This window comes from Eurosta solidaginis, chromosome 1, assembly GCF_040869045.1.
Source record: "Eurosta solidaginis isolate ZX-2024a chromosome 1, ASM4086904v1, whole genome shotgun sequence".
In the NCBI taxonomy this organism is placed as follows: Eukaryota; Metazoa; Arthropoda; class Insecta; order Diptera; family Tephritidae; genus Eurosta; species Eurosta solidaginis.
Window position 1 is genome coordinate 78,511,848 of NC_090319.1, and position 144,179 is coordinate 78,656,026.

Consider the following 144,179-nt stretch of genomic DNA (forward strand, 5'->3'; position numbering starts at 1 on the left):
GGAGACACAACCCTCTGATGGCCATAGGGTATAACATATAGCTGAATCAGTTGCGATGAATTGTAGACATAGACATAGAATACATAGAATTAGTGTAGAGGGTGAAACATAAACACATCTTTCAGTTACATTTGAGTATAATGCGTATTGAAATTTAGTAGTACACATTTTATGCGCAGTAATTTCAGAGGTGCATTTAAAGTTTGACGCTTAGCAGTCCATATAAAGTTTCAGCGTATAGACGTTTACGTGTAAAAAAAAAACACGGCTATTGATGAAGGTTTTACGGCACATCAAACCAAATTGGGGTGGACAATTTTCGGATCAAATGAAGAAAGCGCTACTGATGTAAAGCTGGAGACATTGGTGTTTTATCGGTAACCGTATCGGTAACCGTAACCGTATCGGTAACCTTATAACAGCTGATTCGACCAATCTTATGAGAATCAATGCAATCGATTATTGGTGCCGCTAAGGTCGTAACCGTATCGTAGCCAACCAATTGGGTTTTGGTTTACCGTCGTAACGATAAACAGCTGATTACGTTAGGGATACGGATACAGCGATACGACATACGGCACCAATGACTCCAGCTTAATGGTGTGTCATGTAAACATTGAACCAACATATTTATATGAACTCAATCAGCAAATCGCCGAGTATTTTGTTGCCGATAATTTCGAAGTGAAATCAGTACCAATAATCCGTTCAGATGCAGACATCCGAGCAGAAAAATTGCTTAGGGATACTACAAAATTTATAAACAATAGATACGAAACTGGCTTACTGTGGCGCAGTGATAATGTTAGCTTTCCGCAAAGCTTTGACACAGCTGTAAAACGAGTACAACAAGTCGAATCGAAAATGAATGCAGATGCCAAATATCGTGATTGGTATATACAAAAAATTGATGATTACGTTTACAAGGGTTATGCAAAAAAGTTATCAGCGGCTGAGATTGACAACGTTGATGATCGTACCTGGTACTTGCCACACTTTGTAGCAACCAACCCAAACAAAAGGAATAAACGCCGTTTAGTTCTTGATGCTGCCGCAAAGATTAAAGATATGTCGCTAAATAGTGCTTTGTTGAAAGGTCCATCTGAATACCAACCGAAATCATTGGTAAATATTTTATTTAATTTTCGACTACGAAAGGTAGCCGTACGTGGAGATATACGTGAAATATTTCACATGATATTGATTCGCGACGACGATCAAAATTCACAACGTATGTAATGAGAGTTATGATATTTGGGTCAATTAGTTCGCCCTGTTCCGCCCAATACATTAAGAATCTAAACGCTGAAAGTTTTCGAGACACCGTTCCGAAGGCAGTTCAACGCCACTATGTCGACGACTATATGGATAGCTTCAACGACATTAAGGAAGCTATCGAGGTAACTAAGAAGGTGATAGAAATACACGCAGGTGGGGAATTTGAACTGAGAAACGTAATCTCCAACTCTGATGAGCTTATGCAAGCTGTAGGGGGCAGTTCAGCACCGCTTTCGTAAAGGGAAGTTAGCACCTGTAAGGGGGAAGGTACCACTGAAAAGGTACTTGGTATGCACTGGTGTCCGAAAAGAGACTACTTCTGTTTTAAGCTGTCGTTTGCTATGGTACCGAAGGCGGTGCTAGATAATATGTGTGAACCCACAAAGGGGGAAATGCTTAGCGTATTAATGTCAATATTTGACCCTTTCGGGTAACTTTGTAGCGCTACAGTTTGCGCTAAAGTATTGCTACAACGGCTGTGGCAGCGAAACGTGGGTTGGCATGACCCCATTCCTGATGACATATATGAAAAATGGTTTGATTGGTACACAGGTTTGCGAACCATAGAAGATTTAAAGGTGCCACGATGTTATAACCAGGAGATTTTTAATGACAAGGCAGACATTCAGCTGCACATTTTTGTTGACGCAAGTGAGCTTGCATATTCAACTGTTGCTTATTGGCGCTTGAGCTACGACAATAAAAGAGATGTCATCTTTATCGCTGGACGGTCAAGGTGTAGCCCACTTAAACCGCTGTCAATACCTCGCCTAGAGTTACAGTCTGCCGTTATAGGCGTTCGGCTGAAGGAAGTCATAATCGCCAGCCACGACGTTACACCTAACATGATACTATTTTGGACGGATTCCAAGACTGTGATCCAATGGATTAGATCCGACACTAGATGCTATAAACAGTTCGTCGCTCATCGCTTATCAGAAGTGCTGCAGTCATCCGAGGTGCACCAATGGAGATGGGTGCCAGGGAGTGTCAATCCCGCTGACGATGCAACGCGTCCAAAGAAGTTTGACTCAAATTGTAAATGGATTAATGGTCCTCAATTTTTAAAGTGTGACGCAGATCGTTGTCCTACTGTTCCAAAAGACATTGCTGAGGAAGGTATCGAAACCGAACTGCGTTCTAAAACACTGTATACAATACAAACATACGATCATGTTGTGCCCTTTGCTAAATATACCAACTTGTACAAATTTCTCCGAATAATTACTTGGGTGCGATTAGCAGTATCGAAATTTCGTTCGCTGGCAAACAAGAAAGATTTGATTGTACATAAATCATTATCGGCGACACAAATAAAGCAAACAGTCTTTTATCTACCGTCTAGTTCAAAATACTGAGTTTTCGGACGAAATGCAAATGTTGTCCAGTGGTTCGCCAGTAAGTAAAGGCAGTTCGATTTACAAATTATGTCCGATATTGGATGAAGATGGTGCTGTGCGTTTGGGTGGCCGAATCGATTACGCCGATTGCGTACCCGCATCAACTAAGCGACCATTGATACTGCCTAAAGGTCATCCGCTGTATTTCTTGGTAGACAAACATTACCATGAAATGTTTCATCACCATAATTTCGAGTCTATTGTTGCCGTTATACGATACAAGTATTGCATTCCAAGCGTTCGCCGTCTGTTAAGATCAATTAAAATAAGTTGTCAACTACGCAAAAATTTGGCAGCCGCTCCACAAACACCATTGATGGGTCAACTCCCCAAGGACAGGCTTACCCCGTTTGTAAGACCATTTTCATTCACAGGCGTGGACTACTTCGGTCCAGTCATGGTATCTATTGGACGGCGTCATGAAAAGCGATGGGTGGCCATCTTTATTTGTCTTACGATTAGGGCTATTCACCTGGAGCTAGCGAAAGACCTATCTACCGACGCCGCCGTTACAGTATGTCGCAACTTTATTAACCGTAGGGGCGTTCCAATTCGTATGAGAAGCGATCGAGGCACACACTTTGTAGGTGCTAGCAAAGAAACGTGGGTAGAGGTTGAAAAGGGCATTTCTAGTGAATGCTGCCGCAGAGGCATCGAGTGGTTGTTCAATGCTCCGGCAAATCCGTCAGCTGGTGGGGTGTGGAAACGAACGCACGGTAAAAAGGGCTCCGCAAGGGCACTTTAAAGGAAAGAGCTCCGCAACTGGAGACTTTACATAGCCTCCTTATAGGAGCGGAGAATATTGTGAATTCTCGCCCGTTAACACATGGCAGCCGATGGTCAAGTTAGGACAGTCTTGGTGAAGACTGCTGCGGGAAATCTACAAATGCCGGCTTTAAAAATTGCCGTACTCGACGAAAGGGTGATTCTCCCGGCAGTGAATCGAATCACGGAGAGGAGGATGTTACATATAGAAATTAATATCAAGTAGTTATGTACCGAGTACTTTAAATCTTTTCTTATATTCCTTTCAAATCCGTACTTTATAAGCAACTCTGTTAACGCAGCAACTCTGTTAAAAGCCATTTTGTTTGTGCGCATCTGGTTCTTTCTTTTGAAAAGAAACATTAGAAGAGCACGAACAAGTAAGTCCCGAATTAATTCAATATAACCAATTTATTGTAATTAATGAATCCGTTTTTATCAGATATAAAAACATTACAAATAGTATTGTGACAAATATTCTCGTGCGTTTTATTCCAAAGTCTTGCCGTCTACAACATCAGGTGCGCCATTTGAAAGGATCGCTATGGATGTCGCAAGTCCATTTCCTACTAGCAACTGCGGAAACAAATTTGTACTGGTAGTTATGGATTATTTCAGCAAATGGCCAGAGGTATACCCAATCCCAAATCAAGAAGCGGAAACAGTAGCAGATGTGTTTATAAACAATTGGGTTGCAAGGTATGGTGTACAATGGAGTTACATTCTGACCAAGGCAGGAATTTCGAATCAGCTGTATTCCAGGAAATGTGTAAATCATTGGGCATTCGAAAAACACGGACAACTTCATTGCATCCTCAGTCCGATGGTATCGTGGAACGATTCAATAGAACATTGGAGGAGCACTTAAGGAAAGTAGTGGACAAGTACCATAAGGAGTGGGATACCCGCATACCATTATTCTTGATGGCTTACCGATCAGCAGTGCATGAGACAACGGGCCAAACCCCTGCAAAAGTAATTTTTGGCAATGACCTTCGACTGCCAGCTGATTTGAAGTTTGGGATAGATGCCGATGCGGAGAGAAATGTCAAGAAATCCACTGGTGTCTCAGAAGAAGAGCTGAGAGAGATACACGATCTTGTAAGACAACGAGCAAAGATTATGAGCGACAAGATTAAAGCCCGATACGATAAAGCATTTAATTTGGAAGGTTTTCAGGAAGGATATTTGGTGCTGTTATACAACCCACAACGAAAAAAAGGTTTGTCCCCGAAATTGCAGTGAAATTGGGAAGGCCCATTCAAAGTTATAAAACGGATCAACGATGTAGTGTACCGCATACAAACCATCGGTAAACCACGAACCAAAATGAAAGTGGTCCATTTGGAAAGCTGGCAGCGTTTAGATCGAGAGATTTGTCTGATCGGGACGATCAGACTTAGGTGGAGGGCAGTGTAACGAATATTAGCAACACTAAGGGGTACTGTCATCTCTAAGCCGATGCTAAGCAGTGACGTGAATGCGCATCAATAATTAAATCATTATGTCTAAACATTTGTACGTACACGCAGCGGAGAAGCACCGCACAAACACATGCAGATATCTTATCTGAGATATGCAATTATAATTGTGGAAGTGTCGCTCACATACACACGCGCATATGAGAGCTATACATGTACATCTGTAGTTATAATTATAACAGATAACCAACTAGTAGATTCTAGAACAGAAGCGCCTAGAAGATGCAACGAGGAAATCAAAGAGTATAAAAGGCAGCGTCAGTAGAGGCGCTACGGCCAGTTTCGATTAAGCACGCTATCTGTCGAGCAATAGAAGTGTTATTTTGAAAGTACTTGAATAAAGGCCATTTTGCATTATTAAATATTGGAGTTATTTATTCAACAGTTTAGTGATTTTAGCAGAAGGTTGCAAATAAGAGGATTTGCAGTAAATTCGTTACAATATACATGGATAACACCTCTCCCAATCATGTCCGGTTTGTTTTTCAGCGCATTTCAACTGCAGTAAAAGTTGAGGTCAGTTTACTTTGACCGTATCCATTAAATTTTACTGCTAATTACAGTTTAAGTGGCCAGATTAAATTATTTTATTCTTATTCAATGCTAATATTAATTTAAACTCACTGGTCCTTAGTTATGCTAAAAAAAAAATAAAAAAAAAAAACAGTTTCTATAATGGTTTCCGTAGAAAGCTATTTAATATTTTGCTCCTATATTTTCAAAGCAGGGAAAAGTTTTACCCTCTCACACCCGTACCGTTTTATATAGTGCACATCTTCTGTCATTTTCCAATTACTTCACCTAGATATTCCACCATGGTCTGGAAGATCTTTGCAATCTCGGGCGTGTAGCAGCAAGCCTCAAGCCGGTTTTAATACACATTTACTTCTTTTAAGTATACAAAATTAATTTTTGCTCGTTGGTTAGTATTTTTGGGAATATTTATTTGTTAGGCAAATATGCTTGCATCAAGGTTTTGCTTGTATTTTATTATTATTTAAAATTTAGCAAATGCAACCGCGCGAAGTTTCAAACTGTCAAACGCACGTAAATGCGTATCATGATTGGTACTATCGGTTTTTATATACGAAGCGCTTAAGGGCCAATTAATGGTGGCTTATGACCATAAAGCCATAACCAGATAAAACAGCTGATGGAACCTAGCGAGTTAGCGTTATGGTATGGCACCATTAATCGATTACATTGATTTCCATAAGGTAGGTGTGATCAGCTGTTTTATCTGGTTATGGTTTTATGGTTATAAGTCACCATTAATTCCCCCTTTAGAAACGCTTACGTGCGCACGCGTCTACGAGTGCCTATGAAGCATTGTACTATGCCTATGAAGTTTCGCTATAAAGCTGGAGTCATTGGTGCCGTATGTCGTATCGCTGTATCCGTATCCCTAACGTAATCAGCTGTTTATCGTTACGACGGTAAACCAAAAACCACTTGGTTGGCTACGATACGGTTACGACTTTAGCGGCACCAATGATCGATTGCATTGATTCTCATAAGGTTGGTCGAATCAGCTGTTAAAAGGTTACCGATACGGTTACCGATAAAGCACCAATGTCTCCAGCTTAAAGGGCCAATTAAAGAGCCAATTAATGGTGACTTATAAAGCCATAACCAGAGAAAACAGCTGATCGAACCTTATGGAAATCAATGTAATCGATTAATGGTGCCATACCATAACGCTAACGCCATAACTATACCATAGCCAAACAATTGGTTTTTGGTTTCTCGCCATATGCATAACCTAAAAATATTTGAGTTGGTGAATTTAATAACTTTTTGTAGATTTTATTCATTGCTTTGGATACGTTATGACTAAGAGGCTTATTTTTTGTGGAATATGTTTTTGATTTTTTGCGTTTTCTTCATTTTCATGAAATTTGCACGATTTTTAGGTTAAGGCACCGTTAATCGATCACATTAGAGATGGTTATGGTTACGATTATGGCGTTAAGCCGGAGTCATTGATGCCGTATGTCGTATCGCTGTATCCGTATTCCTAACGTAATCAGCTGTTTATTGTTACGACGATAAACCAAAACCCAATTGGTTGGCTACGATACGGTTACGACCTTAGCGGCACCAATAATCGATGGCATTGATTCTCATAAGATTGGTCGAATCAGCCGTTATAAGGTTACCGATACGGTTACCGATAAAGCACCAATGTCTCCAGCTTTAGGGTAAAGGAAGTTTAATTGGCTCTGAATGCATTATATTTATCGTTTACGAAAATGTATGAAAGGCACTTTTGAGCATATAATTTAACAGCGATTTAACAGGTGATCGAGGCTGTTTACTATAGTAAATATATTGTTAACGTTTCCCAAACATTCGCCACTTGTACATTGTAAATTTTACCAAGTAGCGCAACTAACAGCTGATCGGTGAAAATTCACACATTCACACGCACAGTTCTCGACTCTGTTTCAAAAAAAAAAACTTTAGATTATTTAAATCAAATTTTAAAGTGAGATAATCCTTATAAATTTATGTATACAGAATATATATGGCGTTTTTGTTGTTATTAAAACAATAGTTTTATTTATATTAAAGCTTTTATCATTTTTTTTTTAACTTTGAAAAAACTCCGAACACCATTCCTTCATTATATGACATTCGACTGCCTAGTCCACTGCCTTCCACTCTATTCGCAACATAACCTCTACTTAAGCTGCCAAACTATATAGTAAACAATGCACTTGTATTTATAAATACCATTTCGTAAAAACGTCTGCCAGTGTTGCTGTATTCAATATATAACCGGCATATACCAGTAAAAGAATAACAAAGTATGGCACAATACCATTTTGTGCATTTGAACGTTAAATGATCTCTTTTTTGAGTCCACAAATCCTCTAACAATTTTTATCAAATACTAAATAATATATATATTTTTTTAATGCCGAAAAGGAGCATATTTGTCACTTCTGCCTCTTTTCAGCTGCGCTGCGCTATTTTCTCTGCTTTTAGTCGCTGCCGCGCTTCACGATATTGCCGCTGTTATCAATTAGTAGTAGAGTACTACAACGCCGTTGAAGTTTTTGATTTCATTCAATTAATTTGTTCCAACTGCAGCAGACGTAAATAAATCTTGAAACTTTAATCCACAATTAAAATATTAAGGAACATTAACTGGTATCGCAAATAAAAAAAATTGTCAAATAGGTAAATATAGCGTCTCCTTGATATAGTAAATGAAAATACTGCATCATTTCTCATGCGTGCTTGTGTATTTCGTTGTAGGGATCTGTAGATTCATGCCGTGCAATCAAATCTCTTTGTAGCGGGATCAATAATTTTTTTTTTGGAACTGTATTCTTTTATCAGTGCAAATCAAAGAGGTAAGCAATGTTAAAGTTTATAAAAAGCTGCCATAAAGCTGTACGTACATTTGTACGTATATTTGTGTTTTTAATAGATTTGAAATAATAGCTGTGGAAAAAGTTATTGACCATTTACATCCAGTTGGAGCACAATTAATGTAAGTACATTCATAATCTTTTCCGAGGTTTTACAGCCAAAACACGTTACATAAAATTTAATTATATGCATAGGAGCTTGAGATAAAATAGCTTGTTACCAACCTTAGCTGGTCGATACGAAATTTGCATAGAACCCATGATTTAAAACGTGGACCTCTATCTTGAACTATGTACCTAAAACCTTTCGGAGTTGTTTCAGTATAACACCGTCGCCACTTTCTACATTCTGGGTGAGAAATAGTCGTTTATTACCTGTCGCTGCACGATGCTGCTAGTAGCTGTAACGTTCTCGTTATGTATGTACCATGTTATTAGAAATATGATTAATCGAACCCAAAAACCGGGTTTTTGAACATCTGATTGGTCCAGCTCCCAACAGTATTCTGAAAAAGAGCGTCCTGTATACGTTCATGGCCTGTTGACGGTGCTAATACTCCCCTTAATCTGCGAACATGTTTTTACGGTGCACCAAGTAAAACTTGGTTCTGTAACGGCAAAGTAGATAAACTCTTTATAAAATTAAAGCAATCGTGTCATTATCTGTACTGCTTTGTGGCGTTCTATAGTTAAGGGCTATAGTTAAAAAAAGGGTAAATTCGTTTAAAATTTGGGATAAAAAAATCATTCGAAATTAGGCATGACATCTTCTAGGTTAAAGTTAGTTATATCGCAACTGGTTACATACCGCTCAACACATCCGGTTTCTGAACTATTCGGAACAGCACATCACTATTTTCTATATCCAATTGCTGTTATACGTAATACCAAAGAGGATAGAATCAATTATTTCTAAAAGTGGATTTTAAGAATGGAATCAAGATCGTTTAATACTGACAATTGGCAATACTCCCCGAATCCTTTGCAACGCGTTTTGTGGCTATACAACGAAATGAACAGTTATATGCACCGGGCAGTCAGGCATAATATATGGTCTAAAATTATTACTCGCAGCGCTTCCTAAAAACTTCGAAGAGAGCTCTGTGGTTAGAACTACAGCAACAACAACTACTTTATTGATTATTAATCTCATATTTGCCATACCCTCTGTAAAAAGATTAAATTGTTGACGAGGATTCATTAGTGTAGAGTTGTAGGTTACTTTAACGTTTTTTTAATTTTATTTATTTATTTTTTATTTAAAGTCGACACAAAACGAAAAAGGTGTTCTTGTTGTTGTTGTAGCAGTGATTCGCCCCATCCAATAGGTGCGACCAATCACAAATTGTCATCAATATCCTCTAACGGGTGTCCAAGGAAACTTGCAGTTTCAACAGGGATGGACCATAATGAGAGGCGTGTTAGAGGCGTTGGTTCCATATTACAATTAAAGAGATGGTTGGTGCCATGTGGGGACACATTGCAAGCGGGGCATACATTTTGTATGTCGGGGTTGATTCTGGATAGGTAAGAGTTTAACCTGTTACAGTATCCAGATCGAAGTTGAGCTAGAGTGACTCGCGTTTCCCTGGGGAGTGTGCGTTCCTCTTCCCCAAGTTTTGGGTACTGTTCTTTGAGTACTGGATTCACCGGGCAATTCCTGGCATAAAGGTCCGACGCTTGTTTGTGGAGTTCGCTGAGGACCTGCTTGTGTTTTTTGGTTTCATACGGCTGGAGTTCTAATGTGCCGTGTTTCCCCATAATGCTTACGGAGATGACTCCTTAATCCCCTGGGCGGTGTTGGCTCATCAATCAGATGTCTGTTGGGATGCCCAGGTTTCTGGGTATTCAACAGGAACTGTTTGGTTAGCATCACATTTCTCTCCCTGTTGGGGAGTATTCTCGCCTCATTATGAAAATGGTGTTCTGCGGACATAAGAAGACAACCCGTGGCGGTTCTGAGGGCAGTATTTTGGCAGCTGTAGCTTCTTCCAGTGAGTGGTCTTTAGGCTTGGTCGACTGGTGAAGTATAAAATTTGTACAAAAAGTATTATAACTTATAAATTACAAGATTAACATTAAATAAAAGTAAACTTATGCATTTAATAATTCAAATTGAATCAGAGAGAATATCAAACTATAAAATATCAGGTCAAATTAGAAAGTATCAGGCTATTTAATGAAGGAAGCGAACATTCGATACTTATACATTTATACAGGTCTACTCTATGCGAAGTTTAGGCGACATAGCGGTAAAAGAAAAGGCACGTAGTGTCTCGACGTCCGAGCGGAGGCAGCGAAATTAAGCCGAGCAAGCAATTCAGAAGAGTCAATCTCACCGATGATCAACTTATGGATGACCAACACCCCAAGTAGAATTCTACGGTTATCAAGAGTAGGCAGATTGATGAAAAGAAGCCTACTTCTGTAAGGTGTAAGATGAATGCTAGAATCTCAATTCGATGCACATAACGTTGTTTGTTGGTATAACTAAGCATAAATCGGCTTAAAGAATCAAAGAAACTCTTTCTGGCAGCTTAGTGAGTTCAACGTCTTGGTTTTGAAGTGTATTAAGGAATGTCCACGCTCATGATAGATTGAGGACCAGTATTTTCGTTGCTGATGGCGAGTCGTTTTCCTTGTTAGTATTGTGTGATTAATTGTTTCAAGTTTATTTCATTAATTTTGCACATGTGAGACTATTGTCTCTTAAAGTACATCAACTTATGGAAATCTAACATCTAAGATGTCGAAATTTATTAATGACTCAGTGTGAGAATCGTTCGATAACCCTGGTTGTTTTAAAAGTGCTCAAGAAATTATAAAAGTGGGCAGGAACAACCCTGAAGTTCGCCGGTCAGTCTGGGGTAACCCCTGCATATACACATTCTATGCCCTTTTAATATCGGCATGTGATTGGAGGTTGCGTCGTGCCACACGTAGAAATATAAATACCTCACATCATTGCCCTTACACCAAGGGCGTTCTGCCACCCTCTGCAGAATTTGGGGTATACTTTTTTTCAACATGCCCAACATTGTAAACAAATGAAAGTGCTTGTCGATTTAGGTATACCACTGCTAGAACATCAGTGAGTTAAATATCTAAGCTACCTACTCTGATCCCATAATATTTACTACCGTCTGCACATATTGCTGTAGATGCTTTACTTTACCAAATGATTCAAGTGGCTGCGCTTCCCAAGACAGCCGGTTCTATGTACCGGAGCGACTCGTGATTTTTTCCCGATCAAGGGCTGTCATTTCAGTGTAACCCAATTTAATTTGTTGTTAATTCAAGGGCTGTGTAGCGCAACCCTTTCAAGGGGTTGCCTGTGCAATTTATAGCTTCTCCAACTCAATTGTCAACATCACCTTCACGTGGTGTATCGCGGGAGAGTTGTCAAACGACGCGTCTTGACATCAGTATTAATAATCCGAAGGCGGAAAAATAAAACATTTAACTCGTTCAAATGATATTAACGAAAAACCGAAAAATGACGCCGGATCCCTTCAACCCGGGGATGGGAGGGATTTATATTATTTTTGCGAAGAATAACTTTCTGCATTGGCGGCCTTTGGCCGCGCCTTTGAAAAATTACCCTGGCCGTTCTACGGATGGGATGGGAGCAAAATTAAATAAATAAATGTAAGGCGCGATAACCTCCGAAGAGATCTAAAACAAATTGGCGGGATGGGACCTACTTGTTTAATGCCGACCCCGAACTGCATCTGCAAGGCAGATGAGTTTTCACTAAGCCTTTCATGGCAGAATACACTCGGAGTGCTTGCCAAATACTGCCGAGGGGCGACCCCGCTAAGAAAACTGTTCTTCTAATTGAAAAAACTTGTTTCTAAAGTTTTTGGTGTTGCTTTTTCCGGGGCGTGAACCCAGGATCTTCGGTGTGTAGGGCGGAGCACGCTACCATCACACCACGGCGGCCGCCAAAATCCCTTTGTACACAAAATTTTTTCAGTGCACAACAACATTACTACAAACAACAGGAAAATTGCCAACTTAAACTTCTCGAAGTCAATACGCGTCTTTTGACACCACCCCCAATATTTTTGTACGCGTATTATCGACCACTGATTTAGACTTTTATCCGACTCGCTTCTAAGCACTCCCTTGGACTACTTGTACTAAGCACTCCCCTAAGTGTATTTAGGCAAGGACTCCATGTGGTTGCCACCAAATCGTAGCTATAATAATATATGTCATGCTCATCAGCATGTTGTCTGTTCTCATCGAAACCCAAAACACCACTCAGGGCTTGGTTACAAATGTACACCGCAGGAACGGTGGCTTTCGTAGATCTCTGAGCCGAATATGTCATACCTCACTAAAGGTCTGTCCTTATGCATGTGCTTTATAAAGGAATAGCAAACTACATTAAGTTAACCTCGATAATATTTTATTTAATATACATTGCTTGTATCCGTTGAAGTGTTAAAAGTTGACAAATGAGTTGGAGTTGATGTTGACTAAATGTTGGCAACGCTGGTTCCCTTAATATAAACGTAGTTATGTGCCTGTTAACGAGTATGAGAGCAAGTGCGCGGTGTTTGTTGTAATATTTTAGACGAAAAATAATCACGAAAATAAAGACATTTTTTATTAACATTCCTTTTTTTAATTTTAAATATTTCATCATGGTTCAAACTTAAAATTCTAATTGCAGTAAGAACTGTCATATAAACGACTTCCTCTGCTGCTAGCTCTGCTGCGCTGCTGTTAATGCTGCTGCGGCATTGTGAATAAATATTTTGAGTGCGCGCATACATAGTACGAAATATTCCTACATATGTTTAGCATACGACAACAACAACAAAGCCAATATACTCTTGGCTCTTTGTTTCCTTTCTAGTGAATGGATTTTAGTAAATAAATTTATTAATTAAACAAAATTTGTATGAAACGAAAGTAAAATTATAAAAAAAAAACAACTTTCGGATGTCAACAAGGGTGATATATTAAATAGCGCTGAAGGGTGTGATTTTTTGAAAAATCGCAATGAAGCACTGCAACCCATACAACGCACCGCGGTCAGCGTTGTGATTGCTGCAGCCAAAGGCAACAATTCTTTTTTGTACGTTTATTCCATCGGCGGTTCACAGGAGAAGAGCAGTAATTTTTCAAATGTGTCCAGAATCCTTTGAGATGTAGAGCAAAAAATGTTGGAAAATTAAATGAAATAAGTGAATATTAATGAATGAGTAAATTAAAAGAGATATTTATCGATATATATTACAATTAATAATTACGTCAACCTGTGCCAATCGACTTTCTAAACATTTGAGGAAAGACTAATTTAAGGGTTTGAGAAATTTACAAAAAAAGTAAGAAAACTTACTTAAATTTCATTTAATAAGTATATGTAAAAGGGCTATAGATTTATAATATTTATTTGCTGGAAGATGATGAATTGGTGGGACTAGTGACATTGCCAAAGGTTTCTCATTTTTGCTTTGTTAACAAATTTTTCATAGCATCGGATGCTTTATGATATTTTGATGAAAGTGTTGTAAATTTATATTATAAATCTAATAACATCATTACAGCAACACCACCAAGTGGTTCGGCTATTTTGCCAAACGCATTTGGAACAAATATCATCCAGACGCCACCTTCACCATCCTCAGCATCACATGCTGCTACTCAGTTTAATGGAAGTCCCTTTATACAACTATTACCAACCCAAATCAATGGTCCATTAATAGCTGGAAATATGAATATAAATGGCGATAGTTGTACCACACTCGGTACTAACATAAGTAATATTATAACAACTGGAGATAATCATAATAATACTTTAACTTTTATGCCGCAAATGACATTTATTACATCAGCAGATGTTGTTAGGGGGCCAACACAATTTCCTTGCACTTACAGTGATTTAGCAACATTACAACAAACTACATCCTGCGCATCACCAATGATAAGCGTTATAACAAGTACTAATAACAACAGCACCTCCACCACCAGCAATCAACATAATACACAAAGTTTCCTAATACCAAGTGGTGTACCGAATAATTCTATCTTAACAACAGCAGCACCTATGGGCGTTACGCCAATTAATGTTATTATAGCTAGTAATAGTAGCACTGTGAACCCAAATATGAACAATGCATCCACGCCTGAAACATCGGGACCCGTTGGGAAACGTAGCATTAACACACCAATAATGGAATCGAAATCTAATTCGGGTAAGTCTTGCCAGTTATCTAACTACTTTCAAACATATTTTGCACAAATTTATTTTAGTAATGATTTTATTTATAGCATTCTACTCGTTTTTTGTTGTTTATATTTTAATTTAAAATTTCATTGTTTATTATGCTTTGCTTATGTAACGACATACCTATATATCTTAAGCAGCTGCCATTTTGTACTTTGCCTTATTTATGTCATGCAATTGTATGCTAGGCATTGCAGATTTGTAAAAGTAAAATCACAACGTTAAATATAATGGCATGTTTTAGTTCATAATCTGTTATTAATGAATTATTAATATATATATATATATATATACATATATAAATACAGATTGAATAATTTGCATAAAAGATGGCGGCACTTTTTTAAAGTAACTAATTACCTACATAATTAATTTATTAGTTTAGTTTGTTTATCATACTACTATTTATTCATATACATATTTGGGTATATATGTACATTAGACTAGTCGATTTATTACCCGATATCGCGCTATCGATTTTTCGATAGGATATGGGCTCAGGAAAAAACAGTTCCACTACGCATACCCAAAAAAATAATTTTCGAGCCTGCGAAATTTAATTTTGACTTTTTTTCGACTTTGATTTTTAAGGTTTTTTTCATGACCAACTAAAGAAATTTTCCTTTGATTTTAAAATTTTCATGTATTCCCTGCCCGACCCAAAAGTGTCCGCTAAAAACGTCGATAACAGTTTTTTGAAAAAAAAAAAATATATATTTTTGAAAATTTGTTTAGTAGGTCATGAAAAAAACCTTAAAGATCAAAGTCGAATAAAGTTAAAAAAAAGAGATTTCGCGGGCTCGAAAAAATATTTTTTTGGGTATGCGTAATGGAACTTTTTTTCCTGAGCCCAAATCCTATCGAAAAATCGATGGCGCGATATCGAATACATTCGTGCGCGAAGACATACATACATATATGTACGCATTCATACGTGTTTATAAGGCGTTCCATTCATGATTCTAATAGAGCTATTTACTTAATTTACGAAAATTTCCCTTTATCTATGTATGTAAATGTTCTAAAACATAAAAATAATGGTGATGAATTATGTTTCTGAAATTCTTACTATAGCTATCGTAAACAGCTTATCAGAAACAAAACTATAAAGGTGGCGCATAATTTACAGACGTTTAGTATTTTTTAATGTAGGTATGACGAGAGTTTTGAATATCACGATCCCTGCGCCACCTAGCGAAAGCTGTTTTCTCTGTCGTTGTTGTAGCGATAAATACTCTCCCCGAAGGTTTTTGGGGAGTTTTCCGTTAACAAACATAATTAAGGTACAAGCCTGACCATCTCGGGAACGATAGTGAACCTCTAGGTCATCCCGCCCTCAACCTCTAGTTTCATGAGGAACTTGCAATCGCCACAGTCTCAGTATGCTAAAGAAACGGGTTTCGCCACGCTATTATATCGCTAGGCTATTAGACAATTTTAAAATTCTCATGGAAGACTAATATTCACTTCATGTTCGCGTGGAAAGTTATCGCGTTCCAGTTTTTCGGCGTGAACACTAACGCTTCAATTGATCGTGTGGAAGACTTAACACAGTTCGTTTAGGAAATCTTAAGTTTGGTTTTGCAGGGTCGTGTGGATATTGTTTGCAAAGAAGAATAAACATTGTTACCAATTTTAATCAATATCTTGGGAGCCATAGGTGGTACATGAAAAGTTAAACATTAATTCTACTGCTGTTGTTGTAGCGATAAGGACACTCGCCGAAGGCCTTGTTGTTGTTGTAGCGATAAGAACACTCCTCAAAGGCCTTGGGGACTGTTATCGACTTGATGGTCCTTTGCCGGATGCAGATCCGGTACGTTCCGGTACCAAGCCCGACCATCTCGGGAACGATTTGTTATGACCACATGCGACCTTCTTGGCCGAAGGGATGGCCTTAAGGTTTAATGTGGCCATATAAATCGTTCCCGAGATGGTCGGGCCAGCACCTTAATGGAGCTGTGTTACCGGAGCGTACCGGATCTGTATCCGACAAAGGACCATCACATCGATAACACTCTCCAAAGCCTTTGTGGAGTAACCTTATCGCTACAGCAACACCTTCTTGGCCATCCTTACTTGTTATACAATAAACCCGTGAAAAATATAAGGATGTATAAAGAAAACTTTTGTTGCCAGTCACACTTCGTATAACAAACCCTGCTAGACGGCTATCCGTCATTTGAGGTATCAATTGACAGATATGGCTGATGGATATTTACATCAGGCTCTAAAACAAACCCTGATAGACAGAGCTGACGGAAACTCCAACACATTAACAAAATTTTTGACATCACTAATACACTCGCATAAATTTTTCCTTTTATTCGTATGGAAAACCATGGTATGTATGTGTATGCATACACGTATACAGAATGTTTACATCAGGTTTGTCATGTCGCCTCTAACAACCTGATAGAAACTTTGCTTTACGCTGTGATGTAAATTTCCATCAGCCATATCTGTTAATTGATGCCTCAGGGAAGTATCTATCAGGTTGTTAGAAGCGACATGACAAACCTGATTAAACAATTTGTATTCGTGTATGGTTTTCCGTCTTTCTTTTGCACACGAGAAATGGCATATCGCTGTCCTTGTCACTGCCTACGAGCTATTCCATCATCCCTAATGTAAATATACATACGGTATGTATAAACAAAAACAGCAAACATAGCTGATGTATAAACCAATCAGACCTGTATAAATAAAACCAGCAGACAGCGCTGATATAGAAATTCGTCAAACCTGTATAAATAAAATCCGACCTGATGTAAAAACCTTTCGCATTTCATATTTATCATTTATTTTCATACAAAATTTTATCATGTATTTATTTTACTAATATATTATTATAATAGTAGATGTACATAACGTGGCATGGTTGATGAGCTTGAAGCCACAAAGTAAAACACTATGTTTTCACAATGAATTCATCTTTGAACTAATAAATATAAACAAAAATACAAAAACCAAAAAATGTATAAATTATATTATAAATAAAATGTATAAGGATATACATACATAAATGTAAAGATATAATAAGCGTTGTTTATCCAGGTTTATATATAAATTTATGTATGTGTATATGCTTATACATTTTATCTATATATATAAAAAGAAGTGTACATTTTGATTTTCACTCCATTCCTCGAGAACGGATAGAAAGATTGCCATGAAATTTTTAGGAAAGATACAGGAAGGAGAGATGATGGTTAGTTGATTTTGAAATCCCAAATCGGTTCAGCCATTCTTGAGTTATGATTTTTTTTTAGGCCAAAACGTGGACCCGGGCACCTCTAGAATGTGCTTTAGTAAAGGGTAATTTTCATACCCCTGGGTGACTAGGGTCTAGAGATATAGGCCAAAGCATGGATCCGGGTACCCCTAGAATGTGTTTATAGAATATGGATATCAAATGAAAGCTGTGGATGAGTGCTTTAGCAGAGGGTAATTTTCATACCCCTGGGTGACTAGGGTCTCGAGGTATAGGCCAAAACGTGGGCCAGTGAATGCCTAGACAGTGTTTATACAATATGGATATCAAATGAAAGCTGTTGATGAGTGCTTTAGTACAGAGTAATATATTATCCAGAGGCGGACTGGGACTGGGATTAGGACTAGGACTGGGACTGAGACTCGGAATGGGATTGGGACTGGGACTGGAATAAAATACATACCACCTTCTGGGACAGGCAATAAGGGATGCAGAAGAATGAGAAGAAATTGAGGGAAGAGAAAAGAGAGAAGAAGATTGAGAAAGAGATAGAATGAGACGAAGATGGAGATAGATGAAACGAAAAAGACGGAGGGAGGAGTGAATAAAAGGATTAGGAAAAAGTGAAGAGGGCAGAGTCAGACGGAAAAAGCTTATTAAAATGTATGCAGATTGGCCAAATTTAGGGCAGGACAACGTCTGCCTGGTCTTCTAGTTTATTATATAATTTATACATTTTTGGTTTTTGTATTTATGTTAATGTTTATTAGCCCTGAGGTAGACTTCGGAGTGAAGCCATTGTCGTTTACTCTATGGCTGCAAGCTCAACAAACATACCACAACAAAGAAATAAGACTTTTAGCAACAATTTAAGATGTTTACAAAAGTTTGGAGTGGTAGTCGAGTGTGCGTGTGGGGGGAGCGAGTGTGGTGGTGGGAGATGACTGATTCCCAGCTTCGATAAATATGTCACATTTTGCTCCAAATTCGCCAACTGCTGTGCCATAATTGCTTGGTTCGCTGCCAATGTGTTTTGTTTAATGGGAATAAAAATTATTTAGGGAATGCAATGATAAATTAAATATCAATACATACATTCGTCAATATAACCTGCATCATTTCCAGCAGCTGGTCCATTTTTCTGGAGGTTGCTGTCTCTCTGTTGCTGACTTCCACTGCTGAAAGCTGGGCGTGAGGATGAGCAGTCTCATTAAAACCTCCGCTTGTCGCGAAGCTCATCTTAAGGGGTTTGGCTGAAAATGATACTCATATAATATTCTACTTGGTTTTATTTAAAAAATTAATTATAGTTACCGTTGTTTTGTGATGACATATTGCTATTAATACTGGTATAGAAGAGGCATTTTTGAAAGAGGACTTTTTGATTTACGGATGTAATAAAGATAGTAATAAATTAAATTTATTACAGTGAAAGTTATTATAGATTCAGTGGAATATGTGGTTTATTTGGAGAAGTCGTGAAATAGGTAGGAACAAAATTTACATTTTATCTTTCGTTAAGCCTTAGAAATAACTGTTTAAGGACATCGTTTGGTTTATTAATAATTTTAGTTGGTCTCAACCGCAACAATATTTTGATTTAATTGGCAAATATTTTGATTCGCGGCAATTCTTTGCTTTAGCTCACAACTGCTAAAACTCGTCAAAAAATATCGGGAGAATTGTCAAAGGACGAGTTTACGAAAGCGGATATTAAACCTTTTTTTCTGTCAAAAGATATTGGTAATTCTATATGACAGCACGACACTGCTAATACGCGTCCAACAATATCGAAAGTGGTGTCAAAAGACGCGTATGCTTATTGGCCTCGACAACAATAATACGAAGGCGGAAAATAAAAATTTTAACTCGTTCAAAAGATATTAACGGAACACCGAAAAACTACCCCGGAGTGCTCCGAAAACGGAGGTCGGATCCATAGTATTTTTGCTCAAAACACCTTTCTGCATTGGCGGCTTTCGGGCGCGCATATAAAAAATTATCCTGGGTGGGTCCAACACCGGTTTGGAGACCAAAACTTTATCCGCAAAACACTTATGTTCACATTTCGACTGCTAATATGCTACTAAAAATATCGAGAGGGGTGTCAAAAGACGCGTATTGACCTCGAGAACAATAATCCGAAGGCGCAAAAGAAAAATTTTATATCTGTCCGGAGATATTTGCAGTTGAAGTTGGCGATTTTCATGTGGTTGTTGTAATGTTGTTGTACCCACAAACAAAATTGTAAACATAAGTGTTTTGGTCTCCAAACCGGCGTTGGACCCACCCAGGGTAATTTTATATAAACGCGGCCGAAGGCCGCCAACGCAGAAACGTATTATGCCCAAAAATACTGTAGAGGAGGGTTCCGCGAGTAATTTTTCGGTTTTTCGTTAATATCTTTTGAACGAGTTAAAATTTTTATTTTCCGCCTTCGGATTATTAATACTGATGTCAAGACGCGTCGTTTGACGTCTCTCTCGATATTTTTGGTAGCGTATTAGCAGTCGACCCCTCAACTAGACTTTTACCTTTTTTTGTGGCTACAACAAAATCATCTAAATTACAACAACCACATGAAAATTTTCAATTTCTTTTGCAAATATCTCTTGACAGATCTAAAAATTGTCACCTCCATTTTCGGATTCGGGATCCTGGATCCAAAACGCGTCTTTTGATACCCCTATTTATATAGGACGTGTATTAAGTGTCATGCTGTCGTGTAGAATTACCGAACACCTTTCTACATTGGCGGCCTTCGGCCGCGATTATAAAAAATTGTCGTAGGTGGGTCCAACACCGGTTTGGAGATAAAAACTATACACTTTTACCAACAGTTATTTTTGTGGGTACCACAAAATCATCAAAATTACAACAAGAAAACTTTGTTTGCAAATATCGTGGTCCTGGGTCCAAAGCGCGTCTAGTAACACCTCTCCCGTTAGCAGTTGTGAGCTAAAGAGTTGACTGATTTGCACTTAACATTCACTTTAACTTTAACTATAACTTTATGATCCGGGGTGGGCGTGACCTTAGCACCTGCTAACATGCCAACCTAATATAAACGCACGCATGTCATTTTCTGTCAAAAATGTCTCATGCACATACAACTTGTATGAGAGCAACTCAAATTGAATTTGCTGCGTGAAAACCTAACTCGATTTCCAATTTTTGTTCTGCGTGACATTTAGATTTGACGTTTGCACACATGCTTTACATTGTCGCAACGCATGCTTATTTGGGTTATGGCAAAAAACGCCGGTTGTTTGCGTGCGCTAAAAAAACGCAGTGCGGTTTTATTAGGTTGGCTTGTAAGCGACCATATATGTATACGATAAGCGATAGCACAATGGCTACTTCGTGAAAATCAACGACAGCTCTTTTAGTTTGATTTCGATGGTCGTACGGTGAGGAAGTATCGCACGCGCGCTTAAAACAGAGTACCAAAGAGTGCGTGTGAGACGTGTTCATCGTTCAAGCATTGAAATCAAACTAAATAAATAATGGATTTTGCTTTCGTGCTCGCTACGCGTTCGTGTTTACTAACACATTCTCAATTTGGTAACCGTGTAAATATAGTGTTGCCCACCGCTGTTTATGATAGAGATCCAATTTTATGTATTTGGCCTGTTCCTAACACCGAACCTTTACGAACCTTTTCGAGCCTTTTCGGATCTTTTTTGACAAATATCCGATTTTAGTCGCCAAGCCCGCGATAAAATCTATGCAATAGCTTAAAAGGGATGAAACATGGTGATTGCATTGATTTTTTGACGCAAAATATAACTTTAGAAAAAACTTTGTAAAATGGGTGTGACGTCTACCACACTAAGAAGAAATTGAAAAAGTTCTGCAGGGCGAAATCCAAAGCCCTTGGAATCATGACAGGAATACTATTCGTGGTATTACATATATAAATAAATTAGCGGTACTCGACAGATGATGTTCTGGGTCACCCTGGTCCGATATCTCGAAAACGCCTTCACACATACAACTAAGGCCTACTCCCTTTTAAAATACTCTTTATTACCTTCCATTTGATACCAATGTCATACAAACACATTCCAGGGTTATCCTAGGTTCATTTTCCTACACGGTGATTTTCTCTTATTTTGTCTCCAAAGCTCTCAGCTGAGTATGTAATGTTCGGTTACACCCGAACTTAGCATTTCTTACTTGTTTTAGATATGAACCCTTGACTGTGAGGTCATCTGGGAGAGTAATTTGTGTCGGGTCGATAAAATCCAATTTAAGAGAGTTGTTAGTCTAGCTTTTAGCGATTGTAATGCTATTGCACCAAAAAACCATGAATACATAAATGCAAATAAGTATTCCAGGATTATCGGTTGGTTCGGAGACTGGGCTTTCATATGTTATGAACAGTTCGTATATTTCTAGAGGTTGGCCAAGATATAGGATCTACCAAAAATAAAATAAAATTGAATATGACGCAATAAAACCAGACAAGTGAAGTCAGTAGTACAACAACAAATCCAGTAATGAATTTTGACATTTTTACCACATTATTAAAGCAATGCGCGGAAAAATGCCAAGCGTGTTAAATTTTGATGGTATAATTAACAACATTTAAGGCCTCCTTTTCTTGCTATCACAATGTAACACGCTTTTATTAGAACAATTAGGACTGTGATATAAACTGTAAGATTTAATAATTTAGGTGTAAATTTGTAATGTTAAAAATATATAATTATGTACAATATGAAATTTTTTTGTCGCAGACGAAGAAGCCTAATTATCGTTAAAGGTTACAATGAACTTATAAAGTGTTATATTTCTTTACAGTCAATTTATTTTTTGCTTTTTAGTTAATTTTATTAACTAATAATTTAAAAAAAGTTGTTTCCCTAATTTTTTGACAATGTAGTCTTCCGCTATGTAGCGGCCGGTATATAGCGGCACCGCTTTCGAGGAAACCAAGCCTTTTAGCGATTCGAACATTAGCAGAAGGTTGCAAATAAGCGGAAAAAATTCGTTACATTATAATACCCTGTATACAAGTACAGCTGGGTATAAAAAATAGTAAATGGAGGATGGAAAGAAAGTTTGTTTGGAAGTCAGCAAAGTATAGGGAACAAGAAGAAGAGGGAGAGTAAAAGAATAAGGGTAATGGTTTGAGAAAAAGAAGGAATTAGAGGTTAAGAGGAAGAGTAAGAATTACATTAGGTTAGGAATAAGAGTAATAGTGGGATCTAGATGCAAAAAGAGAAAGAGCGGGAGAGTAAGAGCAAAAAAGGGAAAATTTACGGAAGGATGAAAGGTATAGCGAATTTGAATGGGCCGATTAAGGTTAACCGCAAGAACGCAGAGGGGAAAAGAAATAAAAGAGGAAAAAGGTGAGATAGAACAAGTCAGATAGAACAGATAGAAGAAGTCAGAAAAACGTCTGTCGGGTTTGATTATAAGAATCGGAGTCTTATATGTCGTTCTAAACGTTCCCAGGGTTAGCCAGAGCTGTTTAAAACTAAGATCTGAGAGACCACATACTTCTTTGTTGCTTCTATGAGCTTTGATTTTTTTGAATTAAAGTAATGCCGGTACAAAAAGAAAATAACGACCGTTATTTTCTCGCACGTTAGTTCATGTTTGAGAATGCGTGAATGTAGTATTTTGTATGATACTGAAAAAAAAACAACACTGTAGTCAAGCCAAGATAATTTATTTTATCCATTTTGTAATATAGACTTCTCCTGTCTGGTTTATTGGATCATAGAATTATGTATGTATATTAATTTCTAATTGACATTGTCAAATTGACACAGAGTTAGCAATTTGACCCCCCAAAAATGCTGGGTTAAATATTAAATTTAAATTTTTTAATCCCTCATGTGAGCTTAAGTCTGAGCCCTTCTGCAAGTGGGGCTAATTAAAGTAAACTAGGCGAGTTCTTCTTTCACTGTCTTTATTTTTGAAATTATTAGTGGTGATGTGGATTGTACATCTCTTCTTGAGCGAATTCATTTAACATCCTGTAGTAGTCTGTAAGAAACCTGCATTTCATAGCTTTTTAAATAAATAAATCAATATCTCAGGGATAGTTTAAGACTTGTAAAAAAAAGTATGATTTTTAACCTTCATGAGAAGCTAACTGTAGTTTGAAACAAGTAAAGGTGTCTAAGTTCGGGTGTAACCGAAAATTATATACTCAGCGTGAGCTTCAATTGTACATTTCATTTCAGATAAATAACTTTTCTACATAACACGTGGCACCGACCGTTTAAAAAAAATTTCTCCCCATTTCCTTTTACAATAAAACTTGATAAGTGAAATATCATTGATTTAAAACTATTTTTTGCTAAGTTATAGCTTATTCTTCTAGTCTACGACCCTTTTAAACTTGTTTTATATCTAAGTTGTCGTGGCCTTTAACCGATCCCGTCCATTTTTACTAGAAATATTTTCTACTATAGGGAAAATTTGTGTACCCAATTTTATTACGATTCGATAATTTTTCTTCGAGTTATGGTTCCCGAAACATAGAAAATTGCTAAGTTTTTCCTATTTATTGTTATAAATCCGCTTGGAAAATGAAATACCATTGACATAAAGCTCTTTTTTGCAAAGATATATGTAGCTTATTTTATTCGCCCACGACCCTTTTAAAACTCTTTTATATAAAAGTGGGCGTGCTCCATAACCATTTCGTTAATTTTTCTTCAAAGCATTCCTTATAGTAAAGGCAACCTCTCTGCCGAATTTTGTTACAATAGGTTTAACGAGTTTTGGTTTATGATTAATAATATTTGTAAAATTGATTTTATCACAAGTGGGGGGTGCCACGCCCATTTAAAAATTTGTTTTCTTATTTTTTCAAGAGTAAATATCAGTCCACACGTCAAATTTCAGCATTCTAGGTGTATTATTCACTAAAAAATCAGGTTTTTTGTGTTTTCCAAAATGTTATATAATGGGCGTGGTTGTCATCCGAATCCGCTCATTTTCAATACCAATCTATTCTAGTTCCAGATAAGCTCGTGCACCAAATTTGGTGAATATATCTCAATATTTACTCAAGTTATCGTGTTAACGGACAGACGGACGGAGAGACGGACGGACGGACATGACTCAATCAAATTTTTTTCGACACTGTTGATTTTGATATATAGAAGTCTATATCTATCTCGATCCCTTTATACCTTTACAACCAACCGTTATCCAATCAAAGTTAATATACTCTGTGCAAAGCACGCTGAGTATAATAATATTACTTGCCGTTCTGCAGGTGGGCCTTATTAAAAAACGGTATATACATTGGCGGCCGCCGTGGAGTGATGGTAGCGTGCTCCGCCTACTACACCGAAGATCCTGGGCTCACACCCCGGGCAAAGCAACATTAAAATTTTAGAAACAAGGTTTTTCAATTAGAAGATAATTTTTTTATGCGGGGTCGCCCCTCGGCAGTATTTGGCAAGCACTCCGAGTGTATTCTGCCATGAAGAACTCTCAGTGAAAACTCATCTGCCGTCCCGCCAATTTGTAGGAAAAATTAATAAGGAGCACGACACAAATTGGAAGAGAAGCTCGGCCTAAAATCTCTTCTTATGTTATCGCGCCTTACATGTATTGTTATTTATTATATAATTAAGATTTATAAAGCTTTTTATATTTCCATAAAAATGTTTAATTATAAGGTCCATTAGACAAACGGTAAGTTATCATTTTAACTCAGAGTAAATTTTAAAAATTAAAAAAAAATTTTGAGAAGCTAATGCCAATTTCACACAGAGGCCTAATGAAATATTTAGTCAAGTTTTCTACATTTAAGCCTTAATTGAACTCAATCTTCCAAAAAAAATACAAATTCTTAATTATCTCATTATTGCTTTATTGAATGCCTAATCGAGCGAAAAATCCAGTCGGTGCTTCGAATTTTATTGTCAATAGCCATCATCCGGTGGCAAAATCCTGAGCCAGATAAATCCAGATAGAAGTCTGGTTAAATTTGTGTGCAAGATAATTTGTTAATTACTTCGTTTTAGTTTGGCACCGCTGCCTTTAATAAACCTACTTTTTCAAAAATAGATGTCGCTGCTTAGCCTTTCGCCGTAGGAGTTAAATGAAAAACAGCGACGACATCTGCCTATCACATTTCACGTGTGCGAAAATTTGACGACATCTGCTTCTCAAGTCTCTCAATGATCCAGAGCATTCCCGTGAGAATTGAGCGTGAGCCGAAGCTGTAAAACTCACCGGATGAAGGCATATGTAACAAATGACAATCAAAAATAAATTATTTTCAATAATTTACGAAAACTAGAAAAACAGGAAAAAATTCAAAATTTAATTTTCGCTTTAAAATTCGTTGTCGGGAGAAAAGTTCTTCGAAAGATTTATGGACCTCTGTGCGTTGGCAATGGCGAGTACCGAAGAAGATTTAACAATGAGCTGTACGAGCTATACCTGCCCTGGGTTCAACTCCCGGGCAAAGCAACATCAAAATTTTAGAAACAAGATTTTTCAATTAGAAGAACATTTTTCTAAGCGGGGTCGCCCCTCGGCAGTGTCTGGCAAGCGCTCCGATTGTATTTCTGCCATGAAAAGCTCTCAGTGAAAACTCATCTGCCTTGCAGATGCCGTTCGGAGTCGGCATAAAACATGTAGGTCCCGTCCGGCCAATTTGTAGGGAAAAATCAAGAGGAGCACGACGCAAATTGGAAGAGAAGCTCGGCCTTAGATCTCTTCGGAGGTTATCGCGCCTTACATTTATTTTTTTTTTATTTTATGTACGAGCTATACGCAGACATCAATATAGTCCAGCGAATTAAAACGCAGCGGCTGCACTGGCTAGGCAATGTTATGCGAATGAAAGATGACGCTCCGGCCAAGAAAGTGTTTCTATCGGAACGCGCCTATCGAAGTAGAGGTGGAGAGCGGCCCCCACTACGTTGGAAGGACCAGGTGGAAAACGATTTAAACTCCCTTGGTGTGACCAATTGGCGCCGGTTGGCAGAGAGAAGGAGCGACTAGCGCGCCTTGCTGGACGGCCATAACCGTTTAAACGGTTAAGCGCCAATTAAGTAAGTATAGTTAAGAAGGAAACGGCTGCTTTCCATTTTAACTATTTTTTGTTCGCATAATGAAGAAAAAGGCCCTGTATGAAAATGGAAACTTAGTTATTTCATTAAATAGAAATGTGATTCGGTGCAATTTAGAAATGAAACATCAAAACCAAGAAGAATTAAACAAGGGGTGCCACAGGGTGGTGTCTTATCCCCACTTTGTTTAACTTCTACATATCAAAGCTACCTTCTCCACCAGAAGGAGTTACTATCGTTTCCTACGCTGATGACTGCACAATAATGGCCACAGGCCCACAGATCGATGAGCTTTGCAACAGAATAAACGGCTACCTCCCAGATCTCTCCAGTTTTTTCGCCTCGCGAAACCTGGCATTATCACCGACTAAATCCTCCGCGACCTTATTTACAACGTAGACGTGCCAAATGTCGACCATTTTGAACATCCACGTCGATGGCACTACGCTACCGACTGTCCTACACCCCAAAATCTGGGGTGTGACGTTTGATCAGGATCTACATTTTGGTGAGCATGCAGCCGCAATTGTACCGAAAATCCAGAGCCGTAATAAAATCCTCAAAACTCTTGCTGGCAGTACTTGGGGAAAAAACAAAGAAAAGCTCATTACGGCTTACAAAGCAATTGGCCAGCCGATTGCATGCTACGCGTCCCCTATATGGTCGCCAAGCCTAAAAACTATTTACTGTAAAAAGGTACAGGCCTGCCAAAATACTACTCTCAGAACCGCCACGGGCTGTCTTCATATGTCCCCAGAACACCATCTACATAATGAGGCGAGAATACTCCCCATCAGGGAGAGAAATGAGATGCTCACCAAACAGTTCCTGTTGAATACCCAGAAATCTGGGCATCCCAACAGACATCTGGTTGATGAGCCAACACCGCCCAGGGCGTCGGACTTTTATGCCAGGAATTGCCCGGTGAATCCAGTACTCAAAGAACAGTACCCGAAACTAGCGGAAGAGGAACGCATACTCCCTAGAGAAACGCGAGTCACTCTAGCTCAACTTCGATCTGGATACTGTAACAGGTTAAACTCTTACCTATCCAGAATCAACCCCGACATACAAAATATATGCCCCGCTTGCAATGTGTCCCCACATGACACCAACCATCTCTTTAATTGTAATATGGAACCAACGCCTCTAACACGCCTATCATTATGGTCCACCCCTTTTGAAACAGCAAGTTTCCTTGGACTCCCGTTAGAGGATATTTATGACAATTTGTGATCGGTTGCACCTATTGGATGGGGCGAAGCACTGCTACAAGAACAACAACATTCGATTAAGTTTCTGTGTGAAAACGGTATAACTCTGAGTTATAAAGAGAACTAGCCGTTTGGGTCCAACTTTATAATTAAATTTAATTTCTTAATAAAAATGTGCGTAGATTATAAATCTTTCCAAAGAACATACATATGAGACTCCCTTTTAACTTAAAAATTTTTACTTAACATTTTAGTGATGCCCACTTCCGTGCTCATTTGTAATCGTCCGCAATATACGCCACATTTACATGGAAGCTACAATAAATCAGGTACACCTACGCGTAATAATATTTATCCGAATCCAACACAAATGACGACGATATTTAATCCGGAACTTGTTAAGCAAATTGTTGTTGGTAATGCACCAAAAAATAGTGTAATTACGGCTGCATCAGCAAAAAAAAGTACCCACGCAGCAACGAGTAATACATCTCAAACGCTATTGAAGTCATCAACAACGGCCAAGACAACTAACGCTGCCGCAATGAAACATCAAGCTCAGCACAGCTCGAACAAACCAAGCACAACTCCAATTTCACAAGCACCATTAATGTCTACATTAGCAGTAACTACAACAAGCTCCGGCAGCACCACTAACACCCAAATCACGAAAAACCAAACGTCAACACCAACAACAAATAATACTTTACCACAAAATACGAAAACTACTAGTACTGCTTTCAAAACAACAAGTATTTTACAAACAGCGTTTAATTCTAAAGTTCCATTAGCCGAGGCAGCCAAAGCAGTAGCTGTTGCTTCAATTTCTACAAAATCATCAAAGACTGGTGAGCTAGTTGATACGCTTGATATTCCCACTGAACGTGGCGAAAGTAAAGCTCCATCACCGAAAATTACCTCTAAAGTGGAACCACAATCGTTGTTGTCGTCGGCGTCTTCTATACAGCAAAATGTATCTGTAATAAAAACTACGTCAAATTTGAATCAAACCAATGACGTATCAAGTGTAAAAACTGCTACCGATCAAGCTGCTAAAGCAAGACAAAACATGGAAACAACGAGTGGTGGAGAGTGCTGCGTTGATACATTAAAAGTCGATAACAACCAATTGATCAAACCCATCTTGGCACAATCGAAGCTTATAGAAAAACAAGAATCACTTTTAAAAACTCGTCCAATTCAAACGATCATTGATTGCAATACCAGTCCACGTTCAAAGCGATCGAAATCACTTAGCAGTGGAGTTAAAGATTCTTCAATTTTGGAAAAGGGTAAACCACAATTTTGCTCACTCACAACAGAACAGCAAAGTTTGTCAGAACGGCGTCACTCAACCGCTTCGGAAAGTGATACTAAAAGAATGAAACAAAACAGCAGTCCACCCCGACGTAAACAACTTTTGATCACAACAAAGACAAATAGCAGCGACATTACAAAAGAATATGATATAATTGATCTTATAGATTATAATGAAGAAGAAAGAAATATCATTGAAAGACAACTAAAGAAAATAGATTTGGCAGAAGAGGAAGATGGGGAAGAAGAAAAAAGTACGGTTCAACATGCTCTTACCAATAACATAACTAAACAGCACGATTTTAAGGATGTACAGGATGTGAAAGCAAAAGCAGCAACAAAAAAGACACCAATAGAGGAAAAGGAAGAGTCAAACTTAAATTCATCTAATGGTAACATCGATGAAGAAAACGAACTTACTGAAGGTTCATCAATAAAAATTGAAATCGTTGTGGAGGACGCTGCTGCAGTAGAAGATGCGCCACAATTAAAACCACAACAATCGCAGCAAAGCAATGAAAGCGTTGATATCATATATCAGGATACAAAGGCCGAAGATACACAAACATCGGTTGAGCATACGCAAGATTCAATAGAAAAATCACTTTATTGTGATGAAAAAATATCAATTAGCTCAACATCCACATCATCAAGCCGTCAAAGTTTACATGATGATACTTTACCTACAGCATCCCACCTACCATCTTCGTCTTTAGTAGTTAGTCACAAACATGGTTACAGTCATCACAACCTGTCTTCCAAGTCGGCAAATCTACCAAGCACATCGGCAGCTGCTGCTGCTGCTGCTGAGATCTCAGTAAAATCGTCAAGCTCCTTAAATTCCACTGAAAACTCAATGTCGTGCGCATTGAAAATGTTGGCCAATTTTAATATGCTTACTTGGAACCAGCGCATCGGTAGTGCACGCGGCACAAATATGCGCTTCCAATTAAATGAATTTAATCTAATCGAAATTAATGAACGCTGTTCGCCCCGTACACGCATACATACTGCGTATGAGAAACCAATTTATGAACGTGAATCGGTACCAAATTTAAGTGAAAAAAATAAAGGTCTATTGTATTTATGCAGACAATGTAACTGTCATGGTCCAGCTTTAGACTTTCTTGCACCAGGTAAATAATGTATAATGTATCTCTTTCTCCCTCTCCGTCTTTTTCCCTCCATCTATCCCTATCCCTCTTTCTTCGTCTCTTTCTCCTTCCCTTATTTCCATATTGCCATATTGGGCCCTCGTCCACTACCTGGATAAAAAATTATCTAAATACTAATCTAGGCAAAAGGCTACCTACATACCAAATTTCAGGCAAATCGAATAATGAATCGAATAGATCGGTCCCTGGTTCACTTCCCGGAAAAAAGTATCGTATATACTAATTTAGGCAAAGGGCTACCTAGTATATACCAAATTTCAAGCAAATCGAACCGTGAATACAATTTGTTCGAATAGATCGGTCCCTTGCCCACTTGCCGGAAAGAAACTTCACTGGAATACTTTCCGGCTTGCTGTCAAGCTATCCTGTAAATTTGAATAAAATCGGCTAAGTGATATGCAATAGAATAACTTAAGGGCCAATTAATGGTGACTTATAACCATAAAACCATAACCAGATAAAGCAGCTGATCGAACCTACCTTATGGAAAACAATGTAATCGATTAATGGTGCCATACCATAACGCTAATGCCAAAACCATACCATAGCCAACCAATTGGTTTTTGGTTTCTTGCCATATCCATAACCTAAAAATATTTGAGTTGGTGAATTTAATCACTTTTTGTAGATTTTATTCATTGATTTGGATACGTTATGACTAAGAGACTTATTTTTTGCAGAATATGTTTGTAATTTTTTGCGTTTTCTTCATTTTTATGAAGTTTTCACGATTTTTAGGTTAAGGCACCATTAATGGATCACATTGGAAATGCTTATGGATATGGGTATGGTTACGACTATGGCGTTAGGGTCAAATTAGTTTAATTAGCCCTTTAAATACGGTACCAAAAACTATCTCTTGTGAACTTCGCTTAACGAAAATAAAGAACAAGAAAATAATCTTTAAAATTTACAAATAATTTTTGCTACTATTTTTTTATCCTGCGGTGTATAAATTTTAGTATGATATGAGCCATAATTTGTTGATAGCGGCACAAGTCTTCTTTCTTTGAAATTTCCTTAGCATTCTGGTAAGTGGGATAACCCTATGTAATTAATTAGCACCAGAAATTTTTTTTGTAGTGGACTTATGCCAATATAAAAAATAACGGTGGTATAGGTTGGCAGATAATGTTAAAGTAAAATATTCCCCACTCTCCTGCAGAGACGTAAATCTATAGAGAATCATGATGTAATAATCAGTGTGACCAGATCCTGTGAAAAAAAATGCTAAAACCATTTTCAAAATGCCAGAAAATGCTAAAAAATTATTTTAATGCTAATAAAATTCCTTCATTTGGATTTTACTGTATTTTATTAGATTTATGCGTACATACATATTTATATATAGATATTTTAAAACCCATTTAACTTTGGTCCGATGTTTGTAACGTTGAGAACTATAGAAGATAGACTCACCATTAAGTATACCGAATTGATCAGGGCGACGAACTGAGTTGATATAGCCATGTCCGTCTGTCCGTCCGTCTGTCCGTCCGTCTGTCTGTTTGAACGCAAACTAGTCCCTCAAATTTTGAGATATCTCAATGAAATTTGACACAAGGATGAATTTTTTATTATATTAGACATTTGTCGGATCCGGTAGGATCGGACCATTATAACATATATCTCCCATACAACCGATCGTTCAGATAAGACGATTTTGATCATTACTGCCGCAATTTAGAAGGTATAAACGTGAAACTCGGTGATATACATATATTCTAATATATCATAGAAGATATCCTGAAAAAATCACTTTGATCGGAGCTATATGTATATAGTTATATATATATATAGTTATATCCCATCGATCGTTCAGATATAAAGATTTTTGGCCATTTCTCCCTTAATTTCGAATGTATAAACGTGAAACTCGGTGATATATATTTTAATATATCATAGAAGATTTCCTGTAAAAATCATTTCGATCGGAGCTATTGGCTATTTCTCCCTTAGTTTCCAATATAAAAACGTGAAACTTGGTGATATATATTCTAATATATCATAGATTTCCTGTAAAAATCATTTCGATCGGAGCTATATATAATATATATCCCATACAACCGATCGTTCAGATAAGGGGGTTTTTTGCCATTTTTTTTATATTTATCTTAAAATCGTTTAGGTATGTACATCTGTTCACTATATATTTCTTATCTTATACAGCGCATTATTTGGAGATTACGAATGGGATAAGATTATTGTTCAGCCCCATTCAAGAAAGGTATGAAGTCTTCGGCACAGCCGAAGACAGTCCCGCCCTTACTTGTTTTAAGTAAAAAGACTGCTATACTGAATATTTGTGTGTACTTATGAAAGATTGATATCAATATCGACTAAATCAACATTATCCAGTAAGGAATTTGGTAAACAATCATTACTGTACATTTGACTATCGCACTTTTTTATGAGATCGTTTGGTATATTAAAATCTTCACAGCACTTATTAAGTATCTTAAGGCCACATCGAATATATAAAAGTGAATTAACTGTATTTATATGCATTCTATTTCTTAGCTTCGATTTTAACAAATTCATGGCACTAAAGACGCGTTCCACTTCGGCGTTACTAAAAGGCAATATTAAAAAATTCATAACAAAAGAACCAATCTCCTGAAAAATTCTATCATTTAGTGCGTCTTTATATTCGTAAACATTTGTCCAAAAACCAATAGTAGAATTCTGCTGATCCCATTTGTATGAAGATAGTTTTTGCCACTGTATCTCTAGCTCTGTAATCTGGTCAGTCGTAAATTTTTGTGTCTCCTCTTTAAAACAATCAAATAAGTTAGATTGGTTTATCTTTAAACTGTTTTCTACTGAAAAGAAATTTATTTTTTCCAAAGTTGTCAAATTATTGGGCAAGCGCTGTCTCAACTGATATACGAGATTAGTAATAAAATTTCTACACGTAAGTCTGATCGTTCGTTCGGCACTCGCATTTATTACAATTTTCTTGGTTTTTAAAAATTCCTCGAAACTGTAATTAAAATACGGAGTGGGTGCAAAAAAATCTTCTAAACGCGAAGTTAATGGGTCGAACTTATTAGAACTTCTATTTGTTTAGAAAGACAACTTAACAATAAGCGTAGCTCAGAAAAAAGTCTAGTCGGATCAGCATCATTGCTCTCAAACATTTCATTCACCTTTTGAACCTCGTCTAATGCTGGTTTTAAAAACTTTAAATATGCTAAATTATTGTCATTATATAAACTTGACAAAATACGTACCTGGTGGCAAGATTCTGTGCCTGAAGCAACTCCAAAATGAGTTTAAGTTCTAGCCACTGGTTTTCTATTCGTTTTACTGCGGTTTCTATGGAACGCCATCTAGTAACACAAACTCGAATAAGTTTAAGTGGCTCTAAGTCATCATTAATTGCGAATAGATATTTTTATAATTAATCTGCCTCCGTGAAGATTTTGAGAACCAATTATAAGTCTCGGAAACAATGTATTCAATTTCACTTGGTAATGTTTTAGAAGCGGCCGATACAGACAACTGTATAGAGTGACAAACACACGGAACTATTATAACATTTTCATTTTTCTCTTTCAAATTGGCAATTACTCCACTATTTATTCCTGTCATTACATTAGCATTATCGGTCCGTAGACCAACCAAGTCGGAAATGCTTAAATGAAAATCTTCTACAACTTTATAAATAACAGAAGCAATGCTCAAAGCTGATGCGTCTTCAAGCATGTGAAGTTACAAAAACGTATTAACAAATTTTTTTGAGGAGTGGCTGTAGTATCGGATAACTATGTCTAAACACTTATTTATGGTAATATCCGTTGACTCGTCTATAATAGGACTATATTTACTATTTCCAATATCATCTAGAAGTATCTGCTTAAAATAGGGACCCAAAATGTTTTTGATAATAGCAGAGTATTTCGTCCGGGCCAAGCTCATTTCTACGGCAACTTTGCTATCATTGAAAATATTTTTCTGCAAATGCACTAAATGGTCAATCGATCTAAACGAAGTATGTACTGCTACATATATGGCTTCAGATAGCTCTGCGGCTTTTGCTTTGTCATTTATGGCAACAGGCATAAAATGGAATAATTTGTTGGTTATTTGCGAGAAATGGGGATGCTGCTGTTACACGTTTCGATGTTTTTCCATGCGCTAAAAGTGTACTTAGCTTCGGTTTTATCAAAGATTATCGAAAACAAAGATGTTGCAGGGACGAAAAATCGTGTGAAGCAAGCTTCACAAAATTCTAGTAGGTCACATTCACCACTTACCACAGCAGAATTTGTTAAACTACCACTGTCTGTATTTGTTATTTAACAATTATTTGTACACTTTTTATTCAGCTAATGTGTTCAGAATTTAACTTTTACTCTCTAAAACTCCAATCAGTGTATTTCTGTGCTTAAATTATGTTAAAAATTGTGTTAAAGTTTTTGGTGTGGTGAAAGTGACCTACTAGAATTTTGTTACGCTCCGCTGCTTTCCACCGAAGTTTGCGCCTGCAACATCTTAATTTTCGATAATCTTTGGTTTTATATTACACTGACAGTATTTGCATTTTATATGTTGCTCATCCAACGCTATTATCCATTTTGATATTCGTGGATCATTTAACCATTCCTTACGTACTTTCTGAGCACAGTTTCTACATAAATATAAGCATAAATTCAAACCCTGACGTAATAGAAATTTTAACCTTTTGCTTCCACTTGGTAAACTGCTTTCAGTATCGTCGCTGTCCGCACCTTCTACGATTTGCGTTTTTCTTTTCAGAAACCTTTTATTAAAAATTTGTATTCCACACCTGGCAAACATTATTTATGTTTTATTAACTATACAAAGCTGTCCATTTTATATTGTATGGTTTATCTTCTTTGTATATTTCTATGTTCGCGTGAGCTGCTTTCTGCAATAGTAAAACAAAGAAAGAAAAAGCAATCAGCTGATTTGAGCTTTATGCATATTCATGAATTATTGCTGCCAAATTATATAAATTTTTACCTCTAATTTAAGTCTTTACATGAAGATGCCATATTTGTGAAATTTCTTATGATTGATATGGTTTTAAAAAAATCCAAAAAATGCCAACAAACACTTTCAAAAAGGCTAGAAAATATGCCAAATACAAAATTTGCAGCGAAATCAATAATTAAAATGCTAGATCTAGCTGCAAAAATTCCAACTTGGTCACATTGGTAATAATAAAGCTTGAAACACAATGCCGAGCGACGACGATATACGCCGCGTCGGGCGATGACATTTTTCAAATTAAGCCCAGACATGGTTCAATTATGTACAGGTTGGCTCATCTCATCAGCTGAATTTATTTAGGTCATTGCATGGTCGAAGGGATTGTCAAAAGGAGATGGCAAACTCAAAATGAAACCAACACATTGGCAACATTTTACTTACACAAATTGCTAAGTTTTATGTTTCCATTCCATACCATTCGCACCAACACCAATACACAGATTTTGACAATTTGAACAGACATATTTTGTTGCTTTACAGATGAGCCAACCTGTATATAGTTGAACCATGGTCCAGACATTTCGTCTACTTAAAACACAATGCCGGGCGATATTGACGCTGTTTATTCAGAGTTGCCATTATTTAGAAATAAAGATGAAATCAATTAAACCTTTTTTAATTCTCTTCTTTAGCACTTGACTGCTAAAACACACCCAAAATGTTAAGAAATTAACAAAACCAAACAAAAATGTTAAGAAATTAAATTAAAAATTATATGTAAAGAAAAAATGTGTTTTTGGATATTATGTTTTCTTTTTTTATACTTAAAAAATTTAACAGCAGCAACCCTTGGGATGTTTGTTAAGAACTTAAATTAAAAATTATATGTAAAGAAAAAATGTGTTTTTGGATATTATGTTTTCTTTTTTTATACTTAAAAAATTTAACAGCAGCAACCCTTGGGATGTTTGTCGCCATCGCCCGTCGCAAAATGACGTCGCGTAAATTTCGCTCTTGGCGTTTATTGTGTTCACCTTCATGTAATTATGGGGATTTTATTTTTGACTAGGCGATGTTCGTCGCGTTTATTTCGCGGCGTCAGGGCATTGTGTTTCAAGCTTAAATGTGATGTCAACAACATAACCTCACTTTTTCGGCAGCTGTAAATGCCAGTATTTTCGTGTATTTCAAAAGTAATAAATTTGGATTGCTTAATTTTTCGTACAAATTCTTCAAATAAATTAGTTTTCTTCAAAATTTTGTCTATATTCTGTTAGGGAATACAAAGTTGCGTTAATCTTTTTGGCTAAACAATTCTAGTAACGGCTTATATAGTTTTAATATTTCTAAACGTATAGTAAAATCTGCTACGATCGTAGTAGAACTCAAAGGCAGTTCTGTATGATAGACAACCCTCTAAATTATGCATGCCGAACTTGTCAGAATAAGGGAAAACGTCAACGGGATGAGAATACCTGAATATTCATTTCATCATGTAGAGAAAATCAACGACGGAGAGCAATAAAATTTGTCAAACTGGCGGTAGGTTATTCACCACATTACCTACATGAAGATAACCAAAATGCATGTTTTTCATTAAAATTTCACAAAAAAGTTGTTCAAAAATCATGAATCAGTCACAAGAGGTTTGTTCGGCTGACAAATTTTTTGACAATTGCAGCGATTTTGCTCCCAAATCGAATTGACATTTTAGTAGTAAAAATAGGAAGCAATAAGTTTACAAACACTCGATAAGTACTGAACTGCATAATTCCATAGAACAATTTTTTAAATTTTGAGATGAATTTATTAACTATGCCATGTTCTATTACTGTGGCTGAACATACATAGGTTTTATAAAAAGTAGGGACACCAAGGAATCGTGCACTTTCGTAAACCTATGAACATGCGAAACTTAAATCAATTCAAAGTTCATCGTTCAACGTCAAAAACTGGAATAGTAAATCGATTCACGTAAAAATGCCATTAGTAAATAATGGAGATGCCATAACGAAATGTACTCATTGAGCATGTTAACTTATTCATTCCGTATTTTCGGAATACGCGACTCCATTTTAGAATTTGGGGAATCGGTTTATATTTGGAATATTATGTAATTATGTGATAGTATCAAGCGAACGTGTTCCGAATATTTTAATTTACGGTTTATCCGGAACACTTCCATGGATACTTAATGGAAAGAGCTTTCCGAAAGCAGGAGCGCACAAAAGCTTATCTCTTTTGTCAAAGTCAAGGCCGCAATATAAAGCTCCAAGACAATAAGCCACTTTCTTTTATTTTTTTTTTGTCAGTTCATGGCGGCTGCTGAGTAGAGTATCACCCCATGTCGGTTGCCTGTTCAAAATCGTCCTATCTCAAAATATTTTTGAAAAACTTCCCATTTCAGGATTTGTCACAAAAACGCCCTATATTAGAATTAGATTGAAGAACGCCTTATCTCAGAATACTTTTCATTAACTCCCTCTACTGTCAAAATGCATTAACTTATGCTGAGATAGGGAGTTTATGAACCAAATTTTGAGATAGTGTATTTTTGAATAAAGTTCTAACGTACGGAATTGTTCAAACAAATTCTGAAAGAATGACCACACCAACCTAACTCTTTATTAATTAATGAAATATTTAGTAGAAAACGAATTATTTCCCCCAAAACCTGTGACATTTACAAAATTATTATCACTACTAATATACTACTAAAGGTACTTTTCTACTACAATTTTCGCTGAATGGGATAGAATATCTCCCATTTTCCTTAATTCGTAAAAGCAACCCTTCCAGATTTTTCAATTTGGGAGTGTCAAAGATCTGTCATCATTGGAGAACAAACCTCTAGTAATTGAATCATGGTTCAAAAATATAGTTCAATTGTGAATATTATATCAAAATAAAAGTTTTCTAGCATTGTAATTGACGAATTTCATGCCACGTTTCCCTAGTGGTGAATTACCTACACGCGATGATGGTTTACTACTCCAACTAATCTTTAACCTCACGTCTCTGCTCTTCTTTGTAGTTTTAATATTTATGTTGTATTAAGGTAGCGATATGTTTTAACATTTGAGATAAACTATATATATAATAACTAGCAGACCCGGCAGACGTTGTTCTGCCCTAAATTTGGTCTATCTGCATACATTTTAATAAGCTTTTTCCGTCTAACTCTGCCCTACCCCTCTACAATTTTTCCTAATCTTTTTATTCACTCCTTCCTGGGTCTTTTTCGCTTCATCTATCTCCATCTTCGTCTCATTCTATCTCTTTCTCAGTCTCCTTCTCTCAATTTTTCTCATTCTTCTTCTTCTCTTATTGCCAGTCCCAGAGGGTGGTATGTATTTTGTTCCAGTCCCATTCCGAGTCTCAGTCCCATTCCCACTCCGAGTCTCAGTCTCAGTCCCAGTCCGTCTCTGGTATACTTACCGGAAAAAAGCATCGTAAATACTAATAGGCAAATTTATATACGAAATTTCAGGCAAATCGAATAGGACGTATGTAAATAGTTATGTTGATATTATTAATTCTTGTCTTTATTTCGGCTTCGCATGCATATTTATCAGTTTTGCCAGGTTGATGCAACTAAATCGAATATCACAATGAACTTTAGAGCTCTCAGCAACAGCTTTCATTTGATATCCATAATACACACACATTCTAGGGGTATCCGGGTCCATGGTTTGGCCTATATCTCGAGACCCTTGTCACTCAGCGGTGTAAAACTTACTCTGTATTATAGCACACATCAACAGCTTCAATTTGATACCCATAATATAAAAACACATTCTAGGTGTATCCGGGTCCATGCTTTGGCCTATATCTCGAGACCGTAGTCACCCAGCGGTGTAAAACTTACTCTGTACTAAAGCATACATCAACAGCTTCAATTTGATACCCATAATGTAAAAATATATTCTAGGTGTATCCGGGTCCACGTTTTGGCCTACATCTCGAGACCCTAGTCACCCAGCGGCATAAAACTTACTTGTACAAAAGCTCACATCAACAGCTTCAATTTGATACCCATAATGTAAAAACACATCCTAGTGCTACCCTGATCCACTTTTTGGCCTATATCTCGAAACCCTAGTCACCAATAGGTATGAAAACTACCCTGTTCTAAAGCACTCATCAACACCTTCAATTTGATACCCACAATGTAAAAAAATTGTCTAGGCGTTCACGGGCCCACGTTTGGCCTATATCTCCAGACCCTAGTCACCCAGGGGTATGAAAATTATCCTCTACTAAATCACTCATCAACAGCTTTCATTTGTTATCCATATTGTATAAACACATTCTAGGGGTACCCGGGTCCACGTTTTGGCCTATATCTCGAAACTCTAGTCACCCAGGGGTATGGAAATTATCTTGTACTATAGCACTCATCAACAGCTTTCTTTTGATATCCATATTGTATAAACACATTCTAGGGGTACCCGGGTCCACGTTTTGATCTCAAGACCGTGACCGTGACACAAGAATTTTATATATTACAGATGAATCGTGGTGAGTGTATGCTCAGATGCTTAAAACTTGAAAACTACTGGACCGACTTTTATAAAATTTTGTAGGTATATTATCTAGGTACCCGAATAGGCTATATGCTATATTTAATACCGCTAGGTGGCTAGGGTCTTGAGACCAAAACGTGGACCCGGGTACCACTAGAATGTGTTTACACAATATGGATATCAAATGAAAGCTGTTGATGAGTGCTTTACTGCAGAACAATTTTCAAACCTCTGGGTGACTAGGGTCTCGAGATATAGGCCAAAACGTGGGCCCGGCTCAAATGAAAGCTGTTGATAAGGGCATTCGTAAAGAGTATTTTTTATACCGCTGGGTGACTAGAAGTAACAAGAAGGTTCAAAACATGCTATCAAGCAATATTTCATGCCGTTACTTCGCGGGTATGGGATTAACCATGCTATTTTATATGAGAACAATTTCTTTCCACGTGCTGAATCCCATGCTCGCGTATTACGCACAGTGTTGAATAGCAGCAACTCTCGATTACAGATGTCGCCCGCTCATGCTATAATATTCGTAGGTGGCATTATATGACTAGCATGAACTTTCGATTACCGAATTACAGATGTCGCCCGCTCATGTTATAATATTCGTAGGTGACATTTTATGACTAGAAGCAACTTTCGATTACCGAATTACAGATGTCGCCCGATCATAATACCAGTACTAAGTAGATTAGGAGAGAACCGTTATTGGCGTTACTGGCGGCATTGAGTTGAAGTGTTGAGAATTGTTGATATGCAGCATTTAGTACCATGTAGTCATAAGCGATAACAACCTAACTTCTATTACTTAGTTGGTATTTGCTATCGACCACATGGTACTAAATATTGCATACTAAAATATGCGGAATGCACTTTTCGTTTGAATAAAGTACAACCGACCGGCTTTGTGGTTACAATCGAATGATCCTTTTATTTCTTTTTCTTCTTTGTTTCACACTTCAAAATGGTTGACATAAGTGCTTACAAGTTACAAGTATGTTTTTAACTTAATCGAATAGCGTTGCCAGATAGTCTGACTTATTTCGTACTAAAACCTTATATTTACTCCTACTACAATACTTTTCTGCGCGCTTGATTTTGTTTTAGAGATTTTTGGCGATGGAATTTTAGCTAAGCGAAAATTGGAATTTGGGGGCAGGCTCGGTATCAACTCAATAAGATAACCTAAGTTATTAGCAATCACAAATTTCTAACCAAAATTTTGGGCAAAACGAAGTTTGCCAAGGTCAGATATTGGGCTGTGAACTTATTATATCTCTATTATAATTAGGTTGGGTAATGTAGAACGATATGGTAACATCAATGTATTCGATATATTTTGATCTTCTTCCAAAGTCGGAGTCGATCAGGAACTACAAGAGTCGTTTGGAGCTGCACTTTCAAACTAAAGGTATTTTCGACAATAAAGAATTATGCACTAAATTGTTATTGCAATACATAGGTGCATCCAACTATGCACTCTTAGTGACGTTGGCATCGCCACGTGTAGTGAGCGAATTACAATATGCCGAAGTCATAAAACTCCTTGAGGATCACTTCAATGTCAAAAAGAATGTACTGGTAGAGCAGCATAGATTTTTGTCTGAAGTTCAGAGCGAGAACCAGACAATCGCAGAGTTTTCAGCCCAACTTCAAAGAAAGGCGACTGACTGCGAGTTCTCATGCGAATGTAGCAAGTCGATGGCGAACTTATTTTTACGTGCGCAATTCATAAGGGGGCTATACAATAGGTACATTCGAGAACAACTACTACAGAATCCCGGGGATACTTTTGCAAAGTTAGTTGAGCGAGCATTACGCTGGAAGCAGCGAAAAGCGATAGTCAGGAAATGGCATCAGGAACCGCTGCCAACGATGTTAAACAAATCAGAGCTAAAGAGAAAGATCACGAAATTACGCGCAATAAATACAAGAAATTAGGGCTAGAAAATTGGTGTTTGCGCTGCGCGCGCAAAAACCATCTGACGAAGAATTGCAAAGTAAACAAAAACAAATTAAATTGCCAATACTGTCACAAAATGGGGCATCTAAAAGATGTGTGCATACAATACAAAATGAAACAAAGAAAAGAGTCGAAACAAACGAATAAGGTTACAGATTCAGAAGGGGAATTCTCAGAAGAAGATGATGGGAATGTACACAAAATTATAGACGTATATAGTAAGTCAGAGATGTCAAAAAAAGAAATAGAGAGATTTTATGCCAAAGTGTTATTCGAAGGGAAAACCAAAAATTTGAAATTGATTCAGGGGCCGGGTACACGTTGTTGCCAGAAAGTGATTTTAATAAACTAAATCTAAATGTAAAGTTACAGAAATCTAACGTTGCGTTCCGTTCGTATACGGGAGAAATCTTTCTGCCAAAGGGAGTTACTAAAGTTAATGTACAATACAAAAATAACAAATCAGTAGAAGATCTGTATGTCGTATCTTCTAAGCATTCTCCCCTCTTAGGTCGAGTTTGGATTCGCAGGCTAGGTATAAAGCTAGAAGATGTTGATAAACATACAAAAGACAAAACCCTATGCAACATAAATTCCGTTGAAAGCTTAATAACAAAATACCCGGAAGTATTTGAAGAAAAAGTAGGGTGCATTCCAAATTTGTCGTGCGCACTGAAGCTAGTACCAGCAGCGAAACCAGTATTCCTGAAAGAGCGCCAAGTGCCCTTCGCATTGAGAGAAAAAGTAGAAGAAGAGCTTGACGAATGGGAGCGTGATGGCATTATTACGAAAGTAAACACAAGCAATTGGGGGTCACCATTAGTAATTATTGCGAAACCGAATGGGAAAGTTCGGTTATGCGTCGACTACAAAATAGCAGTTAATCCACAATTGGAGCCAGCTCACTACCCTATTAAAAGAGTTGACGAAATACTGAAAACACTTAAAGACTGTAAATATTTCTGTAAGCTTGACTTATATAAGGCATATTTGCACGTGAGTGTCGATGAGGAAAGTAAGCACATACAAACAATATCGACACACAGAGATATATATCGCATGAACCGGCTGGCGTTCGGAGTTAAGACAGCTCCAAGTGAATTCAATCGTATTTTAGACCAGATTTTGTGTGGCTTACCAGGAACGTCGTCCTACTTCGATGATATTATTGTGTACGCAAAAACAAATCAAGAGTGCGAAGAAAGGCTAACCAAGTGTTTAGATAAGTTGAAAGAATATAATTTGCACGTTAACAGAGAAAAATGTCAGTTTTATAAAGAGAAAATACAGTACCTGGGGTACATGTTAGAATACAATAAAATTACAAAGTGTCCGGAGAAAGTAAGGGCCATTCAAAAAATTCCTACCCCAAAGAGTCCAGATGATCTAAGGAGATTTCTGGGAATGATAACCTATTACTCACGTTTCATCCCAAATTTATCGACCATTACGTCCCCATTGAGGACGCTACTAACTAAAAATACAAAATTCAAATGGTCTGATGAATGTCAATCTTCTTTCAAAAGACTTAAAAGCGAAATTTTAACTGGCCGAGTATTAATGCCTTACGATGCGAAATTGCCGGTAGTTTTGACGTGTGATGCGAGTCCTACGGGCGTTGCGGCAGTACTTGCCCATGAAATAAAAGGGGTTGAACACCCCATTTCCTTCATATCACGAGCCTTAACTAAAGCAGCGCAAAATTATAGCCAGTTAGATCGCGAAGCACTAGCAATAATATTCGCAGTCGACAAATTTTTTCAATACTTGTATGGAAGAGAGTTTACGCTGATAACGGATAACCGGCCCCTATCACGAATCTTGCACCAGAACGAAAAAATCCCGGCAATGACATCGGCTCGACTTCTACGTTATGCATCATTCCTTCAAGGGTTTAACTATAAGATGAAACACCGAAAATCCGAACTAATTGCACACGCTGATTGCTTGTCTAGAGCACCTGCAAAAGATACGTCGAATAGGTTTACACATTTTCTGGACGATGAGGTAACTGCAATACAAACTGAAACAGTCAATACAATATCCACTAACACAGTTACAGCGATATCAATTGCGAAAGAAACTGAAAGGGATCCAGAGTTAGCTGAAATGAAAACAGGGTTAATAAATGGTAAAATTCATGATCCAGAATACACCTTACAGAATGGTATTATATTGAAAAGACAACGGGTAATGATTCCGAAATCCTTGCGTAACGAAATCCTAAAGGAGTTACACTTCACTCATTTAGGAATAGTAAAAATGAAACAACTGGCGCGGAGATATTGCTATTGGAAAGGTATCGATGCAGATATAGAAAATGTTGTAAAATCGTGCCGAGACTGTGCCATGGTCCGAAAAGACCATCACAAATCACCACCCATTGTTGGGAGCAGCCGCAAGAAAACTTTGAAAGGGTTCATATGGACCACACGGGCCCATTTCAAAATCATTATTTTTTCGTTCTCGTTGACGCAAAGTCAAAATGGCCAGAAGTAAGAGTAATAAGAAACGCACCCACTTCCGAGAGCACGATCAAGTTATTGCAAGATATATTTTCAACACACGGGCTTCCACAAGTGCTCGTGTCCGACAACGCTACAATTTTTCATAGTAAAACGTTCCAGTCCTTCTGCCAAAGTAATGGTATCGTTCAAAAATTTATTGGACCAGGCCACCCGGCTACGAACGGGCTAGCGGAAAGACACATTCAAACGTTGAAGAACAAACTCGAAGCAATGCAAAATATCAACGCGCCAATGCGTAAGAAGGTAAAAGAAATTGTCAACCGCTACAGGATTACTCCGTTAGAAAATAACAAGACTCCGGCGGAAATTTATCTAGGTCGGAAAATTCGAAGCAAGCTAGATGCCATTAAGCCCGTACAACATAGCCATTCCACACCATCAGATACGTTCTCAAAGCGCGTCCGCCATTTTAGCGTGGGAGATCGGGTACAGGTAAAATGGTTTAACAAAAATAAAGCAACATGGAAATTCGGCATAGTGACGGAAAAGTACGGTAAACTACATTACCAAGTGCGACTGGATAATGGCTATAGTCTTAAGCGACACATTAACCAACTCCATAAGTCAAGCGTGCCTAACAGAGAAGAACGAGAAGAGGTTGCGGAAAGGGAGAAAAAGCCAAAGGAGCCAAATGAGGTAATGATCGAAACTCGGAGAGCTCCATACGAGGGGCCACAGCAGCAAACCGAAAGAGACGAGTCAACAGAACCGAATGAAGAACAAGAGCCCGAACCAAGGAACGAACAGGTTAGACGATCGGGAAGGCAACGGAAGCTCCCAGTCCGACTTCAAGACCATGTCCTTTATTAGCGTGGGAGAATATTATATCTCTATTATAATTAGGTTAGGTAATGTAGAACGATATGGTAACATCAATGTATACGATATATTTTGATCTTCTTTATGTGAATGTCTAAGTGTCAGCATTAATTATTCTTTGAGCATGAGCGTGCGTATTTGTGAATAGAAATACCATATTTAAACACAATAGAACTGCATCCGGATTTTTCAACTATCCGGATAGCCGAGCAGCGGATATCCGGATACGTAAACGGAAAATCCGGATATCCGTATGTCCGCATACTGGAATATAAAAGTTGAATATCTGCATATCAGAATTGAACGAAGCAAACATCGAAAGATTATTCACAAAATGTAGATTATTAAATTAACGTCAAAAATCAAAAAGCTACAATTTTACAAACAAGTGAAAATAAGAACAGTGCCATTTGTTTACATTGTGAAAAACGCTGTTAATTGATTTAAATGCCCCATTGTTATTAATGTTAAATAAACATATATGGTACATCAATTTGTTGATTTAACTGGATATCCAAAAATACGGTTATTAACCGGATCTTCATAAATCCGGATATCCGGATGGTTTCACAAACCAATATTAACCGGATATCCATGCCGTCCGGATTTTAGCCGTGTCAACGGATATTCGAATATGCGGATAGTCCCAGCCCTAGTCAGCTAGTTACATTGCAAAACCAAGTTCATTGTCAGTCTTTAACTATATCGCCGTTTTTTTTTGGTTAGAGTACGATATTAAAAATTTCCAAAAAAAAATATATCTCACACTAAAACTTGTTTTCTTTTAGAATTTTGTTCCCTAGACTGTTTAAAACGTGATTCACGCAAGCGCCGTAATGAGGAATATTTAACCGCTGCAACCAAACGCAGAACTACATCACAAGAGGCGGTCATCACACAGTTAGGTTGTAAGAAGTCCTTCCGCTGGTCAACATATTTACCAGAAAAATTTAATGCTATTGCTGCGCCTGTAAATCTTTTCATAAATCCATTTCCAACTGGTTCGAACAAGTTTCAAATAGGCATGAAGCTGGAAGCTATTGATCCAGAAAATTGTTCACTCTTTTGTGTATGCACAATTGTTGATATACAAGGTTATCGCATGAAATTAACATTCGATGGTTATGAGTATATGTACGATTTTTGGGTAAACGCGGATTCAATGGATATTTTTCCGCCTGGTTGGTGTGCTAAAACAAAACGTATCCTACAACCGCCTAAAGGGAAAACTGCAGAGGAGTTTAGCTGGTCGCCATATTTGATCGAATGCAAAGCGATTGCAGCACAACGTGTATTATTTACTCATTTAAATGCCTCTTTAGGCACACACAACCCCTTCAAGGTAAGGATATGTAACTGCATGAATATGTAGAGAGAGAGAGTCCATTCTTCCTAAACTGTTTGGTCGGCGAATAAATATGAAAGCAACATTTTTATTTCTATCATACTAGCAAATAGTCTCAGTGCTTACACTTTTTTCACACAATTACACAGGCGGACAAAATTTAACCAACATTCAGACCTAGAAACCAGGGTATATATTTCCGTAGATTTATGATGCGCTGAATCCAAATCTGACCTCAGAATTGCTCTATCAGCTCTGGTTTTCGAGATATCCTAACCTAAAAGTGCAAAAAACACCGTTTATTCCCATATTTGAGGTTATGTACCTTTATAGATGTTTTCTTTCACCAAAATTAAAGGATGGCATCTTTAAATACGACTCTTCTTCTTTCAAATGGCGTTGAGCTTGCTCACTTTTTTTTCGCTGAGATATTGCATTTTAAACTTTTCATGTTTCTAAATTTTCCTACACCTGAAAATCGATTGAGATAACATAGACTTAATATAGTCGATTACTAATTTTCTTGAATTGAGTCTTATTTTTCTTAAAATTTTTTCTCATACCATAAGTGTGCTAACGTACCACACCCCTACACTATCTAACCCTCGGGTACCACGTCACACACAGCCCTAACCCCCAGAAATCACCCCTATCATACCGCAAGCAGGCTAACCCACTTAACCCTGGGGACAGGTTATCTAGATATCTCCACGCCACAAGTGGGCTAACCAACTTAACTGTTAACCCATCAGCTCCCGTATCCCCTAACCCCTAGAAACCACCCGTACTTAAACATGAAAATTTCAAAATGCGATATCTCAGCGAAAAAAATTATATTTGAGCAAACTCAAAGCCATTTGAAAGAAGAAGACTTGTACTTAAAGATGCCAGCCTATTATTTTGGTGAAAGAAAACATCTGCAAGGCTACATAACCTCAAACACCGTTTTTGCCCTTTTAGGTTAGGATATCTCGAAAACCAAAGCTGATAGAGCAATTTTGAGGCCAGATTTCGATTCATCGCATCAAAATCCTTCGAAAATATATTGTCCGGTTTCTGGGTCTGAGATGCTGTCGGCCTGTGTTATCTACCACATTATCATTTCTGGTTCATTGAAAAAAATGAGCGACCTATTTTTTCGCAAACCATGGAGAAATATACACAAAAAGAGAGAGTGAGAAATATATGAGAGAGAAACTGGAAACTGAAAGAAGAGAGTGTCAAAGTGAGGGAAAGAGGAGGAGACAGAAAGAAAGTGGGGAAGGACAGTAATAGAAAGGGAAGAGAGAGGGTAGAGAGGGAGTCGTTTTAAGCCTCGGCATTGACCTGAAGGTTTAATGTGGCCATATAAATCGTTCCTGAGATGGTCGGGCTAGTACCTTAATGGTGCTGTGTTACCGGAGCGTACTGGATCTGTATCTGGCAAAGGACTATCACATCGATAACACTCCCCAAAGCCTTCGGGGAGTAACCTTATCGCTACAACAACAACAACAACAGAGACGGCACGAAAAAGTGAAGAAAAGTAAGAAGGAAAAAGGAAGAAAGAGAGACTTCAAAAAACAGAGGAGATAGAATAGAGAGGGAAAATGTACCCGGGCGAGATAGGTATTATAACTTTTTTTCGGATATGAGATTATGTAATAAATAATATTCTAGTTTGAAACATGTTCATTTATTTTGCTTTTTTTTTCCAATTTAGATTGGTATGCACCTGGAGGCCGAGGATCTTAATGACACCGGTAAATTGTGTGTGGCATCGATTGCTGATGTTTTGGATAATCGTATACGAGTACATTTCGATGGTTGGGATGATTGTTATGATTATTGGGTCGATATTAGCTCGCCATATATTCATCCATGTGGATGGCATGTGGGCCGACAGCAATTGATAGTACCACCCGAATTTGAAAATACATCATTTACATGGAACGATTATATAAAAACTCATGGCAGTGGTATGGCAGCAACTGAAGAAATGTTTTCCACACGCTTTCCCATCGATTTCAAACCAAATATGAAATTGGAGGTAGTCGATCCACGAAATCCTTCACTAATACGGCCTGCCACAGTTGTTGGCCGTAAAGGTCATCGTGTTAAATTACATCTTGATTGTTGGGCAAGTAACTATTGTTTTTGGTTAGAGGATGATAGTGCCGATCTGCATCCGATTGGATGGTGTGAGGCTACTGGCCATGAATTAGAACCACCACCGGGTTATAAAATGCGCACAGCTAAAATAGTCTGTTCTACATATGGTTGTCGTGGTATTGGTAATGCCAAACGTCTGTATTTGAATACACACACAACACGAGACTGTTGCCCATATGCGCCAGATAATTGGCGACAGAAAGAGGAAAAACCTCCACGATTGGAGCATGATGAAATTGTACGTATTGTAGCAGGTAGTGGTGATAAACAACGTGAACAACAGGAAAAGAAGGAATTATTGTCGCTGCAATGGAAACATTTTCAGCAACAGCAGCGAAAACAACAACACAATTTGCAACAGCAACAAAACAAGCAGAAGCAACTAAACGAAGCGCAAATATTACAACAAATACAACTTTTGGATAATATAAAGACGCGACATGTAATTCAACAAGAAAAACAACAACAACAAAAACAAATTGGCAATCATCGAACGCACGGAAACGATATACCAAATACTACAACTCAAAAGAAATCGATAATAAAAACTGAACCAGCCGATAAACCACCTCAACAACCAACAACAACAGCAACTAAAAATGTTGACGAATCTTCTTCATTGCTATTGCCTCAAATAAAAATTGCTAAAGAATTCCTCTATGATTATGGGCCACGCCTGCAGCAAAACTATACAATTTGGCAACGCAACTGTGCATTCGATATGCAAAGAATCAAACGAAATCCACTATTTTGGTCAACTAAAGATACCTGCGCCTTTGTACAATGTGTATTACGCAATGCGGATACTACAGAACGCTTTTTGCGCGAAGATATCGATGGTAATGCGTTGCTGTTATTACAACAGTCCGATCTAACTGAAATGCTCAAATTGAAATTGGGACCTGCCGTCAAATTGTACTCATGTATTCTTCAACTACGTACTCTAACAGCAATTAAATTTGATGTTAAATTGAGAAACGAAATGCAAAAGAAACATTAACCTCACAGCATTTATCAAACACGATGCCTACTAGCCTAAGCAATATGGGTAGTCACGGGAATAGTAATAACATCTCGAACTCGGCTGCCAGTTCCAATATGCCTCATATCTACAAAGGCTGAATTACTTTGTGTTTCAGTATTTGATTCAGTATCGTCTTACCTAAGCTATCGATATATTGGTTTTCAGTTATTGAACTGAATTCAGAGAAATGAAGTTCAGCAACCATTTTCTGAGATAGAATAATTACTAATTGCCTATCGAGATAGGTAGGTCGTTCACCCAGCTGATGATATACATTAGACTGGGTCGAAAAAAAAGCTGCTAATGTCCGCCCCTAAATTTAAAGATTATGTTGAGAATTTGGAAACATTTTTTAAATTTTTTTTTTAATCCTTCGAAATACAGCCGAAAAGGTTTTTTCGTTGTAACTTGGTTATTTGACGTCCGATTTTTAAAATTGATATGTCATTATTTTGGCCTTGAGAAGCTTCACATTTCCGTTTAATGCCCTTTAAGCTATGAAGTCGTTTTCATGATTAGGTCAGCTAACAAAATTGTACCCCCCTAATGTATCCTTTTTTCCTTACCAAACGAAAGTACTTAAAAATTCAAGAAAATGTTGCTTTGAAACCATATTACTAAAATAATAAACAAAGAAGTTATAGCACTTTCAATATTTATTGCAACTGTTATTTTACCTGATTCTTATTATACTTAGACCTGAAACTCATGATATTTTTGGAGGAAAAATTATTATTAGGGTTTGCAATTGAAAATTTAATAAAGATTTACCAAATATCATGAATAGGGGAAGTCAAAGTAAATAAGTGAGTCAAAACTGTTGTTTCGTATTTATAATAATAACACTATGCGACAAAATCAACTTTTTTTCTGGGTATTGGACAAAACCCACTTTTTTGTAGAGATTCAGGCTTAAGTAAACAAAGTACTATCTCCGTTTTTCGAACTTAGCCTCCAAAAAATAGATATCGGCTTACGAAGTTCGAAATTCTACATTTCGAATTTTATTTTTTTTTGTTAACGCGTTCAGCAAATTGAAAAAGTAAAAATGTGGTCGTGGTCCGCTCTTTTCTCTTATTTGAAGGGCTATAACAGCTGTTATACGAGGTGAAATGTCTGCTGACCTAATCATGTGAAAACGACTTCATAGCTTAGAAGGAAATGGAAATGTGAAGCTTCTCAAGGCCAAAATAATGACATATCAATTTTAAAAATCGGACGTCAAATAACCAAGTTACAACGAAAAAACCTTTTCGGCTGTATTTCGAAGAATCAAAAAAAATTTAAAAAAAATGTTCCCAAACCCTCTCAACATAATCTTTAAATTTAGGGGCGGACATTAGCAATTTCTTTTTTTTTTTTGTATGGGGACCAACCCAGTCTAATATACATACGTATACATATGTACACTCATATGTACAAATCTATGTAATAAATACTATAAGAAATTGTTGTAGATTAGAAAGTAAGTTTCTTAATATTATCAGCGCCAAAAATTCTTTTTTTTTGGTGAACACATTTGCATAGCAATAGTGTTGAATAAATATAATATTCTTCTGTATCATCGAATACTTAGTTAAAAGAGAACTACACACTGCTAAGAATATCTTTATAAGTCTTTTAAGTTACTTACAAATAGTTTTTGCCATATGAAAGTGGTGCGCATACTTAAATATAATGTTTTACATATGTACATAAATATTGCATGTGCACTTCAAGCAAATTTCATTTTATACTTGGATATAAAGAAGGAATATATACTGTTAAGCAACTGAGGAAGGTTGTTTTTCAAACAATTACACTATACGGCCATATATATATTTTTTTTGGATATTGGACAAGACCAGTTTTTTGAAAAGAATAGCAATAAGCAAACAAATTAATCTCTCCGTTTTTCAAACCTCCAATACATGGTTATGGGCTTTCGAAGTTCCAAACTGAATCATACGTTATTTTAAATCGACATATGACAAAAAAAAACCTAAAAATATGGACATGATCTCCCTTCTTTTGTTATGGTTTTAGTTCTTTCTTTTGCAGGTTTTATATGTGTTCGAAAGTCAGCTCTTCAAACAAACTTTTAATATGCTTATTTACAAATTTTTGCCTACCTGCTTTAAACCCTACAGAAAAAATTATAAATTTGCTAAAAATTAAGTAGCTTTTTGACTATTTTATGGGATTTCGAAAACAATGTCATTTCTAGTTAATTCTAAAAAGAAAGTTATTGCCCTACAAGACGTAGCTGAGATTTTCCGGAAACAAATCAACACGTTTACACCTATTTTATTTGGCTCCCGAAAGCGTGCGTCTCTAGATGATGAAACTGTTTTTATAATTTATTAATGCCCAAAAGTGACAATCCATTCTCTGTCAAACTGCTTTCAAAGTACTTTCCCACACAGCATTTGGATGATCGATTTTCGAATTTTCCTCCGTATCACTACAATTTGTTTACTCTTTATGACTAAATATTGAGTTTTCATACAATTGAACAAAATAAATAATAAAGTATGATATGAAACGTTTTTGAATCGAACCAAAAATTTATAATAATTTTTCAATCAACTTTCTTTATAATTTTATACTTGTTAAAATTATAATTCTCATTGAAAATTTTTTTTTTGCTTCAGGTAAACACATTTTACTTCCTTTATATTAGGTCGGTTGAATGTTTGTCCGCTTTTCATACAAATCTTGCAATCGATTTTTAAGTAACTTCTCATTGAGCTACAGACGTGAAACTTTACACATAGGTTAGAACACCGTGACAATGCAACAAAAGGAAAAAAAATCCGCTAGGCGGCGCACGGATCGAAATAATTAGATTAGAATTTGAAAATTTTCAAACCAGCTTTTAAGTAACTTTTCGATGAGCTAGATACAAAAAATTCGCTAGGGAGCGCACGGATCGTAATATTTAGATAAGAATTTGGAAATTTGGTGTTTTGAGATCGATTTGAAAGTAACTTATCATTGAGCTACAAACATGAAACCTCAGAGACAGGTTAAGACACCGTGACAAAGGAACAAAAGGAGAAATAAATTCCGTTAGGTGGCGCACGGATCGAAAAAATTAGACAATAATTTGGAAATTTGAAAACGGGTTTTAAGTAACTTCTCGATGAGCTAGAGGCTAAAAATTTAGAGCTTAATTCAGACGTCTATGGCCAGGGCCGTAGAGAGAAAAAACATTTACGGGCCCCCTATAAAAAATCCACTAATAAATTTGATTAACTTGCATTAATAACGTCTCATTCATAATTATTGATGGATTACATCAAAAACAATTTTTGCCACATAAATGGTTTTGTGGACTAAGAGGTGAAAATAAAATTAACACAGAATATTTACTATTTATACCATTTTATAGTAACGTAGAAATAAAATTCTCTTTTAACAGCCACATATTGTTTCAAATATTCTTGTAGTTATTTGGTAACATTTTAATACATTTCTGATAAATTTAATGATGATTATAAATTTTAATTATTCAATATAGAAGGTTCGGATATCAAAGAGTGACTTTTCTTGCTTTTTTCGCTGCAAAATTTTTATAATAATATCAAAATTTAACTGTCTTGCCAAAACGGATTCAACGAAAGCGTGGCAAGTCCTGAAACTCGCTTTTGAGATGAACACGATCTATGAAAGTTTTTGTTTCTTGAAAGAGCGCTGAAGGAACGTTCTGCCTAGCTACAGTGACAGGTATAGTGCAAAAGATACGTAAAGCAACACAAATGTTGGGGAAAATTGTGTACAGATTTTGAACATATGTAGTAGAGCTGCAAAAGTATCGATATTCGGCATACTCGATATTTAAGAGGGAGGGTATCGATATATCGCGATATATATCGAATTTTTTGTTACAGTGAAAAGCGCTTACTCAATTTAAAAGCAATATCAAGTATATATCAGACATTTATGTAAATATAATATATACATACATGTATATATATATATATGTAATATTGTCTTCATATCTTCGAAACGATCATAAAACACATTCCGCGATGGTAGCTTTTACAGCGAAGCGAGGGTATATACAAAGTTACGACACCCTTTGTCATCCACTATGGGAAAAGGTCGAACGTCTGCGGTGGCGAAACCCCAGTAGGGTGCTGGCAAACGGCTTTTAGGTGATGATGGATCTTCATATATGTTTTCATATAAGAAATAATTTTATTTGGCGAGCTATGTGAATCTAAATTTGCAGTTGTATGCGATCGTTCTAGATGGTGAAACAAATTGGACGTATTACCACTAGTTGTATAACATTTTTTGCAATAGTGCTACTGATTTTGTCGAAATGGGTCCAAATGCTTGACTTTGCACTTCGTAGCTTTTTGGCAACACAATATTCGTATTCAAACTCAATGATGTCTTCTGTTGCGTGTATATCTACATAGCCGAATACATGTATATATGTGTATATAATATGAAAAAAATAACGTAACTTTCACATTGAACTTTTGTAAGAATGTTTCAATATTCAGAGCCACCAACTTGTTAGGTATTCATCTAAAATAAACACAAATCTGACATAATGTATGTAATTTTATTTATTCCTGTTTTATTTGTCTTACCAAAGCTTAGACACTGGTAATTCCGCCGCTATAAAAAGGAGTAAGAAATGGGAATAAAGTACTTAATATTTAGAAAAAAACATCGATAATCGCAACAACGAACCTGGTATCGATGTATCGATATTTATATCGATACTTTTGCAGCTCTAATATGTAGATGGTATTTAGCAATTCCAATGGTGACAGACCTTTATCAAAATTTGCTTCGTAATTTTGTTTCAAGTGAACTATTTCGCATTCTAAGCTTTGAGAAATGACCGACTTGTATTTTTCGACAAATTTTGCTGCGCTCGCCCGAACCGTAGTTTCATCCATGTCTTCAAATTGCCACAAAAAGGAAAACGTCTCCGCGTTTATTTTACTCCTGAAAATGCAGCGCTTAGAGCAACAAGTGCACCGTCTACAACTTTGACTGCCTTTTGTCATTTATGTCACTCGGACAATTTTGCAAGAACATTGCTATATGCAATATTTCACATGGGTTAGGTTGAACTGGCCGGTCCATGAGGACCTCACATAGACTCAATAAGTCCGTAGGATAAATCCACATCAAATGGGATAAATCCAGGAAAACATTTCAAAGGCGAAAACAAGGAAAACCAGTTCCTAATGTGTTCTCAACAGATGCATTAGGGCGCATTTATGCAGTTCATCCAAATAATGCTGAGTGTTTTTACTTGCGATTGTTGTTAATTAATGTTCGTTGCCTAATATCATTCCAAGCTTTAAGAACAATTATTGGTGAATTGTGCGCTACATATTGTGAATCATGTCAACAAATAAATTTGTTGGAGGATGATAAGCATTGGGAAGATACGCTTGCCGCTTCAGCTGTAATAGCCAGTCCATATCAAATACGAACATTCAGCCCTATTCTGCATTTCGACTTGGATTGGAATTTTTTCGATTTGGCAATTTTGGTATTCTGTGTTCCAGTCTCTTTCGATCCAACTTCGAATCGTTCGATTTTGTGTATTCTACATTTCGATCGTAGTGTTTTTCTAAGTTGCAAATTTGTTGGCGGAAAAATATTTTCTTTTTACTTTTTTATTAATTTATAGCAGAATTTTAACAAAAATGTAAGTAAAACTTGTTAAGAAACGTAAAAGGCTTGATGATGACTGTTTTTTATATGTATGCAGGTCAAAAACGACATGTCGATGTCGAAGTCCTTGGTCGTATTTGCCCCGTAAAAGTATCTTAACACATACTTGAAAGCAAAAAACGCTTTCTCAACATGTACCTATTATTGTCAGATGTCACATGTAAACACAGCCAACATTGCTATGAATAAAGTTTCACCACTTCCGTTTTAACTTGTAACCAAGAATACACGCTTTTTGCTAGAAGTCTCTGCCAGAGCAGTTACCACGCTAACAGGTTATGGGCCTTTGCTACGCAAGTTGATTCTAGGCCATCCTTCGATTTATTCGGTTGAAAAAGTTCTGGCGCGTTATTTTAATTCGAGAAAAAAATGATGTCGAACGTATTTTCTGTGTCCGTAGAGCGACTTCGAGGTCGTGAGAACTTTGACGTCTGGAAAAGCCAGGCGAAGTCATATTTGGTGATCAAGGGCTACGACCTTTGGCATAGGCGATTGGGACATGTTTGCCGCGAAAGTGTCACAGCTATCCAAAATGCTTCTGATGGTATCAAAATTTCGTCGGGTGAAGGCAGTAAATGTGTGGTCTGTATAAAAGGCAAACAGACGCGAACATCGCACAACGAAAAAGGGAGGCGTGCTACACAGCTGTTAGAGCTAATACACAGTGACATGATGGGACCACTAAATGTGCCTTCATTCTTTGGTGCGCGCTATTTGTTAACGTTTGTAGATGACTATTCCAGGAAAGTGTTTGCTACCCCAATTAAGTCGAAAGCCGAAGCTTTCAGAGAATTCGTTAAGTTCAAAACTTTAGCTGGAAATCAATGCTCACAAACTATAAAAGTCCTTCGGACAGACAACGGGCGTGAGTATGTTAACGAAAAATTTAGTAAATTTCTTACAGAAAATGGCATTATCCACCAAAAAACAACACCCTACACACCGGAACAGAATGGCGTTGCCGAAAGGCTCAATCGAACTATCACTGAAAGAGTCAGATGCATGCTCCTCGATGCAAATTTGGAAGACAGATTCTGGGCTGAGGCTGCCGTAACTGCAGCGTATCTATTGAACCGTACGCCGTGCAGAGGCAACGATGTTAGTCCAGAAGAGTTGTGGTCCGGTCAGAGACCAAACTTGAAGCACATCAAGATTTTTGGATGTAAGGCAATGGCTCACATAGCCAAAGAAAAGCGCAGTAAGTTGCAAGCTAAATCACGAGAATGTATTTTGGTTGGCTACAGTACTGAATCAAAGGCATACCGGCTGTACGACCCTGTAACAAAAAATATTATAATCAGTTGTGATGTGGTCTTTCTTGAAAATCAAACTAATAATAGTCCACATACTGCAGTTGGAAAGTCAAATATTGTTAATTTGTGGCTTCCTGAAACAACTCCGATTGCCAATTCAGGGATGGGAAATGTAGAAGAATTGCCAACAGAATACGATAGCCGAGCAACTATGGACGAAAGCAACCAATCACAAAATGATGGCGACTCCACTGTTGAATTTTTATCACCTGACAGCGATGATACGTTTGTCCCAGAACATGATATTACCGCTGAGGTCTATGAACAAATCCGGCGTTCCGAGCGATTAGAGAATGCACCACGACCAAATTACAACTTCTGCGCTACTGGGTATGTAACATCAGATCCAAACACTCTGGAAGAAGCGATGGCAAGCCATGAGCGTGATCTTTGGCAAGCAGCAATGCGTGAGGAAATGGAATCACATAAGATCAACGGCACCTGGAAGTTGTCCGAGCTACCTGTTGGTAAGAAAGCTATCCCATCAAAATGGGTATTTAGGACAAAAGTAAATGGCGATGGAAACCCTGTGCGCCATAAAGCCAGGCTTGTGGTTAAAGGTTTCAACCAAAAGCAGGGCGTTGATTACGACGAGACTTTCGCGCCAGTTGCGCGATATACCTCGATTAGGTTTTTACTCGCCTTAGCAGTCAAATATGGTCTGACCGTCTATCAGATGGATGCTGTAACTGCCTTTTTGAATGGCGATCTTGAGCAAGAGATATTCATGATTCAGCCGAGTGGCTTTGATGATGGCTCAGGTCGTGTGTGCAAGCTGCAAAAATCGCTATATGGTCTGAAGCAGTCCAGTCGCGTTTGGAACATAAAGCTGAATTCAACTCTAGTAAATTTCCGTTTGCAGCGCAGTAATGTCGACCAATGCGTGTACTTTCTCATTTCTGACAACAAAATGCTGTTTGTTGCAGTCTACGTGGATGATGTCATCCTCTTCGCTAACGATACAGAACTGCTTAACAAACTTAGAGACACGCTTTCTAAAACCTTCAAAATGAAGGATCTGGGTATAGCATCGTCAGTTTTGGGTATCCGTATTACTCAAAATGTGAAAGAAGGAGTAATGAAGATCGACCAGTCCCGCTATATTGCCGATGTAATTCGACGCTTCGGCATGGACGAGTGCAATCCGGTAAGCACACCCCTCGACGTCAACCAAAAGCTATCCGAAGAGATGTGCCCAACTAATGACGACGACAAAAAGGAGATGGCTAGTGTGCCATACATGCAAGCCATTGGATGTCTGCTGTTTGCAGCTCAAGTCACCCGACCTGATATATGCTACGCCGTTAACTTGCTTAGTCGATACAGTACAAATCCAGGGAAGGCTCATTGGACTGCAGTAAAGAGGGTACTACGCTACCTCAAAGGAACTCTCGACGAGGGTTTAGTATACAAAAGGAGTTCGGATGACATAATTGGTTTTTGCGACGCCTACTGGGCAAATGACGTAAGTAACCGCCGCTCAACAACTGGGTATGTTTTTTTATTTCAGAATGCAGCAATTTCTTGGGCTACCAAAAGGCAGCGTACGATAGCTTTGTCAACCACTGAGGCTGAATTAATGTCAATGGTGGCTGCGGTTCAAGAGTCAAACTGGCTTAAGCGTTTAGAAATGGAGTTAGTGCACAGAGCTTCTAAAACAATGACCTTGTTTTGCGACAACAAAAGCGCTATACATATAGCTGAAAACAACTCGTATTCAAGCAGGACAGAACATGTCGATATCAAATCAAAGTTTATCCATGAAAAACTTAAAGATAAGCAAATAACTCTACAATACATTGGAACGGACAAAATGCTAGCCGATATATTTACAAAAGCATTGTTTGCTCCAAAACTGAAACAATTTTCAAATGAATTTGGATTAATGTAATTTTTCATCTTAGCATAAGCAAAATCCTTTATATATTTTTTAGATTGCACAACGTTGCCTAAACTGATTTCGATGTATGGTAAAACGTACTTATTATATATTGTTTAAAACTTGAATTGCGCTTGAATGAAATGTAATATTTAATTTAGGGAAGGTGTTGAAAGAAAACTTAAATATTGAACGTGTAAAATACGCTTTCTCAACATGTACCTATTATTGTCAGATGTCACATGTAAACACAGCCAACATTGCTATGAATAAAGTTTCACCACTTCCGTTTTAACTTGTAACCAAGAATACACGCTTTTTGCTAGAAGTCTCTGCCAGAGCAGTTACCACGCTAACACTTATTAACTCGAAAGTTTTTTTTTTTGAACCTAAATAAGAAAATAAGTCATTAAACTTTACCACTTTTAAGTTCAATTTCTTACAATTCGTCACTCATCACAATTGGATTACACAAATCTCGCAATATTTGCCTTTCCATTCTCGTCTGGCCATTTTCGTATTCGTTGCTTTCCAACTCCACAAATAATGCCGCGGCTATTAATTCCAGTATAATACACAGCTATAATTTGTGTCTGTTCGTTGGGTCCAGTTATATGCCAAAGCAACCTGCCGGAGTAGAGGAAGGTGAAGCGAAAACGTAAACAATCCTTGCGGAAAGAATAAATAAATCTTCATAAAGTATTTTAGGCCGGTGCAATGAAATTAGCATCCATAAAATTCAGAAAATGTCAACTATATTCGTGCAGGAACCGTTTTAACAAAACTTGGTGGCCACGGCAGGGAAGTGGCCAAAAGAACGATAAAAACACACATACAATTATGAAAGGACTTCACTCAAAAAAAATTAACATTGCGGCAATATATTCTATTGCTTTTTTTTTGTACAAAATTGCGTGGATAATAAAATATAAACGTGTTTCAGTGTTTTTACAAATTTTCTTTAATTTTTATTAATATTTATTTTGTTCCAATGTTCACACATTCCGTACAAACAACTGAAATCGAAATGATATTTTAAACCAAATGCCTCGAAATCAGGGATGCACCTTAACGTTAAGCTAATCGTTTATCAAAAAATTTCCACCGTTTCCGTTGAAACACTTCGAAATATTATCGATAAAGAAATTATCAAGATAAATTGTATCTCGATTTTAACCGAAACGAAAAGCTTTCGTTAACGTTAAAAACGTTAACAAAAACGTGATACTTTATGTTTGAATTGTGCTGGCAATGCTATAGCAATGGTGAAGCCGTAAGGTGGCAACAACGAGCGCACATACACACACAAACTCTATGTAATTTGTTTGTGTAATTCGTTGGTGGTAATGTCAAAAATACTTTGAGAAATGTTCGTACTGTCAAAATTCATGAGAAAAGTTGCAATCAGCTTGGCTAATGCTTTCACCTTTAATGACTCCGCCATCAATCAGCTTTGCCAGCATAGTTTGAAATTAATAATCAACATAAACGATTTGATTTCGTTTTGATATGGCAGAAAACGAAACGAAATCATTTCGTTAATTTGACGATCTTAACGTTAATAAACGAAACGAAATGACTTCGTTTCGTTTATTAACGTTGATTATCGTAACGAAATGATATCGTTTCGTTGGTTAAGCATGCCTGCTCGAAATACTGCAAATTATGAGTTGGAATTCACATTGGAAATTTACAATGAAGCATTGATAAGGATTGGCGACATTTGTTTGGCGATGTCAAACAAATCGTTAGTACAATTGTGCATGCCAGCAGCAAATCGTCCAATGCAAGATATGTTCAGTCGAGAACTGGAGCGTGAATACCATTATGATTGTAATGAACTAAACACATTTGTGTAACATCAAATTTAAAGAAATTGAATGACCAACAGCAACATGTTTATGATACAATCATGGAGCTGGTGGATTGTTTTTCTTGGATGCTCCTGGGGGAACAGGCAAGACCTTTTTGATTTCATTGATATTATCAACAATTCGATCAGATAATAACGTTGCATTGGCACTCGCTTCTTCCGGAATTGCGGCTACATTACTGGAAGGCGGTCGCACAGCACATTCTGCATTAAAGTTGCTTTTGAATATGCAGGTAAATCAAACACCAACATGTAATATTTTGAAAACATCTGGAATGGTAAAAGTTCTTAAAGTATGTAAGCTCATCGTATGGGACGAGTGTACTATGGCACACAAGAAATCATTGAAAGCACTTGATAGAACTTTGAAAGATCTACGAGGAAGCCAAACAGTCTTTGGAGGTGCCATGATTTTATTAGCTGGAGATTTCAGGCAAACATTACCTGTGATCCCAAAATCCACGGCTGCAGATGAAATCAATGCATGCATAAAATCATCGTATTTATGGATACATGTAAACAAACTAAAAATCGGAAATGGACAAATGTCTGTCGATCCAACAGGAATGATTACATAGCCTAACAGTTTCTGCACTTTTGCACATTCTAAAGATGCATAGATACAGAGTGTATTTCCAAACATAGTATTTCCAAACATAGATCAACATTACAAAAACTATGATTGGCTCAGCGAAAGAGCAATTTTAGCTGCAAAGGACTTCAATGATATAAATGCAGCTATTCAGGATCAAATACCTGGTGACATAGTTGCATATAAGTCAATGGACACTATTACTGATCAAGATGATGTCGTAAATTATCCAACTGAATACTTAAACTCACTCGATTTGCCAGGCCTACCACCTCATAATTTACGATTAAAAATTGGAGCACCGATTATTATGCTGCGCAAAATTAATGTGCCACGACTTTGCAACGGTACCAGACTCGCTGTGAAGAAGGTAATGGGTAACGTTATCGAAGCAACAATTTTGAAAGAGAAGTACAAAGGAGAAGACGTTTTGATACCCAGAATTCCACTGATCCCGACGGATTACCATGCAGTTCCCTATTCGCCTTGCCTTCGCTATGACAATTAATAAGGCGCAAGGAAAGTCTCAACAAATGTGCGGTATTAATTTAGAATACCCAATTTTTTCTCATGGACAATTGTCTGTAGCTTGCTCTCGAGTAGGCAAACCATCGCAATTATTCATTTACGCGAAAGATGGAAAACACAAAACCGTTGTCTACCAAAAAGTGTTACAATAAAGTTCGAATGAAATTGTATCAAAGAATTTGCTTTGTTTCGTATTAATTGTATTCTCTTTCAGCAAATCATTGAATTTATCGCCTAGCGAAGCGGGCGAGGGTATGCTAATACGGGTATAAATAATTTAAGAACATTTAAAAGTTAATGGATATGATGCCATTTTTTCACCGTCAACATCGCATGCCGAAAATCGTAAGTTGAGACTCGCCGTACCGCGTCATTAAAAGACAACTTACTACACGAACCCGTGTTGTGTTTTACGATTCGGGATCGAAATTCCTTTTTTTATATCCACGTACACCACTATACACAAAAACTGATACGTTTTGCAAGTTAGCTACCAAACCATTGTTATGGACATTGTGCATTCATATAAGTGAAAAATCTTTCTATTCCTCCATTACCATACCTACCTGACAGGGAGAACGGCTGTCGCGAATGGCCAGAGGATGGAAGAAAGGTTTGTTTTTTGCTCGCGGTTAATAAATTCAATTGCCATGAATTGCCCATTTGTGTTTCAAACCAACTATTCTTTTAAATGTGTCTACAGAAAATCATACTAAACTTTAATATTCATTTCTGAAATCAAGTTTACAAAAAAGTGTGAGCAGCCAATTAAGCAGACATTTTAAAATAATGTTACGAATTTAGTGCAATTCCTTGTATTTGCAACCTTCTGCTAACGTTCGAATCACTAAACTGTTGAATAAATAACTCCACTAATCAATAATGCAAAATGGCCTTTGTTAGACTACTTTCAAAATAACACTACTATTGCTCACCAGATAGCGTCTTGGTTTCCTCGTTGCATATTTCTAGGCTTTTCTATTCTAGAATTTACTAGTTATTTATTAGCTATAAACTTATCAGCTATAACTACAGATGTACGCCTACAGCCTCTCATATGCGCGTGTGTTTGTGAGCATCTCAGATAAGAAATATGCATGTGTTTGTGCGTCTCTTCTCCGCTGCTCGTATGGACATATGGGTAGACAATGATTGATTTAATGATGTGCATACAAGTCGCTGCTTAGCATCGGCTTAGAGATGATAGTATCCCTTAGTGTTGCTACTATTCGTCACACTGCCCTCCACCTAAGTCTGATCGTCCCGATAAGACAAATCTCTCGATCTAAATGCTGCCAGCCTTTCCAAATGAAACACTTTCATTTTGGTTCGTAGTTTGCCAATGGTTTGTATGCGGTACACTACATCGTTGATCCGTTCTACAACTTTGTATGGGCCTTCCCAATTTCACTGCAATTTCGGGGCAAACCTTTTTTTCGTTGTGGGTTGTATAACAGCACCAAATCTCCGTCCTGAAACCCTTCCGAATTAATTGCTTTGTCGTATCTGGCTTTCATCTTCTCACTCATAATCTTTGCTCGTTACCTTACAAGATCGTGTATCTCTCTCAGCTCTTCTTCCAAGACACCAGTGGATTTCTTGACATGTCTCTCCGCATCGGCATCTATCCCATACTTCAATCAGCTGGCAGTCGAAGGTCATTGCCAAAAATTACCTTTGCGGGAGTTTGGCCCGTTGTCTCATGTACTGCCGATTGGTAAGCCATCAAGAATAATGATATGTGTGTATCCCACTCCTTATGGTACTTGTCTACTACTTTCCTTAAATGCTCCTCCAATGTTCTATTGAAACGTTCCACCATACCATCGGACTGAGGATACAATGCAGTTGTCCGTGTTTTTCCAACGCCCAACTTTTTACACATTTCTTGGAACACAGCTGATTCAAAATTCCTTCCTTGGTCAGAATGTAACTCCATTGGTATACCATACCTTGCAACCCAATCGCTACTGCTACTGTTTCCGCTTCTTGGTTTGGGATTGGGTAAACCTCTGTCCATTTACTGAAATAATCCATAACCACCAGTACGTATTTGTTTCCGCGGTTGCTAGTAGGAAATGGACCTGCGACATCAATGGGATCCTTTCAAATGGTGCACCTGAAATATACTGCTTCATCTGGCCATGACTTCGTGTTTTGGGCCCTTTCGCTCTGTTGCAAACCTCGCAGTTGGCAATCCACTCGGTGACCGGCTGACGGCAACCAAACCAATAGAATCTCTAGCTGACACTGACACGTTATAGTCATTAGCCGGACATCTATAATGTCTTCTTTAGCCTCGGCCTTTGAACAGTGCTTGCAGTCCAAACTACATGGTCTTCGTGACAATGCATCACATTTCCATGGGCACTACCTTTTCGATGCTGAATCGAAAAGTCTTAGCTTTGTAGTCGCTCGATCCACCGTGCCAATTGTCCTTCTGGATTACGGAACTGCAGAAGCCATTTCAACGCTGCGTGATCTGTCCTGATGCGGAATCGCTGACCGTAGAGGTATTTGTGAAAATGTTTAATGCACTCTACCAATGCCAACAGCTCTCTCCGTGTAACGCAATAGTTCCTCTCTGGTTTTCCAATCGAACGGATGTAATATGCAACTACCTTCTCCTGTCCATTGACCAGTTGTGATAAAACGTCTCCTATAGCATATCCACTCGCAACTGTATCTAGAATAAATCTTGCTCCTGGAATCGGATATGCCAACATTGGGTCAGTGCACAAACGCTCCTTCAATGTTTGGAAAGCCACTTCTTGCTCCTTCTTTCATTCAAAAGTTTTTTTTGTTTCTTGTAAGCTCATGGAGGCTATGGGCTACGCTGGAAAAGTTTGGTACAAATCGCCGGGAATATGTGCACAGCCGAAGGAAACTTCTCAATTCATGCAGATTCGGTGTCTTGGCCAATCCTTCACTGCTTCTATCTTTTCATTCGCGGTGCAGATGCCCTCCGTCGTTACTTTATGACCCAAGTAACTAACTTGCTTCTTGAACAGAGAACACTTTTTGGAACTAAGTTTCAGACCAGCACTAGCTATTCTTGGGAAAACTTCCTCCAAGTTCTTAAGATGTTCATCAAAGTTCTTGCCCAATACGATGATGTCGTCCAGGTACACCAAGCATGTTTTCCAATGTAGTCCTTTCAGTACCTGCTCCATGAGCCTCTCAAAAGTAGCTGGTGTATTACATAGTCCAAAGGGCATTACTGTAAATTGCCAAAAACCATCTCCCACGCTGAAGGCTGTTTTCTCTTTGTCTTCCTCCTTCACCTCCACTTGCCAGTAGCCACTTTTCAAGTCCAGTGTGGAAAAGCATTTCGTACCAGAGAGCGAGTCCAGAGTGTCGTCAATTTTTGGCAATGGGTAGCTATCCTTTTTCGTGACGTCGTTCAACTTGCGGTAGTCCACGCAAAACCTCATTTTCCCGTCCTTCTTCACAAGTACCACAGGTGAGCTCCATGGACTAGCTGATGGTTCGATGACGCCGCTGTTGCTCATTTCTTGTACGATTTGACTCACATTTTCCCGTTTCGCCAGTGGAACACTACGACGAGCTTGACGTATCGGCCTCGCGTCTCCAGTGTCAATTTTGGTCTGGTTTGAACCCTTCATGGTCAAATATGTTTGCGTACTTTAGGAGCAGTTGCTTTGCTTTATTCTGATAATCTTCCTCTAGCCCCTCCGTCCATGCCGTGATGTCATTTGAAAGATCAGTATTACTAGATGAAACGTGTTCCTGGAGCTGTTCACAGTTAAAAACTACTTCAGCCTCTTGGCATCTTTCCAAAATAGCTCTTTTGGTCAGTTTGAGATGCACGCCTACAGCCTCTCATATGCGCATTCACGAGTTCAAAATTGCTTCGTTCTGCTCAACTACGTCACAGTTGACTTCTTCGCCGAATGAAAGAAAGAGAGCAAAAAACAAGAGCTAATGGAAAATTACGTCAAAATTGCCCATAAAAAACAGCTGATCTTTTGTTTACATGCGCAATGCGCAATCTTCTGTGTGTGATTTGTGTTTCTATTCGTTGTAGCGATTTCACTTAGACCTTGTTTACATAAGATCATCTTCGTTCTCGTTCTTAGGTCCTAATCGGCAATTAAAAAATTTTCGCTTCGATAATCGCTAATTATTAACAAATTATAGAGGTGGATATTTTTTTGCTTTATCTAAATCTCTAAATGCCAGTATTTACGTGTATTTCAAAAGTAATAAATTTGGATTGCTTAATTTTTCGTACGAATCTTTCAAATAAATTAGTTTTCTATAGTTATAATATTTCTAAACGTATAGTAAAATCTACTACGATCGTAGTAAAACTCAAAGGCAGTTCTGTATGATAGACAACCCTCTAAATTATACATGCCGAACTTGTCAGAATAAGGGAAAACGACAACGGGATGAGAATACCTGAATATTCATTTCATCATCGTTAACAGTAACTGTCAATTTATCAGAGAGATCATCGAACGATTTCTATAAATGGAGTGCCAGTCAGACCCGCCGAGAGGGGGAGGGGGATTCCCCCGGGCCCGGGGTTTCTCAGGGGACCCGCGATTTAGAGGTACTAAGACATTTTTTTTTTAATTTAGGAGAGTCTTTAGTTGTTCCATGTGCAAATTTTAAGCCGAATTTCAAAAGCACCGAATATTGATAATGATTTTTTGCCTGGGCCTGAGGAGACAATAAAAACATCAAACAAAAATGTATGTTTACATGAATTCGAAATCGTAAAGTTTTCGTGGTGACACTGATGAAGGTTCATCTTCAAAAAGTCTTCCAACGATACCACCAACCCTGTATCAAAGTCCAGATTATTTAAACGACTTCGATATCGGTACCGTGAATAATGAGTTTTTGCGATCTGAAGAAGTCAACGAAATACTTCGTCGAGGTCATCAAAAGTGTCCTGTTATTTTTCCACGTGATTGTCATGTCGAGGCATTTCTTACCTCGTTGTTAAACAGAATCTTGCAAAATGGAAAGTGGAGCGTGACTGGTTAGTGTGGAGTGCCAGTAGCAATGATTTTTATTGCCTACCATATCTTCGTTAAGTACCAATACTTTAAATCGACCTAAAATTTGTTCTGTGGATATTCGAATTTCCTGGTATGGAAGAACCTTTACGATAAACTGCCATCACACGAAAATACTGCCCCCAGCGGGTTAGGGGGTCAGAATATACCCGCGGTAGGTATGCCGTAGGCGACTAAAATACCAGATTCAAGGGGCTGTGTAGCGCAACCCTTCAGTTGCCAGCGCAATATATAGCTTCTCCAAACCCAATTGTCAACCTCACCTATCCGCGGCGAATCCTGTTTGACTAACAGACGAGGCTCTGGCGACCCCAAGCTCCTCATGGAACTTGGGGCGGGGGAGGGAGGGATGGCCTGAAGGTTTAATATGGCCATATAAATCGTTCCCGAGATGGTCGGGTGGCACCTTAATGGTGCTGTGTTACCGGAGCGTACCAGATCTGTACCAGGCAAAGGACCATCACATCAATAACACTCCCCAAAGCCTTCGGGGAGCAACCTTATCGCTACAACAACACGAAAATACTCAAGATCACATTAAATGTTATATTCAATGGCGATTTTACAAAATCTAATTCAAAAGGAGGCTACAATTGATACACTTATCAATGACCAGCTAATCACTGAAACTCAAAAGTGGAAAGAAATTTTATATAGAATTTCGGACACTATTTTATTTTTGGGTGAAAGAGGCCTAGCTTTCAAAGGCGAAGGTATATGTATTAGGGGTTTACGCCGATCACTTTATCGGCAGGGGCGGCGTGTGTGGCGCGCCGGCGTACGCCGGTGTTCTTACTTATCTTGATTTTTCTATTTAAAAAAATATTATTTAGGAAAGGTTTTGTTTGTATGTATTTAAGGAAATCAACGTGTTGGCCATTTCGGAAAGATCCGGGGTTTTTTGCCTCAAGATCTCGCAGACCATTCAAAAATTTTCAGGAGTAGCTCCTTGCGGATGGAGTGTCCCTCGCTCACTTACTCCAGAGAGGCTTCGAACCTAACCCCGGTCTTTGGAATTGGTACTGTTGCGTCTGCTGAAAAGAAATAGGGATACATAAAATATCCGCACTTTTATTTAATAAATCTCCTCAAAGCCTTTTCTCCCGGGAGTGGGAGTCGAACCCGCACTCCCACGATAGTTGAAATTGTTACAAACGCATTCAGCTACGTCATGTTTTAGTTGTTGTAAAGTTTTTCACAATTGCCTTATTTTTGCATATTTTAATCTTTTTACACAACAACTAAGGCATGACGTAGCTGAATGCGTTTGTAACAATTTCAACTATCGTAGGAGTGCGGGTTCGACTACCACTCCCGGAAGAAAAGGCTTTGAAGAGATTTGCAAGGTATAATAGAAACAGCTGGCGGCCACCGTGGTGTGATGGTAGCGTGCTCCGCCTATCACACCGTATGCCCTGGGTTCAACTCCCGGGCAAAGCAACATCAAAATTTTAGAAATAAGATTTTTCAATTAGAAGAAAATTTTTCTAAGCGGGGTCGCCCCTCGGCAGTGTCTGGCAAGCGCTCCGATTGTATTTCTGCCATGAAAAGCTCTCAGTGAAAACTCATCTGCCTTGCAGATGCCGTTCGGAGTCGGCATAAAACATGTAGGTCCCGTCCGGCCAATTTGTAGGGAAAAATCAAGAGGAGCACGACGCAAATTGGAAGAGAAGCGCGGCCTTAGATCTCTTCGGAGGATATCGCGCCTTACATTTATTTTTTTTTTTAATAGAAACAGCTGTCGCCTTGTCCGTCCTGATGTCACGTTGTTTAAATTTTTCCCAAATTATTAAATAAATTATAAAATTAAAAATTGCTTCAAATAAATGTTTTCATACATAAAAAAAAAAAAGCAATACGGGCAATCCCCGATTAAATCATATCCACACTCTTGTTTGCATATCTCGTGCAAAGCGTAGTTTCACCTGGAGTTAACTCCTAATAATCGTCGCGAACGCAATTTCTTTAAATCATTTGTGGCTCCTTGGCGGTCACGCACAAAGGCGACTTACGGTTGCTATTAATGGTCTATTAATACTCATGACTCTCGTGGCACAGGGCGCCTCCAGTTTTTCCGGCTGTTTTTAAGAGCTACAATTCCCGATGTGCGAACAGTAGCAATCCCGATCACCAGTCCCTACCACGCCTCCTGACCGTCACACCATATGCCAGCACAGAAGCTATATGACTGCGACTTCGAACTCATACCTTCGTCGACGTCATTTTCCTAGAAGCTCTAGGGGTAGCTACGAAGACTTTCCAACGGATGCTTTTGTCGCGCTATTCTGCCGAGCTACACCAGAGAAACACCTTGAAACGTTAGGGAGTGACTATTCGGCCAAGGATGCTGTCATTGCGTAATGGGTGAAAATCGTATAATCCTCGGCGCATCTACATAATTAAAACTTTACAAGGACCCTGGATAAATTTTTTTAAATATAGACCAAAGTTTGCAGACGTTTGTGCTCACATCATTGATTTCAATAGTCTTCGTTAAATCAAAACGATCTTTTAGAATGAAGGTCGACCGATTTTAAGTTGACAGGTGTTTACTGCTGTTTTCCGGCCTTATGATATAAGAGCACATTATGGATGACCGCGTAGCTTCAGTTTTCAGACTAGTTCGACTGTCCACTACGTTACACACGGTCATTATTTCGACTGTCTTGGAAAGCTTTTGCTTCACCACTTTGAGTGTTCTTGCTAATGACAAAGCCTCACCTGGTAAATACATATATGTGACTACGTTTTCACATTTGTGAAAGGAGCCGTAACGTGGTGATATTTAAACTTGGTTGGTAGGCTATAATCAATGTGATTCACTCCAAGAGACTAGTTTTGGATAGGGCCGCCAATTTTATGTCAAACCGGGAGACTTGGGTGTTGAAGGATGAAGTGTGAAAATTAAAATTAACATTTCGCAAATAAACAACAGATTTTTGAATGTAAGCCCAAATGATTTTTCAAAACCTTCTCATACGTACATATATCCTCAACTTAAATATGAGGTAAGAATCATTTCAAAGGAGTGTTTATGCCCCTAGAACCTTCTAAAGGATTTTGCATCACTGATTTGGCTTATTCTTTCAGCCAATCGCAATATACAATTTTTTTAAAAATCGGCACCTTTTTTGCTTTTTTTTAACAACTTGAGGACAATTTGAAACGCCTTGGGTAATTTTATTTGAATTCATTGTTCATTATTTTTTCGAAAAAATATGCAAAGTGAGCATATAAATTTATTATATAACTTTTCTTTTAGTGTTTTGTTTTAGTAACTTGGTGAATTGGGTGATGCAAAGTCCGTGTTAAACTGACATCGAAAACGCCTGTTTTTTAAATAACTTTTGAACAGTTAGAAAGAGTTAAATTTCGCAATTAGTTTCTTTTAAGTGGCAGTGATGCGCATCCGTTGATACCACTTTCGACCATATCCGACCAATTTTCGACATGAACAATAAATGGCCTAAACAGTCTTAAACGAGTAGAAAATATAGTAACGCGCCGGACGCCGCCGCCGCCGTCGCCGCGCCGATATTTTTGACATTCGGCGGCGGCGTGCGAAAAACGACCCTAATCGGCGGCGGCGGCGGCGTTTATCGGTGGTGTATATCTCTAATATGTATATCTTGGTGAACGAAACGGACATTTTTTGGGCATCTAAGATCTTATAAACCAATATGATCCTATACTTAGAGATCATTTGGAGAAAGTTAGGATTTCACAACAGCGGCACAAACGTTTACAAGTTCTCTATCTTTCCCCAGACATTCAGAACGAGTTTATACAAATTTGTGCAAAGCACGTGAGGGAAACTATTTTAGATCAAGGAAAGAAAGCTAAGTATTTTGCTATTATCGTTGATGCTATGCATGATGCTAGTCACGTCGACTGCGTTTATTTTGCGCTAACTCCATTTCAATTCGAAAGCTACAAATTTTACAATTCCAGAACGGTTTTTGGCTTTCGTGAAATGTAACCAAAAAACTGGTCAGAAAATCGCTGATCTAATTTGCCATACTTGATTGAAGATTATCGTGCACAAGGGTACGTTAACGGCACCAATATAAAAGGAGCTTACAACGGAGCACTACGTCACATTCTCGACAAAAACTCGAATGCTGATTACTCGCCTTGCGCGGTGTGGTGGTGTTGATGCTGCAGAATTTTGTACGGCTGCAATTACTTTCTTCGGAGTTGACCAAAAATGTTTTATTATTTTCAGCAGCACTCCACAACGATGGGACATCCTCAAAAAAATGTACCGAGCTCTCTTCATAGTCTTTCAGCCAAAGCCAAATTTGACTGCGCAAGCATACGGCGATTTTACTGGCATTCTCAAGTACATCAACTAGTTCGAATGTATCTTGCTGTCCTCAATTTGGTTCAAAATACTGACTACCATTAATGAAAGAAACGTGGTCCTCCAAGCTAGAGACGCCACCATAGATGTTGAGGTCCGACATCTAGATGCCTTATTAGCTGATTTGAAGTTGATCAGGAACCAATGGATAACAATTTTCAACGAATGCAAAACAGCTGCTATTTAATATCGTCAAAGTTTCCGGACATAGGAAAGAGAAAACCCAAAAGACTGAATATAATTTAAATGAGATGATTACGGATGATTCAGAGTCTGATTTTAGAAACAATACATTCCTAGTGATCGTTGATTCGGTAATCACTGGCATTGTTGAACGATTTGCAGCTATGAGAAATTTGAGCGAGATGTTTTCCTTTTTGTGGCAATTTGAAAACATGGATGAAACTACGGTTCGGGAGAGCGCAGCAAAATTTGTCGAAAAATACAAGTCGGACATTTCTCAAGGCTTAGAATGCGAAATAATTCACTTGAAACATATTTACGAAGCAAATTTTGATAAAGGTCTGTCACCATTGGAATTGCTAAATGCCATCTACATATGTTCAAAATCTGTATACAATTTTCCCCAACATTTGTGTTGCTTTACGTATCTTTTGCACTATACCTGCCACTGTAGCTAGGCAGAACGTTCCTTCAGCGTCCTTTCAAGAATCAAAAACTTTCATAGATCGTGTTCATCTAAAGAGCGAGTTTTAGGACTTGCCACGCTTTGTGTTGAATCCGTTTTGGCAAGACAGTTAAATGTTGATATTATTATAAAAAATTTTGCAGCGAAAAAAGCAAGAAAAGCCACTCTTTGATATCCGAACTTTCTATTTGAATAATTGAAATTTATAATCATCATTATATTTATCAGAAATGTACTAAAATGTTATCAAATAACTAGAAAAGATTATTTGAAACAATATGTGGTTGTTAAAAGAGACTTTTATTTCTACGTTACAATAAAATAAATAGTAAATATTCTGTGTTAATTTTATTGTCAGCCTTAGTCCAAAACCATTTAGTTGATGTGGCAAAAAATTTGTTTGATGTAATCCATCAATAATGATTCATGAATGAAACGTCATTAATTCAAGTTAATCAAATGTATTAGATTTTTTATAGGGAAGCCGTAAATTGTTTAGTCCCGGGTCCGGATCTTCTCTCTACGGCCTTGGTGACAGCGTTAATGGAAGATGGTGAAAACGGCTGTTAGGGGGTTAATGAAACAATTAGTGCAGTAAATTCAATCTTCCTTACAAAATACAAATTCTTAATTATTTTATGATTGTTATATTAAATGCCCAATGAAGTTAAAAATCGAGTAGATTTCGCTTGGTATTGCGGATTTCATTGTAAACGTTGCAAGTGACAATAATTTACGATAAATACATCAAATAAGCAAAATTTTGTTTTTGCAGCAGTTAGGTGCAACATCTATGACTAGTTGCTCATGCATTTTATTTTGATTGTCTTTTAAGTTATGGAGGAAACGGCTGCTATTAACATAAACTAATTTTTGTAGAAAGCGCAATATTTTTTTCGGCTGCTGACGAATGTTCGTTAATGAAGCAATGTGGGTCTGTGTGAAAAGAAAAAACTAATTATTTCATTAAACAAAATGGTGATTCCTTTCTTTGTGAAATTAGTATTATATTAACTTGTGAGAAAACGCCATTCTTACTTTTTTTAAGGTTTTGAATAATTAACTTATAAGAATATATTACGAAATGACAAATTTTGAACTTGGAAAGCAAGTTGGTTTGGAGGCTAACTTCGAAAAAGTGATATTGCTGTGCCCATATTTATCTCTCTAAACAAGGTAGTTTGGTTCAACACACAGCCGGGTGCTGTACAGTGTAATTGAAATACTGTAATAGAGTAGGATGATTTGAGTCTAGCAAAATTTGACTAAAAAATAGGCTTTTCCAACAATAATACGACAGTTCGTTAGATTTCGGTAAGTATTTTAGCCTCTAGACAGACAAAATTACATATTTCCATTGTGTATGCCGAGAACAACCGCTTTGCAACTTTTTGTTCGATTGCGGCCATGTTCGGCCGACCAAGTTTGAGCCAACTATCAAATGAAATAATTATTTTTAATTTTCTTATATTAACACCCATATGCGAGTTCTAAGTGAATGACAGTTGTTATACAAAAATCTAACTATTCCTATAATTTATAATGTTTCAATGAAAACAAAACTATAAGCATGGTCATTCACCTAGCGCCTTTATAACAGGCCTCCTGAGATACGAATTTATTAACGACTTTGTCTAGATACGGCTTTGTTAACAGAATGTCTAAGATACATCCTTTTTAACAAAACTTTTTCGTTAGTTTCAGTTAGGATATACAGGAAATACAAATGTTGAGCAGTGGTTGATTGATAAACAGCTTACTCTAACAAAATTATGAAAAGCTGCTAGTTCCATATATTTTCCATAAGACATGTTAAATTTGAATTAGCATTAGTAATCAATTAATTAGATGCCTGTTTTAATGGCCAATGATTATTTCCATTGTTTTCCGAAAAAAAAAAAACAATTACTAATTGATTACCATTAGATAAAAATAAAAAAAAATCATGATTTTTTCCGATTATTGAAAAAAATCAAAAACAATCAAAAGTAATCAAATTTATTACATTTGTTATTTTTGATTATTTTTCAGCTTTGTTGAAAAAAAATTCTCGTTTGTTGCATGCACGGGATAATTTCTATATACAAATACATTTTAGGATGCAATAGTAAATCGTAAGCGCTTATCGAGGCGAATATATACATGTGTAGGCACACAATTGTTTGTGTGATATCAAAAATTAAGTTTATTGATTAAGGTTTTGTAATTTACATGAATATAGATATAAATTTAATAAAAAAAAATAAATGTATTGAAGGCGTGGTGTATGACACGTTTTGTCCAAGTATTAACTTTCTTCTTCTTCTTTCGTTTTGCATCCATCTGTTTGACAGTTGAGGTAGCGTTGCCAGTTGATGTGGTATTGGCAAAGTTGCCGTCGCTCACAGTCGGCTTTCCTGACCATTCGTAGCGCCCTCGCTCGAAATGCTGGTTTCGTTGTCACTGATGTCATCAAGATCATCAGGTGGTAACTGACACCATGGTCGTATTTGATCAGATGCAAAGACGGATGTATAGTGGCGTTGTGTTCTTTCAGCATGAGGGAGATCTTCTATCATGTAGCGGTCATTTGGTAATACCTTGCTAACAATGAAAGGACCTTTGTATCGAGGTTCCAGCTTACGTGATGTACCCGTGCTCATCGGTTCATTCGTGGTAAGCACTAGATCACCTTCGTTATACGTCTTCGGCCTGGAGTGCTGCGAGTCGTACAGAGCTTTTGCGTGTGCTCGAATGTCGTCGATGCGATTAGCTACATCTCTTCGTAGCTGCTGTAATTCGGTATCGGCCATCATGTCATTGGAATCATCTTGGAGCGCTTGGATGAGCTGGTTGAGCAGGATATCTCGTGGCGTATACCCATAGAGTAACTGGAATGGAGCACAACCGGTAGTCTTGTTGGGCATGGTGTTGATGCACCATTGGATCCGGCGTAGATCGTCGTCCCATCGTTTTTCATTTTCGGTTGTAGCATGGATAGTATAATGCGATTCATTCGTTCGGCGTGACCATTTGCACATGGAGTACGCACGGCGTTGAGAACATGTTTGACGTTGTTGTCGTTGCAAAACTTCTGGAACGCTTTTGAAGTGAAAGCCGTTCCGCGATCGGAGATGATGCGTTCAGGCATTCCTAAGTAGCTCGTTACTTCTAATAACACCTGGATTACGTGATTTGTTGCTGTGCTCTTTACTGCGCGTATTATGGTAAATTTCGTGAATGAGTCGACAATGGTCAATATGTGCTCGTTGCGTTTGGAACTTTTCGGAAACGGACCTAAATGGTCGACGTGAATTGTATTAAATGGTATCGGCTTAACGTTGTCGTAATGGTACTGGCCTTCCCGTCGTCCACCTGGTGTTTTGTTCAGAGCGCATCCGACGCAGGATTTGATGTAGCTCTTCACGTAATTACGCATGCGAGGAAACCAAAACATAGTGAGAATGCGCTTTATCGTTTTATCGACGCCCATGTGACCTGCTTTGTCGTGGCATTCATGTAACACCACATGTCGTATTTGCTTCGGGACTACCCATAGAAGTTTGTCGTTGTACTTCCTGTATAGACGTCCTAACTCGATGACATAATCCGAGTGTTCTGGATTTGTACCATTCCTCATCTCGTCGACGATGTTCTTCAGTTTATCATCTTGCAATTGGATGCTGAATAACCAATCCGGCTTGTCGATGATTGTTTTAACAATTCTGAGATCAGCGGTTTCCATCTCGTGGGCGCATTCATATGGCATACGGCTAAGTGCATCCACATGTTCCATATGGGAACCTGGTCGGTGAATGATATCAACGTCGAATTCCTGGATTCTCAACCACCATCGGGCTATACGTGGTATCAGTTCTCGTTTTTCCATTGTAGTCCGCAGAGCGTTACAATCAGTAATGACTCGAATCTTCTTTCCATATACTTGAATCTTTCCAATGATTCCACGACCGCCAAAGCTTCCAGCTCATAACTGTGGAAACGCTTCTCGTTATCTGTAGTGGATCGACTAAAGTATGCAATCGGCTGGAGTTGCCCCTTCTCGGCTTGCATTAGGACGCTTGCAAGGCCAATGGAACGATGCGGTAGCTCACCATTGTTGGTTTTGAGATGAGCATATGTTTCAATTTGTTAAATGCTGATTCTTGTTGTTCTCCCCATACGAATTTTGTATTCTTGCGTAGTAACTGACGTAACGGTCAGATATGATGGAATATCCGGCGACAAACTTGCGAAAATAGCCGCTAAGACCTAAGAATTTGCGTACTTCGGTGACTTTTCGTGGTGGCGGAAAGTTGGCTATTGCATTTGTCTTAACTTCTCCTGGACTGATGCCTGTAGGATGTAGTTGATGTCCTAAGAATGTGATGGTTTGTTTGAACAATTCACACTTATTGACGTTTAGTGTGAGTCCACATTATCGTACATTTCTTCGAAAGAGTTGCTGCCAATCAGAATGTCGTCCATGTAGTGAAGCATGTCGCCTTTCTTCACTCGTTTTTGTATTTCGGCCATGAGTCGATTAAAAACTGCTGGTGCGTTCTTAAGCCCAAACGGCATACGTTTGAACTCGTACAATCCGTCGGTGGTAATAAATGCGGTGAATTTTTGACTATCGGGTGCCATTGCGATTTGGTAGTAGCCACTATTCAGATCGAGCGACGAAAAATAACGAAAACGTTTGGCTTCTTGCAGCCTTTCTTCGATATTTGGGACCGGAAAGTTCTCCTTTTTCGTTAACTTGTTGATGCGTCGGTAATCGATACATAATCGATCACTTCCATTTTTTTTTTTCACGAGTACGACTGGGCTAGCATACTCGGATGTGGATTTCGTGATGATGTCATGTTCTAATAGCTCGTCGATCATACTATTGACGATGCCTCTTTTCGGCTCTGGAATGCGATATGGAGGTTGGGATACAATCTGACCGTTCTCCAGTTCGATACTCGCTTGGACCACATCGTTTCTGCCGATGCCGCTTAACCCGTTATAGAAAACATCTTCATAACTCGTCAAAAGATTTTGCATTTTAACTTGCTCAGTTGGAACTCTGAAATTAGACAAAAGTTTGACAATTTTACATTCGGATATTACCAAATCTGCTGTAGCTCGTTTATTCCCGAAAATAGTTCGACCATCCTCAATCTTCATTGTAACGTTGGCGTTGACAATGACGTCTTGTCCTAAAAGTATTTCTTCCTGCAGTAGCTCGTCGTCAGCGATGTAAACTTCAGCTTTTATGACAGCTGTATCGATGATTATATCTATGACCATAGACTCGTGGAGCATTCGTGTTCCTCCACAAATACCTTTTACTTGCATGCAACACTTTTTACGTTCTGCATTTATACGACTTGCCACTGAGTTACGTATGATACTGCACTGGCTACCAGTATCGATAAAAGCGATATACGGAAGCGTTTGTATGTAAATTATTTTGTGGAAACATCCATCGAGATTATTTGCCCCAAGTCGCCTTGTAGCTGCCGTCGTTTTATCGCAATTTCCTCCATTTGGATGTACTTTGTTGCACGTTGTACAGCGATGACGTTTCTGTGGTAGTGGACATTTGTTTGAGAAATGCCCCGGTTCGTTGCAGTTGTAGCATTTCAGCTGCGGTTTCGTCCCGTTGCCTTTCTCTACAGCGTACAATTTTGTTTTTGATTCATCTCGTTTGATTACTTGATTTGCATGCGGCTCACTAGCCTCGCGACGATTAATGAAATAATCCTCGATTGTATCGCGCATGTGCTTCATCGTTGCAAACTTCATTGCTGCTATACTGTGTGGAGCTCACGGTGTTTCAAACCCGACCTAGCGTATCTGATGACTGCTGCTTCACTAAGCTTGTACCGAATACCTAGTGCTGATATACGGAAACAATATTCCTTCACGGTTTCTTTTGGTCGTCGTGTCGCATTAGCCATGGCAAAGTGAATTTCCGCTTCGTCTTTCACTGACCCAAACTCGCATTGCAAAGCGTTGGCAAACTCGTTCCAAGCTGTGTGCATTGTGGGTGATGCATCCAACCACATACGTGCGGCACCTTTTAATCGGGTGTATACAGCCAATAACAAAATTCTTTCATCCCATCGATAGGCCTCTACAACTTTATTGACCCTATCTATAAATTGCTCTACGGTTAGGCTTGCGTTGTTTGTCGGATCAAATTCCGGCAGGGTATGCGAAATTTCTTTGACCGATGCTTGCCTCATATTTCCGTTTGAAAAATTTGTATTTCCTTGATTTCGTAGTGTTGTGCCACCATTAGCTGACACTGCGCTGTCATCGTCTTCTAGAACAATCTCGTCGTTTCTATTACGTTCGTTTGCATTTTCGTCGCCTGCTACCGTGCTCTCTTTTTCTACGCGCTGCTCTGCTACCTTTGACGTGTTGTCACTAGCGTTGGCGTTCTGCGTTTGCAAAAACTGCACCATCATTTCACGAAGTTGCTTCATTTCTTGCTGTAGCTGGGATATCGTTAACATTTGAGATGATTCTTCCTGAGCATTCCCGTCCTGTATGTCCACTTCATCGGATTCCTCGTGTGCACCGAGACGCTGTATTAATTGATCCCTTGTACCCGTCGTTGCCAAATCTCGTTCGCGTAGCAATTTCTTCAATTGCTCTACTTTAAGTTCGTTAATTTTCACCATTTTTATGTATAAACCAATGATTTTTCGTTTTTACGTTGCAAATCCCTTTTCGTTCGTTTTGACGTTGCTGAGCGATGCTTGCTAGCCGTTGTATCGTTGCCTACTTGCTTGTAGTCGTTTTCGTTGTCGCTGCTGCTGAGCGATTTCGTTTTAAGTCCACTGCTTTACGTTATTAAGTGGTACTTATTCGTCGTTCCGTCACTGCTGCGTCGCAGTTACTATGCGCAGTCGCTGCACATTTCGTATTTCGTTGCAAGAAAATAAAGGTGACTTGCCGTTTTGCATGAACTCACATGCGCTACCACAAAATCATACGCTTTTGATTTTGTTATTCGAAGGAAGTGGATTCTGATCCCACTCTGAAACTGTAGGCACACAATTGTTTGTGTGATATCAAAAATTAAGTTTATTGATTAAGGTTTTGTAATTTACATGAATATAGATATAAATATAATAAAAAAAATAAATGTATTGAAGGCGTGGTGTATGACACGTTCGTTGTCCAAGTCATAGTGTACCTATACCAAGTGTGTTCACTAAGCGATAAACGTCAAAACTACAAACAGCCTCGCTCACCTGATGGAAATCTCAGGTCTAGAGTCGCATTTTTAGTCTCAACGACAACATTTTTGACTACCAATCGTATGGACTTTTTCAATTTTTCAATCATTCGGAGCATTCGGTAATGGTATCCATTTTGAATTCGCTGTCATTCCGAATCCAGCGAGTGCCTGTCAGAATGCTTGACAGATAAGTCAACACACTTGTACTTGTACACTATGGTCCAAGTATTAACTTTCTTCTTCTTCTTTCGTTTTGTATCCATCTGTTTGACAGTTGGGGTAGCGTTGCCAGTTGGTGTGCTATTGGCAAAGTTGCCGTCGCTCACACATGCAACATATAGGGCGAATGGTATATGAGCGTTGATCTAAACATATTCTCCGGTAAGTATACACACATGTGCCTATTTTACTACTCTCATTATATAAAATAATGTGGGATCGAAAACGGCGGTTTTTCTAATTGCCCAGACAATATGTAAAAAAATGTTGGATTCATAGGTTGGCGTCCAAAAGCTTTTATTTAGTAGCGATACTTTATGGTTTCATCCTTAAGTCTAGCCAATTTTGTTTTATCCAAAATAAATATATCCATTATTTTGGATTACGTTATGGCTATGCACTGATTATTTTGTACATACAAGTACATCGGTGGATGTAACGGTATATCGTGAGCGCTTATCTAGGCATATGGGTACATACATACCCACCTACAAATTATCGTGTCTATAATCAGCCCGATTCTGCATTTCGACTTCGATTAGAATTTTTTCGATTTGGCAATTTTGGTATTCTGTGTCCCAATCTCTTTCGATCCAACTTCGAATCGTTCGATTTTGTGTATTCTGCATTTCGATCGTACTTCCGTTTTTCTAAGTTGCAAATTAGTTGGCGGAAAAATATTTTCTTCTTATTTTTTTATTAATTTATAACAGAATTTTAGCAAAAATGTAAGTAAAACTTGTTGAGAAACGTAAAAGGCTTGATGATGATTGTTTTTTATATGTTTCCAGGTCAAAAACAACATGTCGATGTCGAAGTCCTTGGACGTATTTGCCCCGCAAAAGTATCTAACACATACTTAAAAGCATCCTTATTAAGACGAAAGTTTATTTTAACCTAAATAAGAAAACAAGTCATTAAACGTTACCACTTTCAAGTTAAATTTCTTACAATTAGTCACTCATCTGAAATGTATTACACAAATCTCGCAATATTTGCCTTTCCATTCTCGCCTGGCCATTTTCGTATGCGTTGCTTTCCAACTCCACAAATAATGCCGCGGCTATTGATTCCATTATAAAAGACAGCTATAATTTGTGTCTGTTCGTTGGGTCCAGTTATATGCCAAAGCAAGCTGCCGGAGTAGAGGAAGTTGAAGCGAAAACGTAAACAATCCTTGCGGAAAGAATAAATAAATCTTCACAAAGTATTTTAGGCCACTGCAATGAAATTAGCATCCATAAAATTCAGAAAATGTCAACTATATTCGTGCAGGAATCCGTTTTAACAAAACTCGGTGGCCACGGCAGGGAATTGGACAAAAGAAATCCAAAAACACACTTACAATTATGAAAGCTCTTCACTCAGAAAAATATAACACGGCGGCAATATATTATATTCCTTTTCTTTGTACAAAATGCCTTGGATAATAAAATATTAACGTTTTTCAGTGTTTTTTACAAATTTTCTTTAATTTATTTTGTTCCAATGTTCACACATTCCGTACAAACATCTGATTTCGAAAAATCATTTACTCTTCCTCTTCTCGTTACGATTCCGTCGTAATGCAGAATACCCAACTTCGATTTAAGCGGAGCGTAGAACTGAAACGTAATCGAAATGCACAATTGGGGTGTATATGTGTTCTAAATAAAAATTTGCAAAATCGGATGACGAACACGACCACTTTAAAAAAATTTTAAGTCAAATTTTAACAAAAAATTTAATAGCTTTACAGCATATAAGTAAATTATGTTAACATTCAACTCCAGTAATGATATGGTGCAACAAAATACAAAAATGGAAGAAAATTTCAAAATGGGCTTGGCTCCGCCCTTTTTCCTTTAATTTGTCTCGAATACTTTTAATGCCATAAGTCGAACAAAAATTTACCAATCCTTGTGAAATTTGGGTAGGGCATATCTGCTATGACGGTAGCTGTTTTCTGTGAAAATGGGCGAAATCGGTTGAAGCCACACCCAGTTTTTATACACAGTCCACCGTCTGTTCTTCCGCTCGGCCGTTAACACGATAAATTGAGCAAAAATCAATATATCCTTACTAAACTTATTTCAAGTACTTATTTGAGCTCACTTTATATTGGTATTAGATATGGGCGAAATCCGACTATGACCACGCCCACTTTTTCGATATCGAAAATTTCGAAAAATGAAAAAATGCCAAAATTCTATACCAAATACGAAAAAAGGGATGAAACATGGTTTGGATTGGATTGGTTTTTTGACGCAAAATATAACTTTAGAAAAAACTTTGTAAAATAGGTGTGATACCTACCATATTAAGTTGAAGAAAATAAAAAAGTTCTGCGAAATTAAAAGCCCTTCTGGGTCACCCTGGTCCACATTTTCGTCGATATCTCGAAAACGCCTTCACATATACAACTAAGGGCAACTCCCTTTTAAAGCCCTTATTAATACCTTTAATTTGATACCCATATCGTACAAACAAATTTTAGAGTCACCCCTGGTCCACCTTTATGGCGATATCTCGAAAAGGCGTCCACCTATAGAACTAAGGCCTACTCCCTTTTAATATACTCATTAACACCTTTCATTTGATACCCATGTCATACAAACACATTCCAGGGTTACCCTAGGTTCATTTCCTACATGGTGATTCTCCCTTGTTTGACAATCGTTTGAAAATCGTTCCAAAAAACGTCACCCTTGGTCTACAATTTGGTCGATATTTCCCAAACGTATGCGATATGGAATTAAACACCACTTATAAACCATCTATGAAACCAACGCAGCTATAATTATACTCAGATGAGCAGAGCTCACAGAGTAAATTAATTTTGTTCGCATAACGGTATAAACTGATCGAGATAAATTTAGCCTTCATACTCTCAGCTGAGTATGTAATGTTCGGTTACACCCGAACTTAGCCTTCCTTACTTGTTTTATTGCCGTTGTAGGTGTGCATACAGAGATATCCTATGAAATGGAACCAGGCACTTTCAAAACTTTTTTAAAGTGAAGTCTTGGCAACCGGTGAATTTATATTTTTTTTTTGTAATCTATAGGCTAGGTTCGTTTATTGGATGAACATTGATGTGTTGATTCGAAACATAAGGTTTAATCGCAAGAGCAGACATTAAGATCTTCATGGAAGTAATAGTAACTGTGACATAAAATGGAGCCTGTTGCAATTTATTAAGTTTTCAGATAAGTGATTCATGGTCATAGCATGCAGACCACAAAAAACGTGAAACTTTCCTCTGTCAGTACGAGTACAGGGATCTACATAGGATCTACAAGCATGAAATAACCAGGGCGAAGGGAATCTCATGGAAATGTTTCTGTTCGAACATACGAGTGCTCCAGCGGAACAGCACAGTTGAAAAAAGTCCTAGCAAGGGGAAACATAGTCCACGGACTAATAACGAAAGAAAACGGGGAATGGTGTGTGCCAAAGACTATAGACCCATTAGCTTAACATCATTTCTGCTAAAAACCTTTGAGAGGCTGATAGATGTGTATATAGGTCCAACGTGAATGAAAACTGCTCTCCACAACACAATATGCGTACACCAATGGCAAGTCGGTAGACCCCCATTGCACAGGGTGGTAATAAGCATAGAGAAAGCCCTGGAATATGAGTAATATGCTCTACGAGTCTTCTTAGACATTGCCGGGGCTTTAAACAATGTTTCTAAATGGGCGATTACGGATGTTCTTCATTACATTAATTCCCCTATTACTGTTTACAACTCAACTTAGTTGGCATAGATTAATGGATTTGCAACTTTTGTTTCGAGGGAGCGCTGTCAAAATGCACATTTTTTATAACATTTGTCAATGATGCCACTCCAAACAAAAATGAAGAGGTCTGAATGTGGGAATTTTTGACATAGATTTTGGCAATTTTATAGTTTCAATCATTTAATAAATAATTGTCGAAAAATATTCATTTCTTTAAACTTATTTTACAATAATACGGCTAGTTAGAGTTAAATATAAACAAATCTAAGTAAAATTTACATTTTAATTAAATTAATTAGTCAAATATTGTTACGCATTTAACTCACAGTGAAACCCAAATATTCTTTTGAAATTTGAGTAAATTGGACCTAGGATATAATAGTTAACATGATTTAGTGGATAGGGCTTATCTTACATGTCTGACGTTCCAGGTTCTGTGTTCAAAATTAACTGCTTGCATCGGGACTTCATGTTTACAAAACCTGTTTTTAGTGATAACTATTGAATGGGAAATAATATTTACTCTCCGCCTTCGAACAAAATATATTTACACTAAAAAAAAGTATTTTTATCGTTTTTCCCATAATTTTTGAACGCATCTCTGCAGTTTTAGAGCAGACTAAAGTTTACCGAAATTTTTGGCCCGTTTTTCGTTGTAGCTGGCACATATTTTGTTCTGGATTTATTTGTGATTGTTGCCAGCAGAAATTTCAGATAAATCCCTCGTGAGAGCGGAAAAAATGAGAGCGTAAACAAATGTTTCGTATCAAGTCATCTTTGTTAGTTGGGTTGTAATTAAAACAACTCAACTTTAGGACAACTCAACTCCTGTTTTGTATTTCGAATTACAACTTATTTCAGTTGAAGTTGAATTGACGTTGCCAACCTAAAAAAGTGATGATTTGACAGAAAAATGAACAGCTGTTCAATTTGTGGCGGAAATTCAAGCATTTGCTAAAGTGATATTTTTTTATTAATAGCAAAATGGATAATATTAAATGGAAAATATTAAATTTATTTTATAACGACGGAAATTTTGGTGGGTGAAAAAATTTACATGTCGCGAAAACGGAAATAATTCGTATGATCACTCCAATCCCTTGGAATTACCAAGCACCAAGTATGAAAACGTTCAAGTGACAAATGATGAGCTTCTAATGAAGTTATTTTGCAGATTTGTAAGCTATTTTTAGTTAAGGAAGAATATTGCTCGAGGAACGGCTGTCCCCTTATTTTAAAACCACACTCCTTGCTGACGCCAGCTATCAAAAATGCTGTGAAAATGATTTTAGTGTAGGACTGGACAAAATCTACAGTTAATAAAGAGGTTTTAGATATTGAGGAGCATATTTGTGCGAAGTGGATTTAAACCCAAACAGCAAAAGTTGTATTTTACTCTAAAACAGGATTCCAAGGAGTAGTGGGTAGTATCGATGGGACCCACGTTCGCATAATTTCACCTATGTTGGCTGCATTCGAACTGCGCCTTGCCTCGTCCAACTTGGGGATGTCGCTCCAGAAAGAAGAAAAAGATGGTAAATGTAATCTTTGGCTGAAGACTTGTTTTTTCTATAAATGTGTACAAAATTGCTGATTATAAAGATTGTTTAAATGAATTTAAAAAAGGTTTAATTACATACGTCTGGGAAATATCGACCAAATTGTAGACCAAGGGTTACTTTTTATGGAACGATTTTCCTTCATCCTTTGTCAAATAAGGGAAAATCAACATGTAGGAAATGAACCTAGGGTAAGTCTGGAATGTGTTTGTATGACAGGTGAAAGGTGTTAATGAGTATTTTAAAAGGGAGTGGGCCTTAGTTCTATAGGCGCACGCATTTTCGAGATATCGCCATAAAGGTGGACCAGGGGTGACTCTATAATGTGTTTGTACGATATGGGTATTAAATTAAAGGTATTAATAAGGGCTTTAAAAGGGAGGAGCCCTTAGTTGTATATGTCCTTCACATTCTTTCAATATATCGACCAAAATGTGGACCAGGGTGACCCAGAACATCATCTGTCGGGTACCCCTAATTTATTTATATATGTAATACCACTAACAGTATTCCTGCCATAATTCTAAGAGCTTTTGATTTCGCCCTAAAGAACTTTTTCATTTTCTTCTACTTAATATCGTAGGTGTAACACCCATTTTACAAAGTTTTTTCTAGAGTTATAATTTGCGTCAACAAACCAATCCAATCACCATGTTTCATCCTCTTTTCGTATTTGGTATAGAATTATGGAATTTTTCGAATTATAGAATCGAAACGCGTAGGAGAAAAAGAAAAACTTGTGTTTTGTCATGAAATTATCGGCCGAAAAGCTGCAATAACCACAAAGGAATTTTTTATTTTTTTCGAAATTTTGGATATCGAAAAAGTGGGCGTGGTCATAGTCGGATTTCGCCCATTTCTAATACCAAGATAAAGTGGGTTCAGGTAAGTACGTGAACTAAGTTTAGTAAAGATATATCGATTTTTGCTCAAGTTATCGTGTTAACGGCAGAGCGGAAGGACAGGCGGTCGACTGTGTATAAAAACTGGGCGTGGATTCAACCGATTTCGCCCATTTTCACAGGAAACAGTTATCGTTATAGCAGCTATGCACTTGTCCAATTTCACAAGGATTGGCAAATTTTCGACTTATGGCATTAAAAGTATTCTAGACAAATGAAATGAAAAAGGCCGGAGCCACGCCCGTTTTGAAATTTTATTTTATTTTTGTATTTTGTTGCACCATATCATTACTGGAGTTGAATGTTGACATAAATTTAAAGTTTTTTTTTTTTTAAAGTGGGCGTCTTGACGAGATCCCAAAAACTATCCAGAAATGATCCCGGAAGGGTTCCAAAGTGATCCCGAAATAGCCCTGATGGGATCCCGGACGAATCCCGAAAACCATCCGGAAATGATCCCGGAATGTCCCGAGAACCCTGACGGGGTCCCGAAAACTATCCAGAAATGATCCCGAAATTACCCTGACGGGATACCATCCAGAAATGATGACGGACGGGTTCCCAAATGATACCGAAATAGTCCCGAAAAACTCCGGAAATTACCCAGACGGGATCCCGGACGGTTCCCGAAAACCATTCAGAAATGATCCCGGAAGGGTCTCGATATGACCCTGGCGGCAGCAAGCGCGTTGAAGCGAATGAAGAGTTAGAAACAAACATAAAGATAAAGCTAATAAAAGCGTGCTAATAAAAGCAATTGAAGGAGGGTGGATAGCGGGAGGAGACGGAGAGCACCACCGATCGTTTTTTCCAAAATTGTTTAGATCTCAATCTGTATGAGCCAGATACCAAAACTTCTTGATTTAGGAGAAAATTTATATTGAGTTGTAACAATTTATAGATTTTTCCCCATAGGGGAGAGGAGGGGGGAGGGAACGAAGGTGTGACGGCTCACTTAGCAAGCCCTCGACTTATTAAACCCATTGAGTTTGTAATATTGGTGAAGGCCAGTATACGTAAAGTTATAATGTATAACAAGTAAGGAAGGCTAAGTTCGGGTATAACCATACAGCTTTGGAGACAAAATAAGGGAAAATCACCATTTAGGAAAATCAACCAACGGTAACCCTGGAATGGGTTTGTATGACATGGGTATCGAATGGAAGGTATTAAAGAGTATTTTAAAAGGGAGTGGGCCTTAGTTCTATAGGTGGACGCCTTTTAGAGATATCGCCATAAAGGTGGACCAGGGGTGACTCTATAATGTGTTTGTACGATATGGGTATCACATTAAAGGTATTATTGAGGGTTTTAAAAGGGAGTGGCCCTCAGTTGTATATGTGAAAGTGTTTTCGAGATATCGGCCAACATGTGGACCAGGGTGACCCAGAACATCACCTGTCGGGTATCGCTAATTTACTTATATATGTGATACCACGAACAGTATTCCTGCCATGATTCCAAGGGCTTTTAATTTCGCCCTGCAGAACTTTTTCATTTTCTTCTACTTAATATGGTAGGTGTAACACCCATTTTACAAAGTTTTTTCTAAAGTTAAATTTTGCGTCAAAAAACCAATCCAATCACCCTTTTTCGTATTTGGTATAGAATTATGGGATTTTTTCATTTTTTTTGTTAAAATTTTACTTAAAAAAATTTTTTTTTTTAAAGTGGGCGTGTTCGCCATCCGATTTTGCTAATTTTTATTGAACACACATATAGTAATAGGAGTAACGTTCCTGCCAAATTTCATCATGATATCTTCAGCGACTGCCAAATTACAGCTTGGAAAACTTTTACATTACCTTCTTTTAAAAGAGGGCGGTGCCACGCCCATTGTCCAAAATTTTAGTAATTTTCTATTCTGCGTCATAAGGTCAATCCACCTATCAAGTTTCATCGCCTTATCCGTCTTTGGTAATGAATTATCGCACTTTTTCGGTTTTTCGAAAATTTCAATATCGAAAAAGTGGGCGTGGTTATAGTCCGATTTCGTTTATTTTAAATAGCGATCTGAGATGAGTGCCCAGGAACTTACATACCAAATTTCATCAATATACCTCAAAATTTACTCAAGTTATCGTGTTTACGGATGGAAGGACGGACAGACATGGCTAATCGAATTTCTTTTTTCGCCCAGATCATTTTGATATATAGAAGTCTATATCTATCTCTATTAGTTTATGCCGTTACAGGGTACCGTTATACGAACAAAAATAATATACTCTGTGAGCTCTGCTCAGCTGAGTATAAAAAATGCTTATTTATAATAAAGCTCTCTAAATTTTTTATTTTTTTTTTTCTCTAAATGGTACTAAGAACACTCACATAGTGGCGATGATATGAAACCAATATTACTAAAATAAAGCAAACAATGTGATAAACTTTGATTACAAAACAATCAGTGCATAGCCATAACTTAATCCAAAATAGCGGATATATTAATTTTGGATACAAAACAAAATTGGCTTGATTTAACGATGAAACCATTATTATTTTATATAATGAGTGTAGCAAATAATGCACATGTGTACATATATACTTACCTGAGGATATGTTTGAATCGACGCTCATACACTATTCACCCTATATGTTGCATGTATATATTCGCCTCGATAAGGGCTTACGATTTACTATTGCATCCTAAAATGTACTTGTATGTAGAAATTATCCCGTGCATGTAACAAACGCGAATTTTTCTTTCAACAAAGCGGAAAAATAATCAAAAAAAATTTTAAAAAAATCAAAAATAACAGTGCTACAAAAAAAAAAATATCTCAAGCACTTTTGAACCGACCTAGTGTTCGTCGTAGTCTTGATGAGTAGATCAAGATACCATGTTTCAAAATTTTCCAACACCCCGAAATTTTCAAGTTATTGTTGAAAAACTGTTTTTCTTGTACCTCGCGCATTCAAAAATTCGTTACTCCGTCATCAATTTTTGATTGCTTACTTTGGAAAGCTGAAAAATAGGGCTTCAAAAATATATATATTTGTCTACACTTTTTATAGCAAATTTTTGAGATTTTTTAAAATTTATCTAAAATTTTCTCGTTTTTTTTTTTAATTTTTCAAAGTTTGACGGCTTTTTAATGTATCATTTCTTTAATGAAACATTTTTTTCTTAAAGAGATTGAGAGAATATTCTATCTCGAGTAAAAAAAGTGCTGGTTGATCAAATTCGGTTGAGAATTGTTGAAATGATAACACTTTTTGTGAACAAGAAAATTCTGCTCTCATCGTAGAATCGATATCGCGCCATGTCAGGATTGAATGTATGATTTCAGTATATCGTCGCCGTTGTTTTGAGCATTATCTATGCTTCGTTTAACCTTTTTTTTTATGATTTAATTATGAAACAAAGATAAACAAAATTATTTACTTTTATCATCAAATGATGTGTTAGGAAAAATTGATATGACCACGGTTTTGACAACGGTTTTTCTTGTTTGTGGAAATGAGATATACAGTGCTTTAATTGCTCTCCGAGACATTTGCCTCTTTGCCTCTGTAAGATAAATGACAAGACGAAACTTAGGATACTGTCATTTTGGTAGAATCAAATCAGTCAGAGTATGTGTTGCTACAAGGTACTTTTTTAACAATGTGTGATAAGCGTAATAAGTTTTGTTACGTCTGCGGGTTATTCGTTGATACGCAACATCGTGTACAATTAAAAACCAATGCATCTCTCACAGAAGCTTTCACATCTTTCTCTAATCGCGTGTATAGTGAAAATGTTTGGTATGAACCAGAGTATGCTTGTGTGAAGTGCTCCAGCGCACTCAAAAAATGGAAAACTGGGAAATGCAACAAACAACCTTTACCATTCTCAACCCCAATGATATGGCATCGTCAACTTTTCCATAAGCCAGAAGATTGCTACTTCTGCAAAAACAAATACTGTTGGTCATCACTACAAAACCCATGACCGTATACAATATGCTAATGTGTTAACTGTATCTCATCCAATCAAGGGAGAAATATCGACTATTCGTGATGCAATTTCCGAGCCGCAAAATTCATTAGAAGCTGATGATGAAGAAAACTCTGACGGCCTAGAAATCAACGACACAAACTCCATTTTCTGCATTCATATTTGGATTTCTTCCCTGAAAATCTTGGACAATTCAGTGACGAACAGGGAGAACGGTTCCATCAGGAACTATTAGGATCGAAAAACGCTTTGTCGGAAAAAGTCAGATCAGAATGCTGGCAAATTATTGATGGTCTCTAAAACGCGATACTGACGATGTGGCTTATAAACGTAGAAGATCTAGCAAACATTTTTAACAGCTATCGAAATTCGAAGTTTTTTTTTGTATTAAGTACATAAAATAAAACAAAATTTTATGTGAATATATTTGCAACTATTTATTTCTTTATTTTTTCTCTCCAACGTAGGAGCAAAATAAAATTACGCGAGAGATGGTATAGATAAATAAAATCGAAATTGTTTAAATAATTAAAGTCAATAATTGGAATTTTGTTATAACAAACAATAATTGGTGGAATAAAAGAAACGATAAGAATGCTCAATACGATGGCAGCGATATACCGAAATCATACAATTAATCCTGACCCGACGCGATATCGATTGTACAATGAGAGCAGAATTTTCTTGTTCACAAAAAGTCTTGTTATTTAGAAACATTTTTCATTAAAGAAATGATACATTAAAAAGCCGTCAAACTTTGAAAAATTAAAAAAAAAAAACGAGAAAATTTTAGATAACTTCTAAAAAACTCAAAAATTTGCTATAAAAAGTGTTGACAAATATAAATATTTTTGATGCCCTATCTTTCGGCTTTACAAAACTGTTAAGCAATCAAAAATTGACGGAGTAACGAATTTTTGGATGCGCGAGGTACAAGAAAACAGTTTTTTTACAATAACTTGAAAATTTCGGGGTGTTAGAAAATTTTGAAACAAGGCATCTTGATCTACTTATCAAGACCTACAACGGACACTAGGTAGCTATTAAAGTGCAAAATCAGTGTAGCACAGTGCAATTAATTACTTTTGATTATTTTTTTTTTGATTTTTGATTACTTTTGATTTTTTTCAATAATCGTAAAAAATCATGATTTTTTTTTGATTATTTTTTTAATCAATAGGAAAGTTATCATTAAAAATATAAAATAATGGCAAGTAATCATTAAATGGCGTTTAAAGAAAATAATCAATGGAACGGCTAAATATTACCATTAGTAATCATTATTTAACAGGTCTGTTTTCAATACATTTTAATATTTCAAAGTTGTCATCCAATTGAGTTTTTTCGTTCTACTGTAAAATTCTGCTGGATGTTGCTTTTATGCAAGTTTCTCGTTGTTCTCGTAGTTCTCGGCTGTTTCAACTCAATTTAGAGAAAGCGTCGTGCTAGTGTCTATGTGCGATGGACCCTCGCCTTTTGCTAGAGTTAGTAGTTCAATATTTACATCATATCCTGTTATTTGTTATTAAACAAATATGATACAGCTGGACCGTGATCAAAATCATATTTCGATAATTTATTAAAATCCAGTTTACAAGCAGCTTCTACCAATTTCAAAAACTCTTCTGAATCGCGTTTTTCATGCAACTGATTACGACGCCCATATTCCTCAAGATGTTGCAAAATTACTTTGGTTGATATATGAGTTTGTTGTCCCAGTAATATCACAAGACGTTTCAAATGATGGGGATTAACTCGATAAAATGAACCAACAGAAAATAATTGTTCACCATATTTGTTAATTTCCTATGTACAAAGAAATAAAAAGAAAATTATTTATATTCTATTTAGGGGGTTATAGCTTCATATGTACTATATACATTAGACTGGGTCGATTTATTAACCGATATCGCGCCATCGATTTTTTGATAGGTTTGGGCTAAGGAAAAAAAGTTCCACTACGCCTACCAAAAAAAATTATTTTCGAGCCTGCAAAAAAAAAAATGGCGAAAGGGTAAATTTTTCGATCAAAACACTCCCCAAAACCCAAGAAATATTTTTTTTTTTTCAAAAAACTGTTATCGCCCACGTTTTTACAACAGGGTTTTGGAGAGTGTTTTGGTCGAAAAATTTACCCTTTCGCCATTTTTTTTTCGCAGGCTCGAAAATTATTTTTTTGGGTATGCGTAGTGGAACTTTTTTCCCCTGAGCACAAATCCTATCGAAAAATCAATGGCGCGATATCGGTTAACTTTCGTCCATGCAAATCGACCCAGGTTAATATACATATAATCTAATGCTTAATTAGATTGTGTTGATGATTAGTCCACTTTTGAACTTAAAGCTTATGTTAAAGCTTTGTTCGAACAGACTACCTAAATGCATACATGCTCTTCGAAAGGACTCTTAGAGCCCACAATAGAGGTGGATACTTGGCAAACCTGCAAGCAAAGGACCGACAAAGGACCACCAACAACGATAGCACTCCCCAAAACCTACGGAAGTGCCTTTATCGCGATGTGCGATACACGTGTGCACCGACGATTCCAAAGTAATGGAAGGAGTAGGGTCTGCGGTATACTTTGCTGATTCGGATATAATCAGATCCTACAAGATCACAATAGTGTTTTTCAGGAGGCAGTAGTAGCCGTAACAAAAGTAGTAGAAGAACAAATCCTAAACCAAGCAGTTATTAAGGCAATAATATCGCATAGCACAACGTCTAGCCTAAGCAATCCCTGGATAGAATCAGGACAGGGCGAAGCGTATATCTATATTGGGTCCCAGGACATATGGGAATAGATGGAAATGAAAAGGGGGATTCAAGGGGTTGTGTAGCGCAATATATAGCTTCTCCAACCCAATTGTCAACCTCACCTTCGAGCGGCGAATCCCGTTTCACTAACAGACGAGGCTCTGGCGACCCCAAGCTCTTCAGGGAACTTGGGGGTGGGGAGGGAGGGATGGCCTGAAGGTTTAATGTGGCCATATAAATCGTTCCCGAGATGGTCGGGCCAGCACCTTAATGGTGCTGTTACCGGAGCGTATCGGATCTGTATCCGACAAAGGACCATCACATCGATAACACTCCCCAAAGCCTTCGGGGAGTAACCTAATCGCTACAACAACAACAACAACAACAAAAGGGGGATGAGCTAACTAAAAGCTCGAAACTTGCACAGTGTACATCCCAATAAGGTTGAGCGAGATTAAGAGAAGGCGAGGGTGGCACATGATCGACCAAGAAGGAAAGGAGTGGACCTTAGCGCGGGGCAGGAAAGTGTCATGTCCAAGTCTTATAACCGGAGATTAACAAAGTTGCTCTTATCATTAACAAGATAGGACTGTAGGCTCATGAATGGGATTCTGACTGGATACTGCCTTCTGGCATGGTGGAATCGAAAGGTGAAGTAAAGAGAAAGAGACAGAAGATGTACACTATCTGCAATGGTAGGGATGTATTTTCAACAGTGAGAAGGGTGAAGTTTTTACTCGCCTTAAAAAAATAGGGGTACGCAAATAATTAGCTTTATACGGGAGCCATTAAAACAGGGGTCACCATTTAGTTGAATAATTATTGGCGCCACTTCACACGTATTATTATTCTCTTTCGTTGTCGCTGAACAAGCAGAGTAGCAACATATGAGGCTATTGTTTATTTGCGAAAAGATATTTGCAAACGCTCATGTGCAGAATGTTTTCATGGTTTAATGTTAACAATTTATTTTGTTTCAATGTTTTCCTTAGACTCAAGCAATAAAGTAGTAATTATATGACATATTTACGAATTACTTTTTGTGTGTTAACAAACATGCGTGCATACGTCCTACCTCATTGATTTCTCATCCATAGTGTACCTATACAAGTGTGTTCACTAAGCGATAAACGTCAAAACTACAAACAGCCTCGCTCACCTGATGGAAATCTCAGGTCTAGAGTCGCATTTTTGGTCTCAACGACAACATTTTTGACTACCAATCGTATCGACTTTTTCAATTTTTTAATCATTCGGCGCATTCGGTAATGGTATCCATTTTGAATTCGCTGTCATTCCGAATCCAGCGAGTGGCTGTCAGAATGTTTGACAGATAAGTCAACACACTTGTACTTGTACACTATGTTCTCATCAACAACTAAAGCACTACCAATAAGATGATTTTATGCCCCTATTACGGTTAACAACTCAACTTAATTGGGTTGTAGTTAAAACAACTCAACTTTAAGACAACTCAACTCCTGTTTGGCACTACCAAAGAGGATAAATATAATAAGAGCCAGTCTGCTACGAGTGGCGAGTAACTCGCTGGAAATTAAAAAAAATTGATGCATAATGTTTTCTATTAGGGACATTTTTAATTGTCTCGCATTTATCCATGTCGTGTAGGCACCTTATGCAAATGTGATTTTTGGAAAGATAATTAATTAATTAATTAAATACAGTCGGAAAAATAAACACAAATACCCCCCGAAAATGTATAAAGACATTTATGAACATCTCGCCCAAAAAAACCTGCGATTACCCTAACCAAAAACATTATGCAAAGTAACGAGTGATGTCTCTTATTATATTTATCCTCTTTGGTTGAAGTTGAATTGGTGTGGCCCATGATGCTGCCAACCTAAGACAGATAAATTAACAGCTGATCACTTTGTGGCGGAAATTTAAGCATTTGCAAAAGTGATTTGGTTTTAAAAGCAAAACGGATATTCAGGGCTGTCATGGAATCCAAGTCGGTTTTGCGTTTTGTCGGAATTACAAACCAATATTGATTTAAATTGGTGTCATAAAACCGTATTGGTTTTGCTCTCTTCGAATGTAAATAAAAGCGATGTTCGGATCAGCTGTTTTACAGTGTTATCGGTGCACCGGCAATTTTTATGTTAATTTTTTGGCAAAATTTTATAAAATAATTGTTTTGTGCATCTAAACAGAAATAAACAAATTTATTGACATCAAAATGGCATCAGTAGTTGTAGCATTTATGTTATTGGAAGAAGTTGCGGGAAGGTCAAAAGGAAAATTTTGAGATATCGCAGCAATCCATTTGGCTTGCCAGAGGCAGGGTAATTAAAAATATTTCTTAATGTGGGTTTCTAAATATTTATGGTGTATTATATATATATGTATATTATTTGAAATCTATTTTATAGTGGCAAAATTGTTGGTGATTGATAAGTAGCGAATACGAAAAAAAATCGCGTGATCATTCCAATCCCTTGGAACTACCAAGCACCAAGTAAGAAAATGTTCAAGTGACAAATGATGAGCTTCAAATGAAGTTATTTTGCAGATTTGAAAGGAAGCATTTTGCTCATTACTAAACACAATTAATACACATTCAAAATCAGTTAAATAAACAGATGTTGATCTACCAAAATAACAAACTCAAGGTTGTCATGTGTATTCCATCGAAATGAAATTAGCGTGTATTTGTTCAAAATATTTTGCTATTATTTTTCAACGGAAAATTTAATTGTACTTAATTGTTCGTTTCTATATTTGTACAGTTGAATTTTGGTATTAAGTTCACATAGTTAAGTGACACGTGTACCTTATGACCTTATTGTAACGTATTTCGGGGAAATTCGGCTTATTTGCAACCTTCTGCTTACGCTCGTATCGCTAAACTGTTGAATAAAATACTCCAATATTCAGTATTACAAAATGTTCGTTATTAGACTACTTTGAAAGTACTTCGCAATTACACTTCACTTCGCAACTGATAGCGTGCTTTAATCAAACTGATTACTGATTCCTCAGCTTTCGCTGCTTTTATACTCTCTGTTGTCTCGTCCACCGATTTCTCCTAAGGTCTAGTAACTTCTCGAAATTCATGCATGGTTACCATCCATATATGTACATGTGTATTTGTAGTTTATAGTCTTTCGCATAGCCAGATGCATGTGTATATGTGAGTACTACTTTGACTGATGACTAACAATATCTGTGTGTGAGCTATCTCTTTGTTGCCTTGAATGTATGTGGGTAAATAATGATTAATGTGTTTATGTACCTTGCTTTAATGTTTTTGTTGTGGTGCATTTACTTAGAAACAGCTTAGGGATGGCAATATTAGTCACAGTATTTTAAATCCTTTCAGGCATATGAGACACCGGGGTCCCGAAAATATTTCCTTGTATAGCAAGAATGCTAGCAATATTTTACTAGTTTTTTTCGTTATAAGTTACTTAATACGCATTCAAAATCAGTTAAACAAACTGATTGTGATTTACCAAAATAACAAACTCAAGGTTGCCATGTTTATTCCATCGAAATGAAATTAGCGTGTATTTGTTCAAAATATTTTGCTACTCTTTTTCAATGGAAAATTTAACTGTACTTAATTTCTCGTTTCTATATTTGTACAGTTGAATTTTGGTATTAAGTTCACATAGGTTAAGTGACACGTGCACCTTATGACCGTATTTTAAACCCTTTCAGGCATATGAGAAACCGGTGTCCCGAAAATATTTCCTTGTATAGCAAGAATGCTAGCAATATTTTACTAGTTTTCTTCGTTATAAGTTACTTAAGGACCATTTCCGCAAACTCGTTCGAGGGAAGGCTTTACCCCTATTTTAAAATTATGCGCCACACAGATTCCTTGCTGATGGCAGCTATCAAAAATGCTGTGGAAATGATTTTGGTGTTGGACTGGTTTTAGATATTTTTGAGGAGCATATTTGTGCGAAATGGATTAAAACCCAAACAGCAAAAAATGTATCCTACTCTAAAACAGGATTCCCAGGAGTAGTGATTAGTATCAAATCGACTCACGTTCGCATAATTTCACCTATTTTGGCTGCATCCGAACTGCGGCCAGCCTCGTCCAACTTCGGAATGTCGCTCCATAAAGTCAAAAAGTTATTCAATGTAAAAACTCTTTACAGTTGAGTTCATTATGTATGGCAAATGTTATCAAGTTATTATTTATCAAAATATGTAAGGGAGCCTAGACCAGCTACAGTCGGCCTAGTACCAAAAGATGTTGATCCGATGTGAGCAGCGGTCATCAATTCTAAATGACAATCCATGGCGGTAACATCCTTCTAAATTTTTGGGTGCTGAGCTTTGGGACAAAATTAAATTTGTTTGTATATTAAGAATGCCACTTTTTTAGCAAAGTTTTTACATAAAAAAAGATATAAGCGACAATTTTGGTGCTCTTGTTGTAGGAATGACAAAAACATTCCTCGAAAGTCTTCGGTAGCGCTGGCCTTGGTTGGATATAACGTGAATACAAGTAGTATGTTTTTAGAGACTTTTTTAATTTTGTTTGGAATAAAATTATCAGCCCAATTCTAAACAAAAATTCCGTGTGAGTTTTTTCCCTTCTCCCATTCCTCGTGTTCTAAATAAAAATTCCTTGTGAGTTTTTTCAATTCTCCTTTTCCTCCTATTCTGAATAATGTTCGAAAAAGCGGAAACCGGTTATGGGAGAAAAGCAGGTATTATGAATGTGAGTGAGAGGGAGATTTCTCTACCATTTCTGGTGCTTTGCACAGAGAGTATATTTACTTTGATTGGATAACGGTTGGTTGTACAGGTATAAAGGAATCGAGATAGATATACACTTCCATATATCAAAATCATCAGTGTCGAAAAAAAATTTGATTGAGACATGTCCGTCCGTTAACAGGATAACTTGTGTAAATATTGAGATATCTTCACCAAATTTGGTACACAACCTTACATGGACCCAGAATAGATTGGTATTGAAAATGAGCCCACTTTTTATATATATAACATTTTGGAAAACACAAAAAACCTGATTATTTAGTAAATAATACACCTAGAATGTTGAAATTTGACATGTGGACTGATATTGAGACTCTTGATACAAAGTTTAAAAAAATTTTCAAAATGGGCGTGGCACCGCCCACTTCTGATAAAATCAATTTTACAAATATTATTAATCATAAATCAAAAATGGTTAAACCTATTGTAACAAAATTCGGCAGAGAGGTAGGTTGCCTTTATTATAAGGAATGCTTTGAAGAAAAATTAACGAAATCGGTTAAGGACCACGCCCACTTTTATATAAAAGATTTTTAAAAAAATCGTAGACGATTAAAATAAGCTATATCTTTGTAAAAAGAGCTTTATATCAATGCTATTTCATTTCCCAAGTGGATTTATAACAATAAATAGGAAAAACTTCAAATTTAAAAAAATGGGCGTGGCACCGCCCATTTTGTGACTAAGCAATTTTCTATGTTTCGGGAGCCATAACTCGAATAAAAATTAACGGATCGTAATAAAATTGTGTACACATATTTTCCTTATAGCAGACAATATTTCTAGTAAAAATGGATGGGATCGGTTAAAGACCACGGCAACTTAGATATAAAAGAAGTTTAAAAGGGTCGTAGACTAGAATAATAAGCTATAACTTAGCAAAAAATAGTTTTGAATCAATGATATTTCACTTATCAAGTTTTATTGTAAGAGGAAATGGGGAGACAATTTTTCGCAAAAGGAATTAAACTTTTAAATTTTTTAAACAAAATAAGAAATGCGCAACGAAATTTCATTTGGCAAAACAGCTGACTTCGAAAATTCGAAATTCCTATTCGCCAATTATTGTTTTCCCTAGGAGAAAAAAATTGGAGGAATTTTTCCGCGGTAATAAAAAGTCCGCTAGAACAAAATTCCGAGGGAATATTTAGAATCGGGCTGTATATGGGGTATTCCATCCCATTTCGACCAATTTTGAACCCGACGCCTTTAGAATTGGCTGAAAGTTTTTCTTCTTTTTCTAGCTTACGAAAGACGTTTTTCAGAAGTTTTTAAAATTTTTTCATGCAAATCAAAAAAAGTTATGAATTTAAAAAAAACACCGTTTTTGTTTTCAAAATGCTATAACTTTTTCAAAAATTTACCGTTTGGGATCTTTTTTTTTAATTTGTTTTTAAATGTACTTTTCGGAAAAAATTCAAAAAAATTTTTAAAGTTTTTTTTTTTTGTAATTTTTCAGTTTTTCGAGATTTTTCGAGATTTTTTTTTTTCTCATAAAAAACTTCAATCAATTCTGCAATCATCCCCACTAATCCCGGAGTGGGCCGAGAATTTTTTTTTTATTTAATTGGAAAAAAAAACTTAAAAATTTTTTTTGTATTTTTTCCGAAAAGTACATTTAAAACATATTTAAAAAAAAAAATCCCAAACGGTCAATTTTTGAAAAAGTTATAGCATTTTGAAAACAAAAACGGTGTTTTTTTTTAAATTCATAACTTTTTTTGATTTGCATGAAAAAATTTTAAAAACTTCTGAAAAACGTCTTTCGTAAGCTAGAAAAAGAAGAAAAACTTTCAGCCAATTCTAAAGGGGTCGGGTTCAAAATTGGTCGAAATGGGATGGAATACCCCATATATATTTATTGGAAACGTCACCAAAATGAACCAACGTAATAGTTTGGCACGGCGTTATATATGGAAGCCAACACCGAAGATACCCAAATGATGAATCTCTGTACTCAAATCCACTAAGGGTCCATCGATATTCACCTAATAGGTTATGTGAAAAAGTACTAAAATTAGAATATTTTACTCCTAAAAATACAAAAAAACAAAAAATAACACTTTTTCGGAGACAACATTGGTGGAATTTTCAGATTACCAAAGGACAGAACAAAGGAGAATTTGGAGCAAGACAGTTGACGGCATACTTTTACCATGGTGGAATAACCAGCTATCTAAAAAATTTTCACTAATGTTGTCCCCGAAAAAGTGTTGTTTTTTGTATTTTTAAGGAGTAAAATTACACTGGTTTACATCTAAAATGCACCAGAGACGCCATTTTGAAATTCCTATGTAAAATCACCACCTGATTCCGAAAATGAAGGTTATTTTACGAGATATTTACGAATTAAAAAAAAAAAAATTGGGTCCACTTAATCATATATATCTCAAGAATGAGTTGAGCAATTCCAAAACGGTTTGAATCTTTTAAAAGGTATAAAAACTGTGCATACAACACTTTTTCCTAGGCCCTGCAGATTCAAAGATAACGAACAATCATTACGGATTTTTAAAATTTTTTTTGTAAACATATAAAAAAATGTGTACTTTGCGAGGAAGGATCTCGACAACTTTTTATTTTTTGCAGATTTTTTTTCTTTCTAAGCTCTGTTTTATTACAAAAAAAAAAATAAGCTTTCATTCAACAAAATCGATTAACTAATACAAAAGTTATAAGCATTCAAATAAATATATCCATATAGTAAAATTTAAGTACCCTACAAATAATAGCATATGTACATATGATTCTGTTTGAACTCTATGATCTTATTTTATTATTGAAAAAGTTGTGTCTTGTTTTGACGCTTATTTAGATTAGGATCGGTTTCTCTTATGAGAAACCAACAGTGGTCACCCATCATAGCGACATCCCAGAATCCTTGATATCGACTTCAATAATTTTCATTTGCTGGTGAAACCTTTCGCCATGCTCGTCACTTTCGTCGCCAAGATTTTGCGGGAAAAAATGTAAATTGGAGTGTAGAAAATGAAATTTTAAATACATATTTACTCCTGAAAGAAAATAAAAAAGTACACATTAGTATATAATTTTCTTAGGCTGGATTTATCTTTCAATTTAGAACAAATTTTTTGTTTACGTTTTTCTCCTTCTTCTTTGTTCGGAACTGGATGATGAATTCAGATTTAGGGCTATATATTATCATGTAAATTTAAAAATTTTCATAAAAATTTTTTGTTTATCGGGCAGATAGGTTTTAAAGTTAACTGAGAAAACGGTCTTAAATATGTTTTTTTATTTACTCATTTCCGCATAGTTTTTGATTAAGTCGTTCACTATCATCTCGTAGTTAGGACTTTTGTGATTGCCTAAAAAATAAGTAACGACCTTTCAAAAGAATCCCACGCTGCTGCCTCTACTGGTGACAATAGTTCTTTGAAATGGTTATTGGTCATCATTTTCCTTATTTGCGGTCCCACAAAAATTCCTTCCTTTATTTTTGCTTCTGAAATCTCTAGAAAGATTGTCTTCAAATGATGAAAAGCTTCGCCTTCTTTGTCCAAAGCCTTGACACAGTTTTTGATAAGGCCGAGCTTGATGTGGAGCCGAGGTAGAATTATTTTTTCCTTCTTTATAAGTGGGGAGTATTTTATGTTATCCACCCCAACTTGAAACTCGATTCGTTCTGGCCAATCCTTTATGATGAAGTGGTCTTGACGAATATATCCACTTTGTAGACCACATAGCATTCCAACGACTTTAAGATCGGCACATATTTTCCAATCATGTTCTTCGTATTTGATTAATTTGAGCAATTTTTGCATTATCTCATATGTTTCCTTCGTATTTACTGCATGCGCGATCGGCGTAGATGGCTTTTGGTTGCCAATATGCAATAATACGGCCCTTAAACTTAATTTATTGCCTTCTATGAACAATCCCTACTCTTGTGAATCATATGGTTCACCAAACTGTTTGAATAGACCAGCAATGTCTTTGCAGTACCAAACACTGTCCTCCTTCGTATTGTATTTGGAAAATTGTTCGTGACGAGTTCTATAATATGTTGCCTTAACATCTGATGAAACAAATTTAAATTGTTGCATACGAGAGGCGTGTAGTTCGACCTTTTCCTTTGACAATTCCAAATCCCTTATCCAATCATTGAGTTGTGCTTGTGACAAAGAGTTTCTTTCGTTTTCCGTTTGAAATCCAGTACAACATGATACCGCGTAATCAGATACTGCTTTTGCCAATGAAACTGGAGCCGGAACTAAAGTTAAATTTTATTATGGCAATGTAGCTTCCGTTGAATTTAGTTCTGGTAATGACACTGTAGATACGCTCGCATAGGTTACTTTTCTTGACTTTCCAACCCCAAGTACTTTTGTAGTACAAATATAGCAGTCCGTTGGATGGCAAGTTGGTTACCTCCACTTCATTGGTGTAATAAATTTCATATGTCGCCTAAATAAATAGTTTCAGAAATTAGTCAGCTATGCATTAAAAGGGAGCAAATTCCTAATTTTTACAATGCACCTTTTTGTTCCGGTTTCCGAAAAAATCAATTCGACTCGACATGTGGTGCACACAGTATTCGGTGGCTTAATTCCGAAAAACTTATAGTATGTAACTTTCAAAGGATTTGAAAACACACGTCGCATCATTTTAACGATAAATTGACCGCAGATGAAACAGAACATATCTGGATCTTTTGTACACTCAAACTCTCGCGCCCTTTTATTCATATTATTTTTTTAAGTAAATGACGGGTTATAAGCTGCAATTATAAACTGAGCAGTATCCGGCGAGCCTTGCAGATATTATGAAGGAACAAGGCGCAGGTACTATTATTTATACTCAGATCAAGTAAAAATTCAAGCCTACCTAGACAAAAAGGTTCCGTAGTTCTACAAAGAAAACACTACCTGACTTAAAAATATGCCCTTGCTTGAAATGTACCTGGGTTTGAGAAAACAACACAAACAGTTTATTGTATTTAATAACCCTTCGAAAATCTACCTGCTAACTAACTGATATACGAATGCTAACACATATGTACCAGTAGGGTACTTAAGTATTAATTGGATATATTTACTTGAATGCTTATAACTTTTGTATTAGGCCATCGATTTTGTTGAATGAAAGCTTTTTTTTTTGTAATAAAACAGAGCTTAGAGCGAAAAAAAATCTGCAAAAAAAATAAAAAAATTTCGAGATCCTTCCTCGCAAAGTACAAATTTTTGTATATTTAAAAAAAAAAAATTTAAAAAATCCGTAAAGATTGTTCGTTATCTTTGAATCTGCAGGGCTTAGCAAAAACGGTTGTATGCACAGTTTATAGCAAATTGCTCAATTCGTTCTTGAGATATATATGATTAAGTGGACCCAATTTTATTTTATTTTTATTTTTTTTTGAAAAAACGGTCATTCGTAAATATCTCAAAAACGTTACCATAGAATTAAAAATAACCTTGCTTTTCGGAATCATTTCGGGGGTGATTTTACATAGGAATTTCATAATGGCGTCTCTGGTGCAGAAAAAAAGTTGGAATTTGTGATCCAGTGTAATCAACTTTTAAAATATTTTTTTCACATAAACTATTAGGCGAATATCGATGGACCTTCACTGGATTTAATTACAAAGATTCTATATTTGGGTATATTCAGTGTTGGCTTCCATAGTAAGGCCGTGCTGAACTATTACGTCCATATTGTTGACGTTTGCATTATATATGTACGTTTAATTTGTTCTTAAAAAGAAATTTAAACAGGTTTTTGTTAAAACTATTTGTAATCACGTCATATCCAACCAAGGATTTTCCCCTATGCAGCGCTACTGAAAGTTATCGATGAATGGCATTCTAAACATAGTTATAAAACAATCGTAACTCACTGCTGTTATTGTGCCCTGAAAATCAGACCACTAAGATAAGAGAAATGTTACAGTTTTGGATTGTAATTTAGAATATATGAATACCGCTCGCATCGAATCAGCATTTTCTGGTTCTAGGTGGACTGCCGCGGGACTAGTCTATCCCCTGACATATTTTAGTAAATCATAACTTGGTAACATTAGTAATACATCATGAATTCAACTATCAAGAGTTTTTGGGCCATCTTCTGATCAAGTTTGTGTAATATATTAGAAGGTCATATGTTTTACTTCCGACTCTGAACGACAAATCAATAGATGATGGAAATTACAATGGATTTTTAGGAATGGAAGCATATATAAAAGTTTTACGATTACTTCCAAGTGTGATTGAAAAACTTTTCATTGAACCCGAAACCCATTTAAGTGCCGCAAAAGGCAGTAAAGTTTCAACTGCAGTTGAAGTTGAGGTAAGTTTACTTTGGCCGCATCAATTGAGTTTTACTGCGCGGCACAGTTTAAGAGGCCAAACTGAATTTTTTATGTTTATTTGATGCTAAAAGTAGTTTAAAATCGCACTGGTACTGTGTACTGTTGCATTGGCTGTAGGTGGCATCGATGTGCTGAAAAAACGGTTTCTATAATGGCTTTCGTAGCATGGTATTTATTTTTCTAGACCTATTTTTTCAAAGCGGGTACAAATTTTACCCTCTCTGACCGTTGAAAATACATACATACCTACCGTTTCAGGTAGCGCACATCTTCTGTCTTTTTTATTTACTTCACCTGGTGATTTCCCCATGGCTTTTACTTCTTTATCAGTACAACAGCACAACTACAACGGCTTACAGACTTGGAACAAGGCGTACAAAGCTTTGAGGACGAGAGGGACAAATACTCAGTAAGAAGTGAAATTGCAGCCAAAATCAACACTTTTCAGAAGAAAATAAGCAACAATGCTAAAGAAAAGTTCATACTAAAAACGTCTGCAGACACCAAAAGTAAAAAATATAAAACAAAATACCAACTGACTTCCTCGGCTGCTAACGCACCAAGACTGTACGGACTTCCGAAAATACACAAACCGCATACACCACTTAGACCGATGTGCCCCTCTACGAATGTGCCATAAGCTATTAAAGTTCATTGGAATCATCTTAAAAAATATTATATCCGAAGATCTCAACATAATAACTCCAACTACCAATACATTTGGCAATACGCATTATAATGCAAAAACGGGATAAGTTGGAGAAATATACGAAAATAGATAAGAAACAATTCCAGGCGATACTCGATTTCTGCTTGCGTGATACTAATTATTTCACATACAATAAAACTGTATATCAACAAATTTACGGAATGACAATGGGCAACCCACTATCTCCAACCATTGCAAACATTGTGGATAAGACAAGCGTGATAACTTCTACATAGCCGTCAAAATTACAAATAGAATGGATCACCTGATTTTTAATCGACTATCGCTGTCTCATTCTGTATCTCTTTCTATCACTATCTATCTGCATACATTTTAATAAGCTTTTTCCGTCTAACTCTGCCCTCGCCCCTCTACACTTTTTCCTAATCTTTGTATTCACTCCTCCCTCCGTATTTTCCGCTTCATCTGTCTCCGTCTTCGTCTCATTCTATGTCTTTCTCGGTCTCCTTCTCTCTTTTCTCTTCTCTCAAGTTTTTCTAATTCTTCTTCATATCTTATTGCCAGTCCCAGGCGGAGGTGTGTATTTTATTCCAGTCCCATTCCGAGTCTCAGTCTCAGTGCCAGTCCTAGTCCTAATCCCAGTCCCAGTTCGTCTCTGGTTACTTCCCGGAAAAAAGCATAGTAAATACTAATATAGAAAAATTTATATACCAAATTTCAGGAAAATCAAACAGGACGTATGTAAATAGGTATGAGGGTATTATTAATTCATTTCTTTATTTCGGCTTCGCATGCATATTTATCAATTTTGCCAGGTTGGTGCGACTAAATCGAATATCACAATGAAAATTACTTTAAAGCTCTCAGCAACAGCTTTCATTTGATATCTATAATACACACACATTCTAGGGGTATCCGGGTCCATGTTTTGGCCTATATCTCGAGACCCTAGTCACCCAGCGGTGTAAAACATACTCTGTACTAAAGCACACATCAACAGCTTTCATTTGATATCCATAATACACACACATTCTAGGGGTATCCGGGTCCATGTTTTGGCCTATATCTCGAGACCCTAGTCACCCAGCGGTGTAAAACTTACTCTGTACTAAAGCACACATCAACAGCTTAAATTTGATACCCATAATGATATGATATCAACTTTTCAGGGCTGATAGACGTGGTCATGGTGGTGGTGTTGCTATATATGTTAAAAGTAGTTTATCCTGTAAACTTTGCTGCAGTGCTAGTCCAAGTGATTTTGTCGAATATGTGTTCGTAGACGTGTTCTCTGTAAATAATGAAAGGCTTCTTATCGGCTGTGCATACAGACCTAATCGTGGAGTTGACTTCTCTGGCTTTATTGAATTTCTCGAGCCTCTACTTATAAGCTATGATAATATAATCATCGCTGGGGATTTCAACTCCAACCTTCTCGTCGACTCAACTCTAAAGCTAAGTATGGAGTCTCTTGGACTTTTTCCCACCAATTTAACTTCACCTACACACTTTACTGACTCAAATTCTTCTTTGCTGGATTTATTTTTTGTGAATGATCCCCTGAAATTGCTCCACTACGATCAATTGTCGGCATCATGCTTTTCAAAACACGATCTGATATTTCTTAGTTACAACTTTCAAACGTCACACATACAATGTTCCTTTACATATTGTGATTTTAGAAGCATAGATTACAGTTCCCTTAATGCAGCGGTGGAGTCGGTTGAGTGGAGCTTGATTCGTACACTGACATCGGTCGATGATCAGGCATCATTCCTACAGAACCATATTATTAGGCTTGTCGACAACTATGTGCCAGTGAAACTCAAAGCTGCTACACACAATAATACCCCTTGGTTTAGTGCCAATCTAAAACACTTAATTCACCAGCGTAACCTTGATTACTCACGATGGAAAAGATACAAAACCCTGGAGGCTCACAACTGCTTCAAAACAGCTAGGATCGCTGCAAACAAAGCCATTAGGTCAGCTAAGCAGAAATTTTATAATAACAAGTTTAGTGCTGCTTTGAGTTCGAAGGAAACCTGGAAGTCGATTAAACATATTGGTATCGGAAAATCCAAATGTGATATTTCTGTCCTCCCTGATGTAGACATTAATGAGATAAATATAAATTTTGTAAATCTGCCAATCTCAACTGACAATATATGTGCTGATAATTATTGTATTCGCGCTAATGTTGATTTTGGTCCTCTTGAGTTTGCTAGTGTCGATGATTGTGATGTCGTTCAAGCCATTCTTTCAGTAAAGTCTAATGCTATGGGGTTCAATGGTATATGTCCGAAATTTTTAAAAATAATTCTTCCTAAAATCCTTCCTCACTTAACCTACTTGGTTAACTCTGTGCTGACGTCCTGTGTATTTCCCAGATGTTGGAAAGTTGCTAAGGTAATCCCAATCCCCAAGCAAAACAAGGAGTATAGGCCTATAGCTATTCTGCCTTTCCTTTCCAAGGTCGTCGAACGAATTTTGCACTGCCAGATAAATACTTATGTGCAGAATAATAACCTTCTCACAGATTCCCAGTCTGGATTCAGGTCAAATCGTAGCTGTAAAACGGCGCTCCTATCGGTGATAGAGGATATTCGAGAACAAGTTGACAAAAATTTTACTGCTTTCCTGACTCTTCTCGACCATTCAAAAGCGTTTGACTCGGTCGACCACACCGTTCTCTGCAAGAAGCTGGACAACCTATTTAATTTCTCCAACTGTGCAACAGCCCTAATCAGATCGTATTTGGCCGACCGAACTCAGGCAGTAAGTGTTGGTAGCAGAAAGTCTGACTTCGTCAGTGTTTTAGGAGGAGTCCCACAAGGCTCAATCCTTGGTCCCCTGTTATTTGTTTTGTATATAAACGATTTGCCTGGTGTTCTCAAGTATTGTAATATTCACATTTATGCTGACGACGTACAATTGTATATGTGCTGTCCTAGTGATCGTACCAGTTCATGTATTAATAACTTAAATTACGATTTGTGTCAAATTGGTACGTGGGCTTCTATGAACGGCTTATGTCTTAACCTTAAGAAGTCGAAATGTATAGTCATTCATAGAAGGTCACTAGATAAAAGTGGAATGGAAAATTTAATTTTAGACAACACTATTATAGAATACGTTGACCAGGCAAAAAATCTAGGTATAGTTTTTAACAAAACCCTGACATGGAAAGATCACATCTTCCGCACAGTGGGAAAAGTGTATGGGATGCTTCGTACACTCTGGCTTACACAATATTTTACTCCGTTACATATTCGTCTACTAATAGCAAAAGCGTACTTAATACCTACGCTCCTTTATGGATGTGAGGTTTACTCCAATTGTGACTATGTATGTAATAGGAAACTTAATGTTGTGTATAACAACATTGCTAGATACGTCTATGGGTTGAAAAGACTTGACCACGTCTCTCAACATGCTTACAGGTTGCTAAACATTTCTTTCGATAACCTTATTAAACTTAAAACGCTCACCACGCTACATAAATTAATATATATGAAGGAACCTGACTATCTGTATCGGAGGCTAAATTTTCTCCAGTCGTCTAGATCTGTTCTCCTTACCCACTTCAGACATCGTATGCTAATATCTGATCGCCAGTTCTTCATTAATTCCATACGTCTTTGGAACTCGCTCCCTTCTAGACTTAGGCTTATAAGCAATGCTCTGCTCTTCAATAAAGAATTAACAAGTTTCTATAATAACCTAGACAATTAAAATACTGATTCCTTCTAAGCAAATGTACTCTATCATTCCTTTATTTATCTATTTACTATTTATTAAATATATTATTTGTTGTAACCTTTTCTTAGCCATAGTCATTAGCTTTAAGTTTCAAGATTAGATTGTTCCTATTTTATGCCTTTTACCGACTAGCACTGTAAAATAATTTTTGTCAAATTGTTGTGCTGGGATGAATTGCCTAATAAATACAAATACAAATAAATGTAAAAACACATTCTAGGTGTATACGGCTCCACGTTTTGGCCTATATCTCGAGACCCTAGTCACCCAGGGGTATGAAAATTACCCTCCACTAAAGCACTCATCAATATCTTTCATTTGTTATCCATATTCTATAAACACATTCTAGGGGTACCCGGGTCCACGTTTTGGCCTATATCTCGAGACCCTAGTCACCCAGGGGTATGAAAATTACGCTCTACTAAAGCACTCATCAACAGCTTTCATTTGTTTTCCATATTCTATAAACACATTCCAGGGGTGCCCGGGTCCACGTTTTGGCCTATATCTCGAGATCCTAGTCACCCAGGGGTATGAAAATTACGCTCTACTAAAGCACTCTTCAACAGCTTTCATTTGATATCCATATCCTATAAACACATTCTAGGGGTACCCGGGTCCACGTTTTGGCCTATATCTCGAGACCCTAGTCACCCAAGAGTATGAAAATTACCCTCTACTAAAGCACTCATAAACAGCTTTCATTTGTTATCCATATTCTATAAACACATTCTATGGGTACCCGGGTCCACGTTTTGGCCTATATCTCGAGACCCTGTGCGTCGATCCTGAATTTTCTTTGCTACAAACCTCACGGAGCCCGAGTCCTTTCCACTGTGGAAATCGGTTCTTGCGTTCTCGAGTTATAGCGTCAGGAAGGAAAGCCCGACTTATTTTTATTTTATAGATGATTGCAAATATCGTACTGGATAAAATTTTGGACGACAGCCTCGCTGAATTAAAAAGTAAAGACATATACATATGTCAAATACATAGCCAAATATGTAGATGACATATGAAATAGAACAAAACAAAAAAATTACCTTCCTAGACGTGGAAATACATCGGAGAAATAAAAACTTGATTCTTAACTGGTATGCAAAGACTGTATCCTCGGGTAGAATTATTAATTTCCATTCAAATCACCCATGGAAACAAAAAATAAATACGGCAACCAGCCTAATAAGAAAAATATACCTTCTAAGCGATAATGAATTCACTGAAGAAAACAAGAAGTATTCTATTTAAAAATAACTACCCCAACAACTTAATAGAAAATCTACTAAATAATACTACGGAAAAAATTAGCCACCCTTATATTGCAAACGATCCCTAAGGTTTGGGGAGTGTTATTGATGCCGATGGTCCTTTTTATGATATTAATCTGGTACGTTCCGGCAAGCAGTGGCGTAACAATAGGGTGGCAGGACTGGCAAAATGCTACGGCCTCGAGCTCAGAAATATTTTTTTACATTGTATCTGAGTATTTTATTTTATTTGAAAAGTATATTTTTATAAGTTCTGCTTAAAATCCAATGTCAGACAACTAAAACCCATAATACCATTTCAAGTTAATTGTTAAGCATTTCAACCCAACAAAACAAAAAGATGTTGATTCATTTTTAGAGTTTTACACGTTACCCGTGAAGAGTAATTTTACGTACTTATGACCGTCAAAATACCGATAATTACATATGTATATCTATTCACTATAAAACTCATCCATTGCTTTCTACATATTGTGGCGAATGTTGACATCACTGGGCTGTTAGTAAATAATTACGCAACAATAAAAACATGAAGCAGCCACCCGTATATACATGTACACATTAAAGCTAGCAACACTTATGTACAAGGCAACGAAGAGATCTCTCACACACACACATGTGGTCATCAGCCGAAGTAGTTGCTCGCATACACACGCATATGACTACGAGAAACGCATAAACTACAAATATACATGTACCAAGCAGGATATTCTAGAAGGTGAAACGTCTAGACCTTTGGAGAAATATGCAGACGAGGCAACAGAGAGTATAAAAGCAGCACAAGCTGAGGAGTCAGTAATCAGTTTGATTTAAACACGCTATTAGTTGTGTAGTGAAGTATAATTGTGTAGTACTCCCAAAGTAATCTAAATAAAGACTAGTTTGCAATACTGAACATTGGAGTGATTTATTCAACAGTTTAGCGATTCGATCGTTAGCAGAAGGTTACAAATACGCGGAATTTCCCTAAATTTGTTACAATATTTTTTCGCGGTACGTTGGCAGCGCGGGTGAGCATTGACGATCGGGGAATTCCCTATTTTGTTTTTACTTTTTTCATGGCGCTGCTGATAGCAACACTATGTTAGGGAAATTCCGGATTTGATAATTTTTGTGAGGGCGTATTCTTTGTTCGATTATTTTGACAATTGTTGATTTGTATCTACGATTTTTCGTATTTGTTCCTTATTGATTATGAAAATGGTGGCAAAGAAAAGTTGATTGTGAAAGTTAGATATTAAAATGTCTAGTTCCAAAAAAAAATTTTAAGTGGGAGCGAAACCCGAAAGAGCGAGACTGAAGAAAGAAATAAAAAGGTTCCTAAAATAAGCCAGTACTTGAAAAATTATGACTTAAAGTGAAGAATTGGACCTTACTAAAAGTATACCAGAATTATCAGATGCACAAGCCAACACCAGTGACTATCCAGATCCAAAACAACCATAACAATGTATGTACTAGCAAAAAATCAAAGAAAATTATATTTTAGCATGAACAATATTGTATCTTCGCCATATGTTGCTGATAGGGGTAATTTTAAAGAGCTAACTGATCCAAGTGAAACGGTTCGTGATTGAAAACGAATATTGTAAACCTAAGGGCCCTTTCTTAAAAGATAGTGACGTTAGATCTAGAAAAACATTACTATATTATTTCCAAGTCTGGCGTGAAACTTAAACGTACATGGCTATCCTATTCTTTAATTCTTCAGAAACCGTTTTTAATGAAATACAAAATGTTTGGATTGAGGGTGATGGCGACTGGAAACATATTGCAGATGCCATACAATGACCCAGCGGGTTAGGGGGTCTGAATATACCCGCGGTAGGTATGCCTGTCGTAAGAGGCGACTAAAATACCAGATTCAAGGGGGTGTGTAGCGCAACCCTTCAGGTTGGCAGCGCAATATACTAAATAAAAAAAATAAATGTAAGGCGCGATAACCTCCGAAGAGATCTAAGGCCGAGCTTCTCTTCCAATTTGCGTCGTGCTCCTATTGATTTTCGCTACAAATGGGCCGGATGGGACCTACATGCTTTATGCCGACTCCGAACGGCATCTGCAAGGCAGATGAGTTTTCACTGAGAGCTTTTCATGGCAGAAATACACCCGGAGTGCTTGCCAAACACTGCCGAGGGGCGACCCCGCTGAGAAAATGTTTCTTCTAGTTGAAAAACCTTATTTATAAAATGTTGATGTTGCTTTGCCCGGGGTGTGAACCCAGGGCATACGGTGTGGTAGGCGGAGCACGCTAGCATCACACCACGGAGCGCAATACACAGCTTCTCCAAACCCAGTTGTCAACCTCACCTATCCGCGGCGAATCCTGTTTCACTAACAGACGAGGCTCTGGTGACCCCAAGCTACTCATGGAACTTGGGGGTGGGGAGGGAGGGATGGTCTGAAGGTTTAATGTGGCCATATAAATCGTTCCCGAGATGGTGGGGCTAGCACCTTAATGGTGCTGTGTTACCGGAGCGTACCGGATCTGTATCCGGCAAAGGACCATCACATCGATAACACTCCCCAAAGCCTTGGGGGAGCAACATTATCGCTACAACAACAACAACCTCTTGATGAACCAACACCTCCCACACAGATGACTGCTTAAGCCCCTGGGCGGTGTTGGCTCATCAATCAGATGTCTGTTTGGATGCCCAGGTTACTGGGTATTCAACAGAAACTGTTTGGTTAGCATCTCATTTCTCTCCCAGATGGGGAGTATTCGCGCCTCATTATGTAGGTGGTGTTCTGGGGACATAAGAAGACGGCCCGTGGCGGTTCTGAGATCAGTATTTTGGCAGGCCTGTAGTTTCTTCCAGTGAGTAGTTTTTAGGCTTGGCGACCATATAGGGGGCGCGTAGCATGTAATCGGCTGGCCAATTGCTTTGTATGTGGTAATGAGCTTTTCCCTGCAAAAATCGCGAGTACTCCATGCATGCATGTATGGAGTACTCGGTATGGACCAACCGAGTGCTCCAAAATTAACTGAAATTCATACAAAAAATATGGTCCAATTAACATTGCGATGTCCTAGGACTGGACCATATACTCCAGCTCCGCATTACATCAGAGTAATCCATGGAGTACCCACAGTACAATAAACATCGTGTAGTTATTACAATCGTTAAAACGAGCAATGATCGGCTTATAATATGTTCGTGTAGAAACATGAGTTGGTCCATTGCTGCATTACAGTGGAGTATAAAGGTAAGTACTCCAGTGGACAACATGATCCAACGATTTTTGCAGGGTTCTTTGTCTTTTCCCTAAGTACTGCCAGCAAGAGATTTGAGGATTTTATTACGGCTCTGGATTTTCGATACAATTTCAGCTACATGCTCACCAAAATGTAGATCCTGATCAAACGTCACACCCAAGATTTTGGGTTGTAGGACAGTCGGTAGCGTAGTGCCATCGACGTGGATGTTCAAAATGGTCGACATTTGGGACGTTACTTAAACTATTCGGTCAATTGAAAATTGTATGGCCCGATCTTTAAACTTTGATGATGTTATACATACTTTTGCGGAACAGAAATCTCGAAAAAAAGATTTTTCTTAATAAATATCTTATTAAATTAAATTGTTATTTATATTTCATTGTAAATGCATGCAGTTCCCTTACGATGTTGTTCCTTCACCGAAAAGCTAGCGAACAGACGATTAATGCATTGAGATATTATTTTCTGTGGATGAATGTGAAATCTCCAATACGCATTGTGCTAGCATGGACTGCAGATCATTCTTAATTGCCTAAGAGACAATATACGCTGAAAATTTCGAAGTTTATTAAAATTGAATAGAGTACAACGTGACTATTTTTATTGATAGGGCTCCATCAAAAGAATTTGCCACGGGCCCGAGATGGTATAGTTACGCCACTGCCAGCAAGCACCATTAAAGTACTAGCCCGATCGTTTGGGGAACGATTTAAAATGACCACATTGAACCTTCAAGGCCATCCCACCCCACACCGCCTCATTCCATGAGAAACTTGAGATTTCCAGAGCCTCGCCTGGTACATATTTGTAACAGGTTTAGCATCGGGTAGGTAAGGTTGGCAATTGGATTACGAAAGCTTTGCAGCTATGAAGCTATGTATTTCGCCTAACACACCCTTGAATCCCGAAAGCCGCCTCTCAAATGGGTCTCTACTGTTACTCACGCTGATATCAAACGTATGATAAGATAGAGATAAATAATAGTGTAATCTGGCCTTTTTTTTTAATTTATAGCACTTTGCATAAAAACAATAAATTCATAAATTAGATTACTCTTCCGACACTTTTTTTATACTCAGCTGAGCAGTGCTCACAGAGTATATTAATTTTGTTCGCATAACGGTACCCCGTAACGGAATAAAGTAATAGACTTCTATATATCAAAATGATCTGGGCAAAAAAAAGGGGGACTCATGAAAGCATATAAACTTATAAGGTGTAAAATTATATCCACTTACACACGCTGTTATATGAACGCACCTAGAAATACTCTTGATAAACTTGATTGTTTATCAGCTGTATTATTGCCAAACAAAAATTTTTTGATTGTTATACAAATTAAAAAATGCCAAGATTAAGTGAAAAATCAAAACTAAAACGCATTTACTTGCTGATGTTGGAGATTTCTGATGAAAATGCCTGCTGTAGTGTCTGCAAGGTTGCATTCCTTTGAGTTTACCGCGTTTACACAACGAAATGTGCGCGTAAATTTATACAAATTGTGTAAATGGTTTTTCATACAAAATTTGACAGCTCGTTTACGCACTAGATAAATTTATACGTTTACACACTTTATAAGGCATTTATACGGTTACATGAGTCCCCCTAAAGAAATTCATTTAGCCATATCCGTCCGTCCGTCTGTCCGTGAACACGATGACTTGAGTAAATTTTAGAGGTATCTTAATGAAATTTGGTATGTAAGTTCCTGGACACTCATCTCAGATCTCTATTTAAAATGAACGAAATCGGACAATAACCACGCCCACTTTTTCGATATCGGAAATTTCGAAAAACCGACAAAGTTCGATAAATCATTACCAAAGACGGATAAAGCGATGAAACTTGGCAGGTGGGTTGACTTATGACGCAGAATAGAAAACTAGTGAAATTTTGGACAATGGGCGTGGCACCGCCCACTTTTAAGAGAAGGTAATTTAAAAGTTTTGCAAGCTGTAATTTGGCAGTCGTTGAAGATATCATGGCAGGAACGTTACTCCTATTACTATATGTGTTCTAAATAAAAATTTGCAAAACCCGCAAGTCAAATTTTAACAAAAAATTGAATGTCTTTACAGTATATAAGTAAATTATGTCAAAATTCAACTCCAGTAATGCTATGGTGTGACAAAAATAAAAGAAAATTTCAAAATGGGCGTGGCTCCGCCCTTTTTCATTTAGTTTGTCTAGAATACTTTTAATGCCATATGTCGAACAAAAATTTACCAATCCTTGTGAAATTTGGTAAGGGCATAGCATCTATGACGATAACTGTTTTCGGTTGAAGCCACGTCATTTTATACACAGTCGGCCGTCTGTCCTTCCGCTCGGCCGTTAATACGATAACTTGAGCAAAAATCGATATATCTTTACTAAACCTAGTTCACGTACTTATCTGAACTCACTTTATCTCGGTATTAAGAATGGGCGATATCCGACTATGACCACGCCCACTTTTTCGATATCGAAAATTTCGAAAAATGAAAAAATGCCATATTCTATACCAAATAAGAAAAAAGGGATGAAACATGGTGATTGGATTGGTTTTTTTGACGCAAAATATAACTTTAGAAAAAACTTTGGAAATACAAAATACACCTACCATATTAAGTAGAAGAAAATGAAAAAGTTCTGCAGGGCGAAATCAAAAGCCCTTGGAATAGTGGCAGGAATAGTGGTGGTATTCCATATATAAATAAAATAGCGGTACCCGACAGATGATGTTCTGGGTCACCCTGGTCCACATTTTGGTCGATATCTCGAAAAAGCGTCCACCTATAGAACTAAGATCCACTCCCTTTTAAAGCCCTCATCAATACCTTTAATTTTATACCCATATCGTACAAACACATTATAGTCACCCCTGGCCCACCTTTATGGCGATATCTCGAAAAGGCGTCCACCTATAGAACTAAGGCCCACTTCCTTTTAAAATACTCTTTAATACCTTCTATTTGATACCCATGTCATACAAACACATTCCAGGGTTACCCTAGTTTAATTTTCCTACATGGTGATTTTCCCTTATTTTGTCTCCAAAGCTCTCACCTGAGTATGTAATGTTCCTTTACACCCGAACTTAGCCTTCCTTACTTGTTTTGGCTCAGAAGCTTTATGGGTCAAATTTAATTTTTTTGGCAACATTTTTACAAGACGTTGTGCCACCTAATTTTATCAAAAGACGCGTTTCGACCTCCGAATCCGATTTTCGATTTTTTTTTTCTGCATTAGTGTGTATGTGTGCGTACAGTAAAATTTTACAAAATACACCAACCATATGAACATTTTGACCGATTTCTGCTTATAAATTTTGACTGTCCTAAATTTTTTTATTTTCGCTTTCGAATTCTAAAAACACAGGTTTTTTGATAACACCTTTGATAATTTTTGATAAAAATTAGGTTGTGCACCGTCTTGTAAAACGTTAGCTTTTTTTATATATTATATTTTAACAAATGAAAACTCTTTGTATGCAGAAAAGTTTCAATTGCAAAACAAAAACAAATTAAGCAACAGAGTTCTCACCTCATAACATATCAACATTAATGGCAAATTTTCGTGCAGGCACGCTAAATCATACATTGGCCATACATCGCCCGAAGTCCAATTGTGTGTGCTTTTCAAATGCTCCACAATAGCGTCTGTTAAATCTTGCATCATATATTTATCTGCTAAATAAAATAGTTCACCTAATTCCTCTGTTGGTAAATATTTATTGATCTCATATATGTAAACATAGCGGAGGAAGCGTTCAAAACTGTTGGGGCTGACATCAGATACCTGTATAGGTCCAACAACAACAAATTCACTGTAAAACATTCGCTCAAAAACTTCAGAGGCAGTGGCCAAGATCATTTTATGACAACGAAATAGACGCGGTTTCTGCACTGCGTTTGGATCGCCAACAAGAAATTCGCAATCGGCGAGGTGATCATCACCCTGAAGTAATCGCATGCGACGATCCTTACTACTTGGCCATCTTAAACAAATAAACAACTGTTTAGGACAAAAATGAAGAGCAGTAGAAGACTTGGTGTACCTTTTAGTAAACAATTGACCAGCCATCAGATAATTATGTCGTTTATGTTTGTTTTGGTCTAATGAAATATACGCATAAATTAAATAACTGATGAATTTAATAGCAAAATCCAAGTAGCGCAACTAGCAGCTGATCGGTGAAATTCGCACATTCAAACGCACAGTTCTCGACTCAATTTCAAAAAAAACCTAGATTATTCAGCTTAAATTTTAAAGTGAGATAAACCTTACCAATTGATGTATAAATAGAATATATAAGGCGTATTTTTTGTTATTAAAAGAAGCTTTTTATTTATATTACAGTTTTTATCTTTTTTTTTTTCAACTTTAAAATAACAACGTCCTACGTTTTTAAACCATTTTCGTGCATATAAATACAACCATTTGCATATACGTTTTGACATTACATTTCATACACGTTCGTATTTGCCATTCTCATTGTTTCTAAATTCGTAAACAATGACTGCTGTTATTCGGTGTGATTTTTCGAAAAAAAATTATTTTTGTGAAATTTTACACTTAATCTGTGGTATTGCGGTGGTCAAAAAGGTCTTATGCAAAAATACTTTGGCTTATAACGCGACAATGTATTTCGTAATGTCGAAGTACCATGGCACAACGATACCGCTATGCGAAGTACTTATATGTGTATGTTTTGATGTGGAAGCTTGGATTTGAGAACAAGGTTGCCATCTCAGTACATTTGTAAAAAAAATGGCCCTTTTCAACCCCATATGGTCCGCTGGTCCCTTTTTCGCAATTTTGTTTTTTTGGCACGGTTTCAGTACGTTTATTTCTTTTTCACTGAAACTGAAACAAAAATTCAAAATTCTGCTAATACAATTGGGAAAATTTTAGAATAGCAACCCCCGAGTTCGGGGTATCATTTGGTATCAAATGAAAGAGGGAGTTGTCCCGATCACAAATATATATATTTTAAAGTGCAAAAACTTATTTGGTAATTTTTATAGCCTTATGCGTTTACGTTATGTTAATAATAATGAGCGCAGGCGAAGCTTTTAAATATGATAATATGTATCAAACATGACCTCCTAAGACAAAACAGAAGGGAGGCAAATAGACTGAGAACAGAAATCGATCACACTCTTAATTCTCACCATTCAACCAAATTCTACGAAAGTGAAAATATACTGTTGGACAACCTCACAAGCAAGATTAAACAGAGACAAACAAAAAAGTACGAAAAACTAAGACAACAAGAGAAGGAAAAACTCAATATTAGGGTGGTACCACAATGGTTCCGAAATACCACACAAACTGAAATACCACATGATATACAATGGCTGTTATCACTGGGCCCGAAATATGCCCTCTCGACCGAAAACAAGAAATTTCCTCTATTTAAGTTTATAGCAGACGGGGAAAACATTATACAAACGGCGAAAGATAAGGAATCACAAGAAGTGGCAAGAAACAACTTCACGACACTGATACACGACCATCTAAAAAACAATACGATTTCCACACGAGACAAATTCACACGCAAAATACTGGAAGAGACAAAACGGTTCCTCAAACACAACAAACAATTACTTGTACTCAATGCCGACAAGGGCAACGCTACAGTGGTGATAGACAAAAACGAATACGATACAAAGATTCAGACACTGGTGAACGACATCTCTACCTACAGAGTTTTAAAACGCGATCCGACGAACAAGCTACAAGACAAAAACAATGAGATTGTTCAAAGGATGTTCAACAGCGGTGCCATAGATATCCAAGAAAAGAACAAGCTACTGTGTAAAAATGCTATTACTCCCATAATCTATGGATTACCGAAAATTCATAAAGAAATAAAATTCTGTAAATATGTCGTGAGAATACTCAAAAATATCACTTGTTCTTCTAAATATAATGTCGATGACTCAGCAGAATTTAAAAGTAAGGTCAATGGCACATATATTTATGATGATGAAAGCCTTATTTCCTTGGACGTAGTCTCCTTGTTCCCAAGCATTCCGGTTGATTTAGCCATTGAAATCATATCCGCAAAGTGGGAAAACATAAAAGAATATACATCCTTAACAAGGGAACTATTTATCACAATGGTGAAATTTTGCATAAAAGAGAATCGATATTTTAAATACAATGAAAAAATATACGAACAACGTACAGGAATGCCCATGGGCTCACCAGCCTCCCCAGTCATAGCTGACATTGTCATGGAGGAGCTGCTAACAAGATTCGAAAATGAAACTACTAGCAAACCACGCCTACTTACAAAGTATGTAGATGACTTATTTGCCATTGTAAAAACTGAACAAATTGGAAACATTCTCACTGAACTCAACAGCTACAGCAGAAACATTAAATTTACAATAGAGGTTGAGAAAGATGGTCAACTACCGTACTTGGACACGTTAATCAATAGGAGAAACAACAAATTATATATTGACTGGTACAGAAAACCCACAGCTTCGGGAAGACTAATTAACTATTATTCAAAACACGAAAAAAGTACAATAATAAATACCGCCAAAAGCTTCATAAGACGGGTACTTACAATAAGCGACAGAATGTACCACAAGAAGAATATCACGATCATCAAAAAAACTCTAGAGGATAATGAGTTTCCAAGTAGCTTGGTCAATAAACTGGCCCGAAATTTCTATACCAGAGCACGTAATGAACGTAAACCTGAAGAAGCAAATAACAAAATATACAAAGCGATAACCTATGTCCCAAGAATAGCAGAGAGGATCAAGAGATCGGATTTATATGACAAAGAAAAGGTCAAAATAGCGTTCGCATACAACAATACATTGAAACAAATTTACAGTAATACAAAGGACAGAATTCCAAAGGATGAGAAATCCAACCTAATATACAGAATCCCATGCAACGGTGACGGGTCTCACTTATGCGAGAAGGTATATGTGGGGACAACAAAATTAAAATTAAAGACAAGGATTTCCGGCCATAAGTCCAATATTAAACTTAGAAACAACGCTTCGGAAAATAAAACGGCCTTAACGGCCCACTGTAAGGATACGGGCCACTATCCCGATTTCCAGAATGTTACTATATTGGACATAGAGAAACAATATAATAAGCGCTTCACCATGGAAATGCTCCACATTATGAACACGCCTAATGATAAGAGAATTAATTTTAAAAGTGACACAGACCAATGCGCATATGCATATCGCAATTTAGTGCTTAAGCAACAACACAAAATGCAAGTCTCACGGCGCACATGAAAGAAAGCAGCGTACAGAAATTATTCCGCTAGCAGCATACTTGGGATCAACAAATCATAATGTTGGATGACGACATATTCGTTGATCTATTGTTTGTATCCCTATATATTTGTTTGTGCATATTTTAGTTTACACTTACTGTACTTTAAAATTGTATACATTTTTGATGTTTATTTTACTTTTGTTTTCCGAACATATGATCAGTCGATAAAGAATAACCACAAGTGTAAGTTGTGTCTCGTTTATATGTATACCTAGTTGCATAACGTAAATTTTAATGACCATGTATCTGAAATGAATGCCCCCCCCTTTTTATACATTTGTGTTTACTTACAGTCCTGAAGATGGCTTCAGACTGAAGCCGAAATATTGACAAATTAAAAAAACCAATTAAATTTTAAACATTGTGTTTTATTTAACCACGGCCTTTAAGCTCATTATTATTAACATAACAAAAACTTATAATTTAAAGGTTATTTGTTGTTAAAGTTTGCAAATTTAGCAAATTTCTATACCACTTTAAATTACAATTTACATATCTTTCAAAACCTTAATCCACATACATATCTATATAAATTAGCAACGATAAACTTAAATTGCATTTTTGTATATTTCACATTTCATTTTTGCATTGTTTTTACTTATTATAAATGTTTTTATTAAATCAATCGCGCTTTTGTAGCAACATGCACATTTATATATATATATATTTTATTGATGACATTACAAAGCTGTGCTGCCACATAAACAAAAAAGAAACAAATATAAATATTAGCTTACCACCTTTCAGTTAATAAAGAAAAAGGAAAACATATATTTTTACTACTCATTTGAAAAGTTGAAACACCTTTCCGCATAGGCGGCCTTCCGTCGCGCTTATAAAAAATAACCCTGGGCTACGCCATTCCAAGTCCGGATGTGTGGTATAACCGTGGCTACCGCAGAAAGGTGTTCTACGCAGAATTACTGTGCATGGCGCAGCCGGTGTTGGATCGGCTAACAGAACAATAAACATAAGAGTTATAAGGTAATATCAGCTCGTTCACGAATGCAAAAAAGAGCTTCTTAAAATTTTTGGTAAATAAAGACTAAGAAAAGTTGAAGATATATATACATCAGATGAAATGTATTTTTATAAGTTATTTTTCGATTCTGCACTTGTTCCGTTTTATAGATGTGGCAGCACAGATTTGTAATGTCATAAAATATATATACGTATACACATATAAAAGTTGTATAGAAATTGGTGATATATACACATATAAAAGTTGTATAGAAAAGGCATTGTTTACTATATAGTTTGGCAACTTAAACAGAGGTTATGTTGCGAATAGGGTGGAAGGCAGTGGACTAGGCAGTCGAATGTCATAAAATGAAGGAATGGTGTTCGGAGTTTTTTTCAAAATTAAAAAAAAAATTGATAAAAGCTTTAATAAAAATAAAACTACTGTTTTAATAACAACAAACACGCCTTATATATTCTATGTACATAAATTCGTAAAGATTATCTCACTTTAAAATTTGAGTTAAATAATCGTAAGTTTTGTTTTGAAACTGAGTCGAGAACTGTTCATGTGAATGTGCGAATTTTCACCGATCAGCTGTTAGTTGCGCTACTTGGTAAAATTTACAATGAGAAAAGGTGATCCAGACTATGATACAAAACCTGTAAAAGCCTTCCGCGATTTACAACCAGATTGATTGAATTTTTTTATGTGTATGTGTCGGGTATTTGACGCTTGCCCCGCGACTATCAAATAAAAAGCCATCAATCAACATTTGCATTGAGAAACCGTAGCGTTCGGACGTGAATATGCCGTCATCGGGTGATGACTTTTTTTTACTTGCAACTACAGCAGTTTTATTAAATAATAAAAAATTTATAAAAATTTTATTAAATAATAATAAAAGCTTTACATTCCATAAATCTGCTAAACATTGATAATTTTCAATAAATTTTAATATGAATTGTAGTTCTTCCGCGCACTTGTTCATTTTGAATGTCGACACAAACTAAATACAACACTGCGTTTTGTCAATCACACCCCGCGACTATCAAATAAGCTAGCGTCAAATGAAAAAATCAAAAATTTTTGATTTTCATCAACGTGTAGCCGACAACAAATACGTGTGTCACGAAGCCACCCGACTGCACTAACACACATAAAATTCAGTCAATCTGGTTGTAAATCGCGGAAGGCTTTAAAAGTCGAGTGACCAAAATGCACAAACCAACACGAATTTTTCACAGTGGCGACGATTTGGAATGAAAAATTCTGCAAATGAAATAATATGCGAGTATTTTTCACTTCACTTAATATATTTATCTCTGTCGTACCTTTAGGATGCAAGGGAATACAGGTATTTTGCGAACATAAACTAAATATTTCTACGAAAAAGATATACACCGTAGGAAATCTGTCTTTTATATATATATGCGAACTAAGTATTAAAATTTCATACAAAAATTAGAAAAATGTAACTTATAATTGATTTATTAATTTATTTCGTCTATGGTATTTCAAAGCTTACAAATTTGCTTACAATTTATTACAAAGTAAAGCAAACAAAAATAAACAGTAACTTACACTAAAAAACAGCTTGTGGTAAGGTGCACACGAGGCTACACGTCGTAGACGCAAGAACAAGATGTTTGTTTACATTTTTTTGTATGCAAATTTGTGTAATTAGTTAAAAAATGTTACTTTAGTTAATAAAAGTGCGGGAAAGGTATATTACCAAAGCGAAAAAGAGTATTAAGCACAGCACAGCTTGGTTAGATATTGTTGAAGCGTTTAAAAGGCTAAAAAGTGTTGGAAACTAGAAATCAACCTTTTCTCTAGTCCGCGGTGGTTTAAAATTGCCTTTCATAATTTACAAAGGCACGGGGATGCAAACAACGTTTAATACCTATTTTCCTTTGGTTTCGGGGACGGATATAGGTGAAGAAATTAAATTTTTTATTTTTTTCAATAATTTTTTGCTTTTTGTAGCGACGCTCGAAAGTAGCTTCGTGTGCAGATCTTGAGGCGTAGAGAAATTGTAGCTAATGAAATATCTTGTATGCGTCTATGACGCGTAGCCTCGTGTGCATAGTACAGGTTTACAAGTATGATATGTATGAGAAGGAAACAATTCCTTTCTCTTTCTAACACACTGCAGTTTGACACTTCGGTCAGTGTCAAAATATTGTGGAACTCAGTGGAACCTGCGTGGAACATGCGTTTGACACTGAACGAAGTGTCAAAATTACCGGGGTTGCTGTCGTGGAAAGCGACACAGGCAAACAAAAAAGGAGCGGAATATCAGATATCGGTTGCTGTGATGGTGTGATGGTAAATTTTTTGAACGAATTTAGTATGAAAATGTAGTGCACCTATATGGGTTCTACAGAAAATTATACAAACGTCTTGAATTGGGATATCTGAGAACGCGTAGTTATTCCAGCATTAAGAATACAAACACGGGTGCTAAGTTTTTCTACCCGTTCAAAAGTTCTCCGCGAAAAACAGTTTGAAACCGGGGTCGACTGCAATAACCCGTCCAAAAATGTGGAAAAAGAAATGAAAAGACGCGTTTTGTCCTGTTATCAATAGTTCAAAGCGAAAAAGTATTCGAATTATTGGAAGCGAGGCAAGAACGCGTCTATAATACCTCCCCCGACGGTTTTGGTCGTGCTTTAGCAATCGTCCCCGGTAACAAAGTATCACAATTTGTTAATTAAAATTGTCCAAAATATATGTATTTTAAAGAGAAATGTAATTAAGTGCTCGTTTGAAAGTAAATAAGGATATTTCTTTGTAATATAACAACAAAAATTTTACGCAGTTTTCGATAGCAGCTACTACACTTCTTTTTGTCCTAAGAAGTACAACAATGCCAAATAGCATCCACAAAAAAAACGAACAAGAACAAACATTTTATCAGGTGAGCGTGGCTGTGTATGTGCGTGCTGCTACATATCCTACTTGTAGGCCTTTACAATGGACCTGTACAATGCACCTTGCCTGTAATTGGCTCAAACTGAGCGTAATTGCGCTTACAACATACAACATTAAATAAATCAGAGTGACGTCATTGTACAGGTCTACAAGTAGGATATGTAGCAGCACGCACATACACAGCCACGCTCACCTGATAAAATCCTTGTTCTTGTTCGTTTTTTTTGTGGATGCTATTTGGCACTGTTGTACTTCTTAGGACAAAAAAAAATTTAGTAGCTGCTATCGAAAACTGCATAAAATTTTTTTTTCTTATATTACAAAGAAATATACTTATTTACTTTCAAACGAGCACTTAATTACATCTCTATTTAATAACCATATATTTTGGACAATTTTAATTAACAAATTGTGATACTTTATTACCGGGTACGATTGCTAAAACACGACCAAAAATGTCGGGGAGTTATTAACGGACCCGTTTTGGCCTCGCTTCCAATAATTCGAATACTTTTTTCTTCGGACTATTGACAACAGGACAAAACGTGTCTATTCATTTTTCTTTCCGCTTTTTTGGACGGGTTATTGCAGTCGACCTCGGTTTCAAACTGTTTTTCGCGGAGAACTTTTGAACGGGTAGAAAAACTTAACTCACGTGTTTGTATTCTTAATTCTGAAATAACTACGCGTCCTCAGATACCCCAATTGAAGACTTTTTTATAATTTTCTAAAGGACCCATATGGGTGCACTTAAAATTTCCTACTAAATTCGTTCAAAAAAATTTACCATCACAGCAACCCATATCTGATATTCCGATCCCTTTCTTGCTTCCCTGTGTCGCTTTCGACGAAGCAACCCCGGTAATTTTGACACTTCGTTCAGTGTCAAAACTCATGTTCCACGCAGGTTCCACTGGGTTCCACGCTAGTTTGACACTGACCGAAGTGTCAAACTGCCGTGTGTTAGAAAGGGAAAGAAATTGTTTCCCTCTCATACATATCATAATTGTAAACCTGTACCATTGTACAGGTCTACAAGTAGGATATGTAGCAGCACGCACATACACAGCCACGCTCACCTGATAAAATGCTTGTTCTTGTTCGTTTTTTTTGTGGATGCTATTTGGCACTGTTGTACTTCTTAGGACAAAAAAAAGTTTAGTAGCTGCTATCGAAAACTGCTTAACATTGTTTTTCTTATATTACAAAGAAATATACTTATTTACTTTCAAACGAGCACTTAATTACATCTCTCTTTAATAACAATATATTTTGGACAATTTTAATTAACAAATTGTGATACTATATTACCGGGGACGATTGCTAAAACACGACCAAAACCGTCGGGGGAGGTATTAATAGACGCGTTTTGGCCTCGCTTCCAATAATTCGAATACTTTTTCTCTTCGGACTATTGACAACAGGACAAAACGCGTCTATTCATTTTTCTTTCCGCTTTTTTGGACGGGTTATTGCAGTCGACCTCGGTTTCAAACTGTTTTTCGCGGAGAACTTTTGAACGGGTAGAAAAACTTAACTCACGTGTTTGTATTCTTAATTCTGAAATAACTACGCGTCCTCAGATACCCCAATTGAAGACTTTTTTATAATTTTCTGAAGGACCCATATGGGTGCACTTAAAATTTCCTACTAAATTCGTTAAAAAAAATTTACCATCACAGCAACCCATATCTGATATTCCGATTCCTTTCTTGCTTCCCTGTGTCGCTTTCGACGAAGCAACCCCGGTAATTTTGACACTTCGTTCAGTGTCAAAACTCATGTTCCACGCGGGTTCCACTGGTTTCCACGCTAGTTTGACACTGACCGAAGTGTCAAACTGCCGTGTTTTAGAAAGGGAAAGAAATTGTTTCCCTCTCATACATATCATACTTGTAAACCTGTACAATGACCTGTACAATGGAGTGACGTAACGATCTTCTCAGAACATTAAGATTTATTACGCAAAACCATAGTGTACAAGTACAAGTGTGTTGACTTATCTGTCAAGCATTCTGACAGGCACTCGCTGGATTCGGAATGACAGCGAATTCAAAATGGATACCATTACCGAATGCGCCGAATGATTGAAAAATTGAAAAAGTCGATACGATTGGTAGTCAAAAATGTTGTCGCTGAGACCAAAAATGCGACTCTAGACCTGAGATTTCCATCAGGTGAGCGAGGCGAGTGCACCTATATGGGTTCTACAGAAAATTATACAAACGTCTTGAATTGGGATATCTGAGAACGCGTAGTTATTCCAGCATTAAGAATACAAACACGGGTGCTAAGTTTTTCTACCCGTTCAAAAGTTCTCCGCGAAAAACAGTTTGAAACCGGGGTCGACTGCAATAACCCGTCCAAAAATGTGGAAAAAGAAATGAAAAGACGCGTTTTGTCCTGTTATCAATAGTTCAAAGCGAAAAAGTATTCGAATTATTGGAAGCGAGGCAAAAACGCGTCTATAATACCTCCCCCGACGGTTTTGGTCGTGCTTTAGCAATCGTCCCCGGTAACAAAGTATCACAATTTGTTAATTAAAATTGTCCAAAATATATGTATTTTAAAGAGAAATGTAATTAAGTGCTCGTTTGAAAGTAAATAAGGATATTTCTTTGTAATATAACAACAAAAATTTTACGCAGTTTTCGATAGCAGCTACTACACTTCTTTTTGTCCTAAGAAGTACAACAGTGCCAAATAGCATCCACAAAAAAAACGAACAAGAACAAGCATTTTATCAGGCGAGCGTGGCTGTGTATGTGCGTGCTGCTACATATCCTACTTGTAGGCCTTTACAATGGACCTGTACAATGCACCTTGCCTGTAATTGGCTCAAACTGAGCGTAATTGCGCTTACAACATACAACATTAAATAAATCAGAGTGACGTCATTGTACAGGTCTACAAGTAGGATATGTAGCAGCACGCACATACACAGCCACGCTCACCTGATAAAATGCTTGTTCTTGTTCGTTTTTTTTGTGGATGCTATTTGGCACTGTTGTACTTCTTAGGACAAAAAAAAAATTAGTAGCTGCTATCGAAAACTGCATAAAATTTTTTTTCTTATATTACAAAGAAATATACTTATTTACTTTCAAACGAGCACTTAATTACATCTCTCTTTAATAACCATATATTTTGGACAATTTTAATTAACAAATTGTGAGACTTTATTACCGGGTACGATTGCTAAAACACGACCAAAACCGTCGGGGGAGTTATTAATGAACCCGTTTTGGCCTCGCTTCCAATAATTCGAATACTTTTTTCTTCGGACTATTGACAACAGGACAAAACGTGTCTATTCATTTTTCTTTCCGCTTTTTTGGACGGGTTATTGCAGTCGACCTCGGTTTCAAACTGTTTTTCGCGGAGAACTTTTGAACGGGTAGAAAAACTTAACTCACGTGTTTGTATTCTTAATTCTGAAATAACTACGCGTCCTCAGATACCCCAATTGAAGACTTTTTTATAATTTTCTAAAGGACCCATATGGGTGCACTTAAAATTTCCTACTAAATTCGTTCAAAAAAATTTACCATCACAGCAACCCATATCTGATATTCCGATCCCTTTCTTGCTTCCCTGTGTCGCTTTCGACGAAGCAACCCCGGTAATTTTGACACTTCGTTCAGTGTCAAAACTCATGTTCCACGCAGGTTCCACTGGGTTCCACGCTAGTTTGACACTGACCGAAGTGTCAAACTGCCGTGTGTTAGAAAGGGAAAGAAATTGTTTCCCTCTCATACATATCATAATTGTAAACCTGTACCATTGTACAGGTCTACAAGTAGGATATGTAGCAGCACGCACATACACAGCCACGCTCACCTGATAAAATGCTTGTTCTTGTTCGTTTTTTTTGTGGATGCTATTTGGCACTGTTGTACTTCTTAGGACAAAAAAAAGTTTAGTAGCTGCTATCGAAAACTGCTTAACATTGTTTTTCTTATATTACAAAGAAATATACTTATTTACTTTCAAACGAGCACTTAATTACATCTCTCTTTAATAACCATATATTTTGGACAATTTTAATTAACAAATTGTGATACTTTATTACCGGGGACGATTGCTAAAACACGACCAAAACCGCCGGGGGAGGTATTAATAGACGCGTTTTGGCCTCGCTTCCAATAATTCGAATACTTTTTCTCTTCGGACTATTGACAACAGGACAAAACGCATCTATTCATTTTTCTTTCCGCTTTTTTGGACGGGTTATTGCAGTCGACCTCGGTTTCAAACTGTTTTTCGCGGAGAACTTTTGAACGGGTAGAAAAACTTAACTCACGTGTTTGTATTCTTAATTCTGAAATAACTACGCGTCCTCAGATACCCCAATTGAAGACTTTTTTATAATTTTCTAAAGGACCCATATGGGTGCACTTAAAATTTCCTACTAAATTCGTTCAAAAAAATTTACCATCACAGCAACCCATATCTGATATTCCGATCCCTTTCTTGCTTCCCTGTGTCGCTTTCGACGAAGCAACCCCGGTAATTTTGACACTTCGTTCAGTGTCAAAACTCATGTTCCACGCAGGTTCCACTGGGTTCCACGCTAGTTTGACACTGACCGAAGTGTCAAACTGCCGTGTGTTAGAAAGGGAAAGAAATTGTTTCCCTCTCATACATATCATAATTGTAAACCTGTACCATTGTACAGGTCTACAAGTAGGATATGTAGCAGCACGCACATACACAGCCACGCTCACCTGATAAAATGCTTGTTCTTGTTCGTTTTTTTTGTGGATGCTATTTGGCACTGTTGTACTTCTTAGGACAAAAAAAAGTTTAGTAGCTGCTATCGAAAACTGCTTAACATTGTTTTTCTTATATTACAAAGAAATATACTTATTTACTTTCAAACGAGCACTTAATTACATCTCTCTTTAATAACCATATATTTTGGACAATTTTAATTAACAAATTGTGATACTTTATTACCGGGGACGATTGCTAAAACACGACCAAAACCGCCGGGGGAGGTATTAATAGACGCGTTTTGGCCTCGCTTCCAATAATTCGAATACTTTTTCTCTTCGGACTATTGACAACAGGACAAAACGCATCTATTCATTTTTCTTTCCGCTTTTTTGGACGGGTTATTGCAGTCGACCTCGGTTTCAAACTGTTTTTCGCGGAGAACTTTTGAACGGGTAGAAAAACTTAACTCACGTGTTTGTATTCTTAATTCTGAAATAACTACGCGTCCTCAGATACCCCAATTGAAGACTTTTTTATAATTTTCTGAAGGACCCATATGGGTGCACTTAAAATTTCCTACTAAATTCGTTCAAAAAAATTTACCATCACAGCAACCCATATCTGATATTCCGATCCCTTTCTTGCTTCCCTGTGTCGCTTTCGACGAAGCAACCCCGGTAATTTTGACACTTCGTTCAGTGTCAAAACTCATGTTCCACGCGGGTTCCACTGGGTTCCACGCTAGTTTGACACTGACCGAAGTGTCAAACTGCCGTGTTTTAGAAAGGGAAAGAAATTGTTTCCCTCTCATACATATCATACTTGTAAACCTGTACAATGACCTGTACAATGGAGTGACGTAACGATCTTCTCAGAACATTAAGATTTATTACGCAAAACCATAGTGTACAAGTACAAGTGTGTTGACTTATCTGTCAAGCATTCTGACAGGCACTCGCTGGATTCGGAATGACAGCGAATTCAAAATGGATACCATTACCGAATGCGCCGAATGATTGAAAAATTGAAAAAGTCGATACGATTGGTAGTCAAAAATGTTGTCGTTGAGACCAAAAATGCGACTCTAGACCTGAGATTTCCATCAGGTGAGCGAGGCTGTTTGTAGTTTTGACGGTTATCGCTTAGTGAACACACTTGTATAGGTACACTATGCGCAAAACACATGCGTCGCTGTATGCTAAGCACCTCGTTGCATGACCTGTTCAAATAAAATTTGTGTAACAGAAAACCCTAAGAATCCCGAACAAGCATAAAACAAAATGCCAAATTAACAAATATTTATCCGTAATTTCAGTTGTTCTACTCATTTAAACTCAAAACTTTTAGTTCAAAACAATATGCACGAAATATAAGTGCAAAATTGCTGCTCAGCTACACTTCAAACACGTCAGTTTTGGCATGAACCTTTATAGAGCTGGATTCGATTCGATTCTCAAAAAAAATCGATTTAATCGAATAAATCGAGTCGAAAAAGGTTTGTTGCTGCTTAATTGTTTACACGGTTTTCACCGTTCGCCAGTTTCTTCCTCTTTCGTTAACATAGTGTACCTATACAAGTGTGTTCACTAAGCGATAAACGTCAAAACTACAAATAGCCTCGCTCACCTGATGGAAATCTCAGGTCTAGAGTCGCATTTTTGGTCTCAACGACAACATTTTTGACTACAAATCGTCTCGACTTTTTCAATTTTTCAATCATTCGGCGCATTCGGTAATGGTATCCATTTTGAATTCGCTGTCATTCCGAATCCAGCGAGTGCCTGTCAGAATGCTTGACAGATAAGTCAACACACTTGTACTTGTACACTATGTTCGTTAATTGGCACTAACTCGCAAATCAAGGGCTACCACCTGGTTCTCCAATTGGTCCTCCCATCGGAGTAGGATTTTTACTGTTTTTGATACTGAAATATCATTATTTTTTGTGCTTTTTAAAATTAATTTATAGCAGTAGCAGCGAAACAAACCTCGGGTACCAAGGAGCATGAACAATTTTTGTTTAGGATATTCCATTTGGTACGGGGATATTTCTTCAGTAAATTCTGGCTTCTCTGCAATACTAGCTTAGAAATTAAACCGAGATAAACTTTTGTCAATATTAATGCTCTATAAATCTCTCATCGTACCTCTGCTAATGTATGGATCGGAATCATGGACCGTGCCGAGAGACAATGGTCCTCGCCGTGAGGCCAACCGCTACATCATGTTGGGGGAATGCATGAAGGCCCTCTGGTACAGATAGTATACCTATCGGCACCCGTATTTGAAAGCAGACGAAGGAGGAGACCTCCAATAAGAAGACTTGATCTCCCTTGGTGTCAGTTTTGTTGAAACAGGGATGCTGGCATTATTTGTTATGCAATGCCAAAACCGTCTAGGCGGTTGAGCGCTAATCGAAGTCACCAACAAAATGCCGCATAGTCGTAGCGTATGGTTCTAAATAAAGTCGATTTTGACTATGAATATGAGCCAGTGAAGGGAAATTTTATAAAAAATTACAATAAATTTATTTTCTGTCCATTTTGATTCATCAATATTAAATTGTACCTACTTTAACTGTAAGATTATTAAAACTTCGAAAAAATCAAACGATTTTAGAAAAAAAATCGATTCTTCATTTTTCGAAAAAAGATCGATTACATCGATTAAAAATCGAATCGAAATCTAGCTCTACTGGCTTAAGCTGGAGACATTGGTGCTTTATCGGTAACCGTATCGGTAACCTTTTAACAGCTGATTCCAGCTTTAAGCCGGAGTCATTGGTGTCGTTTGTCGTATCGCTGTAGTCGTATCCCTAACGTAATCAGCTGTTTATCGTTAGGACGGTAAACCAAAACCCAATTGGTTGGCTACGATACGGTTACGACCTTAGCGGCACCAATAATCGATTGCATTGATTCTCATAAGGTTGGTCGAATCAGCTGTTAAAAGGTTACCGATACGGTTACCGATAAAGCACCAATGTCTCCAGCTTTAGACTATGCAAACCAAATGTGTGGATAAATACCCTGCAAAAATTTTTGGATTACGTGTTCCATTTTCTTCATGTTGGAGTTCTCTAACAATACTCCTTTGCAATGCGTTTGCGGACCACCATCAGCCGATCATTGCTCGTTTTTTAACGACAGTGATCACGACACGATGACGATCGAACAGAGTTGCCAAAAGTAAAATATTGCATGCAAATAGCTAATAATAAAATTTACTTTGGCAACTCTGATAAAATGCAACAGCGCACTGGTTTTATGTATACATACTAAAGTATGTATAGAGAAATATTAGTTTCTTTATTCACGCAAATGGTAAATAACATAAGAATATTCGTAGTATAAAATATAAAAGTTCTATTGCCCCTCTTCATTTACTTTCATTTTAAATTAAATTCACTTCGATAATTCTTTCCGACACAATTCCTCTTTAGTACTTTGGTATATGATCCTCTGTGGGTGCTCCATGGAGTACTACAGTGAAAGTACTTTGGAAAGTACTCTCACGTATGTACTCTATGGAATACTCACAAACAAAGCGAGAGTGGGATCACCTACTCCTCTCCTAGGACATCGCAATGTTAATTGGAGCACATTTTTTGTATGAACACAAATTAGATTTGGAGCATTCCTATACTCACAAAGGAGTATTCCTTACATTATTTATAGAGTACTCGCGTTTTTTGAAGGGTATTGTACACCATGATGGAATTATAGAAGGTGGCGCATTGCGCATGTAAACATTAGTTCAGCTGTTTTTTATGGGCAATTTTTACGTCATTTTCCTTTAGCTCTTATTTCTTTTCTCTCTTTCTTTCATTCGCTGAAGCAGTCAAGTGTGACGTAGATGTGCAGAACGAAGCAATTTTGAACTCGTGAATGCACAATCTTCTGTGTGTGATTCGTAATTGTACATTATGGTTGCATGCTAAGGAGCGCGCTACACGACCTGTTCGAATAAAATTTGAGTAACACAAGACCCAAACAATCACGAGCCAGCATTAAACAAAATGGTAAATAAACAAATACTTTTCCGTCATTTCAGTTGCTTTACTCATTTAAATTCAAAACAGTTTTTGAATTACAAAATTGAACTTTGATAAAAAAATTCAATAAATAGTGCGGGGTTTAATGAACTAAGAAATTGAATTAATTTAAAAGCAATTATCGTATGTCTGTTTACACCATTCAATATCCATAAATTGATGGGCAAATAGATCAATAGCTATCATCCGGTGGCAAAATCCTGAGCCAGATAAATAAATTTGCATGTAAATGCAACAACAACGATTTGAGCCAGATAAATCCAGATGGATGTCTGGTCCAATTTGTGAGCCAGAAAATTTGTTAATTACTTCTTTTTAGGTTGGCAACGCGGCCTTTAATATACCTACTTTTTCAAAAATAGATGTCGCTGCTTAGCCTTCCACCGTATGAGTTAAATTAAAAACAGCGGCGACATCTGCCTATCACATTTCACGTGTGCGAAAATTTCACATCTCCTTCTCAAGTCTCTCAATGATCCAGAGCATTCCCGTGAGAATTGAGCGTGAGCCGGAGCTGTAAAACTCACTGAAAGACGGCAAATGTTAACGGCTCTAAAGCGGGAGTCACTGGTGCCGTATGTCGTATCGCTGAAGTCGTAACCCTAACGTAATCAGCTGTTTATGGTTACGACGGTAACCAAAAACCAATTGGTTGGCTACGATACGGTTAAGCTGCAGACATTGGTGCATTATCGGTAACCGTATCGGTAACTTTATAACAGCTGATTCGACCAACCTTAAGGGAATCAATGCAATTGATTATTGGTGACGCCAAGGTCGTAACCGTATCGTAGCCAACCAATTGGTTTTTGGTTTACCGGCGTAACGATAAACAGCTGATTACGTTAGGGATACGACTACAGCGATACGACATACGGCACCAATGACTCCCGCTTTACGACCTTAGCGGCACCAATAATCGATTGCGGTGATTTCCACAAGGTTGGTCGAATCAGCTGTTATAAGGCTCCCTGCAAAAATTGTTGGATTACGTGTTCCATTTTCTTCATGTTGGAGTATTCTAACAATACTCCTTTGTAATGCGTTTGCGGACCACCATCAGCCGATCATTTATCGTTTTTTAACGACCGTGATCACGACACGATGACGATCGAACAGAGTTGCCAAAAGTAAAATATTGCATACAAATAACTGATAATAAAATTTTACTATGGCAACTCTGATAAAATGCAACCCCGCACTGGTTTTTTGTATACATACTATAGTATAGAGAAATATTAGTTTCTTTATTCACGCAAATGCTAAATAACACAAGAATATTCGTAGTAAAAAATATAAAAGTTGTATTGCCCCTCTTCATTTACCTTCATTTTAAATTAAATTCACTCCGATAATTCTTTCCGACACAATTCCTCTTTAGTACTTTGGCATATGATCCTCTGAGGGTGCTCCATGGAGTACTACAGTGAAAGTACTCTCACGTATGTACTCTATGGAATACTCACAAACAAAGCGAGAGTGGGATCACCTACTCCTCTCCTAGGACATCGCAATGTTAATTGGAGCACATTTTTTGTATGAATACAGATTAGTTTTGGAATACTCCTATACTCCCAAAGGAGTATTCCTTACATTATTTATGGAGTACTCGCGTTTTTTGAAGGGCTACCGATACGGTTACCGATAAAGCACCAATGTCTCCCGCTTAAAGGTGGCGGCAGCACTCACAAATAACACACGAAGATTGCCACTTCAAAAAACGCGAGTACTCTATTGTTACGGTCTGCTGCTACGGTCTACGGCTACGACCAATTTGGGAGCGTGTTCACGCGAACACACCTAGCGATGTGGCGAAAGTTGCGATAAAAAAATTATCGAAAAAGAAGGAAAAGGCAGACCGGCCATCACTAGGGAGAAAAATTTTTCTCTTTTAGCAAGAGTTTCCGGCTGCATACACACGAAGAAAGATAAAAAAATTTGGTAAGAAGTAAAAATCGAGAAAAATCGCCGAGTTTCCGGCCAGATCGACACCAAAAAAGATGATGGTGGTAAAACGTATTTACCTAGTGTGTTTATAAATGATTATTGGAACTTACCACGTGAACATTTTCCCATCAATGAAACAACGCCAGAATTAGATTTGCATTTAACCTATCAACCATTAGGCATGTTCAAGTGGCAATTGTATGCAGCGCAGCAAATGTAAAAAAATTGGGTGGTAATAAATCTTAACCTAGTGAGGACACTACCACCGGCGTAAAGGCCAGCACGAAGCTTTATCGCCACCTGGGTCATTTGGTCACCTCGGACCACAGCGCCGACCGCCACCAACGGTGCCTACTATTACCACGGGCATCACCATCGGTAGTACCTCCCCCAACTCCTTCATAAGTGCAACCACGAGCGCAACAACCATCAGACGTACCGCCACACCAGTTGCAACGCACGTAGCGGGGCCACGTACATAGGCTTGCGGCCACTAATGGTAACACCAACAACAGGCGGTACCACCGACCCAAATACTAGCCGCATTCTTATTAGCTGTGTTCATACCGGCAATAATACTACTAGCGCATCCTTATTGGCTGCGTCCATCCCGGTTATAACAATACTAGCACAACCCTTATCAGCAACGACCAGACGGGCTACAATAAACCAGCTACAATGACGATCACAGGGCAGCGAGTATAGACCTGCGGGCATTCCAATTGCGATAACGAACATCAGCGGTTAAAGCGGTGAGTTCGTTCCACTACTGAACTAAAGTTATGTATTGGTAGCCTTAACCCTATCTTTTAAAATTATTTTTTTGACTCCGCAACATTATGTAATGTTAATGTACCACCATACTCGAATTCAGGGCTATCACCCTATTGTAGAATCAAAGCAAATGTGAATACGAATGCAATATGCACAATGACCGGAGGAAATGAAAAGTTAAAAGGAAAAGAAGCAATTCTTATTGTACGTTCAAGTTGTTGCATACTGAAAAGAAATTTTAACCAACACAAACAAAGCATATTTTAATGGTCATAGGTGTGCAATTTATACTGCCTATGAAACAAAAAAAAAGTGTTTCAGGTATTAAAATTTGCTTTGCGTTACGGTAGAATTTTACCATTACATTTTTTTTAATTGATGCAATCGTTGCGAATATGATTTTGGAATGAGCAAAAGTGTTGATATTGTTTCGGTAAGGAATAAAGTTTTATTGGTAATTCAAGTTCAGTTGCATTATCAGCTAAAATGCATTAAATCTATATTAAGAGACGCAAATAACAAGTAATGCGGATTAGCTTGCATTATCAAAACAAAAACTTCTTTGGTATACATTTTTTGTTGACTGAGTTGAACTAAGCCCGAAACAATACCAACCCTGACTGTTACATGTAAAATAGTTAACGTTTCAACTGAACAAGTAAAACAATTTCATTAATTGTACTACAATTTTAAAGGGTTCATGTTTTACCTGAACAGGTGAATGACTTCGGTAATTTTTCCATGAATCTAAAAGCTTACGTTTTACTTGAGCTTGTGAAACAATATTTTTTGAGGGGTAGGATTTACCCCAAGTTTAGTCCTAGTTGCGTTTATAATAAATTTCCTAGTGCATAGTACATATTAGTGTCATTATACTATGTGTAGTACCAAATTGATGTTCTGTTAAACTCAAAGTAAATCTAATACAACAACCTATTAATTTTGTAAGTGGGCCCCAATTATCAGAAGTTGTATCCAAACTGTACAGCCCTAAGATAGATTTGTGAAAAGAAAGGAGAAAAGGGCATTTAACCAAATTTCTACAAAAAAAAAAAGATTTTTTTTTATTACACATATAGTATAGTAGATTATAAAACAAACCAATTATTATTACTTTCAATGGACCGTCGCAAAACGCGGCTCACAATAAATTTTTCTAAAAACTGACAAAAAGGAATAGAGTTCCTCTTCAATTAGGCACGCATTTTCGATTGCTATATTTTTTTTTATAAAATTATTTATAAGCTTAAACATATTCAAAAACCTTGCAGTAAGAACAGAAAAAGAAAGCTATGTTAGTAATAATGAATATTGAATAAATTTGTTAACAATATGGGAATGCTGGCATCATTATTGATTTAGAAGGCACGTAGGGTGATCAGGTAAGGGGCCACCGAAATTTTAGGTGCGACGGTGGCCATGGATTTTGAGGGTGGGCATAGCACCGGGCGTCGCAACACCACCCGCGGCGCCCCTATATATATTCGGCCCTTTTTGTTTATTTTCCTTTTGTTTATTTTCCTTTTGGTTCTTTTATTTTATTTTCAGCAGTTTTTTTTGAATTTTGATTTCAGAGTAGTAAGCGGTCATGTCCGGCTCGGTAATTTTTTTTTGCGTCAGTTTTTTTTTTGAATTTTTTTGAATTTAGATTTTGAATGACAACGGTCTGTCCGTGACATCCGGTTCGGCCGGATGTTGTTTTATTTTGAATTTCAAGCGTTTTGAGTCGGTCTCTGCGCTTTTTGACAGCTAGTTTTGATAGGCATGATAGGAACTTTTTTTCTGTTTATGGCGCAGGAACAGTAAGGTTGGCAAGGACCCGCCCCAGCCGACAATGACTAACCACTGTGCACCACAAAATCATGCCGACCGCCTTCCTTACTGCTCCCTTGTAAATGCGTACCGATAACAGATGGCGCCCAACGTTTTGGCGTCCGAGGCACTGTCGCGATGACAGTTGCTGAGGGCGCCATAACAGATGGCGCCCAACGTGGCGCCTGAGGCGCTGGCCGCAAGGGTCAGTCGGGTCAACCTGTGAAGTTGACCATACCACCAGTCCGAGTGAGCAGCCACAGAAGCTGCCACCTACGTTGCGGTGGGATGGTTGGACGGATCAGGTTGTCCGGGCTGGTCATCGGGGGCAGTGACCAAAGGGGTCACGGGACTTCACGTCAGTCTCCGGGATTTTTTTTTATTTTCACCCGATGAGGCAGTGCTGCACGCACTTTATTTTTTTTGTTTGTAAGTGGGGTTTTTATTTTCCCGGAATGTGGTCCGTTAGTCGGCTAGGAATAATTTTGTCCGATAATTGGGATTTTTTTTTTAATGTTTAAAATTTTTATCTGCCGAATTTGTGATGTCCAGTATGAGTGAGCGTGTGAGTGAATAGTAGGACCCCAGCTCAGCCACGTCTCAGGTGGTACCACAGAATACCACCTGGATTGTGACGGGTTGAGCTGGGATCCCAAGCGGCACCTCTTCCTGTCCCACCAGTCTGGGGAGCGGCCTTCGAAGCGCTCTACCCATAGCGGCGGAGGCAGGAGGGGTGTCCCGGGTGAATGATCGGGAGGCCTCAGCACCCCCAGCCAGTCCCACTAGCGAGTCCAAGAGACCGCCTCTGCGTTGCGGCTGGGTGTGTTGGGACCCACCTGTGTGTGTAGGAAATTGACCCTAGTGGTCCCACCCAGTCCCAGAGGCAGGTCCTTAAGACCCCCTTATGCGTTGCGGTTGGGACACTAGGGACGAGTATGAATGAGTTTGTGTTGTTTTTTTTTGAGCAAAAATTTTTTTTGCCTGTAGTCCTACTGCCTTCGAAGGGGATGCCAGCATTCTCATCACACCCCTTCCGGGAGTAATGGTAATTTTTTTTAATTTTTTTTTACCAAGGTTTTTTTAAATTGATTTTTTTTTATTTTAAACTTACAATTTCATTTTTTTTGTCTAGGCGTTTTGGCGGTCGGGGACATCTCGCCCAGTATTCTCCCCGAGCACTGACCTCATAGGATGTTCACGCGCGTACTCACCGAGGACCGTGAACACCCTGGCAGTCCACACTTAGGTCGGACTAGCCTTTCGGAGTTTTGACGAGTTCTCCAGATCAAAATGTCTACACCTTTTTTTTGATTTTGCATTCCTGTGGGAGCGTTACCCACTAGAAATCATCTTTCGGAGTTTTGACGAGTTCTCCATAACAAATGTCCAATTGCCGCAAAGCCCTTTTAACTAGGAAACAGAAGTTATTCCCAACTTGACTTAATTTTTTTTGATGGACCCATGTTGCCCGGCTAGCTTCGTAGTAGGACTTTGAGACTCTTATCTCAGGGGTGAGTCGTGCCCCACGTTGATTGACATCGGAGATCCCTGGCAGTGGCTTCCCACAGATGATCCGGTTTCCTGTTCGCTTCATCGTCAGGTCTTCAAAGCGAAGCAGGTTTGTTACGGTCTGCTGCTACGGTCTACGGCTACGACCCACTTGGGAGCGTGTTCACGCGAACACACCTAGCGATGTGGCGAAAGTTGCGATAAAAAAATTATCGAAAAAGAAGGAAAAGGCAGACCGGCCATCACTAGGGAGAAAAATTTTTCTCTTTTAGCACGAGTTTCCGGCTGCATACACACGAAGAAAGATAAAAAAATTTTGGTAAGAAGTAAAAATCGAGAAAAATCGCCGAGTTTCCGGCCAGATCGACACCAAAAAAGATGATGGTGGTAAAACGTATTTTCCTAGTGTGTTTATAAATGATTATTGGAACTTACCACGTGAACATTTTCCCATCAATGAAACAACGCCAGAATTAGATTTGCATTTAACCTATCAACCATTAGGCATGTTCAAGTGGCAATTGTATGCAGCGCAGCAAATGTAAAAAAATTGGGTGGTAATAAATCTTAACCTAGTGAGGACACTACCACCAGCATAAAGGCCAGCACGAAGCTTTATCGCCACCTGGGTCATTTGGTCACCTTGGACCACATCGCCGACCGCCACCAACGGTGCCTACTATTACCACGGGCATCACCATCGGTAGTACCTCCCCCAACTCCTTCATAAGTGCAACCACGAGCGCAACAACCATCAGACGTACCGCCACACCAGTTGCAACGCACGTAGCGGGGCCACGTACATAGGCTTGCGGCTACTAATGGTAACACCAACAACAGGCGGTACCACCGACCCAAATACTAGCCGCATTCTTATTAGCTGCGTTCATACCGGCGATAATACTACTAGCGCATCCTTATTGGCTGCGTCCATCCCGGTTATAACAATACTAGCACAACCCGTATCAGCTACGACCAGACGGGCTACAATAAACCAGCTAAAATGACGATCACAGGGCAGCGAGTATAGGCCTGCGGGCATTCCAATTGCGATAACGAACATCAGCGGTTAAAGCGGTGAGTTCGTTCCACTACTGAACTAAAGTTATGTATTGGTAGCCTTAACCCTATCTTTTAAAATTATTTTTTTGACTCCGCAACATTATGTAATGTTAATGTACCACCATACTCGAATTTAGGGCTATCACCCTATTGTAGAATCAAAGCAAATGTGAATACGAATGCAATATGCACAATGACCAGAGGAAATGAAAAATTAAAAGGAAAAGAAGCAATTCTTATTGTACGTTCAAGTTGTTGCATACTGAAAAGAAATTTTAACCAACACAAACAAAGCATATTTTAATAGTCATAGGTGTGCAATTTATACTGCCTATGGAACAAAAAAAAAGTGTTTCAGGTATTAAAATTTGTTTTGCGTTACGGTAGAATTTTACCATTACATTTTTTTTAATTGATGCAATCGTTGCGAATATGATTTTGGAATGAGCAAAAGTGTTGATATTGTTTCGGTAAGGAATAAAGTTTTATTGGTAATTCAAGTTCAGTTGCATTATCAGCTAAAATGCATTAAATCTATATTAAGAGACGCAAATAACAAGTAATGCGGATTAGCTTGCATTATCAAAACAAAAACTTCTTTTGTATACATTTTTTGTTGACTGAGTTCAACTAAGCCCGAAACAATACCAACCCTGACTGTTACATGTAAAATAGTTAACGTTTCAACTGAACAAGTAAAACAATTTCATTAATTGTACTACAAGTTTAAAGGATTCATGTTTTACCTGAACAGGTGAATGACTTCGGTAATTTTTCCATGAATCTAAAAGCTTACGTTTTACTTGAGCTTGTGAAACAATATTTTTTGAGGGTTAGGATTTACCCCAAGTTTAGTCCTAGTTGCGTTTATAATAAATTTCCTAGTGCATAGTACATATTAGTGTCATTATACTATGTGTAATACCAAATTGATGTTCTGTTAAACTCAAAGTAAATCTAATACAACAACCTATTAATTTTGTAAGGGGGCCCCAATTATCAGAAGTTGTATCCAAACTGTACAGCCCTAAGATAGATTTGTGAAAAGAAAGGAGAAAAGGGCATTTAACCAAATTTCTACAAAAAAAAAAAAAGATTTTTTTTTATTACACATATAGTATAGTAGATTATAAAACAAACCAATTATTATTACTTTCAATGGAGCGTCGCAAAACGCGGCTCACAATAAATTTTTCTAAAAACTTACAAAAAGGAATAGAGTTCCTCTTCAATTAGGCACGCATTTTCGATTGCTATATTTTTTTTAATAAAATTATTTATAAGCTTAAACATATTCAAAAACCTTGCAGTAAGAACAGAAAAAGAAAGCTATGTTAGTAATAATGAATATTGAATAAATTTGTCAACAATATGGGAATGCTGGCATCATTATTGATTTAGAAGGCACGTAGGGTGATCAGGTAAGGGGCCACCGGAATTTTAGGTGCGACGGTGGCCATGGATTATGAGGGTGGGCATAGCCCCGGGCGTCGCAACACCACCCGCGGCGCCCCTATATATATTCGGCCCTTTTTGTTTATTTTCCTTTTGGTTCTTTTATTTTATTTTCAGCAGTTTTTTTTTAATTTTGATTTCAGAGTAGTAACCGGTCATGTCCGGTTCGGTTATTTTTTTTTTTGCGTCAGTTTTTTTTGAATTTTTTTTGAATTTAGATTTTGAATGACAACGGTCTGTCCGTGACATCCGGTTCGGCCGGATGTTGTTTTATTTTGAATTTCAAGCGTTTTGAGTCGGTCTCTGCGCTTTTTGACAGCTAGTTTTGATAGGCATGATAGGAACTTTTTTTCTGTTTATGGCGCAGGAACAGTAAGGTTGGCAAGGACCCGCCCCAGCCGACAATGACTAGCCACTGTGCACCACAAAATCATGCCGACCGCCTTCCTTGCTGCTTCCATAGTAAATGCGATTCCATAACACTATAAATAATGTAAGGAATACTCCTTTGGGAGTATAGGACTGCTCCAAATCTAATCTGTATTCATACAAAAAATGTGCTCCAATTAACATTGCGATGTCCTAGGAGAGGAGTAGGTGATCGCACTCTCGCTTTGTTTGTGAGTACTCAATGAAGTACATACGTGATAGTACTTTCCAAAGTACTTTCACTGTAGTACTCCTTGGAGCACCCACAGAGGATCATATGCCAAAGTACTAAAGAGGAATTGTGTCGGAAAGAATTATCGAAGTGAATTTAATTTAAAATGAAAGTAAATGAAGAGGGGCAATACAACTTTTATGTTATTTAGCATTTGCGTGGATAAAGAAACTAATATAATACGCATACGCATACGTGAATAAAGAAACTAATATAATATGTATACATAAAGCTGGAGTCATTGGTGCCGTATGTCGTATCGCTGTATCCGTATCCCTAACGTAATCAGCTGTTTATCGTTACGACGGTAAACCAAAACCCAATTGGTTGGCTACGATACGGTTACGACTTTAGCGGCACCAATAATCGATTGCATTGATTCTCATAAGGTTGGTCGAATCAGCTGTTTAAAGGTTACTGGTACGGTTACCGATAAAGCACCAATGTCTCCAGCTTAAAACCAGTGCGCTGTTGCATTTTATCAGAGTTGCCAAAGTAAAATTATATTATTAGTTATTTGAATGCAATATTTTACTTTTAGCAACTCTGTTCGATCGTCATCGTGTCGTGATTTTTTTATTCGCTCGAGAGTCAACATATGTTGATGCACAGAGCGAAACCATTTTGAACTCGTGAATGCGCAATCTGGTAGGATAGTAAAGCCCCCATTACTGATACTTAGCGTAGACTTGACTTGACTTGGCGTAAACTTGGCAACTTAGCCACGATTATACTCCACTTGGCGCATAAAATCTGGCATCATAATCAGCGTTGAAATTTATTTTTAAATAAATGTCAATTTGTATGACAAAATGTCAAAATGAAATGGAAACAAACAAATGGCATCTCAAAATGTAAACGTCACTTAGAACTTACATAGAAAATCAAAATTCAACAGACTTCTAAGTCAAGTTAAGTTTTGAGTAATCAGAAACATGCAATGTTAATTTAACAGAACTGTAAGTGACAGTTCGCAAGCCAAGTCAAGCCTATGCTAAGTATCAGTAATGGAGCCTTAACACTGCCCTACAAGACGGAGGTAACCAGTTCACCCACACATTCAAAGCTTTTTTCGCTCTCCACTAACACATCGACGTTTCATGCTGTCATCGAAATCATAGTGTACAAGTGCAAGTGTGTTGACTTATCTGTCAAGCATTCTGACAGGCACTCGCTGGATTCTGAATGACAGTGAATTCAAAATGGATACCATTACCGAGTGCGCCGAATGATTGAAAAATTGAAAAAGTCGATACGATTGGTAGTCAAAAATGTTGTCGTTGAGACCAAAAATGCGACTCTAGACCTGAGATTTCCATCAGGTGAGCGAGGCTGTTTGTAGTTTTGACGTTTATCGCTTAGTGAACACACTTGTATAGGTACACTATGATCGAAATGACAGTTCATTAATTATTCCGGAAAACATTGAAACGTAAAAAAAATAGGGGGACTCATGTAACCGTATAAATGCCTTATAAAGTGTGTAAACGTATAAATTTATCTAGTGCGTAAACGAGCTGTCAAATTTTGTATGAAAAATCATTTACACAATTTGTATAAACTTACGCGCACATTTCATTGTGTAAACGCGATAAACTCGAAGGAATGCAACCTTGCAGACATTACAGCAGGCATTTTCATCAGAGATCTCCAACATCAGCAAGTAAAGGCGTTTTAGTTTTGATTTTTCACTTAATCTTGGTATTTTTTAATCTGTATAACAATCAAAAACATTTTGTTTGGCAATAATACAGCTGATAAATAATCAAGTTTATCAAGAGTATTGCTAGGTGCGTTCATATAACCGCGTGTGTAAATGGATATAATTTTACACCTTATAAGTTTATATGCTTTCATGAGTCCCCCTAATATATTTGCTTACAACGAAAAATATCTTGTACTTTTAGTTGTGACATGTGACGGAAATTAAAAATTTTGTTGCAGAGAACACCTTTTTGCGTTGGCGGCCTTCGCCCAAAATAACATTAAGTTAATTTTAGTTGTGACATGTGAGGGAAATTAAAAATTTTGCTGCAGAGACCATCTTTTTGCGTTGGCGGCCTTCGCCCAAAATAATATTAAGGGTAACGTTTTACAAGACGGTACACCACCAATTTAAAAATATCAAATAATAATAAAAACGGAGCTCGAGGCGCGTCTTCTGATTCCACGTTTGATAACTTTTGATAAAAATTAGGTGGTGCACCGTCTTTTAAATCGTTACCATATTAAGTTGTATAGAATCGACGGGATGGCCTACAAGGTTTCATTTCCCTAAAAAGAGTGGAACTACGCATCTTGGTTTGCCAGTATTTGCTTCGGTAATTTATATTGATTTGTAGTGATTAAAATTGCAATAGTAGATAATGTAATGTGAATTAAAATTGAATAGGTAGCCGGAGCAAAAAAGGCAACTGATCGGCATGCAACTGGTATTTATGTGGCGCCACCGGGAGCTGCTGCTGCTATCCTAGAAGCATTAGAAGCAGAAATGTCTTTGATTTTTTGAATCACCAAAGGTGTGCCATAACATGATATGGCTCGCGTTAAGCACGCTCTCTTAAGGCAAAAAAAATCGCGTCTAGTGAGGCCCGATTGTCCAGGAATCATCGCACCAGAAAGGGTAAGTAAATTGGCTACCATATTAAATATATAAGGAACATGTATGAATTTTTTAGTGATAATTTGTCATGCTTTTGTTGATAATCAACTGAAGAATGCAAATACGACAGAGTTCGAAGTTCATGTGAAAAGCAATTAATTTTTTTAATTAGCGTTTGGGAGAAAAACACATATGTATGTATGCATAGAACTGCATGGAAGGGGAGGAAAAATTAATTATTATCAGTAGATTTGCAAGATTTTTGTCATCTT

The 144,179-nt window shown here is 37.4% G+C and overlaps 2 protein-coding genes and 2 long non-coding RNA genes across 8 annotated transcripts in view; 3 read left to right on the top strand and 1 right to left on the bottom strand.

The window, feature by feature from the left end:
• The first annotated feature begins 7,709 nt into the window (after nt 1-7,709).
• Nucleotides 7,710-13,513, top strand: LOC137235739 (uncharacterized). The gene is made up of 4 exons (XR_010948035.1): nt 7,710-8,110; nt 8,189-8,286; nt 8,364-8,426; nt 12,986-13,513. It is a non-coding gene; the product is annotated as an uncharacterized lncRNA (long non-coding RNA).
• Nucleotides 13,514-13,854: 341 nt separating this feature from the next.
• l(3)mbt (lethal (3) malignant brain tumor) lies at nt 13,855-54,256 on the top strand. The gene is made up of 4 exons (XM_067758600.1): nt 13,855-14,513; nt 28,284-30,482; nt 46,108-46,661; nt 48,367-54,256. Exons 1-4 carry the CDS (start codon nt 14,033-14,035, stop codon nt 49,813-49,815), a joined length of 4,683 nt encoding a protein of 1,560 aa, XP_067614701.1. The 5' UTR covers nt 13,855-14,032; the 3' UTR covers nt 49,816-54,256.
• A 17,808-nt stretch (nt 54,257-72,064) lies between these two features.
• On the bottom strand, nt 72,065-116,772 carry LOC137235748 (BTB/POZ domain-containing protein 3-like). Of its 4 annotated transcripts, none has more exons than XR_010948040.1 (5): nt 116,379-116,772; nt 116,149-116,318; nt 115,635-116,088; nt 90,608-91,145; nt 72,065-72,341 (listed from the first exon to the last, which is right to left on the bottom strand). XR_010948040.1 is itself a non-coding variant. In XM_067758612.1 (4 exons), the coding sequence occupies exons 2-4, from the start codon at nt 116,172-116,174 to the stop codon at nt 90,855-90,857; spliced, it is 771 nt and encodes a 256-aa protein (XP_067614713.1). In that variant the 5' UTR covers nt 116,175-116,318; nt 116,379-116,772; the 3' UTR covers nt 90,598-90,854. The 4 variants fall into 4 exon arrangements, 1 of the variants encoding a protein (XP_067614713.1); XR_010948037.1 differs by having other exon boundaries at nt 72,065-72,714; XR_010948042.1 differs by having other exon boundaries at nt 72,065-72,714; nt 115,635-116,105.
• Nucleotides 116,773-142,761: 25,989 nt separating this feature from the next.
• LOC137235782 (uncharacterized) overlaps nt 142,762-144,179 on the top strand; it is a 2,979-nt gene continuing 1,561 nt past the window's right edge. Inside the window, exons 1-3 of one of the 2 annotated variants that reach the window (XR_010948047.1) lie at nt 142,762-143,095; nt 143,213-143,626; nt 143,698-143,928. This is a non-coding gene — a long non-coding RNA (uncharacterized lncRNA). Of the gene's footprint in view, nt 143,627-143,697; nt 143,929-144,179 lie in introns of both variants that reach the window. The other variant, XR_010948046.1, reaches the window with a different exon arrangement.

Excerpts from the sequence above, each read along its gene's own strand:
- LOC137235748 (XM_067758612.1), bottom strand. The coding sequence starts at position 116,174 with ATGGCTGGTCAATTGTTTACTAAAAG. Across the intron at positions 116,089-116,148 it reads GGTCAATTGTTTACTAAAAG|ATGGCCAAGTAGTAAGGATC; the intron begins GTACACCAAGTC and ends TATTTGTTTAAG. Across the intron at positions 91,146-115,634 it reads TAATGTTGATATGTTATGAG|GAAATTAACAAATATGGTGA; the intron begins GTGAGAACTCTG and ends CTTTGTACATAG.